We start from the raw sequence: 144,179 nt of genomic DNA, 5'->3' as shown, positions 1-144,179 counted from the left end.
CAACCGGGAGAGCGTTATTAGATATTACTGAGTGTTTATGTAGAAAACGAGCTCATTCTTAGAAAGCAGAGCAACGTAACTGCAGCAAAGTAGAGACAGTTGTCGTGGCTGACATTTACGGCCCGACTTAATGTTTATAACTGAATGAAACAGTCGTTTAGTCTACAGGTGATAAGTCTTTATTTTCAGCCAAGCAGAGCGACACTGTGGTGTAATGGTTAGCAACGCTACCTACGGTGAAGGTCACAGGGGTTCGACTCCCGTAGATCTCAAAGTAGCGCAATAAACAAATAATAATAATAATAATTTTATGTAGGTGTATTCCCCCAGGCGCAAAAAGAAACTGGCTTCAGCTGAAAATTAAGCATAAAAATATTGCACAAATACGTAGACTAAGGCATATGATTTTAATCATATTTCACATATTACACAGTAAATATAAGCGGCTATTTCAATAAAGAAATGTCCTTTTTTAGAAAACTCCCGTTCGCAAAAAAATCTAAAGATCTCTGCAAAGAATCTGGGCTATGTCTGCGATATCAAATTTCGAAAATGTCGGAGAATATTGTTTAGATATGTGATTGGTAGGAAAAACGTTAATTTCCTTCTAAGTAATCAAAATCCTCTCCCGACATAAAGCTGTTAGAATCACTTTTATTTCCATATCGATTAGGGTGTGAGGGAAAGGACGGCACATTTTTTTCAGACTTGGTTCAGATTCCAGAAAAAGGCTGAGACATGTAGGGAGAAACTCAGGGTATGTTGAAGTAAACCTGCCAGCAAGCAGGTTAGGATCACAGTTACTATGGTAACTGACCTAAAAGGTTGAGTTACCTCTCTTTCTGGAACGGAAAACTCAGAGTATCCCTCTTCTTAGGGTTAACAAACTCAGAGTTTCAGGAAAACCTGCTTTCTGGAACGGGCCCCAGGGGTGTGTTCCAGCAACTCTGAGTTTGTTAATCCTGAGGAGAGGGATACTCTGAATGTTCCGTTCCAGAAAGCGAGTGAACTCAACCTTTAGGTCAGTTACCCACAGTTTATCGCTACATGTCTCTGCTTTTTTCCGGAATCTGAACCAACTGGAAAAATGTGCCATCCATTCTGTAGTTTTTCCTACTGTAGAAGAAAATGAGTTACTTTCATCTGATTAGAAGAAGTATTTCTCTGTTTTCCCCCTTTTCTTAACCAACTCCCTTATCTCACATCGGTTAACGGCTCTTGTTGTGACATTTGTTTGGAGAAACCAGTCTTGCTTTTTCGGGAGTTTTCTGAAATGTTTAAGAACATTTCTGTGTTGAAATAGCTGCATATATTTACTCTGTTTAATATGTGAAATACAATTAAGACCACATACCTTATTCTACGTATTTGCTCAATATTCTTATGCTTAATTTTCAGATGCAGCCCTGTTCTTCTGCCTGTGGGATTACACCTATATGGAAATTACTATTTTTACATTCTGCTACTATGTGAAACATGGGAGTTGAAACACTGTAGCCTGCGCTGTATAATAATATTGTTTTGTACCCTAAAGCATATGGTTTAAATCATATTTCACATATTAAACAGAGTCAAGATCAGTGGCTATTTCAACATAGAAATGTCCTTAAACATTTCAGGAAAATCTCTCTGCAGAGAATCTGGTCGCTGATTATGTCCGCGATATAAAATGTTGAAAATGTATATGCTTGTAAGGAAAAAACTGTAATTTTCTACTTAGTATCAAAATCCTCTCCCAACGTGAGGCTGCTATAATTACTTTTGGTTTATCTATAAGATTGACAAGGAAAGGACAACTCATTTTTACCACAGTTGGTTCGGATCCAGGAAAAGGGTGGAGACAGATAGGAAGAGACTACTAAACGTGTTGTTTGTTGTCAAAAGTAAGAGCCAATCAGCTCTTAGATGAGGCGAGAGCCAGGGATCGTCGGACACAAAACTAACCGGCATGCATTGTGCGGCGATCGCCGGCGATCGATTCTGCGCAGTCCTGGCTCATCTCTAACGAGCCTAATGTTAGACTAATTGCTGATGTTTGATGCGTTCACTGAGAGTCATTCACCGGCAGCTGTCTGTCATTATCTCGTTAAGCTCTGATTGGTCAGTGCTGATCTCTGGCATCTCTTATAACCCACCACATTTTCCAGGTTCTCCAGTGCACAAAAAGTTGTTTGCCAACCGCCATTAAAAAAAGAAGAAGAAGAAGGTTCTCCAGTGTCGGCCTTCACCATGATGACTGCACGATTTGTATCAGGGTAAGTAGCAGGCTTCCTTTAAGTTAATTGCTTACTGTGAATCAGTTGTTGATGCTATTGACTTGTTTTAAATTGTTTCAGGGCTTCCCTCTTTGCTCTGCTGATTGTGGACATTTGCTGCCTTCCTGTTCAGAAAGGTGAAGTATCATCCACTCTAGTTAAACATGTTTCTGTTGACTTCACTTGACTGTCTTCTCTTTACCCAGGCACTAATCCAGGTGCTTACGGCAGCAGTAACGGCAATGTTGCTCCTAACTTTGACTCGTACCAGGGAGCACCTTCTGGCCAGTTTTCACGTGGAGCTGTTTTGCCAAACAATACTCCCCCTAAAGGTGGCTCCACACTATCTCACCAAGCTGCACAACAGCAGGGATCTAGTTTCCTTCAGCCTACGGCTCAAAGAGGACCAGCACCCTCTGTTGGCTCTAGTTCTTCTGGCCCTGCCTTCTCAGGGTACAGGGACTCTTCATTGTGGAATAACCCTGCCAACTCTGCACAATCAGGAGCTGCTTTTCAACCTGGCTCGGAAGGTGAGAATCTGAAGTTAAAATGTGTTGTGGTTCTGTAACTAGTAACTGAATTGAAGGCTTATGTCTACCATCAAGCAAATGTGGTGAGTCTTGAACGGGCTTTAAAATTTTTTTTAAGTACCTTACCTTGCCACTATCAAAACCTTCCTGTTCTCAGGCATCACCTGGGCTGTTGCACCTCTTAGTCGTGTCTCTGGAGGTGCTGGATTGTCTGGCCCCAGTGGTGTCTCCAGTCAAACGGGGTATGTGAGTCCACCTGGACCAGTGTACCAGGCTGGAGACTTGTCCCGTTTTGAGAGAAACTTTGAGTATGGTAACACTGAGAGGGAGACCGAGGAACAAGGCTCACTCGCTCCTCCTCCACTTCCATTTATGGAGTCTGCTGGACCTGCTTTCACCAGCCAACCTCAGCAAGGCTTCGACTTCGGTTGGGGCTGGCTTCCTTATCCTTACGACGTCACGTTCCTGACCGGCCAGTATCCTCCGGGCACATACAGTCACGCCAGCAGCAGCTACGAGCAGGGCAAAGACCGCTGGCAAGACACTCATTATATAGTAGATGCTGTTCCCTACAACTCTGGCCCTGTGCTCCAGAAAGGTTCCTCTGACTTTGCAGTCCCCCAGAGTAATAAGGATCCCAAGGCACCTGTGGGAGCAGCTCATTATGGACAAGGTGGCACACATGCTGGTCTACCTGCTTCTTATGGAGGCTTCAGGCAGTCGGTTGGCAGCCAAGCCGGTGGCTTCAACCCGGGCCAGGTATGTTGACAAAATGTACTTGCATGTTACCATCTAGTATTGCGACTTATCATGCTCTTTCCCTGTCTTACAGGCTGCATACTAAGTGTGGATCCCTCTGTGACCAAAGCTTTCTGAATTCAATAAAAGATTGTATTCCAACGGATGTCAATGTCATTTGTGCGGAAGGTAACAAACCTTGTCTGAGAGGAAACTTTTCTCAAAGGTGTAGTTTTGGCATCCTAAAACTAGAACATAAGCTACTATGAAATGACTAGCTCACCATCTTTGGGTTGTGATGGATAACTATCGGATTGCTCTTTTGAATGCCATTGCTGTAAACTTGTTCTCGTCTTGCACCTGTACCTAAATTGGAAACCTCCGGGTGCAATATGCTGTATGCAGACAGTTGTACTCTTGACAATGAAACCTTTTAAAACGGAGTCTGGATGGTACACTCTAACCTTGAGCTTTTAACATAAAAACTACACTGCAAGGCCTACTGTGCAGGCATGGCCTTTGATCCTAGGGGCTAATGCGCTTGCTAAGGGACAACTGCCTTTCCTGGAGGTAGATCAGACTGCTGCATTAGGGGCATTTGACAAATGTCGCTCAGGAAAGCTTCCAGTAGCCTTCAAAGAATTTACATTTTCATACTGAAATCAATTGAGCCTAAATTGTTTTTTTTACATATCAACCTCAGTGACTTGTTGGTCATTACTTTTGATCCAATGCTGTAGAGGCCTCCAGTCCTGGGCCATGCAAATCCCAATTTGGCTTTCAATTGCTGCTCTGTAAAAGGTGACGAGGTGTCTGCAAAGTGAACATTTCCTCAGAAATACAGCCACGAGGAGTTTTTTTTTCTTTTCTTCTTCACACCAGGATGGAGATGTGTACGATGGCATTTGGGCCACTGTGGGGAAGGGTTTCTATATCTACTTGTAACAATGCCTTAAGGTCCTTAGGGTGATGGCTGTTGATGGTCATTGTTTTTATATGGGCCAAATGGGTATTTATTGATGAGACCACAAGGTGCTAGTGGTAGTTTTCACTTGTCATAGAAACTGCAAATGACAACTAGTTCTTCTAACTTGTACTGATGTAATTTCTCCATGTCTTAGTTTGCTCATGGTAGGAATGCAGCCTTTAAATACCAATTTAATGCTTATTTGATCATGGTATATAATATATACAATTTGCCATTCTGTGGACCCAGCATCACTCTGTGCATGTTTCCCCCTCTAGAAAGATTAATTAAAGCCAAAGCTTATGTCCCAGAGATACATCATTGTTTTATTGTATAGACTGACATAATAAACATCACAACTGAATGATTCCCATCATATATATAACTTGAAGAGCACATTGATAAAATCATTTAACATCTTCTGCAAAAAGTAAAAAAAATAAAGAGAATATTTGAGTCGTACATCAGAACACTCGGTGAAAAGAGTGCAGTATCTTGGCTATAGTTGAAAGAAGTGTTTACAGCAGTAGGCTGTACACTACAATCTCCTTACTCCTATCTCTGCCAGGCATAAGGATATTGAGATGATGCGTAAGTGTGCTTCTTTCTGTGTCTTTGTCTGTCCATGGCTAATCTTGTGAAATATATTCTTTGAATATGTTAGTAGGTTGAGGGTTAAGAAGAGGAGGTCGTGGTGGCTCGCTGGGAGGCGAGACGTCGACAGTGCAGGAAGACAGAGAGAGGATGGCTGAAGGTGAACAGACCTAGCAGCGTCAGAGCAATGTTCACCTGCAGACACGTGAGGAGGAAGAGGAGGAAGCGGTGAGAAGAGAGTTTATATTAAAATTGTGATTGTAATAATGGCATATTCATTATTAATTAATTCATTGAGTCATTTATATGTGTCTTCATTGTGTTAGTAATTGTTAGTAAGTTTTATTCCAAAAATATTTTATTTGGTATGACATTTCTTGTAGTAATTTATCTGCTTTTGTTGTTATTTCACTTTTCTTTTTTGTTATTTTCTCTAGTGTTTTATAATTTTAGCATTTATATAAATATGTATATTGTGACACATAAATTGCTTTCGGCATTTTTGTTATAGAGGGATCAATACACAATAACTATCAACCGAGTTAATGAATAAACCAAAGTGTTCTCTGTTGAGTGTTTGTAAAATATACGATTGCTTGGTTATTTATGCAAGAATGTGAACTGTGTATTAATAATTGTGTTTCTACGTATGATGAGCATGTGTTTGTTCATGTGTTTGATACTTACATGGTACTGATGATGGCTGCGTTGCCGCTGCTGATGAAGGCACGGTTTATCATCTGGACAACAAAGGTGAAGTACTGAAGCTGCAGGTTTGGGATCGTGGCACAAATTGAGAACACCAGAAACACCAGCGCCGCCAAGAAGAGAGAAAGCACTGATGCCTGCATGTCGGCTTCCTTTTGACTAACTCCTAAAAACACACACACCAATGAAAATATGCACCTGCTCCTCTAAAGAGCAAAGATCAATGACATGTCCACACAGAGAAGAGAGCACTCAACAGCATCTATTCACTGCACTGTTTTCAGGCTTTAATTCCAACTAAATGCTAGAGATTAGGACTTATTTATTTATCATCTGGATTCTTATGTTGCAAATTAACCCTGTCATTTAATCATTGTTGAACTTTTGGCCTCTGTGTCTGAGTTTTAGTTCTCTTTGTCAAAACATGAGGTTGGTGTTCGATGCTTTACATTCTGTTATTTATCCACTGCATTTAGTAATGGGACCTAATTGGCTCTTGCATGCCAAAGCCCCTGACAAGTTTGACCCCAAGGGCCCTAGTTTCGTGGCGCAGCGCAGGGCGGCGCAGGGTGGCGGAGCCGGCGCAATGCAAGTTTCCACCCACGCGCAGCCTTGCGCACCGTCAGTTTGGCAGTTTGGTGGATCGCCTGCGCCAAGATGGGTGTGGCGGCGCAGCAGGGGGAGGCGTCACAGATTCAGCTTGGCGTAGCGGAAGTTTCGTGGCAAAAAGCCTCGCCGAGACTGCGCTGAAAGCTCGCCAGCTCCGACCTGGTCTACTCTCGGCGCAAGGCGTAAATAAAGTCCATTCATTCAATGCGAATCACAGCTGGCGGAGTGGAAGTTTGGCTGACGGCGCGCAGTGCTCACACGTCACCGAGACCTCACAGGCAGGTTTCCACAGTTCCAGGCACATTTAAATGCAATAAATAATCACAACAAACACTATTTAATGCAACTAATTGAATCAACACGTGAATGTATATCTATATAGATTGTCCCGTCACATCTGACGTCAGATCAAAGGCGGATGGCACGCGTAACGGAAACTCAGCCTCTCGGACCAAAACATCTCCCTCTCTCTCTCCTGTTTTTTATAATTTCGGCATTGTTATTATTATGATACGCGCGCACAGCGCGTGATGAGCGTGGTGGGAGCAGCGGCGCTGCTTCTGTCATCGGGTTGTCAAGTGACGGATCTTGCACTGAACCTCCCCTAAGGCATTAAAGGAGAGGAGAGGAGCTCATTTGATTGGTGAAGATCTGAATCGGCTGTATTAATCCCAGTCCACGCCTCGTCTCCTCCTCGTCTCCCACTCACGCCTTCTTCTCCTCCCTCTTTCCCACTTGCGCCGGTGGGCGAGACGGGAGGTGTGCCTGCGCGAGCCTGCGAGCGGTGCACGAAACTTGCAAAGTCCAGGCGGACACACCCCGTCGGCGCGGCGCAGGTGCGCTGAAAGATGACTGCGCCTGGTCTACGAAACTAGGGCCCCAAGAGTTGATCTGGGGCACACTGATAGTAGGTCTGTGGCCTGTTGGCTTCATTTCTATTATCATTATGCTACCTGCATCCAGAGGTTTGCCCTGGTTTCTGTCCAGGATGAGGCCATTGCAGGGAGCACACACGATGTTACACAGCTGTGTCAGAGCAAAAGCATTGATGTACTGGCTCACTGCAGGGACACACAAGCAAGGATGAGATGATGAGAGACAAAAGACTAGAGGGTGTGTATTCATATAGTGTTTTTCTCTGGCATAGAAGCACTGGCCAGTGTCAGATCAAGGACATTTATACTTGGGTGGCCAAGATGGGACACAGAGGTGGAGTCTGGTGACCATTGCAGAGCTACCATTCATGAATGGAAGGTGAGAAAAATGTGTTAAAATCACATCGCTTTACTACAACTTAAGCACTTATGAAAGCTAACTGACTCATGTTTGTATTCAATGCAAAGTTGTTTTGATATTTTATTAAAATGTAAGCTAATGGTTCCATGCAATGCAACAGCCTGAACATGCAGGTGTCTCTTGAGTTTAACAGAACCTCTATTTTAATCAAGCTAACATTTTCTAAGAGCCATTTTCTTTGTAGTGGATCAACAATTCCAACTGCTTATAAAATGAGGTCTACTGTATAATCATTATGCTCATGGCGAATATCTCACAAACAGAATGGACATGACCACAGTGACCTTGAATCCATCCTTGTGTGGCCGTTTGTGTCACATGTAATGAAATTCCCTTCAGGCTTTCTTAAGGTATCATATTGGCAAGAACGGACCATATGGATGGAGATTTAGACAAACAACCCAGTATAATTCCTTCAGTTATGTGTGGTCATGTCATGTCAGGACTGACGCATGATGAAAACATTCACAAAGAAAATAGGGTAACAAAGCATAATAAGGCAGGTTTGCACAAACTTCCATCTTTGCTGAGACTGACACGATGCAGTGTTGGTGTGTGTTTACCCAGTGAAGGCTCTTCTGCCGTCAGCCGCTGCAGCATGGGGTTGAGGGTGCCGGTGAAGAAGAAATGCCTGAGCTGCATCACGGAAAACCAAATCACATGCAATGTAAAGAACCTGGACTTCAAACACTCACTGAAACTCTTCTCTGAGAGATTCAGAGGGAGAACACTGAAGTGGATGAAGAAAAGGAAACAGGGAAACATAAAGAGAAATAGAATGTATGATTATAATATTCCGTTTCATCTTACTATGAATTATTCTATGACAAATTACAGTCAACAAACCTGGTTTCACAGGGACGTCTTTGACTTCTTCAGTTGGCATCTGAGCGCCATCATTTTCTGCTAGTTGCTCTAAGCTCAGAGTCTTTGATTTACCACAGGATATTCTGATAAAGGTCAAAGGTCACAGTGGATCAGGCACAAAGTGAGGGCATTGTGGAATATTAAGGATATTTCCAAGAAAGGTGGACATTTTTTTTGCTAGAAACTTTGGTACATCAATTCTTTCTTTGCCTTTTAATATTTGCAACCAAATGTATTTATCATGAAGCAGATCATTATAATTTGTTTGATGTTTAAAAAATAAGAACAGTCAGAAAATAATGAGCCCAATCGCCACTTGATCTATCCCTGAAGCATGTATGAGATGTTGATGTGCGTGTGTTTTTTGGGGGATTTGTACCCGTAAGTGTAGTCATCAGGCAGTGGGAAGGGAATGCGGCCTTTCGGCAGCAGGAAGAAAGTCCTGAGGAGGTGAATGACGCTGCAGACGGACAAGAAGAGGAAGGAGGCAAAGAGAGAGATGCCAGCCTCGTCTAACACCTGCAGGACATCAAGATCGGCGTTGTAACATGAATATGAATAAATTCACCCTTTGAGAGCAGTATGTGAATGTTGTTCACCTTGATCACAAGGAAGACCACTGACGAAGACCTGGTGGCCCCGGTTGCAATGCAGATGAGGGTGCCACGATATGACTTACACAGGTTTCCTCCCTTTAGGAAAGAAATTAGAATAAATCAAAACAGTTGCATCTAAGTGTCTACCTGTGACCCCTAACAGGATAACAGATGATGGATGGATTCAAGTATGTCTACTGCTCTTTGGGGCTTTCTTTCATAATATGAAGATGAGGCTAGGGACTCACAGATAAATATATTTTTTTTATCTGAATGACTGTTTCAGTACCTGGATGCTGGTCAAAATAAATATGTTGCCGCCACCTGCCATGAGTGAGAGAGCTGGGTACAGCAGGTAGGGCAAATCTGATGGGGGGGAAAAAAACACAAGCATGCTGTAGCACACGACAGCCAATTAAGGGCATTGTAGGTAAAAATAACTCACTTATACACAGCAAGTAAGTAGCTTTTCTTGTATATATATGACTTATAAAGTCGTAACTGCTACTTTTTTCTCTGAATATTATCCCCCTGTGTCTCCTCCGGTTTTTTTTCTACAATGACAATCATTCATTACGATCCATCCAGTGATGCATTGCATCTGTCAACGAATCAGAGGGCTGCGTTGCTGATCACATCCCCTAATGGATGAAGAAAAGTAGCCTACTGCTAATCTAGTTTGACCACATTGAGATATCCAAACTTGTTTAAGCAGATCTGTCAAAAGTACAGACATTTTATACTTAAGTAGAAGTACCGATATTTGTACTAAAAAGACTATGTATGTGTACTTTGAAAGAAAAAAATTTACTCTAAGTATAAAGTAAACTGTAAAAAATATCCCTATGAAGGAGATTTAGACTGGCTGTTTTTTTTTCGCAACGTTAACGAATGAATCTCGTGTCATATTAAAGCTCTAGTCTACGATTTTTTACTTGAGTCAAACTTAAGATAGTAGTAGCCATCCGGTCCGCATGGCTACTATTAGCTAAATGTTCCGATCCAATCCTCGCTCACTCTCCTGCTCCTGCTCACGTCTCGTCCAGACTCGCTTCCGCGTTTGAAAATACGAGCGGACAAGACACTTGTTGCCCTGAGCAGTTCAGGTATGGAGCAGGGCTCTCACGTGAGTTCAGAGTGAGATTTTGGCTGAGGCTACGGCGTCAGCAGGGAGGGGAGGGGGGATTGTGGCGAGTGTGGCATAATCTTTTAAACTGACCGTTGTCGATCAAAAATAAAGACAGATTCAGAAACTGCATGGCTTATTTCTCGCCTAAAATGTTTTCAGAAACACATTTCGGTGAACTATTTTCGTAAAATAAGAGGGAGGTGGGAGGCTCCAAGGGGGGAACAATACAAGCTTGGAGGAGCATAGACTAGGGGAGGGGTGTGTGTGTGTGTGTGTGTGTGTGTATAATCGTAGACTAGAGCTTAAAAAAGAAAAATTGATAATTCCCCTTAAATGCATTAAAACAAAAGTAGCAAGTCTGTTTCGGAAATGTAATAAGTAGAAAGTACAGATTTGTTTTAAAATGTAGGGAGTAAATCTAAAAAGTTTTCAGAAAAATAAATACTCAAGTAGAGTAAAGATACATGGAATTCTACTTCAGTAAAGTAACAAAGTATTTGCACTCTGTTACTTACCACCTCTGGTTCCATGAGGTTGAGATATCTAACAATCTAACAACAAAAATCAATGGTGGAGGTGTGGCGCGGTTCAGCCTGGAGCAGGGGTCCGTTTCACAAAGCAGGTTTAGTGAAAACCTTGAGTTAGCTAACCCTGAAATGAGGGAAACTCTGGTTTTTCGGTTTCACAAAGCCAGTTCAGCATAAATCTGAGTCAGTTACCTGGGTAAACATACTCCGTGAACCTAACCTGCTCGCTAGCAGGTTTGCTTCAACAAACCGTGATTTTCTCTGAAAAATATGTGCCATCCTTTCCAACCTAATCGATACAGAAATAAAAGTGATTCTAGCAGCTTTGGGTTGGGAGACAATTTTGATTACCTTTCCTTCCAATCACATTAGATATTATCTAAACAATATTCTCCGACATTTTCAACATTTCATATCGCGAACATAATCCGCAACCAGATTCTTTGCAGAGGTAGTGTTTTTGCGAACGGGAGATTTATGAAATGTACATTTCTGTGTTGAAATACCTGCTTATATTTACTGTTTAATATGTGAAATATGATTAAAATCATATGCCTTAGTCAACGTATTTGCGCCATATTCTTATGCTTAATTTTCAACTGACTCCACTTTCTTTCTGTGCCTGGGGGGATTACACCCAATGAAAATGATAATTTATTCATTGCCCTACTTTGTGAACTAGGGGAATTGAACCGCTGTCGCCTGCGCTGTGGGCGGCATTGCTAACCGTTACACCACAGTGTCGCTGTTCAACTCTGAAAATAAAGACTTATTACCTTTAGATCAATAGACTGTTTCATTCAGTTATACACATTAGATCGGGCAGTAATTGTCTGCCACGCCAACTATCGCTACTTTGCTGCAGTTACGTTGCTCCGCTTTCTCAGGATATGCTCATTTTCTACATAAAAACTCGGTAATATCTAATAACGCTCTCCCGGTTGCCATAGTGAATCGTAGTATCGGAGATCCATTGATGATGGCTTTGTAGAGTCAGCAGGCACGCGCGTAACTCAGAGTTTACATACTCAGAGTTGACTGAACTAATTCAAAACCACTGTTCTGAAACTGAAAACTCAGAGTTGCCCATCTCAGAGTTGATCAACTCAGAGTTCAGGGTTAGGTTCAGAGTTTGTTGAACCTGCTTTGTGAAACGGGCCCAGGAAGAGACTACTAAACGTGTTGTTTTTTGAGAAAAGTAAGAGCCAATCAGCTCTTACATGAGGCGAGAGCCAGGGATCGTCGGACACAAAACTAACCGGCATGCATTGTGCGCAGGCCTGGCTCATCTCTAACGAGCCTAATGTTAGACTAATTGCTGATGTTTGATGCGTCTACTGAGAGTCATCATTCATCAGCAGCTGTCTGTCATTATCTCGTTTAGCTCCGATTGGTCAGTGCCGATCTCTGGCATCTCTTATAACCCACCACATTTTCCAGGTTCTCCAGTGTCGGCCTTCACCATGGTGACTGCACGATTTGTCTCAGGGTAAGTAGCAGGCTTTCTTTAGGTTGATTGCTTACTGGGAAACACTTGTTGATGCTATTGACTTGTTTTAAATTGTTTCAGGGCTTCCCTCTTTGCTCTGCTGATTGTGGACATTTGCTGCCTTCCTTTTCAGAAAGGTGAAGTATCATCTACTCTAGTTAAACATTTCTGACGTTTCTGTTGACTTCACTTGACTGTGTTCTCTTTACCCAGGCACTAATCCAGGTGCTTATGGCAGCAGTAACGGCAATGTTGCTCCTAACTTTGACTCGTACCAGGGAGCACCTTCTGGCCAGTTTTCACATGGAGCTGTTTTGCCAAACAATACTCCCCCTAAAGGTGGCTCCACACTATCTCACCAAGCTGCACCACAGCAGGGGTCTAGTTTCCTTCAGCCTACGGCTCAAAGAGGACCAGCACCCTCTGTTGGCTCTAGTTCTTCTTCTGGCCCTGCCTTCTCAGGGTACAGGGACTCTTCATTGTGGAATAACCCTGCCAACTCTGCACAATCAGGAGCTGCTTTTCAACCTGGCTCGGAAGGTGAGAATCTGAAGTTAAATTGTGTTGTGGTTCTGTAACTAGTAACTGAATTGAAGGCTTATGTCTACCATCAAGCAAATGTGTTGAGTCTTGAACGGGCTTTAATAAAAAAAAAATTTAAATACCTTGCCACTATTAAAACCTTCCTGTTCTCAGGCATCAACTGGGCTGTTGCACCTCTTAGTCGTGTCTCTGGAGGTGCTGGGTTGTCTGGCCCCAGTGGTGTCTCCAGTCAAACGGGGTATGTGAGTCCACCTGGACCAGTGTACCAGGCAGGAGACTTGTCCCGTTTTGAGAGAAACTTTGAGTATGGTAACACTGAGAGGGAGACCGAGGAACAAGGCTCACTCGCTCCTCCTCCTCTTCCATTTATGGAGTCTGCTGGACCTGCTTTCACCAGCCAACCTCAGCCAGGCTTCAACTTCGGGTGGGGCTGGCTTCCTTATCCTTACGACGTCCCGTTCCTGACCGGCCAGTATCCTCCGGGCACATACAGTCACGCCAGCAGCAGCTACGAGCAGGGCAAAGACCGCTGGCAAGACACTCATTATATAGTAGATGCTGTTCCCTACAACTCTGGCCCTGTGCTCCAGAAGGGTTCCTCTGACTTTGCAGTCCCCCAGAGCAATAAGGATCCCAAGGCACCTGTGGGAGCAGCTCATTATGGACAAGGTGGCACACATGCTGGTCTACCTGCTTCTTATGGAGGCTTCAGGCAGTCAGTTGGCAGCCAAGCCAGTGGCTTCAACCCGGGTCAGGTATGTTGACAAAATGTACTTTCATGTTATCATCTAGTCTTGTGACTTATCATGCTGTTTCCCTGTCTTACAGGCTGCATACTAAAAGTGGATCCCTCTGTGAACAAAACTTTCTGAATTCAATAAAAGATTGTATTCCAACAGATGTAAACGTGTAATTTGTGCGGAAGGTAACCTTGTCTGAGAGGAAACTTCTCTCAAAGCTGTGTTTTTGGCATCCTAAAACTCTAGAACATGGGCTACTATGAAATGTCTCGGTCTTTGGGCTTGTGATGGATAACCATCAGATTGCTCTTTTGAATGCTATTGCTGTAAACTTGTTCTTGTCTTGCACCTGTACCTAAATTGGAAATCTGGGTGCAATATGCTGTATGCAGACAGTTGTACTCTTGGTTCAGCCTGGAGCAGGTTAGTAAACTGCACTTAATGTGTGTGTGAAACCAACAGAACTGTTGGTTTCCTTGAACAAGGACGCACACACTCGCATACGCATCTTTGAACAATTCATTATAAATTGCAGTAGGACCTTCCCTGTCCCCTGGTTGACGACACCACTCACCGTCGGCCTTGCCCGGAGGTGAGCAGTACGTGTGTTCTCGTAGTGGTACTTTGGTGTTCACTTCCTGCAGTCCAGTTCTTCAGTCTTTAGATTTCCATTTACTCATTCTTCACTTAACTTTTCCCCTCAAGTTCTGTGTGCACACAGCCCTGCTGTTTCATGGGAATTTGCAGGGTATTTCCATATGCTAATTGGGAAGAACTGCCCGCCCCCCCAGATTCAAACATTTAGATTATTTCTGCTTCGGACTGTTTGAGAGTGACATAACACTGTCTGACAAACGGGCTTCTTCCTGCAAGTGTTTCCCACTTATAAGGGCAGTGAAAAATGACAATGTCTTGAATGTTTGCATTCTTCAATTATGTTTCCACAGATTATGTGGATTGGCACAGGGGAAAAAGATGTTCGAGAACCTGTTCTGCCAAGTGAATTTTGAAGCCAAAAGATGAACGCAGATTTGGGCTCACAAGCAGCACAGTCTGCGTTGGTGTATTTAAGCAATGCAGTTGTTCATGATTGTTTTACCATATGCATGATTGGCAACACTAAAGCCTCGGTTATGCTTGGTCCACCTCAAGGGCCTGACGTGCACCTCCCAAAAATCCTAGACGTGCGTCGAGGCGACGCAGCGGCATTGGCTGTGAGTTGTCCGCTAACTACATCTGCTGGAGACCGCTTTTCCGGTTTCCACTCATAAACACCGCCATTTAAACTTTTAATTGTTTGCACCTTTTTTTGTTTGCACCTTGTCGCCTTTGCCAAAAGAAATAAAACACCAAGTTCTGAAAAATTGTGGATGTTTCAAGCCGGAAGGTAAACAAATAGGCTAAAACGAGGCTAAAGACGATATACGTCGCAAGAGTCTCGGTCGGTCAGTCTTTACAAAAAAACAGCGCAGAACCATCACGGTCTCACGACTGCGTCCAAGCAACTGCGTGGCTATTGCGGGATCACTACGTGGAAGCATAACCGAGGCTTAAAGTGATGGTTCGGAGTAAAATGCACCCGAGGTAATTTCCACCATGACATCCAGCCAAATACCCCTTCGGAAGCATTTTTAGCGATGGTCAGCATTGGTCAAGATAGCCGCTATCAGCCGAATGGCTTAGTACTAGCGCTACGGTACAGAGGGTACATCTCGTTAATTACTCCACTAATAATGCATGGAATGTTACCAAACTTCTGCAGTAGTACACATAGGGTCTGTACACACAAAACGAGGCATTTGAAAGTTTGTAAGTACACCAGGAGTTTATTTAAAAGAACACTTGCTTGATAGCTTATATCCTGGGCTGCTATGCTTCCGCAGCATAGACGCCACTTCCGTGTTTACCCAGCCGATGCCGTGACGCAAGTTTCACGTGAGAGTATGAGAAGGTTTCGCTGAGTTTTTATAAATGCTTGTATTATCAGGTCAACACATTTTTATAAATGCTTGTTTTATCAGGTCAACAAGTGTTGACAAGTGTTGACCTGATAATACAAGCATTTATACACATTTAGCGAAACGTAGTCTCGCGCGAAGCGTCACGGCATCGGCGGGGTAAACACGGAAGTGGCGTCTACGCTGCGGTAGCATAGCAGCCGAGGATAAAAGTTATCGGGCAAGTGTTCTTTTAAATAAACTCCTGGTGTACTACGCCATTCGGCTGATAGCGGCTATCTTGACCAATGCTGACCATCGCTAAAAATGCTTCAGAAGGGGTATTTGGCTGGATGTCATGGTGGAAATTACCTTGGGTGCATTTTACTCCGAACCATCACTTTAAGCCCCCTTGCGTTGTGTCAAAGCGGAAGCATAACTTGGGTTTAAGGGAGGAACAGGCACTATATATAATCTGATTGAAAAGACCTCCAAGGACTGAAAAGATATTTATCTTTATAATTTCTTCTTTGCGGAAATGGCTGTGTGTGCACACACGTGTATCTGTAGGTCCACTGTATGTGACGGGACTTTGGAATCATTACTGGTTACATCAGGGGCCCGTTCCAGAAAGCAGGTTCAACAAACTCTGAACCTAACCCTGAACTCTGAGTCAACCAACTCTGAGATGGGCAACTCTGAGTTTTCGGTTCCAGAACAGCAGTTCTGAGTTAGTTCAATCAACTCTGAGTATGACAATCGTGAGTTACGCACTTGCCTGCCAACTCTACAAAGCCATCATCAATGGAGCTCCGATACTACGATTCACCATGGCAACCGGGAGAGCGTTATTAGATATTACTGAGTGTTTAGCCTATGTAGAAAACAAGCTCATCCTGAGAAAGCGGAGCAACGTTACTGCAGCAAAGCAGCGATAGTTGGCGTGGCAGACAATTACGGCCCAACTTAATGTATATAACTGAATGAAACAGTCGATTGGTCTACAGGTGATAAGTCTTTATTTTCAGCCAAACTGAGCGACACTGTGGTGTAATGGTTAGCAACGCTACCTACGGTGAAGGCAACAGGGGTTCGACTCCCGTAGATCTCAAAGTAGCGCAATGAACAAATAATAATTTTTATGTAGGTGTATTCCCCCAGGCACAAAAAGAAACTGGCTTCAGCTGAAAATTAAGCACGAAAATATTGCACAAATACGTAGACTAAGGCATATGATTTTAATCATATTTCACATATTATAAAGTAAATAATAGCGGCTATTTCAATAAAGAAATGTCCTTTTTCAGAAAACTCCCGTTCGCAAAAAAATCTTAAGAGCTCTGCAAAGAATCTGCATTATGTCCGCGATATGAAATGTCGAAAATGTCGGAGAATATTATAATTAGATATGTGATTGGTAGGAAAAACGGTCATTTCCTTCTAAGTAATCAAAATCCTCTCCCAACGTAAAGCTGTTAGAATCACTTTTATATCCGTATCGATTAGGGTGATGAGGAAAGGACGACACATTTTTTTCAGAGTTGGTTTCCGATTCCGGAAAAAGGCTGAGACATGTAGGGAGAAACTCAGCGTATGTTGAAACAAACCTGCCAGCAAGCAGGTTAGGTTCACAGTTACTATGGTAACTGACCTAAAGGTTGAGTTACCTCTCTTTCTGGAACGGAAAACTCAGAGTATCCCTCTTCTCAGGGTTAACAAACTCAGAGTTTCAGGAAAACCTACTTTCTGGAACGGGCCCCAGGGCTGTGTTCCAGCAACTTTGCAGCCCTGTTCTTCTGCCTGTGGGATTACACCTATATGGAAATTTACTATTTTTACATTCTGCTACTATGTGAAACATGGGAGTTGAAACACTGTAGCCTGCGCTGTATAATAATATTGTTTTGTACCCTAAAGCATATGGTTTAAATCATATTTCACATATTAAACAGAGTCAAGATCAGTGGCTATTTCAACATAGAAATGTACTTAAACATTTCAGGAAAATCTCTCTGCAGAGAATTTGGTCGCTGATTATGTCCACGATATAAAATGTTGAAAATGTATATGCTTGTAAGGAAAAAACTGTAATTTTCTACTTAGTATCAAAATCCTTTCCCAACGTGAGGCTGCTATAATTACTTTTGCTTTATCTATTAAATTGACAAAGAAAGGACATCTCATTTTTACCACAGTTGGTTCAGATTCAGGAAAAGGATGGAGACAGATAGGAAGAGACTACTAAATGTGGGGTGCAGTCGAATAGTCAAAAAATAAGGTCCTAACTCCTATTCCTAACTCCTATTCCTTGACCTCTGGGGAAAACGTCACGGGGTTAAGGAAAGGCGATAGGAGAACTCAAAAGGATTTAGGAAAAGTCGGCCGCGGTGCTCAGAGAATCCGACTGGATTTTCACTAAGCTACGTCATTATAACGCGGCCGCTGATGATTGGCTGCGTTTCGGATCGCATGCATTTGCGCCGATGCATGCACGAGACTTGAGAGGATCCGCCGGAACTCGTCATAAACACGTCAAGTTCCAACCATGTCAAGTCGGACACAGGTGCACTTCACGGAGTTTAAAAAAAAAAAAAAATTTATTTAAACTTTATTAATAATTATATACATAACAAAAACTGTTGAGCCAGGGGAAACTTCACGGACTTTGCACAAAGAATATGGTCTACCCAGTGGCGCTGGCTTTCTTCGTCGCTGACGAATTTGAGCCGAGGCATTTGAACTCCCGTTGTTGACGGAGGCTGAGGAATTTTCTCACGTGGGGAATACCACGTGGTAATTCTAACCAACTAGGGCAACGTTTAGGGGAGTGTCTTATGTCCGCACTTATTTCAGACCATCTGCACAGAAAAGCATGCGGAGGGAGGTACCCTGGAGATACCGCAAGTTTTTAAAGTCATGTGACATGTCGCAAAGGGAAGTTATCACCAGCTTTTGTGACGTTTTTTCCCCAGAATGCCTTTCTGGGGAAAAAACGCGCCTATTGACAGCTGATGATCGGCACCGGCGATTGACGTGCGTCTACGCTGGAGAAACTACAATAATGGACTACAAAAAACGGGTCGTCCATTTCTCCACATGTTGTTTTATAAACAGCTCGTTCACTGACCGGCTTCAGGTCCAGCATCTCCTCCTTCCTGTTTGACCGTTTGCTTTATTTACGTTTCATTTGTGGTTTTAGTTTCGTTTTTGTCAAGTTTGTAACATGATTGAAATAAATAAAAAAAATACCATTAAATTATTATCACTGTCCACACACATTTATCATCACTATTCCAATTACTTTATGTCTGCATGAAAGTAACTGTTAAATATGTAAATGCACATATCGTTTGTTTTCATGAACGGCCGAGGTGTGCGACACTTTAAATGTAGCTCTCGCAAAGAATTGTGGGTCGGCGTAATCTTCTTTCCTTTCGCATAGGAAGGTCCGTTGCATCCTATGCTAAAGGAGCTCTGAAAGGAAGCATTGGAGCTCCTTTCCTTTGCATTTAGAGAATCCGAACAGCTCTTATCATGGCGGCCACTTGTTTACTTCCAGGTCACTTCTTCAGATAGGAACTTTCCTAAGCAAAAAAGACTATTTGACTGCACCCGTGTTGTTTGTTGTCAAAAGTAAGAGCCAATCAGCTCTTAGATAAGGCGAGAGCCGGGGATCGTCGGACACAAAACTAACCAGCATGCATTGTGTGCAGGCCTGGCTTATCTCTAACGAGCCTAATGTTAGACTAATTGCTCATCATTCGTCAGCAACTGTCTGTCGTTAACTCGTTCAGCTCCGATTGGTCGGTGCCAATCTCTGGCAACTCTTATAACCCACCACATTTTCCAGGTTCTCCAGTGTCGGCCTTCACCATGATGACTGCACGATTTGTCTCAGGGTAAGTAGCAGGCTTCCTTTAGGTTAATTGCTTACTGGGAAACACTTGTTGATGCTATTGACTTGTTTTAAATTGTTTCAGGGCTTCCCTCTTTGCTCTGCTGATTGTGGACATTTGCTGCCTTCCTTTTCAGAAAGGTGAAGTATCATCCACTCTAGTTAAACATGTTTCTGTTGACTTCACTTCACCTGTTCTCTTTATCCAGGCATGAATCCAGGTATTTATGGCAGCAGTAACACCAATGTTGCTCCTAACTTTGACTCGTACCAGGGAGCACCTTCTGGCCAGTCTTCACATGGAGCTGTTTTGCCAAACAATGCTCCCCCTAAAGGTGGATCCACACCATCTCACCAAGCTGCACAACAGCAGGGGTCTAGTTTCCTTCAGCCTACGGCTCAAAGAGGACCAGCACCCTCTGTTGGCTCTAGTTCTTCTTCTGGACCTGCCTTCTCGGGTTACAGGGACTCTTCATTGTGGAATAACCCTGCCAACTCTGCACAACCTGGAGCTGCTTTTCAACCTGGTTCAGAAGGTGAGAATCTGAAGTGAAATGTGTTGTAGTTCTGTAATTGGTAACTGAATGGAAGGCTTATGGCTACCATCAAGCAAATGTGGTGAGTCTTGAACATTTTTAAAGTTATTTTAAATGCATTACCTTCTGCTCCTTAAAACCTTCCTGTTCTCAGGCATCACCTGGGCTGTTGCACCTCTTAGTCGTGTCTCTGGAGGTGCTGGATTGTCTGGCCCCAGTGGTGTCTCCAGTCAAACGGGGTATGTGAGTCCACCCCTACCACCACCTGGACCAGTGTACCAGGCAGGAGACTTGTTCCGTTTTGAGAGGAACTTTGAGTATGGTAACACTGAGAGGGAGACTGAGGAACAAGGCTCACTCGCTCCTCCTCCACTTCCATTCATGGAGTCTGCTGGACCTGCTTTCACCAGCCAACCTAAGCCAGGCTTCAACTTCGGTTGGGGCTGGCTTCCTTATCGACGTCGCGTTCCTGACCGGCCAGTATCCTCCGGGCACATACAGTCACGCCAGCAGCAGCTACGAGCAGGGCACAGACCACTGGCAAGACGCACATTTTATATAGTAGATTCTGTTCCCTACAACTCTGGCCCTGTACTCCAGAAGGGTTCCTCTGACTTTGCAGTCCCCCAGAGCAATAAGGATCCCAAGGCACCTGTGGGAGCAGCTCATTATGGACAAGGTGGCACACATGCTGGTCTACCTGCTTCTTATGGAGGCTTCAGGCAGTCGGTTGGCAGCCAAGCCGGTGGCTTCAACCCGGGCCAGGTATGTTGACCAAATGTACTTGCATGTTACCATCTAGTCTTGTGACTTATTGTGCTCTTTCCCTATCTTACAGGCTGTGTACTAAGTGTGGATCCCTCTGTGACCAAAGCTTTCTGAATTCAATAAAAGATTGTATTCCAACAGATGTAAACGTGTAATTTGTGCAGAAGGTAACGAACCTTGTCTGAGAGGAAACTTCTCTCAAAGCTGTGTTTTTGGCATCCTAAAACTCTAGATCATAGGCTACTATGAAATGACTAGCTTACTGTCTTTGGGCTTGTGATGGATAACCATCGGATTGCTCTTTTGAATGCCATTGCTGTAAGCTTGTCTTGCACCTGTACCTAAATTGGAAACCTCCGGGTGCAATATGCTGTATGCAGACAGTTGTACTCTTGACAATGAAACCTTTTAAAACGGAGTCTGGATGGTACAATCTAACCTTGAGCTTTTAAAATAAAAACTACACTGCAAGGCCTACTGTGCAGGCATGGCCTTTGATCCTAGGGGCTAATGCGCTTGCTAAGGGACAACCGCCTTTCCTGGAGGTAGATCAGACTGCTGCATTTGACAAATGTCATTCAGGAAAGCTTCCAGCAGCCTTCAAAGCCTTCAGCCTTTTTTTTTTTCTTTTTTTTTTTACACACCAGGATGGAGATGTGTACGATGGCGTTAGGGCCACTGTGGGGAGGGGTTTCTATATCTACTTGTAACAATGCTTTAAGGTCCTTAGGGTGATTGCTGTTGATGGTCATTGTTTTTATATGGGCCAAATGGGTATTTATTGATGGGGTGGTTGGTCTAAGGTGCTACTGGTAGTTTTCACTTGTCATAGAAACTGCAAATGACAACTAGTTCTTGTGAATTGTACTGATGTAATTTCTCCACGTCTTAGTTTGCTTATGGTAGGAATGCAGCTTTTAAATACAAATGTAATGCTTCTTTGGTATATAACATATACAATTTGCCATTCTGTGGAGATTTCACCCAGCATCCCTCTGTGCATTTTTCTCCCTCTTGCAAGATTCATTAAAGCCAAAGCTTATGTCCCAGAGATACATCATTGTTTTATTGTATAGACTGACATAATAATCATCACAACTGAATGATTCCCATCATATATAACTTGAAGAGCACACTGATAAAATCATTTTCTAACATTTTCTGTAAAAAAAATAAATAAAATAGAATATTTGAGTCAGAAGATTCGGTGAAATGTGTTTGCGTTTAAGTGTGCTTCTATCTGTGTCTTTTTCTGTCCATGGCTAATCTTGTGAAATATATTCTCTGAATATGTTAGTAGGTTGAGGGTTAAGAAGAGGAGGTGGTGGTGGCTCGCTGGGAGGCGAGACGTCGACAGTGCAGGAAGACAGAGAGAGGATGGCTGAAGGTGAACAGACCTAGCAGCGTCAGAGCAATGTTAACCTGCAGACACGAGAGGAGGAAGCGGTGAGAAGAGAGTTTGTGTTAAAATTGTGATAACATGAGAAGGACCGGAATAAGAAGGTGGAATGATGTGTACTCACATATAAAGGGTCTCCATCTAGAAGTTCTTCCACCATGGCAAAGCAGGCATACTGCAGCAGAGAAAACACTGCCGAAAGAGCCATGACCAGGCCATACAGCTTCCCAAAGTGGCATGATGGGAAACTACGTGTGTTGCAAACATGTTGGGCAAAATACATAAGGGGGAACATTAATTAAAACATACTTTATGAATTGAATATTTCAAAATACATCTTAAATAAATAAGTTAATGTGAAAATGAATGCATCCATTTTAATGATAATAATGGCATATTCATTATTAATTAATTCATTGAGTCATTTATTTGTGTCTTCATTGTGTAAGTAATTGTTAGTAAGTTTTATTCCAAAAATATTTCATTTGGTATGACATTTCTTGTAGTAAATTATCTGCTTTTGTTGTTATTTCACTTTTCTTTTTTGTTATTTTCTCTAGTGTTTTATAATTTTAGCATTTATATAAATATGTATATTGTGACACATAAATTGCTTTCGGCATTTTTGTTATAGAGGGATCAATACACAATAACTATCAACCGAGTTAATGAATAAACCAAAGTGTTCTCTGTTGAGTGTTTGTAAAATATACGATTGCTTGGTTATTTATGCAAGAATGTGAAGTGTGTATTAATAATTGTGTTTCTACGTATGAAGAGCATGTGTTTGTTCATGTGTTTGATACTTACATGGTACTGATGATGGCTGCGTTGCCGCTGCTGATGAAGGCACGGTTTATCATCTGGACAACAAAGGTGAAGTACTGAAGCTGCAGGTTTGGGATCGTGGCACAAATTGAGAACACCAGAAACAGCAGCGCCGCCAAGAAGAGAGAAAGCACTGATGCCTGCATGTCGGCTTCCTTTTGACTAACTCCTAAAAACACACACACCAATGAAAATATGCACCTGCTCCTCTAAAGAGCAAAGATCAATGACATGTCCACACAGAGAAGAGAGCACTCAACAGCATCTATTCACTGCACTGTTTGTAGGCTTTAATTCCAACTAAATGCTAGAGATTAGGACTTATTTATTTATCATCTGGATTCTTATGTTGCACATTAACCCTGTCATTTAATCATTGTTGAACTTTTGGCCTCTGTGTCTGAGTTTTAGTTCTCTTTGTCAAAACATGAGGTTGGTGTTCGATGCTTTACATTCTGTTATTTATCCACTGCAGTTAGTAATGGGACCTTATTGGCTCTTGCATGCCAAAGCCCCTGACAAGTTTGACCCCAAGAGTTGATCTGGGGCACACTGATAGTAGGTCTGTGGCCTGTTGGCTTCATTTCTATTATCATTATGCTACCTGCATCCAGAGGTTTGCCCTTGTTTCTGTCCAGGATGAGGCCATTGCAGGGAGCACACACGATGTTACACAGCTGTGTTAGAGCAAAAGCATTGATGTACTGGCTCACTGCAGGGACACACAAGCAAGGATGAGATGATGAGAGACAAAAGACTAGAGGGTGTGTATTCATATAGTGTTTTTCTCTGGCATAGAAGCACTGGCCAGTGTCAGATCAAGGACATTTATACTTGGGTGGCCAAGATGGGACACAGAGGTGGAGTCTGGTGACCATTGCAGAGCTACCATTCATGAATTGAAGGTGAGAAAAATGTGTTAAAATCACATCGCTTTACTACAACTTAAGCACTTATGAAAGCTAACTGACTCATGTTTGTATTCAATGCAAAGTTGTTTTGATATTTTATTAAAATGTAAACTAATGGTTCCATGCAATGCAACAGCCTGAACATGCAGGTGTCTCTTGAGTTTAACAGAACCTCTATTTTAATCAAGCTAACATTTTCTAAGAGCCATTTTCTTTGTAGTGGATCAACAATTCCAACTGCTTATAAAATGAGGTCTACTGTATAATCATTATGCTCATGGCGAATATCTCACAAACAGAATGGACATGACCACAGTGACCTTGAATCCATCCTTGTGTGGCCGTTTGTGTCACATTTAATGAAATTCCCTTCAGGCTTTCTTAAGGTATCACATTGGCAAGAACGGACCATATGGATGGAGATATAGACAAACAACCCAGTATAATTCCTTCAGCTATGTGTGGTCATGTCATGTCAGGACTGACGCATGATGAAAACATTCACAAAGAAAATAGGGGAACAAAGCACAATAAGGCAGGTTTGCACAAACTTCCATCTTTGCTGAGACTGACACGATGCAGTGTTGGTGTGTGTTTACCCAGTGAAGGCTCTTCTGCCGTCAGCCGCTGCAGCATGGGGTTGAGGGTGCCGGTGAAGAAGAAATGCCTGAGCTGCATCACGGAAAACCAAATCACATGCAATGTAAAGAACCTGGACTTCAAACACTCACTGAAACTCTTCTCTGAGAGATTCAGAGGGAGAACACGGAAGTGGATGAAGAAAAGGAAACAGGGAAATATAAAGAGAAATAGAATGTATGATTATAATATTCCGTTTCATCTTACTATGAATTATTCTATGACAAATTACAGTCAACAAACCTGGTTTCACAGGGACGTCTTTGACTTCTTCAGTTGGCATCTGAGCGCCATCATTTTCTGCTAGTTGCTCTAAGCTCAGAGTCTTTGATTTACCACAGGATATTCTGATAAAGGTCAAAGGTCACAGTGGATCAGGCACAAAGTGAGGGCATGGTGGAATATTAAGGATATTTCCAAGAAAGGTGGACATTTTTTTTGCTAGAAACTTTGGTACATCAATTCTTTCTTTGCCTTTTAATATTTGCAACCAAATGTATTTATCATGAAGCAGATCATTATAATTTGTTTGATGTTTAAAAAATAAGAACAGTCAGAAAATAATGAGCCCAATCGCCACTTGATCTATCCCTGAAGCACGTATGAGATGTTGATGTGCGTGTGTTTTTTGGGGGATTTGTACCCGTAAGTGTAGTCATCAGGCAGTGGGAAGGGAATGCGGTCTTTCGGCAGCAGGAAGAAAGTCCTGAGGAGGTGAATGACGCTGCAGGCGGACAAGAAGAGGAAGGAGGCAAAGAGAGAGATGCCAGCCTCGTCTAACACCTGCAGGACATCAAGATCGGCGTTGTAACATGAATATGGATAAATTCAACCTTTGAGAGCAGTATGTGAATGTTGTTCACCTTGATCACAAGAAAGACCACTGACGAAGACCCGGTGGCCCCGGTTGCAATGCAGATGAGGGTGCCACGATATGACTTACACAGGTTTCCTCCCTTTAGGAAAGAAATTAGAATAAATCAAAACAGTTGCATCTAAGTGTCTACCTGTGACCCCTAACAGGATAACAGATGATGGATGGATTCAAGTATGTCTACTGCTCTTTGGGGCTTTCTTTCATAATATGAAGATGAGGCTAGGGACTCACAGATAAATATATTTTTTTTATCTGAATGACTGTTTCAGTACCTGGATGCTGGTCAAAAGAAATATGTTGCCGCCACCTGCCATGAGTGAGAGAGCTGGGTACAGCAGGTAGGGCAAATCTGATGGGGGGGAAAAAAACACAAGCATGCTGTAGCACACGGCAGCCAATTAAGGGCATTGTAGGTAAAAATAACTCACTTGTACACAGCAAGTAAGTAGCTTTTCTTGTATATATATGACTTATAAAGTCGTAACTGCTACTTTTTTCTCTGAATATTATACCCCTGTGTCTCCTCCGGTTTTTTTTTCTACAATGACCCTAATACGCTGTCGTAGTTTAAGTCACTGTAACATCTTGACTGTATTCCTTCATTAAATTGGCACATAACAGAAAGACCAAGAAACATTTTTCACCTGTAGACGAGAAGGCTGCCATTAAGGTACCCATGGTGAAAATGGATCTGCCGGCAACAGGAAATTCCATTGTTATCGTTTCATTGGAATGGGAAACAAAACAAAACAAAGAATTTGAGATGCCTAAATTATTCTTAACATTAAAGGTCATATTGATAACATTTTGATTTAAACGAATAATAAAAATAAAAAATACTTTGAGATCTAGTGGCTGGATGTTATCAATGTTGTCAATAGCACCTTTATACACTTTAAGCAATATAAACTTGAAAGTAAAGTTGAAATAAAAAGTTCTCCTGCTGTTTCGAGAATATATATATATATATATATATATATATATATATATATATATATATATATATATATATATAAATATAAATCTCCTTCTCACCCCTGGTGGGGTGGTATCTGTGTCATCCTCAAGCTCGGGTCATCTACCAGAGGCCTGGGAGTTTGAGGGTTCTGCGCAGTATCTTGGCTGTTCCTAGGACTGCACTCTTCTGGACTGAGGCTTCAGATGTTGTTCCTGGGATCTGTTGGAGCCACTCTCCCAGTTTGGGGGTTACTGCCCCGAGTGCCCCCCACTACCACGGGGACCACGCTAGCATTGACCTTCCACATCTGTTCCAGCTGCTCTTTCAACCCTTGGTACTTCTCAATTTTCTCGTGTTCCTTCTTCCTGATGTTGGCGTCAGCTAGGATCGCCACATCTATCACCACCACTGTCTTCTGCTCTTTGTCCACCACCACTATGGTTAGCCAGGAGCTGCTTGTCAGTCTTGAAGCTGAAGTCCCACAGAACCTTGGCCCTGTTGTTGTCAGTCACCTTCTGTGGTATGGCCCATTGGGATTTGGGTACTTCTATTCCATACTGGTTGCAGATGTTCCTGTGTACTATCCCAGCCACTTGGTTGTGCCTCTCCATGTACGCTGATCCAGCTAGCATCTTGATTGTTTCCCTTGTGGCCTCTTCATGGTTTCCATTAGCCTGTGGGATGCCAAGGTACTTGTAGCTGTCTTGGATATCACCTATGTTGCCCTCTGGTAGGTCGATCCCCTCAGTCCTGATCATCTTGCCTCTCTTTGAGACCATCCGGCCACACTTGTCCAATCCGAATGACATCCCTATGTCATCGCTGTAGATCCTGGTGGTGTGGATCAGTGATTCTATTTCTCGCTCGCTCCTGGCGTACAGCTTGATGTCATCCATGTAGAGCGGAATCAGTACCCGTAGCCACTCTTTGTGATGATCTGACCTGATCTGGGGTTCAGGCCTATGCAGAACAGCAGTGGTGATAGTGCATCTCCCTGGTATATGCCACACTTGATGTTGACTTGGGCAATCCGCTTTGAATTGCTCTCTAGGGTTGTCTTCCACATTTCCACCGAGTTCTGGATGAAGGCCCTTAGGTTCCTGTTGATCTTATACAGTTCCAGACATTCCAGTATCCATGTGTGCGGCATTGAGTCGCTTTCTTGTAGTCAATCCAGGAAGTGCACAGGTTGGTTTGTCTCTTCTTACAGTCTCGGGCGACTGTTCTATCAACCACTGCCAATTCCTTTCTGTGCCTCGCTCATGTATTGAGCTATATGCTTACTCATCTTTGCCACAATGATGCCTGACAGGGCCTTCCATGTTGTGCAGAGACAGGTAATTGGCTGGTAGTTGGATGGGACGGGACCCTCAGCAGCTGGTTCATCTGTGCTACTAGGTGTTCATGGAGTGCAGTTAGCTTCTTCAGCCAAGCGAGCTGGCTAACTTCTCTCCGTGTTGCCTTTATCTTGGCCTCTAACTGTCTCTTCCATGGTGGGCACTGTTTGTTATGTCCCGAGCCCACCTTGTACCCAAGCATCTCTATGATTACTGTTGCTTGTTGGTCTCAGTGATGGTTCCTGTGGGGATTGCCTTCAACTCAGCTTCGGTATTCGTCGGGGGCTCCAGGTTTCTAGTTGGTCACGATCTTCCTTCTGGTCAGCAGCTCTTGTGTTCAGAGCTGGGGCTTGGTGCCCAATCGCTGGTTGGGGGGATGATGGTGACATCCCCCCGCTGACCTGTCGTCCTGGCTCCCCCTTGCCGCAGCATCATTGTTGTATTTCATTAATCTCTAATCGTGATAGTAGATTTCGGTTACGGATGTTGGAACACTGGGCTAACAGCTGCTTCTTTGTGATTGTGGGTTTCGAGGTATCCGCTGCATGTAACCCCTCTCTAAGGGCATTCCAACAACTCCGTATTTTCTACCCTCGTCCATCTGTGTTTCGTTCCAGTAGCCTATTTCTCATCAGTTTGCCCTGGTCCCCTAGCAACTGACGCAGCCCTTGTTGACCAGGGTGACGTCTGCGAACATTTTTGTGTTCACTCATGCCTGAGGTAGGCAGGTATATCATGAGGGGTCTTGCCTAAGGACACTTACTGGATGATGGTTTTTTTTTTTCCTTTTTTTCTTCTTGTCCTGACCAGGATTCGAACCCCGGTCTCCCGTGTTCAAGTCAGTGATCATAACCACTGTACTATCCAGCTGATATACACTTGTGGTAGTTTCTGTGTGTTTGTATCCACATCATCCATTCATTATGTGATTTTAACATCCCAATAAAGTTAATAAACATTAATACATTAATAAAAGGTAAATCTTTGAAGTTTGAAATGTAAAAAATATGTAAAAGATATACCATAAGGTGTTAAATCCATTGATCTAATTTATAATTAAGGTGTTGTTGAACTTACATTCCAAACAGCCGTGTCACTCTAGTACCAAACCGATCAAAGAGGACACCGTTAGGCAGCGTCATGAAGATTAAAACAAAGGAGGCGATGGTGAAAATAAGAGAGAATTGTTCGTCCTGCCCTTTGCAATCTGTAGACACGTAAAACAGAAAGATTTAGCCAATATGGTGAAATATATGGTTAAACTAGTGACAATTAAGAGAGACCCCTGCATATACAGTATAGTAATGTAATGAAATACAACTCTTTATAGAAGCCTCTCTGGCTGTAACTCGTTAGACGGGTGAAATCCAGATGCTTTGAATTTTAAGTAGTAAAGGCAAAAATGAAACTGACCTAAGACATGTGTTGCATTGACTGTGGTGTTGACACACAGAGAACTGAAGTAGCCCTTGGTCTTCAGGACAAAAGCAAGTGAAGCCCATCCCAACACGATTCCGGCGAAACATAGACATTCCAACAGACTGGTAAAAAGGGTGAGGCAGTGTTGTGCCTTCAAGCTTTTAAGGCAATGCGGCATGATCTCTCACCACACACACACACACACACACACACACACACACACACATACACACACACACACACACACACACACACACACACACACACACACACACACACACAGTTGTCAGTCTACCTGCCAAGACAAACAAAAATAAATACAAATGAGAAATGTGATTATGACATCTTCAAAGAGACAAGCATTTACATACAAAGCAGTTACATATATAAAGAACATCAAAAGAAAAATGGTTATGGTGGTACTTTCTGGTACTGTACCTCGAAAACAAGACATCTCAAGGGGTTAGTGCTAATAAAGAATATCATATACTGTGCTAAATGGGTTTAGATCTTACTTATATCGGGACAAATTTGTTTTCTCTGGTAATCATTGATCTGAGTGAACAAAGATTACATGTGGGGTTCCCCAAGGCTCCATTCTCGGGCTGCTTTTGTTTGAAAGATTCCAATCAGGCTACTGGAGCTCATCTAGAATGCTGCTGATCAACACCAGGTAAATGGTCCATGTCACACCTGTCCTTAAATCACTGCACTGGCTCCCTGTTTGTAAAAGGATCCTGTTATAGGTCTAAAGGGCAATGAATGGTCTTGTGCCTAAATCGAAGTAACAACCAGTCCTATGAACCACAAATCAGACCGAAGTAACAACTGGTCGTATGAACCGCCGCTCACGACTCACTCACTTGCTGACCGAGTTCAAAACCTGCTTTCTGAAACACACCCCAGGCCCTCGCAGAGTCCAGCGCAAAGACAAATGTGACTGAATGACTTTGCTATCAGTAGTTTTAAAACTATTTACCTGAGGAGGCGTGCTATGTTCAGCAATGTCCTAACATGAAAATACTTTAAAATCAATTACTGTATACACTCACTTTAAATTGCCTCTGCTTTGTCACCGTTGTAGCTTTCCAACAATGGTTCTAGTGTGATTGTATCCCTTTCAGAAGATTTGTAATCCAGTAAGGAACAACAGTGTCTGTTTTACCTCTAGACCTTATAATCTAACAAATGTACTCTGAGTTGCTGTTACGATCCATCCAGTGATGCATTGCATCTGTCAACGAATCAGACAAGTACATTTGTCAAAAGAAGGAAACAAAGAAACCCCAACGTATCATTGCCGATAAAGTAAGAGTTAAAAATAGAACAAGTGTTAGGTCCTCATCTGAGTAAAGTAGTTTAAAGTGAAATGGAAAAAGTATCCCTATGAAGGAAATTTTGACTGGCTGTTTTTTTTGCTACGTTAACGAATGAATCTCGCGTCATATTAAGAAAGAAAAATTGATAATTCCCCTCAAATGCAGTAAAACGAAACTAACAAGTCTGTTTCGAAAATGTAAGAAATAGAAAGTACAGATTTGTTTCAAAATGTAGGGAGTAAAACTTAAAAGTGGTCAGAAAAATTAATACTCAAGTAGAGTAGAGATACATGGAAATTCTACTTCAGTAAAGAAACAAAGTATTTGCACTCTGTTACTTTTAAAGAAGTGTAATTGTATAGAAGATGTATTTGTTTTTTTAAGTGTTATGTTTAGCAATGTCCTTTACAACATGAAAATAAACTTTAAAAGCAATTACTGTATACACTCACTTTAAATTGCCTCTGCTTTGTCACCGTTGTAGCTTTCCAACAATGGTTCTAGTGTGATTGTATCCCTTTCAGAAGATTTGTAATCCAGTACGGAACAACAGTGTCTGTTTTACCTCGCGACCTTATAATCTAACAATGAATGTACTCTGAGTTGCTGTTACGATCCATCCAGTGATGCATTGCATCTGTCAACGAATCAGACAAGTACATTTGTCAAAAGAAGGAAACAAAGAAACCCCAACGTATCATTGCCGATAAAGTAAGAGTTAAAAATAGAACAAGTGTTAGGTCCTCATCTGAGTAAAGTAGTTTAAAGTGAAATGGAAAAAGTATCCCTATGAAGGAAATTTTGACTGGCTGTTTTTTTTGCTACGTTAACGAATGAATCTCGCGTCATATTAAGAAAGAAAAATTGATAATTCCCCTCAAATGCAGTAAAACGAAACTAACAAGTCTGTTTCGAAAATGTAAGAAATAGAAAGTACAGATTTGTTTCAAAATGTAGGGAGTAAAACTTAAAAGTGGTCAGAAAAATTAATACTCAAGTAGAGTAGAGATACATGGAAATTCTACTTCAGTAAAGAAACAAAGTATTTGCACTCTGTTACTTTTAAAGAAGTGTAATTGTATAGAAGATGTATTTGTTTTTTTTAAGTGTTATGTTTAGCAATGTCCTTTACAACATGAAAATAAACTTTAAAAGCAATTACTGTATACACTCACTTTAAATTGCCTCTGCTTTGTCACCGTTGTAGCTTTCCAACAATGGTTCTAGTGTGATTGTATCCCTTTCAGAAGATTTGTAATCCAGTACGGAACAACAGTGTCTGTTTTACCTCGCGACCTTATAATCTAACAATGAATGTACTCTGAGTTGCTGTTACGATCCATCCAGTGATGCATTGCATCTGTCAACGAATCAGAGGGCTGCGTTGCTGATCACATCCCCTAATGGATGAAGAAAAGTAGCCTACTGCTAATCTAGTTTGACCACATTGAGATATCCAAACTGGTTTAAGCAGATGTGTCAAAAGTACAGACATTTTATACTTAAGTAGAAGTACCGATATTTGTACTAAAAAGACGATGTATGTGTACTTTGAAAGAAAAAAATGTACTCTAAGTATAAAGTAAACTGTAAAAAATATCCCTATGGAGGAGATTTAGACTGGCTGTTTTTTTTTTGCAACGTTAACGAATAAATCTTGTGTCATATTAAAGCTTTTTTCAAACCTTTCAAATCGTAGACTAGAGCTTAAAAAAGAAAAATTGATAATTCCCCTTAAATGCATTAAAACAAAAGTAACAAGTCTGTTTCGGAAATGTAATAAGTAGAAAGTACAGATTTGTTTTAAAATGTAGGGAGTAAATCTAAAAAGTTGTCAGAAAAATAAATACTCAAGTAGAGTAAAGATACATGGAATTCTACTTCAGTAAAGTAACAAAGTATTTGCACTCTGTTACTTACCACCTCTGGTTCCATGAGGTTGAGATATCTAACAATCTAACAACAAAAATCAATGGTGGAGGTGTGGCGTGGTTCAGCCTGGAGCAGGGGTCCGTTTCACAAAGCAGGTTTAGTGAAAACCTTGAGTTAGCTAACCCTGAAATGAGGGAAAATCTGGTTTTTCGGTTTCACAAAGCCAGTTCAGCATAAATCTGAGTCAGTTACCCGGGTAAACATACTCCGTGAACCTTACCTGCTCGCTAGCAGGTTTGCTTCAACAAACCGTGATTTTCTCCCTACATGTCTCCGCCTTTTTCCGGAATCTGAACCAACTCTGAAAAAAATGTGCCATCCTTTCCAACCTAATCGATACGGAAATAAAAGTGATTCTAGCAGCTTTGCGTTGGGAGACAATTTTGATTAACTTTCCTTCCAATCACATTAGATATTATCTAAACAATATTCTCCGACATTTTCAACATTTCATATCGCGGACATAATCCGCAACCAGATTCTTTGCAGAGGTAGTGTTTTTGCGAACGGGAGATTTATGAAATGTTTAAGTACATTTCTGTGTTGAAATACCTGCTTATATTTACTGTTTAATATGTGAAATATGATTAAAATCATATGCCTTAGTCAACGTATTTGCGCCATATTCTTATGCTTAATTTTCAACTGACGCCACTTTCTTTCTGTGCCTGGGGGGATTACACCCAATGAAAATGATAATTCATTTAGTGCGCTACTTTGTGTACTACAGGATTTGAACCCTTGTCGCCTACGCCATGGGCGGCGTTGCTAACCATTACACCACAGTGTCGCTGTTCAAGTTTGAAAATAAAGAGTTATTACCTTTAGATCAATAGACTGTTTCATTCAGTTATACATATTAGATCGGGCAGTAATTGTTTGCCACGCCAACTATCATTACTTTGCTGCAGTTACGTTGCTCCGCTTTCTCAGGATGAGCTCGTTTTCTACATAAACACTCAGTAATATCTAATGACGCTTTCCCCGTTGCCATGGTGGATCGTAGTATCGGAGCTCCATTGATGATGGCTTTATAGAGTCGGCAGGCACGCGCGTAACTCAGAGTTTACATACTCAGAGTTGACTGAACTAATTCAAAACCGCTGTTCTGAAACTGAAAAGTTTGTTGAACCTGCTTTGTGAAACGAGCCCCAGGTTAGTAAACTCCACTTAGTGTGTGTGAAACCAACAGAACTGTTAGTTTCCTTGAACAAGGACACAAATACTCACATACACATCTTTGAACAATTCATCATAAATTCCAGTAGGACCTTCCCTGCCCCATGGTTGACGATACCACTCACCGTCAGCCTCGCCCGGAGGTGAGCGATACGTGCGTTCTCGTAGTGGTACTTTGGGGTTCACTTCCTGCAGTCCGGTTCTTCAGTCTTTAGATTTCCATTTACACAATCTTTACTTCCATCTCAACTTTCCCCTCAAGTTCTGTGTGCACACAGCCCTGCTGATGATTGGCAACACTAAAGCCTCGGTTATGCTTAGTCCACCTCAAGGGCCTGACGTGCACCTCCCAAAAATTCTAGACGTGCGTCGAGGCGACGCAGCACCAATACTCCGGCATTGGCTGTGATTTGTCCGCTAACTACATCTGCTGGAGACCGCTTTTCCGGTTTCCACTCATAAACACCGCCATTTAAACTTTTAATACTTTGATTGTTTGCACCTTGTTTTATTGTTTGCATCTTGTCGCCTTTGCACAAAGAAAAAAAACACCAAGTTCTGGAAAATTGTGGCTGTTTCAAGACGGAAGGTAAACAAATAGACTAAAACGAGGCTAAAGACGATATATGTCACAAGAGGGTCGGTCGGTCAGTCAGAACCGTCACGGTCTCACGACTGCGTCCAAGCAACTGCGTGGCCATTTCGTGATCACTACGCGGAAGCATAACAGAGGCTTTAGCCCCCTTGCGTTGTGTCAACGCGGAAGCATAACTTGGGTTTAAGGGAGTGAGAGGCACTACATATAATCTGATTGAAAAGAACTCCAAGGACTGAAAAGGAATTTATCTTTATCATTTCTTCTTCATGACTTCTCAACGAACGAAAGATGAACTATTCACCTTTAAAAGATATACAGACAAAGGTCCCCTCGCAGCAGATGAGTAAACATTCTCCTTCAGGGCACTGGACCGACCTGGAGGAAATGGAGGCCGCTTTATGGCTCGGTTAGAGTATTTACAAACCCTTAAATCAGAGCATCTACAAGTTATCCACGCACCCCCGAACGAGGAGGACCAGACCTTCAGAGTCACCAGACTTTGAGGCACCTAAACACATCTGGAAACTGATTATCACCTTTGTTTGACAGAGAGCCTCGATTGAAGTATAAAGGATAACACCATGGGCCCTAGTTTCGTGGCGCAGTGCAGGGCGGCGCAGGGTGGCGGAGCCGGCGCAATGCAAGTTTCGACCAGCGCAGCCTTGCGCACCGTCAGTTTGGCAGTTTGGTGGATCGCCTGCGCCAAGATGGGTGTGGCGGCGCAGCAGGGGGAGGCGTCACAGATTCAGCTTGGCGTAGCGGAAGTTTCGTGGCAAAAAGCCTCGCCGAGACTGCGCTGAAAGCTCGCCAGCTCCAACCTGGTCTACTTTCGGCGCAAGGCGCAAGGCGTAAATAAAGTCCATTCATTCAATGCGAATCACAGCTGGCGGAGTGGAAGTTTGGCTGACGGCGCGCAGTGCTCACACGTCACCGAGACCTCACAGGCAGGTTTCCACAGTTCCAGGCACATTTAAATGCAATAAATAATCACAACAAACACTATTTAATGCAACTAATTGAATCAACACGTGAATTTATATCTATATAGATTGTCCCGTCACATCTGACGTCAGATCAAAGGCGGATGGCACGCGTAACGGAAACTCAGCCTCTCGGACCAAAACATCTCCCTCTCTCTCTCCTGTTTTTTATAATATGGGCATTGTTATTATTATGATACGCGCGCACAGCGTGTGATGCGCGTGGTGGGAGCGGCGGCGCTGCTTCTGTCATCGGGTTGTCAAGTGACGGAACTTGCACTGAACCTCCCCTAACGCATTAAAGGTGAGGAGAGGAGCTCATTTGATTGGTGAAGATCTGAATCGGCTGTATTAATCCCAGTCCACGCCTCGTCTCCTCCTCGTCTCCCACTCACGCCTTCTTCTCCTCCCTCTTTCCCACTTGCGCCGGTGGGCGAGACGGGAGGTGTGCCTGCGCGAGCTGCGCGAGCCTGCGCGAGCCTGCGCGGTGCACGAAACTTGCAAAGTCCAGGCGGACACACCCCGTCGGCGCGGCGCAGGTGCGCTGAAAGCTGACTGCGCCTGGTCTACGAAACTAGGGCCCCATATCTCTTCCTCACCATTTGCTCCCAAGGCATGGTGAAGACCCCTTCCTCCCCTCTTGGGAGTCATAAACTAATGACCTGGTCTGCTGGCATGCAGAGAGAGGTCACATGAACTCTGCAGGAAATCATGCTCACATTTTGACCAATTCAAGAAAAGGATGAGATATGGGTTCAACATTAGTTTAAAACCATCCATAATAACCATTGAGGAATTATAAGCAGACTGGCGAACTTCCCGTCGTTCTACGCCGAAGGAGAGAGAAGTTACAAAAATGCTAAAAATTAACATTGTCATTGTAATGGACTTAACTACTGCACTCACGCAGTCAGACGGAAATATGTTTGCTCATTAATCTGCCCGCATCACCAAGGACAAAATGCTTACTAAGTTACCAAACTTGTTTGGGCTAGCTTGATAGGTTTGCATTGTATGTGTGGATCAAAGTTCCTTTCAACTCTACCAAAAATGATTTGTACAGAGAAATGTTTACAGTTCATGTTTCATTTGTTTAGACCTATCATTCTATGTGCCAACTTTGACCATAACGGCGAGATGGTGTTCAAACGTTCTAGTCATAGAATTGCATTTACCAACTCCCTTATCTCACATCGGTTAACGGCCCTTGTTGTGACATTTGTTTCGAGAAACCAGTCTTGCTTTTTCGGGAGTTTTCTGAAATGTTTAAGAACATTTCTGTGTTGAAATAGCTGCATATATTTACTCTGTTTAATATGTCAAATAAAATTAAAACCACATGCCTTGTTAGAAAGCCCATGCTGTTAATGTTTGTTAACTTGTTATTGAACTGTGTTCCATTCAGTAATGACTTGTTTATCGGTTAGTTTGCATATGTCCCATGCTCTTGAATGCACCATAGCCGTTCTGACGCTATTGAACACTCCGTCCCTGCGTGTGCACTGCTGTGCGGCGAATGTTTTTCTCTCGATACAGCAGTGGATAGATGCAATTGCCTTTGCCTTCCCCATCATTCACCTGTACCTCTCTGTTTAATTGCCGTGTGTAAATGCCAAAAGGTGAGCGTAATGATGTTATGCTGTTGGATGCTAATATTGTTAATGTGCATTGTTTAGTTCTGAATAAGCTATCTTATTATGCTGGTGTGTTGTTAAAGCTAATAAGCTAAGTCATGCTGTCCGGGAACACCAACCCTACACCTTGCCGCTCTAAACCGGTTAAATTCCGGGAGACATCACTTCTCTCCATTTCATGGTCCTTCGAGCCGGATTAGAGTAACAACCAAGGTATGGATCCTACAGATGCCCAGACTATGCCTGCACCCCAACGTGCTTCGCAGAGAGAGCGACACACCCCAGCGTACCTGAGTGACTATGTGGTTGCAACTCCCCCTTCAGAGGGACAAACCCACACCACACAACAGGCTCCCTCCACCCAGAGTTCACATAGCCAAAAAACACACTTCTCTCGGAGGAGCTCCAACTCCAGGTCCACACGGTCATCTCGCTCATCCATGAGCAGACTCCCCTCTAACATTCTCTCAGAGCTAGAAACAGCCCAGCTTGAAGAGCGAGTGAAGGAAATGGAGCTTGAGGAATTACAGCAGCACATAGAGGAGGATCAACAAATTGACTATGAGCGTCAGCGACTTCAAACTCAAGCCAGAGAAGCCCAACAGCTACAAGAGGAAGCCATTAGAACACAAGAGTCGCTAACCAGACAGATGGAGAGCCGACGACAGCTAAAGAAGAGAGTAAACGAGTTGGAGATAGCTAAGATGGTTACCTCTCTCCTCAAAGACAAAACACAGGATCCTGGTAGCGCCAGATCCTCACCATGTCCGTCAAATCATAGCAAGGCAAGTAACCCTGTGCCTTCACCTCCAATGAGTATGGCTCCATCTTCAGCTAACCAATATGTGGCTCCGCCTCCAGCGCTCCTCGCGGCTCCGCCTCCCGTGTATCCGCCTCCAGCGATTGTGGCTCCGCCTCCTGCGCAATATCCATCTCTTCCCCCACTGTTACAGTCTGCTCTTCCTCCCGCATCCTTGCCTTCTAGTTTATCGCCTGTGAACTACAACCTGGCCCCTACTCCATATTCAGCTCATCCAGCGCAATATCACTTTCCCAAGCCAGCCTTCACCTACCCTGCCCAGGCAGACTCGCGTTCCGCTTCAGCCTTGCCTCAATCCAGTCCACAACAGCCACATACAGCTGATGTGTCCCCATTCATCGCCACATCCTACGGCATCCCCAAACCTATGATTCCCTGCTTTGAGAGTGGCAAAGAAAGTGACTTTGCCTTATTGAAGATGGCGCTAGACAACCTGCTCAACAGCCATCTGCACCTGAATGAGCAGTATAAATATCAAGTGCTCCTTGGACACCTGAAGTTACAGAGTGCACTCCAACTAGCCAAAGCCTACATGCATGATCCAAGGCCATATACAACAGCCATGCAAGCTCTACAGGACAAGTACGGTCAACCTCATCAGCTCGTCCAAAGTGAACTGGGTGCCATCCTAAACACTCCAGCCCTCAAGTTTGGTGACTCTGAAGCCTTTGATGCATTCGCCTTATCCATCCAATCACTGGTAGGCATGCTTAGGACTCTGGAGGGACAGAACGGCTACGAACTACGATGTGGATCTCATGTCGACCGACTACTGAGCAAGATGCCGCCGAGCTATCGTGATGGGTTTGTGGAATACTGCCTGACCCAAGGTATTCTTCGTACAGGTACTGACCAAACTTACACCCTACCTGATCTGAGTTCCTGGCTACAGATGAAATCCCAAGCTAAGCGCATAGCAGGTCGAGCAGCTTTACTTTATAACCATGAAGCACCAAAGCCACTGAAGAATGACCAACGTCCCTTCAACAAATGGAAGGAGAAGTCCACAGCATTCCTCTTCACTACCAGTGGCGATCAAGGTTCCAAAGGTCCAAAGTCCTCAGTCAAACCCAAGCCATACTGTCCCCACTGTGACAATAAAGAACATTTCCTGAACGCTTGCATAGAGTTCAAGAAACTGAACACGAACCAGATTGTGAGGTGGATAATGGATGGACAGCGGTGTTGGAAGTGCGGACGATCTCACAAGCCTGAGGTTTGCACCCTCAAGCGACCGTGCAACATCTGCAAAGAGCAACATCTAACAGTACTGCACGATGCAGTCCAGCAAACCCAAAAGAGCGTGCTCATGGTGACTGCTCCGACTGCAAAGGTGTACCTGGATAGACCAAACAGATCTCCCAAGGTGATGTTGAAGGTTGTGAAAGTCTTACTTCATAATCAGGACAGAGTACTGGAGACTTATGCAGTACTAGACGACGGCTCGGAGCGAAGCATCATCTTACCACGCGCTGTGCGACGCCTGAACCTCACCACACAGCCTGAAACACTAACTCTCCGAACTGTTCACCAAGAGGTAGTGCAGCTTCATGGTGCCTTCTACGTGTCTTCCCTGCCCAAACCTGAAGAGAAGTATCACATACATCAGGCATTCACTGCTGACAACCTGGGACTCTCTGAACATTCTTATCCAGTGAGAACTCTCCAACAGAGATACAAGCACCTCAGCAACCTACCTTTGCCTCCTGTAGACCACGCTCAACCCCTACTGCTCATTGGATCCGACATGCCTCATCTCCTGACACCCATAGAGCCGGTGCAGTTCGGCCCGTCAGGGGGACCCATCGCAGTCCACACCAAGCTCGGCTGGTCACTTCAAGGTCCCACCAGTACCGACCAAATTCCTGCATCCAATCAGCAGTGCTTATTTACAGCAACAGTCTCACCTACCTCTGAGCTCTTTAAGAATGTTGAACGTCTGTGGCAGATTGATACACTGCCTTATACAAGCGAGAAGGAGGTGACCCGATCGAAGCAAGATCAGCAAGCCTTAAACCTGCTCCAGACATCCACTGCCAGAGTCAATGTTGACGGGGTCCAAAGATACGCTACACCGCTGCTTTGCCGAGTCAACTCCGCCACCCTCCAAGCACCTCTGGAAGCAGTGCTGCCAAGTCTTCGCAGCACTGAGAGGAGACTTGCCAAAGACCCACAGCGCGCAGAGGTCTATTGTCAAGAGATCAAGAAACTAGAGCAGATGGGCTACGTAGCAGTGGTACCACCTGGGGCAGTAACATCAACTCCAGAATCTTGGTTTATACCTCACCATATGGTGCAGCACAACAACAAAGACAGGATTGTCTTTAACTGCTCCTTTCAGTATGGGGGAAAGTCTCTCAATGACCTTCTCCTCCCTGGACCTGCCCTAGGCCCATCGCTGCTAGGGGTCCTCATTCGGTTTCGGCAGTACCCGGTGGCAGTGAGTGGTGATATCAAAGGTATGTTTCACCAGATACGCCTTCTGCCAGCTGACCAACCAGTTCTGCGCTTCATCTGCACTGCAAAAACAGCCCTTCTAGAAAGAAGTAAAATATTCTCATATTCAATCAAATTATCTTGTATCAAGCAAAAAAATCTGCCAATGGGGTAAGCTTTTTTTGCTTGACAAGCAATTCTTAAATAAGCCCAAATTTCTTAGCTCCGAAAAACGAAAATTAGACTTTAAACTAGACAGAAAATCTTAAACTAATCCAAATTCTTCTAAAACAAGCAATGAAAAAAACACTAATTCAAGATTAAATTACTCAAAATTAGAATTTAAGTCTCTTTACTAATTTAAGAAATTACACCTTAATCTGGGATTGATAATGAGCATAAAAGTAGTTAAAATAAGACATCATTTCTTAAAACAGCATAACAAATATAAAAGTGATGTCTTAAATCAAGATACTTGACAGACAGTGTGGAAAGGGGAGATAGAGGGGGAAGACATGCGCGAAGGAGATTGCCGGGCCGGGAGTCGAACCACTGATCTCCGCGTAGAGGCTGAGCCTCCGTATATGGGGCGGCTGCCTTATCCACTGCGCCACCGGCTGAGCCTCCGTACATGGGGCGGCTGCCTTATCCACTGCGCCACCGACCGCCCCAGTTAATTTTTTTTATTAACTTTGCATTGCTCAATTCAACATCCAAAAAAAAAAGGGCACTTCTGCATTCCAGATCCATCATAATCAAACAGATTGAAAAGCCAGTTTTGATTTGAACCTCACTATCAAAATAATAATACATCAGTTATTGTAGCAGCATAGCAACTAAACATCATGTTGCAGCTGGTTTGCAGCATAATATCCCATATGGTTTTCAATCTCACCAAGCAACTGTCCTGTAATGAAAATGAAAATATTAATAATAAAAACTTTTGTCCTTGTTTCATGGCATTCTTGAATTGAGATGTTGTGCAAATGGTCTTACTCTTAAAATAAGGCAAATAATCTTGGTGCCCCGCTGGGTTTGATCGTAAAACATTTTTATACTCTTTTTCTGGTTCATTCTAGCTCAAAATTAGCTGGAATATCTTATCAAGAAAAAGTAAGGCATACTTTCTTAAAATGAGATATTTTTTCTAATCTCTTTTTGGACAAAAAATAAGACTTATTTTCTTGATACAAGGCTTTTTTTACTTTCTTGAAATTACATTTTTGCAGTGTGGCGGGATATGAAGAGGACCGAAGAGCCAAAGGTCTACGAATGGCAAGTCCTGCCATTTGGCACTACGTGCAGTCCTTGCTGTGCCATCTACGCCCTGCAGCGGCACGTCCAGGACACGAGTGAGTCCAACAGCCATCTTGTTGATTGTGTTGAGCAGTCGTTCTACGTGGACAACTGTCTACACAGCGTCCACTCAATGGAGGAAGCGAAGGATCTTGTCGATGGTCTGCGCCAGCTACTCCACACCGGGGGCTTCGAGATACGCCAGTGGGCTAGCAACGTCCCTGCAGTCATTGAACATCTTCCATCCAACGTCAGATCCGAGAGCAGTGAGCTATGGCTTTCCCAATCCAGCATGGATCTTCAGGAGCCAACCCTTGGACTACGATGGGATTGCCTCCGTGACTCCCTGAAGTACAAACATAGACCAGTGGAGAGAACTGAACCTACATTGAGGAACGTCTACAAGGTACTGGCCTGTCAATATGACCCGCTAGGTTATATTGTACCATTTACCACCAGAGCCAAGATTCTAGTTCAGGATCTCTGGAAGGAACAAATCGGCTGGGACGACCCGATCCAGCCACAGAGCCTCCGGGACAGATGGCTTGCCTGGGAACGTGAGATTCCAGACCTCATCCAGATGGAAATCCCCCGATGTTATGCACCAGAGTCTACAGACTCACCGACATCCAGCAGAGATCTGCACATCTTCTGCGACGCTTCTGAGAGGGCTTACGGGTCTGTTGCGTACCTACGAACAGAAGACGCTCAGAAGGAAGTTCATGTCTCCTTCGTCCTGGCCAGGTCCCGTGTGGCGCCAAAGAAGCAGCTGTCCATGCCACGGCTAGAGCTGAGTGCTGTGCTCACCGGAGCTCAACTAGCCAGTGTCCTTCACACCGAGCTCACCTTACCCATCAGAAAGATCACCCTCTGGTCTGACTCCACTACAGTTCTACACTGGATCAAGACGGAATCTTGTCACTATAAGGTCTTCGTGGGAACACGTGTGGCAGAGATTCAGGGTCTTACGGAGGTGAGCAATTGGAGGTATGTGGATAGTGTGAACAACCCCGCTGATGACATCAGCCTTATTCTACCTATTTGCTCATTATTATTATGTTTAATTTTCAGATGCAGCCCTGTTCTTTTGCCTGTGGGATTACACCTATATGGAAATTACTATTTTTACATTCTGCTACTATGTGAAACATGGGAGTTGAAACAATGTAGCCTGCGCTGTATAATAATATTGTTTTGTACCCTAAAGCATATGGTTTAAATCATATTTCACATATTAAACAGAGTCAAGATCAGTGGCTATATTTTTTTTATATCGTGGACATAATATGTTGAAAATGTATATGCTTGTAAGGAAAACTGTAATTTTCTACTAAGTATCAAAATCCTCTCCCAACGTGAGGCTGCTATAATTACTTTTGGTTTATCTATTAGATTGACAAGGAAAGGACATCTCATTTTTACCACAGTTGGTTCAGATTCAGGAAAAGGGTGGAGACAGATAGGGGGTCCGTTTCACAAAGCAGGTTTAGTAAAAACCTTGAGTTAGTTAACCCTGAGATGAGGGAAACTCTGGTTTTTCAGTTTCACAAAGCCAGTTCAGCATAAATCTGAGTCAGTTACCCGGGTAACATACTCCGTGAATCTAACCTGCTCGCTAGCAGGTTTGCTTCAATAAACCCTGCACTGTAAGAAAAAAAAAGTAAAAAAACGGTCAATGACTGGCAGCTACGGCTGCCAACCAAAAACCGTAAAATTAAAGTAAAATACCCTAATTCAAATAAAGTGCAAAAACATTATTATTACAGAAAATGTCATTAAAAGTTCTGCAGAAAAATACTGTTATTTTACAGAATTTTCCTAAATTACTACAATCAAACACCTTTAATAAAGTGAAAATGCTAAAAGATCTGCAGAAAATACTGTTATTTTACAGATTTTTCCTATTTTTTTTAATGATCAAACACCTTTAATAAAGTGACAATGCTAAAAGTTCTGCTGAAAAATACAGTTATTCTACAAATATTTCTTAATCTTTTTACAATCAAACACCTTTAATAAAGTGACAGTGCTAAAGGTTCTGTAGAAAAATACCATTATTCTACAGATTTTTCCTAAATTATTACAATCAAACACCTTTAATAACAGTTAAAAAACACCTTAAAAAACAGTCAAATGACTGGCAGCTACGGCTGCCAAACAAAAACCCTAAAATTAAAGTAAAATATCTATAATAATACATCTAATTCAGATTAAGTAACATTTTCATCCTGCTGCTCAAAGATTATTGTGAAATATCCTCAACTCAAAACATACTTAGGAAATTCAAAATCGATACATCTAAAGGTTTTCACTGTTTCAATTAAAGTAGGTCGCGAAACTTAATTATAAATAAAATACACACCAATATTGATTCTAAAACCCCTTTATTTAATGTATTGAGTTGTAAATTTACAATATCAACCAATTATTCACAAACAGTTCTTCAGAGACCCCCAAGGCAGAATTGAAATACTAAAAATGTAATTTCTCCATGTGTCTATCTTGTCTGTAGCTGTACTATCATGATGAGGTGATGGCGTTTCACTTTTGAAACAGGTGGAGAGCTGCTGGGCTGAGGGGGTTGTTGTCAGTTGTTTTTTAGCTTGTATTTTCCAATTCAGTTTTATATTGTTTTCCACAATGTTCTCCTGTCCCTGGGGGCTCTGTAGTTCCAATAATATTTGTAGTATTTGTGCACATGCATTACATTCTTAATTTAGCCTATTCAGCCCTATTAATTTAACCTTAAATGTACAGTGTATTATCAAATAAAATCAAAACCACAAAAGGTCAATTAATCTGTACCAGAGGTGACAGTGCAATGTAGCAGATCAAGAAGAATCCTCCTCCAAATTGCCAGTAATCAACTGGATCTTTGGTGCACCTGGGGGAGGGGGAAGAGAAAAGGGACAAAGTAAGATCCACTGAAAAGTCCTTACTATAAAAAGGATTTTATTTATTTTTCTATTATTATTAGTTGGTCCAGAGTCATTTTTTTTTTGCCTATAGATATGGCCGTGCCTGCCCTGGGCTGGAAACTGTTTATTTTATTTGGGTTTTGTTTTTTACCTCGGAGTGGCCATCACTGTATTATTCCTATCTCGGTTTGTCGATACAATTCAACCAATCCAATCAACGAACAAACGTGCTGGCCAATTACAGGGGTTGGGGAGGCGGGTCATTGAGTCAGACTCATGAGAGGGACGCTGTTAATGGGCATGTTTCGGATCGCATGCATTTGCGCCGATGCATGAACGAGACTTGAGAGGATCCGCCGGAACTCGTCATAAACACGCCAAGTTCCCACTACGTCAAGTCGGACACAGGTGCACTTCACTGACTTTTTTTATTTTATTTTTTTTTATTTAAACTTTATTAATAATTGTATACATAACAAAAACTATCGCGCCAGGGGAAACTTCACAGACTTTGCACAAAGAATATGGCCTGCCCAGTGGCGCTGGCTTTCTTCGTCGCTGACGAACTCGAGCCGAGGCATTTGAAGTCCCGTTGTTGACGGAGGCTGAGGAATTTTCTCACGTGGGAAATACCACGTGATAATTCTAACCAACTAGGGCAACGTTGAGGGGAGTGTCTTATGTCCGCACTTATTTCAGACCATCTGCAGAGAAAAGCATGCGAAGGGAGGTACCTGGAGATACCGCAAGTTTTTAAAGTCATGTGACATGTCGCAAAGGGAAGTTATCACCAGCATTTGTGACGTTTTTTTTCCCAGAATGCCTTGTTTTGCGAGGCAAATGCATGCGCATGCTTGATTCGAAACAAGCCTAATACTTGACGTTCATGGTCACAGTTGCTCATAGAGTCGCTAGTTAGCTGTGGTGTTTGGTATGGATATCCGTATTATTTTCCCAAAAAATATGCGGACAAGAAGTGACGACGCGAACGGGAGCGAGCAGGAAGCAGCGATATTCACTTCTACTGGAAACGTCAGCACTGAAGTCAACAGTAAAGGCCCCCACACACCGCCCAGACGTCCAACTGCCTTATCCGACCACTCTCCGCCCACTCTGTTTCCTCTCGTCTGACCCGTTCGGCAGAAAAGTTGCGTTGTACACACCGCTTTGACGTGCTTCCGACAACACAGCAGCGTGTACGTTCTGCGCTTGCGCGAGATGCAATAAGCCTCCTTAACAGCGGGTGGCGCTAGTCTCGTGCCAGTACTCCAAAACAGGAAAACAGGAAATGACGGAACGGAGTGCAGATAAAAACAATGCACACACAGTCTTGGTTCAGTATTCGTTCGACTCGAGAAGACCTTTGTGGACTAAATACTTGGCATTTCTGGAAAGATGACTCTGGCTAGGGTGACACTCGCGTTGTGTGCTCTCGGGCTCATTATTTTACGAAGACGTCGTCTCAGTAGGGAACGAGTAATACGGAGTTTACCATCGTCACTTCCGCCCCGCCCACACACCGCCATTGGATACTCTGATTCGCTAGCACACCGCCAATCAGAGTATCCAATGGCTCAGACGTCCAACAGCCCACCTCCTCAGACTTCGTATGCTCAGTCTGATCAGACAACGTCCGCGCGGCTCCGAAAGCTTCCGATGCAGCTGTACACACCAAACATATGTGTTCCCGACCTCGTCCGAGCCTCTCCAAACGCTTCAGACGTCCAACGGTTGGGCCGGTGTGTTCCTGCCTTAAAATAGTCCATAATCCAGGTAATACGTTAGTGGTCAGGTAGTCCACTAGTGCACGACTGCCAGCGCGAACCCATTCAAACTGACGTATTTTCAAAAAGAAGGCGCGCACAGTTGTCATTGGCCAGTTTTCGTGATGACAGCCACATCAACCAATCACATTCAAAGCAACATGGCAAGACAGCCAATAGCAATTGTATCAGCATGGTATCTTTTTCTTTATCAAGAAAAGATGATAAAGAAAATAAATGTTATTTTTATTTGTAGGCGGGTATATATTTAATTACATAAGCCTCTCTCTCTCTCTCTCTCTCTCTCTCTCTCTCTCTGCACAGACAGTTTGAATCTAAAAGTACACATATATCTAAAACTAATAAGATTTACCTTAAAATTACAGAGAAAAACATAAAATTGTTAGTATGGAAATAAACCTTCATATAACAAGCTACATATTTAATTGCAGGTTGAATGTATAATTACATGCAAATGTGAAAATAATAAGATTTACTGTAAAATTACAGAGAAAAGTGTTAAGATTGTTTTTATGGACATAAACCTTTTTATTACAAGTTACATATTTAATTATAGAGAATTACTGTAATTTTACAATAATTTGTATTTAATTTAAGAAAACGGAAGGATCATGTATAATTAATATAGTATTTTTTCTGTAAAAAAATGAGAAATAAATGTAATTTGTAATTACTGTCATAATACTTAAAATAACAGGCAGATTGTTCATTTACTGATAAAGTCTGTAATTTTACAGATTTGTACACTATTTTCAAAGAACAGAAAAACTACTGTAAAAAATTAGAGTCATATACCTTAAAATTAGGATTTTTTTTTACAGTGATGAGTTTCTACCTACATTCCGGATTCTTTTTCCGGAATCTGAACCAACTCCGAAAAATTGTGCCGTTCTTTCATCGTCAGCCTAATCAATACGGAAATAAAAGTGATTCTAGCAGCTTTGCGTCGGGAGACAATTTTGATTACCTTTCCTTTCAATCACATTAGATATTATCTAAACAATATTCTCCCACATTTTCAACATTTCATATCGCGGACATAATCCGCAACCAGATTCTTTGCGGAGCTAGCTTTTTTGCGAATTTATGAAATGTTTAAGTACATTACTGTGTTGAAATACCTGCTTATATTTACTGTTTAATATGTGAAATATGATTAAAATCATATGCCTTAGTCAACGTATTTGCGCAATATTCTTCTTCTTCTATTCGCCACTTTCTTTCTGTGACTGGGGGGATTACACCCAATGAAAATGATAATTTATTCATTGCGCTACTTTGTGAACTAGGGGAATTGAACCACTGTCGCTTGCATCATAGGCAGCTTTGCTAACCGTTACCCCACAGTGTTGCTTTGCAAAGCTGAAAATGAACACTTATTACCTTTAGATCAATCGACTGTTTCATTCAGTTATACACATTAGATCGGGCAGTAAATGTCTGCCACGCCAACTATCGCTACTTTGCTGCAGTTACGTTGCCCCGCTTTCTCAGGATATGCTAATTTTCTACATAAACACTCGGTAATATCTAATAACGCTCTCCCGGTTACCATGGTGAATCGTAGTATCGGAGCTCCATTGATGATGGCTTTGTAGAGTCAGCAGGCACGCGCGTAACTCAGAGTTTTTCATACTCAGAGTTGACTGAACTAATTCAAAACCACTGTTCTGAAACTGAAAACTCAGAGTTGCCCATCTCAGAGTTGATCAACTCAGAGTTCAGGGTTAGGTTCAGAGTTTGTTGAACCTGCTTTGTGAAACGGGCCCAGGAAGAGACTACTAAACGTGTTGTTTGTTGTCAAAAGTAAGAGCCAATCAGCTCTTACATGAGGCGAGAGCCAGGGATCGTCAGACACAAAACTAACCGGCATGCATTGTGCGCAGGCCTTGGGCCAGTACTACGAAGCGAGTTCAACATACCCAGGGTTTCTTTCAGAGATCCAGCTTGAGTTACCCTAACAAAGGAGATCGGAGATAAGCGGTCACACGAAGCTGGTTATCAACTCGTTAACTCAACCCAGGGTTTTCCAATCGAGCTATCAGCGCGTGCACATGAAAGAGGCGGCGTTTGCAGCATTTGACCAATCACAAACATGGATCAGTCTACGGCAGTGGAGCGGCGTAATTCACGTACGAGGAGCGAACCATAATCATACAGAAATATGAAAAAGTTAAACATATAATACAGGCAAAAGGCAACCGTGTCATCTGCCAAATGCAGGAAGGACAGCTGGCAAAAACTCACCGACTGTGTGGATGCGGAAGTCGTATTAATAGTATTAGTAGTACTATAATATGACTGCCCCATCATAAGGGCACTAGTAGATCAGAATGATTTGACTCCAAAGGTAACTTCGCTGATAGCTTAGTGGTAGAGTTACCGACCCGTGTTACGAGGCTCCTTACAGCGGCCCTGGTTCGAATCCGCCCTGTGGCTGTCTTTTAAATCATGTCGTCACTCTTTCTTTAGTCCAGGGGTGCCAAACTCCGGTCCTGGAGAGCCACTGTCCTACATGTTTTAGGTTTCTCCCTGCTCTAACACACCTGATACTAATGATGTGCTCGTTATCAAGCAGCTGAAGCTTGTCACATGTTTGAAAATCATTAGAATCATGTGTGTTAGAGCAGGGAGAAACCTAAAACATGCAGGACAGTGGCTCTCCAGGACTGGAGTTGGGCACCCCTGCTTTAGTCCCTTTAACTCTTACGTTGTCCTTCAGCAATAAAAGGCCAAACATATAACTTTAAAATAATGAATTTGTTGCTTGGATGTATTCTTATAACGTGGTTTATGACAATATCAGCCTCATTCTTTCAGCTGCAATCCCGGCGGTGTAAAACGGACTTGGGAGCAAATCAAATAAATATAAAAACATAATTCAAAGTGGTAAGTAGGCTGTACGCTGACAAAGAAAAGTCTTTCCCTCTGATGAGAATCTGTATCTCTCATATAAAACATCGTCAGGGACAGAAAAAGGGTTTTGCCGGTCTCCGTACACTCTATAGTTCTCCTACCAGACCCTCTCACGATCCACCGAGCTTCTTTTTTTTTATGTCGACGCACCAAGACAGCTGATTGGTCAGTCGGCGGTGTGTTTCTCCACGTTGATCTCTTATCAGGAACATAACCTGCTCCGGAGCAGGTTAGCTCCACAGCGTAAGTAACCATGGCGATTTACCCCGGTAAGAAGTGAACCAGCGTCGTAGGACGGAAAACCCAGGGTTAACGCTCAACTTACCTCGCTAAGCCCAAATCCCTCTTCGAAGTACAGGCCTCTGGCTCATCTCTAACGAGCCTAATGTTAGACTAATTGCTGATGTTTGATGCGTCTACTGAGAGTCATTATTCATCAGCAGCTGTCTGTCATTATCTCGTTTAGCTCCGATTGGTCAGTGCCGATCTCTGACATCTCTTATAATCAACCACATTTTCCAGGTTCTCCAGTGTCGGCCTTCACCATGATGACTGCACGATTTGTCTCAGGGTAAGTAGCAGGCTTTCTTTAGGTTGATTGCTTAATGGGAAACACTTGTTGATGCTATTGACTTGTTTTAAATTGTTTCAGGGCTTCCCTCTTTGTTCTGCTGATTGTGGACATTTGCTGCCTACCTTTTCAGAAAGGTGAAGTATCATCCACTCTAGTTAAACATGTTTCTGTTGACTTCACTTGACTGTGTTCTCTTTACCCAGGCACTAATCCAGGTGCTTATGGCAACAGTAATGGCAATGTTGCTGCTAACTTTGACTCGTACCAGGGAGCACCTTCTGGCCAGTTTTCACATGGAGCTGTTTTGCCAAACAATGCTCCCCCTAAAGGTGGCTCCACACTATCTCACCAAGCTGCACAACAGCAGGGATCTAGTTTCCTTCAGCCTACGGCTCAAAGAGGACCAGCACCCTCTGTTGGCTCTAGTTCTTCTTCTGGCCCTGCCTTCTCAGGGTACAGGGACTCTTCATTGTGGAATAACCCTGCCAACTCTGCACAATCAGGAGCTGCTTTTCAACCTGGCTCGGAAGGTGAGACTCTGAAGTTAAAATGTGTTGTGGTTCTGTAACTAGTAACTGAATTGAAGGCTTATGTCTACCATCAAGCAAATGTGTTGAGTCTTGAACAGGCTTGTAAAAAAAAAAAAAAAATTGAAATACCTTACCTTGCCACTAATTAAAACCTTCCTGTTCTCAGGCATGAACTGGGCTGTTGCACCTCTTAGTCGTGTCTCTGGAGGTGCTGGGTTGTCTGGCCCCAGTCCACCTGGACCAGTGTACCAGGCAGGAGACTTGTCCCGTTTTGAGAGAAACTTTGAGTATGGTAACACTGAGAGGGAGACCGAGGAACAAGGCTCACTCGCTGCTCCTCCACTTCCATTTATGGAGTCTGCTGGACCTGCTTTCACCAGCCAACCTCAGCCAGGCTTCAACTTCGGGTGGGGCTGGCTTCCTTATCCTTACGACGTCACGTTCCTGACCGGCCAGTATCCTCCGGGCACATACAGTCACGCCAGCAGCAGCTACGAGCAGGGCAAAGACCGCTGGCAAGACACTCATTATATAGTAGATGCTGTTCCCTACAACTCTGGCCCTGTGCTCCAGAAGGGTTCCTCTGACTTTGCAGTCCCCCAGAGCAATAAGGATCCCAAAGCACCTGTGGGAGCAGCTCATTATGGACAAGGTGGCACACATGCTGGTCTACCTGCTTCTTATGGAGGCTTCAGGCAGTCAGTTGGCAGCCAAGCCAGTGGCTTCAACCCGGGTCAGGTATGTTGACAAAATGTACTTGCATGTTATCATCTAGTCTTGTGACTTATCATGCTCTTTCCCCATCTTACAGGCTGCATACTAAGAGTGGATCCCTCTGTGAACAAAGCTTTCTGAATTCAATAAAAGATTGTATTCCAACAGATGTAAACGTGTAATTTGTGCGGAAGGTAACCTTGTCTGAGAGAGGAAACTTCTCTCAAAGCTGTGTTTTTGGCATCCTAAAACTCTAGAACATAGGCTACTATGAAATGACTCAGTCTTTGGGCTTGTGATGGATAACCATCAGATTGCTCTTTTGAATGCTATTGCTGCAAACTTGTTCTCGTCTTGCACCTGTACCTAAATTGGAAATCTGGGTGCAATATGCTGTATGCAGACAGTTGTACTCTTGGTTCAGCCTGGAGCAGGTTAGTAAACTGCACTTAATGTGTGTGTGAAACCAACAGAACTGTTGGTTTCCTTGAACAAGGAGGCACACACTCGCATACGCATCTTTGAACAATTCATTATAAATTCCAGTAGGACCTTCCCTGTCCCCTGGTTGACGACACCACTCACCGTCAGCCTTGCCCGGAGGTGAGCGGTACGTGTGTTCTCGTAGTGGTACTTTGGTCACTTCCTGCAGTTCCTCTGTGTGCACACAGCCCTGCTGTTTCATGGGAATTTGCAGGGTATTTCCATATGCTAATTGGGAAGAACTGCCCCCCCCCCCCCAGATTCAAACATTTAGATTATTTCTGCTTCGGACTGTTTGAGAGTGACATAACACTATCTGACAAACGGGCTTCTTCCTGCAAGTGTTTCCCACTTATAAGGGCAGTGAATAATGTCTTGAATGTTGATTGCATTCTTCAATTATGTTTCCACAGATTATGTGGTTTGGCACAGGGGAAAAAGATGTTCGAGAACCTGTTCTGTCAAGTGAATTTTGAAGCCAAAAGATGAACGCAGATTTGGGCTCACAAGCAGCACAGTCTGCGTTGGTGTATTTAAGCAATGCAGTTGTTCATGATTGTTTTACCATATGCATGATTGGCAACACTTAAGCCTCGGTTATGCTTAGTCCACCTCAAGGGCCTGACGTGCACCTCCCAAAAATCCTAGACGTGCGTCGAGGCGACGCAGCGGCATTGGCTGTGAGTTGTCCGCTAACTACATCTGCTGGAGACCGCTTTTCCGGTTTCCACTCATAAACACCGCCATTTAAACTTTTAATACTTTGATTGTTTGCACCTTGTTTTGTTTGCACCTTGTCACCTTTGCACAAATAAATAAAACACCAAGTTCTGAAAAATTGTGGATGTTTCAAGCCGGAAGGTAAACAAATAGGCTAAAACGAGGCTAAAGACGATATACGTCGCAAGAGTCTCGGTCGGTCGGTCAGTCTTTACAAAAAAACAGCGCAGAACCATCACGGTCTCACGACTGCATCCAAGCAACTGCGTGGCTATTGCGGGATCACTACGTGGAAGCATAACCGAGGCTTAAAGTGATGGTTCGGAATAAAATGCACCGAGGTAATTTCCACCATGACATCCAGCCAAATACCCCTTCGGAAGCATTTTTAGCGATGGTCAGCATTGGTCAAGATAGCCGCTATCAGCCGAATGGCTTAGTACTAGCGTTACGGTACAGAGGGTACATCTCGTAAATTACCCCACTAATAATGCATGGAATGTTACCAAACTTCTGCAGTAGTACACATAGGGTCTGTACACACAAAAGAAGGCATTTGAAAGTTTGTAAGTACACCAGGAGTATATTTAAAAGAACACTTGCCTGATAGCTTATATCCTCGGCTGCTATGCTTCCGCAGCGTAGACGCCACTTCCGTGTTTACCCAGCCGATGCCGTGACGCGAGTTTCACGTGAGAGTATGAGAAGGTTTCGCTGAGTTTTTATAAATGCTTGTATTATCAGGTCAACACATTTTTATAAATGCTTGTTTTATCAGGTCAACAAGTGTTGACAAGTGTTGACCTGATAATACAAGCATTTATACACATTTAGCGAAACGTTTTCATAGTCTCGCGCGAAGCGTCACGGCATCGGTGGGGTAAACACGGAAGTGGCGTCTACGCTGCGGTAGCTTAGCAGCCGAGGATAAAAGTTATCGGGCAAGTGTTCTTTTAAATAAACTCCTGAGGCCTGTACTACGAAGCGGGATTTGGGCTTAGCGAGGTAAGTTGAGCGTTAACCCTGGGTTTTCCGTCCTACGACGCTGGTTCACTTCTTACCGGGGTAAATCGCCATGGTTACTTACGCTGTGAAGCTAACCTGCTCCGGAGCAGGTTATGTTCCTGATTAGAGATCAACGTGTATATAAGCACCGCCTACTGACCAATCAGCTCTCTTGGAAAATGGCATCCCCATTTGTGGAAGATCCTGTGGAGCTCGGTGCGCGTATTGTGAGAGGGTCTCTTAGGAGAGCTCGCGTGTTCAGGGACCGGCAAAACCCTTTGTCTTTCCCTGACGACTATTTGTATGAGAGATACAGATTCTCATCTGAAGGTTTGGTGTATGTGTGTCAGCTCTTGGAGCCATATGTTGCCAGGGCGACACGTCGGAGTCACGCGCTCACAGTGACACAGACTGTGTGCATTGCGCTCCGGTACTTTGCGACCGGCACATTCATGTATGCTGTGGGTGATGCAGAGCACATAAGTAAAAACACTGTCTGCAGCGCAATCCACAAGGTGGCACGTGCTCTGACAGAGGTGCTGGATGCGTTTGTGGTGTTCCCTGGCCACTTGCCCATGCATGCAATTAAAGAGGGCTTTTATGACATGGTATGTGTACTTGATCCATCAATAATAATGACCCTATGACGTGGACTGTTGTACGCTATATTAAAGGCAGCCTACTCCTTTCATAGGGTTCCCCAGAGTGATAGATGCTGTGGATTGCACTCACATCCCCATCTCGGCCAGTCTGGGGGAGAATGAATGCGATTTTGTAAACCGCAAGTCGTTCCACAGCCTCAACATCCAGGTAAGTCTTTCACTTGTAATTTGCTATGCACAATGCACACAGAACATTTAAATTGCATACCGATATCTTGCTTTAAGTGTGGATTTAATTCTTTGTTCTACTTATTTTCATGTAGTAGGCTATAGTACCATAGATGTCTGGTAATTCCCACAAGCAGCTATATTTCTTCTGTCATGTATGTGATTGTTGCTGTAACATTAAACTCTTACATAGGAATAAATAAAGTGCACTATTAATCCAAGTACTGAAAGGATACTCTTACTTCGGTCATAATGACACATTGCCTGCATTCACACCAAGGGTTTGCAGAAAAATTAGTAGCCTGGATAAATCAAGCTCATTCATTCCCTTTAAGCACATATGGAAATATTCACTCGGCACTCCACCATGGACTCCTGTCAAATGCACGTTGATGCTACATTGACTTTAATGCTTTTATCTTGTGGAAGTATTTTAACCCCAAATGCTTTTGCAGATGACTTGTGACCATCACTGCATGGTCACCAGTGTTGTGGCAAAGTGGCCTGGGTCGGTCCATGACTCCCGGATCTTCAGGGAGTCTGCACTGTGCCACAGACTACAGCAGGGTATGGCAACATGTACTCATTATTTGGTGTTTTTTGTTCTTAAAACTGCATTTTCTGATACTGATCATGGTTCCTTTTTATCTGCAGGGCTGTTCAGTGGAGTGCTGCTGGGTGACAGGGGGTACGCGTGCCAGCCCTTTTTATTGACGCCATATCCTGACCCTGATGCAGGGCCACAAACCCGCTTCAACATGGCCCTTAGCAGAACCAGGGTCAGGATTGAGATGACATTTGGCCTAATAAAGGCCCGGTTCACCTGCCTTCGCAGTCTGCGAGTGGCCCCAGACCGGGCATGTAAAATAATTGTTGCATGTGTGGTGCTCCACAATATTGCAACAGCAAGGAAGGAGAGGGCCCCCGTTGTTGACCCACAACCCCCTGATGTGGTGGACCCCATCACCCTTGACCACCCTACTGGCAGGGCTGTGAGAGAGGCCATGACAGAGCAATTTTTTTCATAAAATAACAAAACAAACACTGCCTTTTTTACCTTTTCACACATTTATTTGTCAAATCATCTTTTGTTCTGTCGTTCCTGCAAAAGGCAATTCCATTTTAGTTGAGTCATTTCCCCCAAATCTGCCAATAAATTAAGTTACTGACTTACCTTCCTTTCGTACTCCAGTTTCTCCACCTGCAGTTTTGCTTTTTTAATGAGAAGTTTTTTGTGTTCGATTTCCAGTTCCAATGTCCTCTTGTAGAGGGCTCTTACATTGTCTGCTCCAACCTAAAAAAAAATAAGACAATACATGTGCTTTGACATTTAAGCATTATTCCTTTGCAAGGCTCACTTGATTAAAAGTTTAAAAAGTAACATTGACTAGCCTGTTTGAATTAAGGTTAATTAATTACCGCTTGCGATCCTCTTGGCCTAGAGGTAGAGGCCACAGGCTCAGGGCAATGAAGATCTCCCTCTTCCTACAAAATTATCATAGCAATGGAAGCAATCGTTTCATTTCCGAATAAAAGCAGCACTTTAAGCATGTATTAGTCCTATGTGCAGACCACCACCATTAGCAAGTAATTAAAGATAAATCAATTCCAGCCAAATGTCCACACCCTTACATCTGTGTCCAGATTGCCTAATTAAAAACTGCATAGAATTGGTAACTAAGAACTAAAGTGTACCAGCAAAGCGCTCTCAGAATACACGGACACTGTCTCGTCATCTGGGGCCTCCACCTGAGACAATAAGACATGTGAGTGGTGTATCCGACCATGATCAGCACCGATATGACATGATGCCAGTGTGACAGGTTGCTTTCACAGTTACCTCTTTATGGGGCAGTGTGAAACTGGGTGGTGGCAGCAACACTAGTGTCTCCCCATCAACTGTAGAGAAAGTAAATACATGCTTACTCCCACAATCATTATTGCGTTTAATTTTCAACCCAAGTAGTTCACATTGACCTACCCTGTACAAATGTGGTCCGTTGGGAGCTGCCACCACCGGGGTCTGATGACACCCCCCCTTCCACCCCTCCCATTAAGGGCCGACCCTCATTATTGGCGAGGGCCAGCTCCTCTGCAGGAGTGTAGTCCTGTGTCGGAGGGCCCCCTCCTGTCTTTACCCGTGAATTTTTTTTCCTGATTGCTGCAAGCAATATCAAAGCCATTTAATTGTGCTTTTGTATGTTACGGATATCAACACAGACTGAAGCACTGAAGCCTACTTGTACATTTAAGTTATGACATTAAGCCTACTTACCAGTTTGCATGATGTTTTTATATTTAGTTTTTATTTGCTCCCAACTCCTCTTTGCACCGCTGGGATTGCAGCTGAAAGAATGAGTTTTATATCATATTCTCATACACGCCATGAAAATGCACCTAAATCAACACATTCATTTAACAGAATACACAAATGTAATTATAGTCCGATCTACTCGTGTCCTTTTGATGGGGCAGTGATCTTATAAGACAATTAACTTACGCATTCACACAGTCGGCGATTTTTTGCCAGCTGGCCTTCCTGCATTTGGCAGCTGCAGCGGTGTTGCTTTTAGCCTGGATAATGTGTTTCTGTTCTTCATATTTCTCCATGATTATGGTTTGCTCCTCGAGCGTGAAATACGCCGCTCTGCTCCCCGTAGACTGATCCATGTTTGTGATTGGTCAAATGCTGCAAACGCCGCCTCTTTCATGTGCACGCGCTGATAGCTCGATTGGAAAACCCTGGGTTGAGTTAACGAGTTGATAACCAGCTTCGTGTGACCGCTTATCTCCGATCTCCTTTGTTAGGGTAACTCAAGCTGGATCTCTGAAAGAAACCCTGGGTATGTTGAACTCGCTTCGTAGTACGGGCCCCTGGTGTACTACGCCATTCGGCTGATAGCGACTATCTTGACCAATGCTGACCATCGCTAAAAATGCTTCCGAAGGGGTATTTGGCTGGATGTCATGGTGGAAATTACCTTGGGTGCATATTACTCCGAACCATCACTTTAAGCCCCCTTGCGTTGTGTCAACGGGGAGGCATAACTTGGGTTTAAGGGAGGGAGAGGCACTACATATAATCTGATTGAAAAGAACTCCAAGGACTGAAAAGATATTTATCTTTATAATTTCTTCTTTGCAGAAATGGCTGTGTGTGCACACACGTGTATTTGTAGGTCCACTGTATGTGACGGGACTTTGGAATCATTACTGGTTACATCAGGGGCCGTTCCAGAAAGCAGGTTCAACAAACTCTGAACCTAACCCTGAACTCTGACTCAACCAACTCTGAGATGGGCAACTCTGAGTTTTCGGTTCCAGAACAGCAGTGCTGAGTTAGTTCAATCAACTCTGAGTATGACAATCGTGAGTTACGCGCTTGCCTGCCAACTCTACAAAGCCATCATCAATGGAGCTCCGATAATACGATTCACCATGGCAACGGGGAGAGCGTCATTAGATATTACTGAGTGTTTATGTAGAAAACAAGCTCATCCTGAGAAAGCGGAGCAACGTAACTGCAGCAAAGTAGCGATAGTTGGCGTGGCAGACAATTACTGCCCGATCAAATGTGTATAACTGAATGAAACAGTCTATTGATCTAAAGGTAATAAGTCTTTATTTTCAGACTTGAACACCGACACTGTGGTAACGGTTAGCAACGCCACCAACGACGCAGGCGACAGAGGTTCAACTCCCGTAGTTCACAAAGTAGCGCACTAAATGAATTATCATTTTCATTGGGTGTAATCCCCCCAGGAATAGAAAGAAAGTGGCGTCAGTTGAAAATTAAGCATAAGAATATGGCGCAAATACTTTGACTAAGGCATATGATTTTAATCATATTTCACATATTAAACAGTAAATATAAGCAGGTATTTCAACACAGAAATGTACTTAAACATTTCATAAATCTCCCGTTCGCAAAAAACACTACCTCCGCAAAGAATCTGGTTGCGGATTATGTCCGCGATATGAAATGTTGAAAATGTCGGAGAATATTGTTTAGATAATATCTAATGTGATTGGAAGGAAAGGTAATCAAAATTGTCTCCCAACCCAAAGCTGCTAGAATCACTTTTATTTCCATATCAATTAGGTTGACAATGAAAGGACGGCACATTTTTTTCAGAGTTGGTTCAAATTCCGGAAAAAGGCGGAGACATGTAGGGAGAAACTCAGGGTTTGTTGAAGCAAACCTGCTAGCGAGCAGGTTAGGTTCACGGAGTATGTTACCCGGGTAACTGACTCAGATTTATGCTGAACTGGCTTTGTGAAACCGAAAAACCAGAGTTTCCCTCATCTCAGGATTAACTAACTCAAGGTTTTCACTAAACCTGCTTTGTGAAACGGACCCCAGGCCTGGCTCATCTCTAACGAGCCTAATGTTAGACTAATTGCTGATGTTTGATGAGTCTACTGAGAGTCATTCATCAGCAGCTGTCTGTCGTTAACTCGTTAAGCTCCGATTGGTCGGTGCTGATCTCTGGCAACTCTTATAACCCACCACATTTTCCAGGTTCTCCAGTGTTGGCCTTCACCATGATGACTGCACGATTTGTCTCAGGGTAAGTAGCAGGCCTCCTTTAAGTTAATTGCTTACTGTGAAACAGTTTTTGATGCTATTGACTTGTTTTAAATTGTTTCAGGGCTTCCCTCTTTGTTCTGCTGATTGTGGACATTTCCTGCCTACCTTTTCAGAAAGGTGAAGTATCATCCACTCTAGTTAAACATGTTTCTGTTGACTTCACTTGACTGTGTTCTCTTTACCCAGGCACTAATCCAGGTGCTTATGGCAGCAGTAACGGCAATGTTGCTCCTAACTTTGACTCGTACCAGGGAGCTCCTTCTGGCCAGTTTTCACATGGCACTGTTTTGCCAAACAATGCTCCCCCAAAAAGTGGCTCCACGCTATCTCACCAAGCTGCACCACAGCAGGGGTCTAGTTTCCTTCAGCCTACAGCTCAAAGAGGACCAGCACCCTCTGTTGGCACTAGTTCTTCTGGCCCTGCCTTCTCAGGGTACAGGGACTCTTCATTGTGGAATAACCCTGCTAGCTCTGCACAACCTGGAGCTGCTTTTCAACCTGGTTCAGAAGGTGAGAATCTGAAGTGAAATGTGTTGTAGTTCTGTAATTGGTAACTGAATTGAAAGCTTATGGCTACCATCAAGCACATGTGGTGAGTCTTGACATTTTTAAAGTTATTTTAAATGCTTAACCTTTCGCTCCTTAAAACCTTCCTGTTCTCAGGCATCAACTGGGCTGTTGCACCTCTTAGTCGTGTCTCTGGAGGTGCTGCATTGTCTGGCCCCAGTGGTGTCTCCAGTCAAACGGGGTATGTGAGTCCACCCCTACCACCACCTGGACCACTGTACCAGGCAGGAGACTTGTCCCGTTTTGAGAGAAACTTTGAGTATGGTAACACTGAGAGGGAGACCGAGGAACAAGGCTCACTCGCTCCTCCTCCACTTCCATTTATGGAGTCTGCTGGACCTGCTTTCACCAGCCAACCTCAGCCAGGCTTCAACTTCGGTTGGGGCTGGCTTCCTTATCCTTACGACGTCACGTTCCTGACCGGCCAGTATCCTCCAGGCACATACAGTCACGCCAGCAGCAGCTACGAGCAGGGCAAAGACCGCTGGCAAGACACTCATTATATAGTAGATGCTGTTCCCTACAACTCTGGCCCTGTGCTCCAGAAAGGTTCCTCTGACTTTGCAGTCCCCCAGAGTAATAAGGATCCCAAGGCACCTGTGGGAGCAGCTCATTATGGACAAGGTGGCACACATGCTGGTCTACCTGCTTCTTATGGAGGCTTCAGGCAGTCGGTTGGCAGCCAAGCCGGTGGCTTCAACCAGGGTCAGGTATGTTAACAAAATGTACTTGCATGTTATCATCTAGTCTTGTGACTTATCGTGCTGTTTCCCTGTCTTACAGGCTGCATACTAAGAGTGGATCCCTCTGTGACCAAAGCTTTCTAAATTCAATAAAAGATTGTATTCCAACAGATGTAAATGTCATTTGTGCAGAAGGTAACAAACATTGTCTGAGAGGAAACTTCTCTCAAAGCTGTGTTTTTGGCATCCTAAAACTCTAGAACATAGGCTACTATGAAATGTCTAGCTTACTGTCTTTGGGCTTGTGATGGATAACCATCGGATTGCTCTTTTGAATGCCATTGCTGTAAACTTGTTCTCGTCTTGCACCTGTACCTAAATTGGAAACATCTGGGTGCAATATGCTGTATGCAGACAGTTGTACTCTTGGTTCAGCCTGGAGCAGGTTATAAACTGCACTTCAAGTGTGAAACCAACAGAACTGTTTTCCTTGAACAGTAGGACCTTCCCTGCCCCCTGGTTGACACCACTCACCGTCGGCCTCGCCCGGAGGTGAGCGGCACGTGCGTTCTCGCAGTGGTACTTTGGTGTTCACTTCCTGCAGTCCAGTTCTTCAGTCTTTGGATTTCCATTTACACATTCTTTACTTCTCAACTTTCCCCCTCAAGTTCTGTGTGCACACAACCCTGCTGTTTCACGTCTTTCATGGGAATTTGCAGGGTGTTTCCATATGCTAATTAGGAAGAACTGGCCCCCCGATTCAAACATTTACATTATTTCCGCTGCGGACTGTTTGAGAGTGACATAACACTATCTGACAAACAATTAAACAGGCTTCTTCTGCAAGGGTTTTCCACTAATGAGGGCAGTGAATAATGACAAAATGTCCTGAATGTTATGATTGCCTTCAATTATGTTTCCAAAGATTGTGGTTTGGCACGGGGGGAAAAAGATGTTGGAGAACCTATTCTCTCAAGTGACTTTTTATACCAAAAGATGAACGCAGATTTGGGCTCACAAGCGGCACAGTCTGCGTTGGTGTATTTAAGCAATGCAGTTGTTCATGATTGTTTTTACCATATGCATGATTGGCAACACTTAAGCCTCGGTTATGCTTAGTCCACCTCAAGGGCCTGACGTGCACCTCCCAAAAATCCTAGACGTGCGTCGAGGCGATGCAGCACCAACGCAGCGGCATTGGCTGTGATTGGTCCGCTATCTACATCTGCTGGAGACCGCTTTTCCGGTTTCCACTCAAACACCGCCATTTAAACTTTTAATACTTTGTTTGCACCTTGTTTTATTGTTTGCACCTTGTTGCTTTTGCACAAAGAAATAAAACACCAAGTTCTGAACAATTGTTGATGTTTCAAGTCGGAAGGTAAACAAATAAGCTAAAACGAGGCTAAAGACGATATACGTCACAAGAGGGTCGGTCGGTCAGTCTTTACAAAAAAACAGCGCAGAACCATCACGGTCTCACGACTGCGTCCAAGCAACTGCGTGGCCATTGCGTGATCACTACGCGGAAGCATAACCGAGGCTTAAGCCCCCTTGCGTTGTGTCAACGCGGAAGCATAACTTGAATTTAAGGGAGGGAGAGGCACGACATATAATCTGATTGAAAAGAACTCCAAGGACTGAAAAGGAATTTATCTTTATCATTTCTTCTTTGCAGAAATGGCTGTGTGCACACACGTGTATTTGTAGGTCCACTGTATGTGACGGGACTTTGGAATCATTACTGGCTACATCAGGGGCCCGTTCCAGAAAGCAGGTTCAACAAACTCTGAACCTAACCCTGAACTCTGAGTCAACGAACTCTGAGATGGGCAACTCTGAGTTTTCGGTTCCAGAACAGCAGTTCTGAGTTAGTTCAATCAACTCTGAGTATGACAAACGTGAGTTACGCGCTTGCCTGCCATCTCTACAAAGCCATCATCAATGGAGCTCTGATACCACGATTCACCATGGCAACCGGGAGAGCGTTATTAGATATTACTGAGTGTTCATGTAGAAAACAAGCTCATCCTTAGAAAGCGGAGCAACGTAACTGCAGCAAAGTAGAGACAGTTGTCGTGGCTGACAATTACGGCCCGACTTAATGTATATAACTGAATGAAACAGTTGATTAGTCTACAGGTGATAAGTCTTTATTTTCAGACCAGGCAGAAAGACACTGTGGTGTAATGGTTAGCAACGCTACCTACGGTGAAGGTCACAGGGGTTTCACTCCCGTAGATCTCAAAGTAGCGCAATAAACAAATAATAATAATAATAATTTTATGTAGGTTTAATCCCCCAGGCGCAAAAAGAAACTTAATTAAGCATAAAAATATTGCACAAATACGTAGACTAAGGCATATGATTTTAATCATATTTCACATATTATACAGTAAATATAAGCGGCTATTTCATTAAAGAAATGTCCTTTTTTAGAAAACTCCCGTTCGCAAAAAAATCTTAAGATCTCTGCAAAGAATCTGGGTTATGTCTGCGATATAACATTTCGAAAATGTCGGAGAATATTGTTTAGATATGTGATTGGTAGGAAAAACGATAATTTCCTTCTAAGTAATCAAAATCCTCTCCCGACGTAAAGCTGTTAGAATCACTTTTATTTCCATATCGATTAGGGTGATGAGGAAAGGACGGCACATTTTTTTCAGACTCGGTTCAGATTCCGAAAAAAGGCGGAGACATGTAGGGAGAAACTCAGGGTATGTTGAAGCAAACCTGCCAGCAAGCAGGTTAGGATCACAGTTACTATGGTAACTGACCTTAAGGTTGAGTTACCTCTCTTTCTGGAACGGAAAACTCAGAGTATCCCTCTTCTTAGGGTTAACAAACTCAGAGTTTCAGGAAAACCTGCTTTCTGGAACGGGCCCCAGGGGTGTGTTCCAGCAACTCTGAGTTTGTTAATCCTGAGGAGAGGGATACTCTGAATGTTCCGTTCCAGAAAGCGTTCCAGAAACCTTTAGGTCAATTACCCAGAGTTTATCCCTACATGTCTCCGCCTTTTTCCGGAATCTGAACCAACTGGAAAAATGTGCCATCCATTCCGTAGTTTTTCCTAATGTAGAAGAAAATTAGTTACTTTCATCTGATTAGAAGAAGTATTTCTCTGTTTTCCCCCTTTTCTTAACCAACTCCCTTATCTCACATCGGTTAACGGCTCTTGTTGTGACATTTGTTTGGAGAAACCAGTCTTGCTTTTTCGGGAGTTTTCTGAAATGTTTAAGAAAATTTCTGTGTTGAAATAGCTGCATATATTTACTCTGTTTAATATGTGAAATACAATTAAAACCACATGCCTTATTCTACGTATTCTATGTCAGCCCTGTTCTTCTGCCTGTGGGATTACACCTATATGGAAATTACTATTTTTACATTCTGCTACTATGTGAAACATGGGAGTTGAAACACTGTAGTCTGCGCTGTATAATAATATTGTTTTGTACCCTAAATCATATGGTTTAAATCATATTTCACATATTAAACAGAGTCAAGATCAGTGGCTATTTCAACATAGAAATGTCCTTAAACATTTCAGGAAAATCTCTCTGCAGAGAATCTGATCGCTGATTATGTCCACGATATAAAATGGTGAAAAGTATCAAAATCCTCTCCCAACGTGAGGCTGCTATAATTACTTTTGGTTTATCTATAAGATTGACAAGGAAAGGACATCTCATTTTTACCACAGTTGGTTCGGATCCAGGAAAAGTGTGGAGACAGATAGGAAGAGACTACTAAACGTGTTGTTTGTTGTCAAAAGTAAGAGCCAATCAGCTCTTAGATGAGGCGAGAGCCAGGGATCGTCGGACACAAAACTAACCGGCATGCATTGTGCGGCGATTGCCGGCGATCGATTCTGCGCAGTCCTGGCTCATCTCTAACGAGCCTAATGTTAGACTAATTGCTGATGTTTGATGCGTCCACTGAGAGTCATTCACCAGCAGCTGTCTGTCATTATCTCGTTAAGCTCTGATTGGTCAGTGCTGATCTCTGGCATCTCTTATAACCCACCACATTTTCCAGGTTCTCCAGTGTCGGCCTTCACCATGATGACTGCACGATTTGTATCAGGGTAAGTAGCAGGCTTCCTTTAAGTTAATTGCTTACTGTGAAACAGTTGTTGATGCTATTGACTTGTTTTAAATTGTTTCAGGGCTTCCCTCTTTGCTCTGCTGATTGTGGACATTTGCTGCCTTCCTTTTCAGAAAGGTAAAGTATCATCCACTCTAGTTAAACATGTTTCTGTTGACTTCACTTGACTGTCTTCTCTTTACCCAGGCAGTAATCCAGGTGCTTATGGCAGCAGTAACGGCAATGTTGCTCCTAACTTTGACTCGTACCAGGGAGCACCTTCTGGCCAGTTTTCACATGGAGCTGTTTTGCCAAACAATGCTCCCCTTAAAGGTGGCTCCACACTATCTCACCAAGCTGCACCACAGCAGGGGTCTGGTTTCCTTCAGCCTACGGCTCAAAGAGGACCAGCACCCTCTGTTGGCTCTAGTTCTTCTTCTGGCCCTGCCTTCTCAGGGTACAGGGACTCTTCATTGTGGAATAACCCTGCCAGCTCTGCACAACCTGGAGCTGCTTTTCAACCTGGCTCAGAAGGTGAGAATCTGAAGTTAAAATGTGGTGTGGTTCTGTAACTAGTAACTGAATTGAAGGCTTATGTCTACCATCAAGCAAATGTGGTGAGTCTTGAACATTTTTAAAGTTATTTTAAATGCATTACCTTCTGCTCCTTAAAACCTTCCTGTTGTCAGGCATCAACTGGGCTGTTGCACCTCTTAGTCGTGTCTCTGAAGGTGCTGCATTGTCTGGCCCCAGTGGTGTCTCCAGTCAAACGGGGTATGTGAGTCCACCCCTACCACCACCTGGACCACTGTACCAGGCAGGAGACTTGTCCCGTTTTGAGAGAAACTTTGAGTATGGTAACACTGAGAGGGAGACCGAGGAACAAGGCTCACTCGCTCCTCCTCCACTTCCATTTATGGAGTCTGCTGGACCTGCTTTCACCAGCCAACCTCAGCCAGGCTTCGACTTCAGTTGGGGCTGGCTTCCTTATCCTTACGACGTCACGTTCCTGACCGGCCAGTATCCTCCGGGCACATACAGTCACGCCAGCAGCAGCTACGAGCAGGGCAAAGACCGCTGGCAAGACACTCATTATATAGTAGATGCTGTTCCCTACAACTCTGGCCCTGTGCTCCAGAAAGGTTCCTCTGACTTTGCAGTCCCCCAGAGCAATAAGGATCCCAAGGCACCTGTGGGAGCAGCTCATTATGGACAAGGTGGCACACATGCTGGTCTACCTGCCTCTTATGGAGGCTTCAGGCAGTCGGTTGGCAGCCAAGCCGGTGGCTTCAACCCGGGTCAGGTATGTTGACAAAATGTACTTGCATGTTACCATCTAGTCTTGTGACTTATCATGCTCTTTCCCTGTCTTACAGGCTGCATACTAAGTGTGGATCCCTCTGTGACCAAAGCTTTCTGAATTCAATAAAAGATTGTATTCCAACAGATGTAAACGTAATTTGTGCGGAAGGTAACAAACCTTGTCTGAGAGGAAACTTTTCTCAAAGGTGTGGTTTTGGCATCCTAAAACTCTAGAACATAAGCTACTATGAAATGACTAGCTCACCATCTTTGGGTTGTGATGGATAACCATCAGATTGCTCTTTTGAATGCCATTGCTGTAAACTTGTTCTCGTCTTGCACCTGTACCTAAATTGGAAACATCTGGGTGCAATATGCTGTATGCAGACAGTTGTACTCTTGACAATGAAACCTTTTAAAACGGAGTCTAGATGGTACACTGTAACCTTGAGCTTTTAACATAAAAACTACACTGCAAGGCCTACTGTGCAGGCATGGCCTTTGATCCTAGGGGCTAATGCGCTTGCTAAGGGACAACTGCCTTTCCTGGAGGTAGATCAGACTGCTGCATTAGGGGCATTTGACTAATGTCGATCAGGAAAGCTTCCAGTAGCCTTCAAAGAATTTACATTTTCATACTGAAATCAATCGAGCCTAAATTGTTTTTTTTTTTTTTTTTACATATCAACCTCAGTGACTTGTCATTACTTTCGATCCAATGCTGTAGAGGCCTCCAGTCCTGGGCCATGCAAATCCCAATTTGGCTTTCAATTGCTGCTCTGTAAAAGGTGACGAGGTGTCTGCAAAGTGAACATTTCCTCAGAAATACAGCCATGAGTTTTTTTTTTTTTTTTCTTCACACCAGGATGGAGATGTGTACGATGGCATTTGGGCCACTGTGGGGAAGGGTTTCTATATCTACTTGTAACAATGCCTTAAGGTCCTTAGGGTGATGGCTGATGGTCCTTTTTATTTATATGGGCCAAATGGGTATTTATTGATGGGGTGGTTGGTCTAAGGTGCTAGTGGTAGTTTTCACTTGTCATAGAAACTGCAAATGACAACTAGTTCTTGTAACTTGTACTGATGTAATTTTCTGTCTTAGTTTGCTCATGGTAGGAATGCAGCCTTTAAATACCAATTTCATGCTTATTTGATCATGGTATATAACATATATACAATTTGCCATTCTGTGGACCCAGCATCACTCTGTGCATGTTGCTCTCCCTCTAGAAAGATTCATTAAAGCCAAAGCTTATGTCCCAGAGATACATTGTTTTATTGTATAGACTGACAAACATCACATATAACTTGAAGAGCACATTGATAAAATCATTTTCTAACGGCATTTTCTAAATAAATAAGTTAATGTGAAAATGAATGCATCCATTTTAATGATAATAATGGCATATTCATTATTAAAAAGTAAAAAAAATAAAGAGAATATTTGAGTCGTACATCAGAACACTCGGTGAAAAGAGTGCAGTATCTTGGCTATAGTTGAAAGAAGTGTTTACAGCAGTAGGCTGTACACTACAATCTCCTTACTCCTATCTCTGCCAGGCATAAGGATATGGAGATGATGTGTAAGTGTGCTTCTTTCTGTGTCTTTGTCTGTCCATGGCTGATCTTGTGAAATATATTCTTTGAATATGTTAGTAGGTTGAGGGTTAAGAAGAGGAGGTCGTGGTGGCTCGCTGGGAGGTGAGACGTCGACAGTGCAGGAAGACAGAGAGAGGATGGCTGAAGGTGAACAGACCTAGCAGCGTCAGAGCAATGTTCACCTGCAGACACGAGAGGAGGAAGCGGTGAGAGGAGAGTTCGTGTTAAAATTGTGATAACATGAGAAGGACCGGAATAAGAAGGTGGAATGATGTGTACTCACATATAAAGGGTCTCCATCTAGAAGTTCTTCCACCACAGCAAAGCAGGCATACTGCAGCAGAGAAAACACTGCCGAAAGAGCCATGACCAGGCCATACAGCTTCCCAAAGTGGCATGATGGGAAACTACGTGTGTTGCAAACATGTTGGGCAAAATACATAAGGGGGAACATTCATTAAAACATACTTTATGAATTGAATATTTCAAAATACATCTTAAATAAATAAGTTAATGTGAAAATGAATGCATCCATTTTAATGATAATAATGGCATATTCATTATTAATTAATTCATTGAGTCATTTATTTGTGTCTTCATTGTGTTAGTAATTGTTAGTACGTTTTATTCCAAAAATATTTCATTTGGTATGACATTTCTTGTAGTAATTTATCTGCTGCTCTCTTGTTGTTATTTCACTTTTCTTTTTTGTTATTTTCTCTAGTGTTTTATAATTTTAGCATTTATATAAATATGTATATTGTGACACATAAATTGCTTTCGGCATTTTTGTTATAGAGGGATCAATACACAATAACTATCAACCGAGTTAATGAATAAACCAAAGTGTTCTCTGTTGAGTGTTTGTAAAATATACGATTGGTTGGTTATTTATGCAAGAATGTGAAGTGTGTATTAATAATTGTGTTTCTACGTATGAAGAGCATGTGTTTGTTCATGTGTTTGATACTTACATGGTACTGATGATGGCTGCGTTGCCGCTGTAGATGAAGGCACGGTTTATCATCTGGACAACAAAGGTGAAGTACTGAAGCTGCAGGTTTGGGATCGTGGCACAAATTGAGAACACCAGAAACAGCAGCGCCGCCAAGAAGAGAGAAAGCACTGATGCCTGCATGTCTGCTTCCTTTTGACTAACTCCTAAAAACACACACACCAATGAAAATATGCACCTGCTCCTCTAAAGAGCAAAGATCAATGACATGTCCACACAGAGAAGAGAGCACTCAACAGCATCTATTCACTGCACTGTTTTTAGGCTTTAATTCCAACTAAATGCTAGAGATTAGGACTTATTTATTTATCATCTGTTTTCTTATGTTGCACATTAACCCTGTCATTTAATCATTGTTGAACTTTTGGCCTCTGTGTCTGAGTTTTAGTTCTCTTTGTCAAAACATGAGGTTGGTTTTCGATGCTTTACATTCTGTTATTTATCCACTGCAGTTTGTGATGGGACCTAATTGGCTCTTGCATGTCAAAGCCCCTGACAAGTTTGACCCCAAGAGTTGATCTGGGGCACACTGATAGTAGGTCTGTGGCCTGTTGGCTTAATTTCTATTATCATTATGCTACCTGCATCCAGAGGTTTGCCCTTGTTTCTGTCCAGGATGAGGCCATTGCAGGGAGCACACACGATGTTACACAGCTGTGTTAGAGCAAATGCATTGATGTACTGGCTCACTGCAGGGACACACAAGCAAGGATGAGATGATGAGAGACAAAAGACTAGAGGGTGTGTATTCATATAGTGTTTTTCTCTGGCATAGAAGCACTGGCCAGTCTCTCGCCAGATGAATTTCGTTCCGCCTAGCTCCACTCAGATCCATCTGGGATCGCTTCCGTTGGGAGTGATTTCGGTTTTATGGATGAGCCAATCAGGACGCAGGGCGGGAGTTTTCATAGATGTGACATAGCGGAGAAGGGACTGTGAGACTGTTTTGATTCAGACAACAATGGCGGTTCGCTTCGAGGAAGCAAGCGTCAACATTGATGCTGCTATTTCATCCGTGTTGTTGCGTTGCTGATTGCACTGCTGCTATATCCAAGATGTCGGCTGTTCTGTTTTGATTTTCCCTGCGTCGCTCTCATCAGCGTCACGGGTTGGCTTCGATGTGAGTGGTTGAAGTCAGTAAAGATGACGGAGAAGTGTCTTATCCAATCATATGCAAGGATTTTTGATAAGGCCCAGCCTTCTGGAACACCTCTCCAATGGAGCGATCCCAGATGGATGAGTGGAGCTAGGCGGAACGAAATTCAGGTTACTGGCCAGTGGCATATCCAGGACATTCATTTGGGTGGCCAAGATGGGACACAGAGGTGGTGTCGGGTGACCATGGCAGAGCTAACATTCATGAATGGAAGGTGAGAAAAATGTGTTAAAATCACATCGCTTTACTACAACTTAAGCACTTATGAAAGATAACTGACTCATGTTTCATGAACTTCCCTTCAGGCTTTCCTAAGGTATCATATTGGCAAGAACGGACCATATGGATGGAGATTTAGACAAACAACCAAGTATAATTCCTCCAGCTATGTCTGGTCATGTCATGTCAGGACTGATGCATGATGAAAACTTACACGAAGAAAATAGGGGAACAAAGCACAATAAGGCAGGTTTGCACAAACTTCCATCTTTGCTGAGACTGACACGATGCAGTGTTGGTGTGTTTACCCAGTGAAGGCTCTTCTGCCGTCAGCCGCTGCAGCATGGGGTTGAGGGTGCCGGTGAAGAAGAAATGTCTGAGCTGCATCACGGAAAACCAAATCACATGCAATGTAAAGAACCTGGACTTCAAACACTCACGAAAACTCTTCTCTGAGAGATTCAGAGGGAGAACACGGAAGTGGATGAAGAAAAGGAAACGGGGAAACATAAAGAGAAATAGAATGTATGATTATAATATTCCGTTTCATCTTACTATGAATTATTCTATGACAAATTACAGTCAACAAACCTGGTTTCACAGGGACGTCTTTGACTTCTTCAGTTGGCATCTGAGCGCCATCATTTTCTGCTAGTTGCTCTAAGCTCAGAGTCTTTGATTTACCACAGGATATTCTGATAAAGGTCAAAGGTAACAGTGGATCAGCCACAAAGTGAGGGCATTGTGGAATATTAAGGATATTTCCAAGAAAGGTGGACATTTTTTTTGCTAGAAACTTTCGTACATCAATTCTTTCTTTGCCTTTTAATATTTGCAACCAAATGTATTTATCATGAAGCAGATCATTATAATTTATTTGATGTTTAAAAAAAAAAAGAACGATAAGAAAATAATTAGCCCCAATCCCCACTTGATCTATCCCTGAAGCACGTATGAGATGTTGATGTGCGTATGTTTTTTGGGGGATTTGTACCCGTAAGTGTAGTCATCAGGCAGTGGGAAGGGAATGCGGTCTTTCGGCAGCAGGAAGAAAGTCCTGAGGAGGTGAATGACGCTGCAGGCGGACAAGAAGAGGAAGGAGGCAAAGAGAGAGATGCCAGCCTCGTCTAACACCTGCAGGACATCAAGATCGGCGTTGTAACATGAATATGGATAAATTCAACCTTTGAGAGCAGTATGTGAATGTTGTTCACCTTGATCACAAGGAAGACCACTGATGAAGACCCGGTGGCCCCGGTTGCAATGCAGATGAGGGTGCCACGATATGACTTACACAGGTTTCCTCCCTTTAGGACAGAAATTAGAATAAATCAAAACAGTTGCATCTAAGTGTCTACCTGTGACCCTTAACAGGATAACAGATGATAGATGGATTTAAGTATGTCTACTGCTCTTTGGGGCTTTCTTTCATAATATGAAGATGAGGCTAGGGACTCACAGCTTAAATGTTTTTTCTATCTGAATGACTATTTCAGTACCTGGATGCTGGTCAAAATAAATATGTTGCCGCCACCTGCCATGAGGGAGAGAGCTGGGTACAGCAGGTAGGGCAAATCTGATGGGGGGGGAAAAAACACAAGCATGGGGTAGCATAGACAGCCAATTAAGGGCATTGTAGGTAAAAATAACTCGCTCATACACAGCAAGTGAGTAGTTTTTCTTGTAAATAAATGACTTATACATTTGTAAATGTTCAAGGTTTTTCTGGTAAATTTGCCACTTTATAATTTTGGGAATTTTGCCACTTTTTCTCCATTTTTTTTTCTACAATAATCCTAATACGCTGTCGTAGTTTGAGTCACTGTTACTTCTTGACTGTATTTCTTCATAAAATTGGCACATAACAAAAAGAATAAGAAACATTTTTCACCTGTAGATGAGAAGGCTGCCATTAAGGTACCCATGGTGAAAATGGATCTGCCGGGAACAAGAAATTCCATTGTTATCGTTTCATTGGAATGGGAAACCAAACAAAACAAAGAATTTGAGATGCCTTAATTATTCTTAACATTAAAGGTCCTATTGATAACATTTTGATTTAAACGAATAATAAAAATAAAAAATACATCCATAGAGCTTTTAGAAAGGTGCAGATTCAAAGTATCACTTCTCGTGAAAAAATGTTTTGATTGTGAATTAATCATTTTAAAAAAATGTTGTCGGTCCGTAATTAATGTTTTGTTTACCTCTGTGTAGATGTGGGATGTGTGGCTGCGGCTTCTAGCAAGGCTTGTGAGCCAATAGAATAACGACGATGGTGTGGTATCTCTGCGTAGTAAGGGGTCAAGAGTCGTTGGGGTTGCCAGTTAATGTGGAAAAAATGGGGAAATGGCTGGTTTGATGGTAAGTGGGCGCCATTTTGGTACCAGTCCTAAGTGCTAAGGGTGCAGTCGAATAGTCAAAAAATAAGGTCCTAACTCCTATTCCTAACTCCTATTCCTTGACCTCTGTGGAAAACCTCACGGGGTTAAGGAAAGGCGATAGGAGAACTCAAAAGGACTTAGGAAAAGACGACCGCGGTGCTCAGAGAATCCGACCGGACTTTCACTAAGCTACGTCATTAAAACGCGGCCGCTGATGATTGACAGCTGATGATCGACATCGGCGATTGACGTGCGTCTGCGCTGGAGAAACTACAATACTGGACTACAAAAGGCGCATCGTCCACTTCTCCACATGTTGGTTTTATAAACAGCTGGTTCACTGACCGGCTTCAGGTCCAGCAGCTCCTCCTTCCTGTTTGACCGTTTGCTTTATTTACGTTTCATTTGTGGTTTTAGTTTCGTATTTGTCAAGTTTGTAACATGATTGAAATAAAAAAAAAAAATACCATTCAATTATTATCACTGTTCATACACATTTATCAACACTATTCCAATTACTATATGTCTGCATGCAAGTAATTGTTAAATATGTAAATGCACATATAGTTTGTTTTCATGAACGGCCGAGGTGTGCGGCACTTTAAATGTTGCTCTCGCAAAGAATTGTGGGTCGGCGTAATCTCCTTTCCTTTCGCATAGGAAGGTCCGTTGCATCCTATGCTAAAGGAGCTCTGAAAGGAAGCATTGGAGCTCCTTTCCTTTGCATTTAGAGAATCCGAACGGCTCTTATCATGGCGGCCACTTGTTTACTTCCGGGGCACTTCTTCAGTTAGGAACCTTCCTAAGCAAAAAAGACTATTCGACTGCACCCTAAGTACTGGCAAGCCATTGAGGGCGCATGCGCTTTGAGCAACAGCTGTGTTGTGATGTGAATGCAATTGAAGGGGGGGAGTGCGAGTTCGAGATCTAGTGGCTAGATGTTATCAATGTTGTCAATAGCACCTTTAATAGAAATCATACACTTTCAGCAATATAAACTTGAAAGTAAACTTGAAATAAAAAGTTATCCTGCTGTTTGGAGAATTTTGTATTTTATATGTATATATATAGAGGTGACTCCTCCATGGTGGAGTCACCGCCATGCAGGGAGATAGAGGGCAGAAGGACAGAAAATGACAATATCAGTGAAATATTTGGATTTAAAAATAGTACACTTGTGGTAGTTTCTGTGTGTTTGTATCCACATCATCCATTCATTATGTGATTTTAACATCCCAATAAAGTAGCACATTCACAAAAAGGTAAATCTTTGAAGTTTGAAATGTAAAAAATATGTAAAAGATATACCATAAGGTGTTAAATCCATTGATCTAATATAATTAAGGTGTTGTTGAACTTACATTCCAAACAGCCGTGTCACTCTAGTACCAAACCGATCAAAGAGGAAACCATTAGGCAGCATCATTAAGACAAACACAAAGGAGGCGATGGTGAAAATAAGAGAGAATTGTTCGTCCTGCCCTTTGCAATCTGTAGACACGTAAAACAGAAAAATTGAGCCAATATGGTGAAATATATGTTTAAAGTGATGGTTCGGAGTAAAATGCACCCTAACTAATTTCCACCATGACATCCAGCCAAATACCTCCTCAGAAGCATTTTTAGCGATGGTCAACATTGGTCAAATAGGGCTATCAGCCGATTGGCTTAGTACTGGCGCGATGATACATCTTGTATATCTCGTAAATGACCCCACTAATAATGCATGGAATGTTACCAAACTTCTGCAGTAGTACACATAGGGTCTGTACTCACAAAACGAGGCATTGGAAAGTTTGTAAGTACACCAGGAGTTTATTTCAAAGAACACTTGCCTGATAGCTTCTATCCTCTGCTGCTAACGCTAGCGCTGCGCCGACACTGAATTTTTTATAAATGCTTGTGTAATCAGGTCAACACTTGTCAACACTTGTTGACCTGATAATACGAGCATTTAAAAATGTGTTGACCTGATAATACAGTTTAGCGAAACTTTTTCATACTCTTGTGCGAAACTCGCGTGATTGCATTGGCTGGGTAAACAAGGAAGTAGAAGCTATCAGGCAAGTGTTCTTTTAAATAAACTCCTGGTGTACTTACAAACTTTCAAATGCCTAGTTTTGTGAGTACAGACCCTATGTGTACCACTGCAGAAGTTTGGTAACATTCCATGCATTATTAGTGGGGTAATTTACATGATATACAAAATGTACAATTGCGCCAGTAGGGGAGACTGGGGAAAGATGAGCCATTTTTCATATTTAGGATCACTACATCAAGGCAATCATAGTTTTGTTGCTAACTAATATATCTGCATATATTTCAGGATGTTGTGCATCCTTTCAAACAAACAGAATGAGTGTAAACATAACTGTTTCGATAATATAGCATGTCCAAAAAAAGTGGTCTCGTGGCACAACTTACCCCGTGTATGGGGTAAGTTGAGCATAGGAGCGGGGTAAGTTGAGCCGTATCCCTACTCCCCCCCACCCTCCTCCCCACCTCCACCCCACCCCTCCCTCACCTTCTCCATCCCTAAATAACAGTCACTTCTTCACATTCATGTGTATTTTTATTTATTATACACAATTCAACAGGCACAATAACTTTTTTTGCATATTACTGCTAAACAGCTGTTTTGTAACAAAAACATTTTAACATGAGAATGCCTTAAAGTGCGCTTGGGAAGAGAACATTAACAGCTGTGTTTTTGGAAAGAAAACACTAGAACTGAATCCTTGGTCCAGAATCATAGTTTCTTGGTGTCCTTGGTGGCTCAACTTACCCCTGGCCAAATGGCTCAACATACCCCAGAGCTACCATTTTTACTTTATTAGTCCCCACAGCTAAAATGGTGCACTGTTATGCTAGGTTTATGACCTCATGTTGTAGCTCATAGATACCACAATTGATGTATAAAACAAATTTAAAATGATCTATTTTGGTCTAAACACAATTCTCATGAAACTTATGATAGACTCAATTCACTTTCAAGAGTGAAAAATGTGTTTCTGGGAATAAATGTCTAACCACTTTACCCATGTGGTTCTTACCTTCACAGACTCCATGAAATGATGCCTCCCTCCTAAATATTTGGTCACATGATCAAAGTTTTTTACCGTTTCCTAGCAACAAGGGGTGGCTCAACTTACCCTTTGGCTCAACTTACCCCAGTCTCCCCTACTAAGCCATTCAGCTGATAGCCCTATTTGACCAATGTTGACCATCGCTAAAAATGCTTCTGAGGGGGTATTTGGCTGGATGTCATGGTGGAAATTACCTAGGGTGCATTTTACTCTGAACCATCACTTTAAACAAGTGACAATTAAAAGAGACCCCTGCATATACAGTATAGTAATGTAATGAAATACAACTCTTTATGGAAGCCTCTGTGGCCGTAACTCACACCTGTTAGACAGATGCTTTGAATTTAAAGAAGTAAAGGCGAAAATATGCAACTGACCTAAGACATGTGTTGCATTGACTGTGGTGTTGACACACAGAGAGCTGAAGTAGCCCTTCGTCTTCAGGACGAAAGCAAGTGAAGCCCATCCCAACACGATTCCAGCAAAACATAGACATTCCAACAGACTGGTAAAAAGGGTGAGGCAGTGTTGTACCTTCAAGCTTTTAAGGCAATGCGGCATGATCTCTCCCACCACACAGACACACACACACACACACACACACACACACACACACACACACACACACACACACACACACACACACACACACACACAGTTGTCAGTCTACCTGCCAAGACAAACAAAAAGAAATACAAATGAGAAATGTGAATATGACATCTTCAAAGAGACAAGCATTTACATACAAAGCAGTTACATATATAAAGAACATCAAAAGAAAAATGGTTATGGTGGTACTTTCTGGTACTGTACCTCGAAAACAAGACATCTCAAGGGGTTAGTGCTAATAAAGAATATCATATACTGTGCTAAATGGGTTTCGATCTTACTTACTTACTTTGATCTACATTGATCTGAGTGAACAAAGATTACATGTGGGGTTCCCCAAGGCTCCATTCTCGGGCTGCTTTTGTTTGAAAGATTCCAATCAGGCTACTGGAGCTCATCTAGAATGCTGCGGATCAACACCAGGTAAATAGTCCATGTCACACCTGTCCTTAAATCACTGCACTGGCTCCCTGTTTGTAAAAGGATCCTGTTATAGGTCTAAAGGGCAATGAATGGTCTTGTGCCTAAATCGAAGTAACAACCAGTCCTATGAACCACAAATCAGACCGAAGTAACAACCGGTCGTATGAACCGCCGCTCACGACTCACTCACTTGCTGACCGAGTTCAAAACCTGCTTTCTGAAACACACCCCAGGCCCTCGCAGAGTCCAACGCAAAGACAAATGTGACTGAATGACTTTGCTATCAGTAGTTTTAAAACTATTTACTTGAGGAGGCGTGCTATGTTCAGCAATGTCCTTTATAACATGAAAATACTTTAAAATCAATTACTGTATACACTCACTTTAAATTGCCTCTGCGTTGTCACCGTTGTAGCTTTCCAACAATGGTTCTAGTGTGATTGTATCCCTTTCAGAAGATTTGTAATCCAGTACGGAACAACAGTGTCTGTTTTACCTCTAGACCTCACAATCTAACAATGAATGTACTCTGAGTTGCTGTTACGATCCATCCAGTGATGTATTGCATCTGTCAACGAATCAGAATGCTGCGTTGCTGATCACATCACCTAACGGATGAAGAAAAGTACTGCTAAAGTGCTTGTGACCAATGTAATCTAGTTTGACCACATTGAGATATCCAAACTGGTTTTATGTAGATGTGTCAAAAGTACAGACATTTTTTACTCAAGTAGAGGTATACCGATATTTGTACTAAAAAAGACTATGTGTACTTGTGTAAATGTGTAAAAAATGTACTCAAAGTTTAAAGTAAGATGTAAAAAGTATCCCTATGAAGGACATTTTGACTGGCTGTTTTTTTTTGCTATGTTAACGAATGAATCTCGCGTCATATTAAGAAAGAAAAATTGATGATTCCCCTCAAATGCAGTAAAATGAAACTAACAAGTCTGTTTCGAAAATGTAAGAAGTAGAAAGTACAGATTTGTTTCAAAATGTAGGGAGTAAAACTTAAAAGTGGTCAGAAAAATAAATACTCAAGTAGAGTAGAGATACATGGAAATTCTACTTCAGTAAAGTAACAAAGTATTTGCACTCTGTTACTTCCCACCTCCGGTTTCATGAGGCTGAGATATCTAACAATCTAACAACAAAAATCAATGGTGGAGGTGTGGCGTGGTTCAGCCTGGAGCAGGTTAGTAAACTGCACTTAGTGTGTGTGAAACCAACAGAACTGTTAGTTTCCTTGAACAAGCACACACTCACATACGCATCTTTGAACATTATTCATTATAAATTCCAGTAGGACCTTCCCGGCACCCTGGTTGACGACACCAATCACCGTCAGCCTCGCCCGGAGGTGAGCGGTAGGCTACGTGCTTTCTCGTAGTGGTACTTTGGGGATCACTTCCTGCAGTCCGGTTCTTCAGTCTTTAGATTTCCATTTACACATTCTTTACTTCCATCACAACTTTTCCCCTCCAGTTCTGTGTGCACACAGCCCTGCTGTTTCATGTCTGTTTCATGGGAATTTGCAGGGTGTTTCCATATGCTAATGAGGAAGAACTGGCCCCCAGATTCAAACAAACATTTAGATTATGTTGAGAGTGTTTGAGAGTGACATAACACTATCTGACAAACAATTAAACAGGCTTTTTCCTGCAAGTCTTTCCCACTAATAAGGGCAGTGAATAATAATGACAAAATGTCCTGACTGTTATGATTGCATTCTTCAATTATGTTTCCACAGATTATGTGGTTTGGCACGGGGGGAAAAAGATGTCAGAGAACCTGTTCTGTCAAGCGAATTTTGGAACCAAAAGATGAACACAGATTTGGGCTCACAAGCGGCACAGTCTGCGTTGGTGTATTTAAGCAATGCAGTTGTTCATGATTGTGTGTACCATATGCATGATTGGCAACACTAAAGCCTCGGTTATGCTTAGTCCACCTCAAGGGCCTGACGTGCACCTCCCAAAAATCCTAGACGTGTGTCGAGGCGACGCAGCACCAACGCAGCGGCATTGGTAAATGGTAAATGGTCCTCATTTATATAGCGCTTTTATCCAAAGCGCTTTACAGGAATGACTGACATTCACCCATTCACTCACACACATTCACACATCGACGGGGGAGTCAACCACGCAGGGCGACTGCCAGCTCATCAGGAGCAATTAGGGTGAGGCGTCTTGCTCAGGGACACCAGGCACTCAGCTAGGAGGAGCCAGGGATCGAACCGGCAATCTTGCTGTTGCCAGCCAACCCGCTCTATCTCCTGAGCTAAACCCCCCCTTTGGGGCAAATGGCAAAATGACAATTTGCCATTCTGTGGACCCAGCATCACTCTGTGCATGTTGTTTCTCCCTCTAGAAAGATTAAAGCCAAAGCTTATGTCCCAGAGATACATCATTGTTTTATTGTATAGACTGACATAAACATCACAACTGAATGATTCCCATCATATATAACTTGAAGAGCACATTGATAAAATCATTTTCTAACGGCTTCTGCAAAAAGTAAAAAAAATAGAATATTTGAGTCGTACATCAGAACACTCGGTGAAAAGAGTGCAGTATCTTGGCTATAGTTGAAAGAAGTGTTTACAGCAGTAGGCTGTACACTACAATCTCCTTACTCCTATCTCTGCCAGGCATAAGGATATGGAGATGATGTGTAAGTGTGCTTCTTTCTGTGTCTTTGTCTGTCCATGGCTAATCTTGTGAAATATATTCTTTGAATATGTTAGTAGGTTGAGGGTTAAGAAGAGGAGGTCGTGGTGGCTCGCTGGGAGGCGAGACGTCGACAGTGCAGGAAGACAGAGAGAGGATGGCTGAAGGTGAACAGACCTAGCAGCGTCAGAGCAATGTTCACCTGCAGACACGTGAGAAGGAAGAGGAGGAAGCGGTGAGAAGAGAGTTTATATTAAAATTGTGATAACATGAGAAGGACCGGAATAAGAAGGTGGAATGATGTGTACTCACATATAAAGGGTCTCCATCTAGAAGTTCTTCCACCACAGCAAAGCAGGCATACTGCAGCAGAGAAAACACTGCCGACAGAGCCATGACCAGGCCATACAGCTTCCCAAAGTGGCATGATGGGAAACTACATGTGTTGCAAACATGTTGGGCAAAATACAAAAGGGGGAACATTCATTGAAACATACTTTATGAATTGAATATTTCAAAATACATCTTAAATAAATAAGTTAATGTGAAAATGAATGCATCCATTTTAATGATAATAATGGCATATTCATTATTAATTAATTCATTGAGTCATTTATTTGTGTCTTCATTGTGTTAGTAATTGTTAGTAAGTTATATTCCAAAAATATTTCATTTGGTATGACATTTCTTGTAGTTATTTATCTGGTTTTGTTGTTATTTCACTTTTCTTTTTTTTAATTTTCTCTAGTGTTCTATAATTTTAGCATTTATATAAATATGTATATTGTGACACATAAATTGCTTTCGGCATTTTTGTTATAGAGGGATCAATACACAATAACTATCAACCGAGTTAATGAATAAACCAAAGTGTTCTCTGTTGAGTGTTTGTAAAATATACGATTGCTTGGTTATTTATGCAAGAATGTGAAGTGTGCATTAATAATTGTGTTTCTACGTATGTTCATGTGTTTGATACTTACATGGTACTGATGATGGCTGCGTTGCCACTGTAGATGAAGGCACGGTTTATCATCTGGACAACAAAGGTGAAGTACTGAAGCTGCAGGTTTGGGATCGTGGCACAAATTGAGAACACCAGAAACACCAGCGCCGCCAAGAAGAGAGAAAGCACTGATGCCTGCATGTCTGCTTCCTTTTGACTACCGGTAACTCCTAAAAACACACACACCAATGAAAATATGCACCTGCTCCTCTAAAGAGTAAAAATCAATGACGTGTCCACACAGAGAAGAGAGCACTCAACAGCATCTATTCACTGCACTGTTTTTAGGCTTTAATTCCAACTAAATGCTAGAGATTAGGACTTATTTATTAATCATCTGGATTCTTATGTTGCACATTAACCCTGTCATTTAATCATTGTTGAACTTTTGGCCTCTGTGTCTGAGTTTGGTTGAGGTTGGTTTTCGATGCTTTACATTCTGTTATTTATCCACTGCAGTTAGTAATGGGACCTAATTGGCTCTTGCATGTCAAAGCCCCTGACAAGTTTGACCCCAAGAGTTGATCTGGGGCACACTGATAGTAGGTCTGTGGCCTGTTGGCTTCATTTCTATTATCATTATGCTACCTGCATCCAGAGGTTTGCCCTTGTTTCTGTCCAGGATGAGGCCATTGCAGGGAGCACACACGATGTTACACAGCTGTGTTAGAGCAAAAGCATTGATGTACTGGCTCACTGCAGGGACACACAAGCAAGGATGAGATGATGAGAGACAAAAGACTAGAGGGTGTGTATTCATATAGTGTTTTTCTCTGGCATAGAAGCACTGGCCAGTCTCTCGCCAGATGAATTTCGTTCCGCCTAGCTCCACTCAGATCCATCTGGGATCGCTTCCGTTGGGAGTGATTTCGGCACCAGATTTTATGGATGAGCCAATCAGGACGCAGGGCGGGAGTTTCATAGATGTGACATAGCGGAGAAGCGGCTGTGAGACTGTTTCGATTCAGACAACAATGGCGGCTCGCTTCGAGGAAGCAAGCGTCAACATTGATGCTGCTATTTCATCCGTGTTGTTGTGTTGCTGATTGCACTGCTGCTATATCCAAGATGTCGGCTGTTCTGTTTTGATTTTCCCTGCGTCGCTCTCATCAGCGTCACGGGTTGGCTTCGATGTGAGTGGTTGAAGTCAGTAAAGATGACGGACAAGTGTCTTATCCAATCATATGCAAGGATTTTTGATAAGGCCCAGCCTTCTGGAACACCTCTCCAATGGAGCGATCCCAGATGGATGAGTGGAGCTAGGCGGAACGAAATTCAGGTTACTGGCCAGTGGCATATCCAGGACATTCATTTGGGTGGCCAAGATGGGACACAGAGGTGGAGTCGGGTGACCATGGCAGAGCTAACATTCATGAATGGAAGGTGAGAAAAATGTGTTAAAATCACATCGCTTTACTACAACTTAAGCACTAAGATAACTGACTCATGTTTCATGAACTTCCCTTCAGGCTTTCCTATCATATTGGCAAGAACGGACCATATGGATGGAGATATAGACAAACAACGAGTATAATATCACCAGCTATGTCTGGTCATGTCATGTCAGGACTGACGCATGATGAAAACATACACAAAGAAAATAGGGGAACAAAGCATAATAAGGCAGGTTTGCACAAAATTCCATCTTTGCTGAGACTGACACAATGCAGTGTTGGTGTGTGTTTACCCAGTGAAGGCTCTTCTGCCGTCAGCCGCTGCAGCATGGGGTTGAGGTTGCCGGTGAAGAAGAAATGTCTGAGCTGCATCACGGAAAACCAAATCACATGCAATGTAAAGAACCTGGACTTCAAACACTCACGAAAACTCTTCTCTGAGAGATTCAGAGGGAGAACACGGAAGTGGATGAAGAAAAGGAAACAGGGAAATATAAAGAGAAATAGAATGTATGATTATAATATTCCGTTTCATCTTACTATGAATTATTCTATGACAAATTACAGTCAACAAACCTGGTTTCACAGGGACGTCTTTGACTTCTTCAGTTGGCATCTGAGCGCCATCATTTTCTGCTAGTTGCTCTAAGCTCAGAGTCTTTGATTTACCACAGGATATTCTGATAAAGGTCAAAGGTCACAGTGGATCAGGCACAAAGTGAGGGCATGGTGGAATATTAAGGATATTTCCAAGAAAGGTGTACATTTTTTTTGCTAGAAACTTTCGTACATCAATTCTTTCTTTGCCTTTTAATATTTGCAACCAAATGTATTTATCATGAAGCAGATCATTATAATTTATTTGATGTTTAAAAAAAACGATAAGAAAATAATGAGCCCAATCACCACTTGATCTATCCCTGAAGCACGTATGAGATGTTGATGTGCGTATGTTTTTTGGGGGATTTGTACCCGTAAGTGTAGTCATCAGGCAGTGGGAAGGGAATGCGGTCTTTCGGCAGCAGGAAGAAAGTCCTGAGGAGGTGAATGACGCTGCAGGCGGACAAGAAGAGGAAGGAGGCAAAGAGAGAGATGCCAGCCTCGTCTAACACCTGCAGGACATCAAGATCGGCGTCGTAACATGAATATGAATAAATTCAACCTTTGAGAGCAGTATGTGAATGTTGTTCACCTTGATCACAAGGAAGACCACTGATGAAGACCCGGTGGCCCCGGTTGCAATGCAGATGAGGGTGCCACGATATGACTTACACAGGTTTCCTCCCTTTAGGACAGAAATTAGAATAAATCAAAACAGTTGCATCTAAGTGTCTACCTGTGACCCTTAACAGGATAACAGATGATAGATGGATTTAAGTATGTCTACTGCTCTTTGGGGCTTTCTTTCATAATATGAAGATGAGGCTAGGGACTCACAGCTTAAATGTTTTTTCTATCTGAATGACTATTTCAGTACCTGGATGCTGGTCAAAATAAATATGTTGCCGCCACCTGCCATGAGGGAGAGAGCTGGGTACAGCAGGTAGGGCAAATCTGATGGGGGGGAAAAAAACACAAGCATGGGGTAGCATAGACAGCCAATTAAGGGCATTGTAGGTAAAAATAACTCGCTCATACACAGCAAGTGAGTAGTTTTTCTTGTAAATAAATGACTTATACATTTGTAAATGTTCAAGGTTTTTCTGGTAAATTTGCCACTTTATAATTTGGGGAATTTTGCCACTTTTTCTCCATTTTTTTTTCTACAATGATCCTAATACGCTGTCGTAGTTTGAGTCACTGTTACTTCTTGACTGTATTTCTTCATAAAATTGGCACATAACAAAAAGAATAAGAAACATTTTTCACCTGTAGATGAGAAGGCTGCCATTAAGGTACCCATGGTGAAAATGGATCTGCCGGGAACAAGAAATTCCATTGTTATCGTTTCATTGGAATGGGAAACCAAACAAAACAAAGAATTTGAGATGCCTAAATTATTCTTAACATTAAAGGTCCTATTGATAACATTTTGATTTAAACGAATAATACAAATAAAAAATACATCCATAGAGCTTTTAGAAAGGTGCAGATTCAAAGTATCACTTCTCGTGAAAAAATGTTTTGATTGTGAATTACCGGTAATCATTTTAAAAAAATGTTGTCGGTCCGTAATTAATGTTTTGTTTACCTCTGTGTAGATGTGGGACGTGTGGCTGCGGCTTCTAGCAAGGCTTGTGAGCCAATAGAATAACGACGATGGTATCACGTGGTATCTCTGCGTAGTAAGGGGTCAAGAGTCGTTGGGGTTGCCAGTTAATGTGGAAAAAATGGGGAAATGGCTGGTTTGATGGTAAGTGGGCGCCATTTTGGTACCAGTCCCAAGTGCTAAGGGTGCAGTCGAATAGTCAAAAAATAAGGTCCTAACTCCTATTCCTAACTCCTATTCCTTGACCTCTGTGGAAAACGTCACGGGGTTAAGGAAAGGCGATAGGAGAACTCAAAAGGACTTAGGAAAAGACGACCGCGGTGCTCAGAGAATCCGACCGGACTTTCACTAAGCTACGTCATTAAAACGCGGCCGCTGATGATTGACAGCTGATGATCGACATCGGCGATTGACGTGCGTCTGCGCTGGAGAAACTACAATACTGGACTACAAAAGGCGCATCGTCCACTTCTCCACATGTTGGTTTTATAAACAGCTGGTTCACTGACCGGCTTCAGGTCCAGCAGCTCCTCCTTCCTGTTTGACCGTTTGCTTTATTTACGTTTCATTTGTGGTTTTAGTTTCGTATTTGTCAAGTTTGTAACATGATTGAAATAAATAAAAAAAATACCATTCAATTATTATCAGTGTTCATACACATTTATCAACACTATTCCAATTACTATATGTCTGCATGCAAGTAATTGTTAAATATGTAAATGCACATATCGTTTGTTTTCATGAACGGCCGAGGTGTGCGGCACTTTAAATGTTGCTCTCGCAAAGAATTGTGGGTCGGCGTAATCTCCTTTCCTTTCGCATAGGAAGGTCCGTTGCATCCTATGCTAAAGGAGCTCTGAAAGGAAGCATTGGAGCTCCTTTCCTTTGCATTTAGAGAATCCGAACGGCTCTTATCATGGCGGCCACTTGTTTACTTCCGGGTCACTTCTTCAGTTAGGAACCTTCCTAAGCAAAAAAGACTATTCGACTGCACCCTAAGTACTGGCAAGCCATTGAGGGCGCATGCGCTTTGAGCAACAGCTGTGTTGTGATGTGAATGCAATTGAAGGGGGGGAGTGCGAGTTCGAGATCTAGTGGCTAGATGTTATCAATGTTGTCAATAGCACCTTTAATAGAAATCATACACTTTCAGCAATATAAACTTGAAAGTAAACTTGAAATAAAAAGTTCTCCTGCTGTTTGGAGAATTTTGTATTTTATATGTATATATATAGAGGTGACTCCTCCATGGTGGAGTCACCGCCATGCAGGGAGATAGAGGGCAGAAGGACAGAAAATGACAATATCAGTGAAATATTTGGATTTAAAAATAGTACACTTGTGGTAGTTTCTGTGTGTTTGTATCCACATCATCCATTCATTATGTGATTTTAACATCCCAATAAAGTAGCACATTCACAAAAAGGTAAATCTTTGAAGTTTGAAATGTAAAAAATATGTAAAAGATATACCATAACGTGTTAAATCCATTGATCTAATATAATTAAGGTGTTGTTGAACTTACATTCCAAACAGCCGTGTCACCAAACCGATCAAAGAGGAAACCATTAGGCAGCATCATGAAGACAAACACAAAGGAGGCGATGGTGAAAATAAGAGAGAATTGTTCGTCCTGCCCTTTGCAATCTGTAGACACGTAAAACAGAAAAATTGAGCCAATATGGTGAAATATATGTTTAAAGTGATGGTTCGGAGTAAAATGCACCCTAACTAATTTCCACCATGACATCCAGCCAAATACCTCCTCAGAAGCATTTTTAGCGATGGTCAACATTGGTCAAATAGGGCTATCAGCCGATTGGCTTAGTACTGGCGCGATGATACATCTTGTATATCTCGTAAATGACCCCACTAATAATGCATGGAATGTTACCAAACTTCTGCAGTAGTACACATAGGGTCTGTACTCACAAAACGAGGCATTTGAAAGTTTGTAAGTACACCAGGAGTTTATTTCAAAGAACACTTGCCTGATAGCTTCTATCCTCTGCTGCTAACGCTAGCGCTGCGCCGACACTGAATTTTTTATAAATGCTTGTGTAATCAGGTCAACACTTGTCAACACTTGTTGACCTGATAATACGAGCATTTAAAAATGTGTTGACCTGATAATACAGGTTAGCGAAACTTTTTCATACTCTTGTGCGAAACTCGCGTGATTGCATTGGCTGGGTAAACAAGGAAGTAGAAGCTATCAGGCAAGTGTTCTTTTAAATAAACTCCTGGTGTACTTACAAACTTTCAAATGCCTAGTTTTGTGAGTACAGACCCTATGTGTACCACTGCAGAAGTTTGGTAACATTCCATGCATTATTAGTGGGGTCATTTACATGATATACAAAATGTACAATTGCGCCAGTACTAAGCCATTCAGCTGATAGCCCTATTTGACCAATGTTGACCATCGCTAAAAATGCTTCTGAGGGTGTGTTTGGCTGGATGTCATGGTGGAAATTACCTAGGGTGCATTTTACTCTGAACCATCACTTTAAACAAGTGACAATTAAAAGAGACCCCTGCATATACAGTATAGTAATGTAATGAAATACAACTCTTTATGGAAGCCTCTGTGGCCGTAACTCACACCTGTTAGACAGATGCTTTGAATTTAAAGAAGTAAAGGCGAAAATATGCAACTGACCTAAGACATGTGTTGCATTGACTGTGTTGTTGACACACAGAGAGCTGAAGTAGCCCTTCGTCTTCAGGACGAAAGCAAGTGAAGCCCATCCCAACACGATTCCGGCAAAACATAGACATTCCAACAGACTGGTAAAAAGGGTGAGGCAGTGTTGTACCTTCAAGCTTTTAAGGCAATGCGGCATGATCTCTCCCACCACACAGACACACACACACACACACACACACACACACACACACACACACACACACACACACACACACACACAGTTGTCAGTCTACCTGCCAAGACAAACAAAAAGAAATACAAATGAGAAATGTGAATATGACATCTTCAAAGAGACAAGCATTTACATACAAAGCAGTTACATATATAAAGAACATCAAAAGAAAAATGGTTATGGTGGTACTTTCTGGTACTGTACCTCGAAAACAAGACATCTCAAGGGGTTAGTGCTAATAAAGAATATCATATACTGTGCTAAATGGGTTTCGATCTTACTTACTTACTTTGATCTACATTGATCTGAGTGAACAAAGATTACATGTGGGGTTCCCCAAGGCTCCATTCTCGGGCTGCTTTTGTTTGAAAGATTCCAATCAGGCTACTGGAGCTCATCTAGAATGCTGCTGATCAACACCAGGTAAATAGTCCATGTCACACCTGTCCTTAAATCACTGCACTGGCTCCCTGTTTGTAAAAGGATCCTGTTATAGGTCTAAAGGGCAATGAATGGTCTTGTGCCTAAATCGAAGTAACAACCAGTCCTATGAACCACAAATCAGACCGAAGTAACAACCGGTCGTATGAACCGCCGCTCACGACTCACTCACTTGCTGACCGAGTTCAAAACCTGCTTTCTGAAACACACCCCAGGCCCTCGCAGAGTCCAACGCAAAGACAAATGTGACTGAATGACTTTGCTATCAGTAGTTTTAAAACTATTTACTTGAGGAGGCGTGCTATGTTCAGCAATGTCCTTTATAACATGAAAATACTTGAAAAAAAAATACTCAATTACTGTATACACTCACTTTAAATTGCCTCTGCGTTGTCACCGTTGTAGCTTTCCAACAATGGTTCTAGTGTGATTGTATCCCTTTCAGAAGATTTGTAATCCAGTACGGAACAACAGTGTCTGTTTTACCTCTAGACCTCATAATCTAACAATGAATGTACTCTGAGTTGCTGTTACGATCCATCCAGTGATGTATTGCATCTGTCAACGAATCAGAATGCTGCGTTGCTGATCACATCACCTAATGGATGAAGAAAAGTACTGCTAAAGTGCTTGTGACCAATGTAATCTAGTTTGACCACATTGAGATATCCAAACTGGTTTTATGTAGATGTGTCAAAAGTACAGACATTTTTTACTCAAGTAGAGGTATACCGATATTTGTACTAAAAAAGACTATGTGTACTTGTGTAAATGTGTAAAAAATGTACTCAAAGTTTAAAGTAAAATGTAAAAAGTTGAAAAATTGATGATTCCCCTCAAATGCAGTAAAATGAAACTAACAAGTCTGTTTCGAAAATGTAAGAAGTAGAAAGTACAGATTTGTTTCAAAATGTAGGGAGTAAAATTTAAAAGTGGTCAGAAAAATAAATACTCAAGTAGAGTAGAGATACATGGAAATTCTACTTCAGTAAAGTAACAAAGTATTTGCACTCTGTTACTTCCCACCTCCGGTTTCATGAGGCTGAGATATCTAACAATCTAACAACAAAAATCAATGGTGGAGGTGTGGCGTGGTTCAGCCTGGAGCAGGTTAGTAAACTGCACTTAGTGTGTGTGAAACCAACAGAACTGTTAGTTTCCTTGAACAAGCACACACTCACATACGCATCTTTGAACATTATTCATTATAAATTCCAGTAGGACCTTCCCGGCCCCCTGGTTGACGACACCACTCAACGTCAGCCTCGCCCGGAGGTGAGCGGTAGGCTACGTGCTTTCTCGTAGTGGTACTTTGGGGATCACTTCCTGCAGTCCGGTTCTTCAGTCTTTAGATTTCCATTTACACATTCTTTACTTCCATCACAACTTTTCCCCTCCAGTTCTGTGTGCACACAGCCCTGCTGTTTCATGTCTGTTTCATGGGAATTTGCAGGGTGTTTCCATATGCTAATGAGGAAGAACTGGCCCCCAGATTCAAACAAACATTTAGATTATGTTGAGAGTGTTTGAGAGTGACATAACACTATCTGACAAACAATTAAACAGGCTTTTTCCTGCAAGTCTTTCCCACTAATAAGGGCAGTGAATAATAATGACAAAATGTCCTGACTGTTATGATTGCATTCTTCAATTATGTTTCCACAGATTATGTGGTTTTGCACGGGGGGAAAAAGATGTCAGAGAACCTGTTCTGTCAAGCGAATTTTGGAACCAAAAGATGAACACAGATTTGGGCTCACAAGGAGCACAGTCTGCGTTGGTGTATTTAAGCAATGCAGTTGTTCATGATTGTGTGTACCATATGCATGATTGGCAACACTAAAGCCTCGGTTATGCTTAGTCCACCTCAAGGGCCTGACGTGCACCTCCCAAAAATCCTAGACGTGTGTCGAGGCGACGCAGCACCAACGCAGCGGCATTGGTAAATGGTAAATAGTAAATGGTCCTCATTTATATAGCGCTTTTATCCAAAGCGCTTTACAGGAATGACTGACATTCACCCATTCACTCACACACATTCACACATCGACGGGGGAGTCAACCACGCAGGGCGACTGCCAGCTCATCAGGAGCAATTAGGGTGAGGCGTCTTGCTCAGGGACACCAGGCACTCAGCTAGGAGGAGCCAGGGATCGAACCGGCAATCTTGCTGTTGCCAGCCAACCCGCTCTATCTCCTGAGCTAAACCCCCCCTTTGGCTGTGATTGGTCCACTAACTACATCCGCTGGAGACTGCTTTTCCGGTTTACACTCATAAACACCGCCATTTAAACTTTTAGTACTTTGATTGTTTGCACCTTGTTTTATTGTTTGCACCTTGTTGCTTTTGCACAAAGAAATAAAACACCAAGTTCTGAAAAATTGTGGATGTTTCAAGCCGGAAGGTAAACAAATAGGCTAAAACGAGGCTAAAGACAATATACGTCACAAGAGTCTCGGTCAGTCGGTCAGTCTTTACAAAAAAACAGCGCAGAACCGTCACGGTCTCACGACTCCGTCCAAGCAACTGCGTGGCCATTGCGTGATCACTACGCGGAAGCATAACCGAGGCTTAAGCCCTCTTGCGTTGTGTCAACACGGAAGCATAACTTGGGTGTAAGGGAGGGAGAGGCACTACATATAATCTGATTGAAAAGAACTCCAAGGACTGAAGAGGAATTTATCTTTATCATTTCTTCTTTGCAGAAATGGCTGTGTGTGCACAGACGTGTATTTGTAGGTCCACTGTATGTGACGGGACTTTGGAATCATTACTGGTTACCCAGCTGGCACCAGACGTCACTTAGACGTCATAGAGACGTTGGCCTCGTACGTTGAATAGACGTTAGTATTTAGTTGAAAATGAAAATCGGGTTAACGTCTAAACTTAACGTTGATTTGATATCAAAATCCAACGTTAGACAGATGTTACATTTTTACATCAAATCAAAGTTGGTTTTAGACGTAAACCCAATTTTCATTTTCAACTAAAATATAACATATATCCAACGTTGGACTTGGACATCAAATCAAAGTTGGTTTTAGACGTTAACCCAATTTTCATTTTCAACTAAAATATAACATATATCCAACGTTGGACTTGGACATCAAATCAAAGTTGGTTTTAGACGTTAACCCAATTTTCATTTTCAACTAAAATATAACATATATCCAACGTTGGACTTGGACATCAAATCAAAGTTGGTTTTAGACGTTAACCCAATTTTCATTTTCAACTAAAATATAACATATATCCAACGTTGGACTTGGACATCAAATCAAAGTTGGTTTTAGACGTTAACCCAATTTTCATTTTCAACTAAAATATAACATATATCCAACGTTGGACTTGGACATCAAATCAAAGTTGGTTTTAGACGTTAACCCAATTTTCATTTTCAACTAAAATATAACATATATCCAACGTTGGATTTCGATATCAAATCAACGTTGGGGTTTGACGTTAACTCGATTATCATTTGCAACTAAAATATAACATCTATCCAACGTTGGACTTGGATATCTAATCAACGTTGGATTTTGACGTCGACCAGTTTTTAATTTTCAACTAAAATATAACTCAACTATCAGTACTCCATAGCCAGGCAGTTAAAAGGAAAGCCCACCTCATTACACAGGATCCCACCCACCCCCTGCACAAGTTCTTCCAAGTTCTACCATCAGGCCGCCGGTATAGAGTACCCCTATCTAAGAAAAACATACACAAAAACTCATTCATACCCACGGCCATAAACAGCTTAAATAAACAATGAACAATGGACAAAGGAACCCTGACGCACTGTCACTTTACACTTCACACTTTTATTTAGTTATTTTTACAGTTTTTAATATTTATACTTGTTTTAAGATCTATACACACTGTGTGTGCTCTCAGAGATTAACGTTGTCGTATGAATGTCTATCAGTACATTTTCATGTTTGTATGTCGAGCCACGTCAAAGACAATTTTCTGTTACGACAGAAAATAAAGTTTTCTGAATCTGAATATCCACCGTTGGATTTTGATATCAAATCAACGTTGGGGTTTGACGTTAACCCAGTTTTCATTTTCAACTTAAATATTACATCCATCGAACGTTGGACTTTGATATCAACTCAATGTTGGATCTAGACACCTAGCTGACTTGCATTTTCAACTAAAATATAACATCTATCCATCATTGGATTTTGATATCAAATCAATATTGGGTTTCGATGTCAACCAGATTTTCATTTTCAGCTAAAAAATAACATATCCAACATTGGTTGTTAATGTCAAATTTACATTAGGTTTAGACATTATCCCAATTTTCATTTTCAGCTACAATACAACATAGGTATGCAACGTTGGATTTTGATATCAAATCAACATTGGGTTTAAACATCAACTCTTTTCAATTAAAATATAACATCCACCCAACATGTGAATTTTAAGTCTAAACCACTTTGGGATTTGACGTCATCCCTTTTTCGACAAAACTCCAACATACGTTATAATTTGATGTCAAACGGATTTTCATGTTCAACTACATTTCAACATCTATTTAACAGTATAGTTTAATGTCAAACCAACGTTGGGTTTTGATTTCAACCCATTTTTCATTTAACTAGAATTCAGTGTCTATCCCACATTGGAGTTTGATGTTTAAACTTTTGTTGGTAAGTATTCATTTAGTTTCAAGTAGACAATGTTTAGTTGTATGGGTAAATAAGACTGGTTAACAAAAAGGCTTTTTAATAAACCACTTGAGAATATTTAAAATTTTAACAAAATTTTAACACATTTAACATTTAGAGAAAAACAGTTAACATTTAAAAACAATGATTATTTAAAACGTAACTTTTAAGGCGAGTCCACACCGGACCGACTGCCCGACTCGTGGAGTTACTTAACACGGCAGACTCGAACAACGACTTGGGCGGTTCACACCTACGGAACTACAGCCGACGCCATACGTTCCGCGCTTGCGCGAGATGTAATGTCTCCAAAACAACAGGCGGCGCTAATCTGTATTGTGGGCCAGAAACCACGAAAACCGGAAGTAGGCGGTCCTCTCTAGACCACCTTCTTCGATTCTACTGGTTATCTGGTATGTTTACATCGTCACTTCCGGGCTTCACTGATTCGCTAGTCAAGCTGCTAGCCTCCACCAATCAGAATGGTAAAAGAGTCACCGACTCACATGGCGGATTACACATTTGAATCGGCTGAAATGAACGCCGACGTGGGCCGATTCGAGCGACCACACCAAGCAGACTCATGTCACGGACGCCGACTCTCACAACGACGCCGATTATCGGTCCGGTGTGGACTCGCCTCAAAACAACAATTAACAACATTTAAAAATAACAACTTTTAAACAACAGTTAACAACATTAAAAAAAAAAAAAACTGCCACCACCGCCCACCCTGTCTGGGGCATATTTGAGGCAGAAGGAGAAATCTTCGCCTCCGTCTCCTCCTCTCTCCCTGGAGTCTTCAGGACACTCTCTGTAAGAAATATTTGAAACTTCAGAGTACAGGACAAGTAAGGCTACAGTAAGAGTAAGGGTGAATTCCAATTCTTATTTTCATCCCCTAGCCCTTAACACTTGCCCCTTGAAATAGTGCTACAAGGGGTAGGGGTTGAAAGTAGGGATGGGCATTTGAAGAAATTTCCTTGATCGAGCATCGCTAGAGTTATCGATCAATTATCGATTAATCATTAACTTTTTTCTATAGGCTATATTGAAATTCCCGTTGGTAGAAAATACAAAATGCAGCATGTTTTTATCAATGAAATCTTTATTCCAACAATAATGTATGGGCCAACATTAATACAATACAGTTAACTTGAAGACCTACAACTGTTTAACAGTTTTAAAATAATAAATACAGGCATTATAGGTTATAGGCGGCGCTCGTAAAGTCCGAACAATGCGCCTACAGGCGCTCTTAAAGGTTTGGAAACGATTCAACAAGACTAAATCTGTAGCCTATTCCAATTACAATAAGTAGCCAACTTATCGGACAACAATAATCAAACATAGGCAGTAGGCTAAAAGTGGGCATTAAACTGTATAACTGTTTTGAAAAAAAGGGGGAAAAAAGGCCGACATATAATGCCTGCAGCCGGCGCGCGGAAAAGGCTCGCAACAAAAAGATGAGCCACCCATTTACAAACAATTGCATGAACTAGTCTATCTAAAAGCAATACCTTATTGAACATATATAAGGCTGAACTTGTTGCTAAAATATCACAGTTTTGGCAAAATGTAACGACTCCAAGAGGCACCAAGCTGAAAGAAAAGCGGAGCGAGAGACAACACATTAAGAAAAAAAAAGAGCGACTCACATACGGTGGTGACTGTCCATAGCATGCAGTAACTCCAGCCTACATATTTTTGTTTAGGAATATAAGCATGTTAACATGCTCGGGGGTCAGACGCGAACGCAGCCTTGTAACTATCAGTCCAGCAGCAGAAAACACCCGCTCTGACGGGACCGAAGTTGCGGGGATGCAGAGGTATTGTCGCGCTAACTTTGACAGCCTGGGGAACCTTCTTCCATTCACTTTCCACCAGTCGGCAGGGTTGCAATCCAGGGGTGGGGGGGTATCCTTCAGAAAGTTATTAACCTCTGTGTCAATGCCAGTGTCCAGTATAATGGAGTACTGCTCCCCGAGGAGAAGTGCCATAGCGGATGCCTGTGTGGCGGCTGCGGCCGCTCCAGTGTTTGCGCTCCCGTCGTCCGCGTGCCCCCCAGCCTGCTCGATAGCCTCCTGGCCTGTCTCCACTGCCTCTCCCAGTTCAACTAATTTCGCATTAGCAACTACTGTCTGTGCAGGTGTCAGAAAGCTCAGGTGCTTGTGACGAGGGTCCAGCATTGCTGAAAGCATGGGGGCCGATGATACAAATTCAGCAGACTGAACCTGAAAATAAATGATGCGGGGAAATCAATAATCAGAAATAATTGTGCATCTATAATGCTAAATGGAAAACGTATCTAGGCTATCCAATAAGAGGCATGTAAGTATAGGCTATGTTGTAATTCTTATTACTCGTAACATTTTTGCTATTGGGCATATTGAAACTTAACTAAATGTAGCTTACATTCATTCGGGTGCTGAGGGAGGACCGCACTTTAGTTTTGAACTCGATAACCTTGGGCCCGTCTCCTTCTTTGCGGATCAGATGGGCATTGATGAGGCCGAAGGTGATGGGATAAGTGTTGGAGATGGAGACGTCCTTCTCCGCAGACATGACGGTGGTGGCACACTTTAGTGCTCTCAGCACAGGCTGCATTTCCTCCATCAGCTGCCAATGCTCATCTTTCAGCTCCAGGATTCTGGCGTCCTGGAGCTTGGTCACGGTGCGGTCCGACAGGACAGCAGCAACAGCCCACCGTTGCTCCACCAGCCGATCGAACATTTCACAGACCGAGTTCCAACGTGTTTTACATGATTGAATAAGCCGGTGGCTTGGGAGGCCCATTTGTTCTTGTTTTTTTTGCAGCGCTTTGCTGGCAACTGTGCTGTGGTTAAAGTGACCAACCAGTTTGCCAGCCGCGGAGATTACCCGATTCAGGTAAAGTGCAAAGCCGTCATTTATGGCCAGCTGGAGGGTGTGGGCAAAGCAGGCAACGGAAACCCAGCTGACTCTGGTTGGACGGTTAGCAGCGACTATATTGGCCGCATTATCATGTACGCAGGCGATTACTCGGCCTTCAATTCCCCACTGCTCCACAGCCCCATTCAATTTCTCCGCGAGACAGTCGGCTGTGTGACGGCCTGGCAGGCTTTCTGTTAACAGGACAGCCGAGTTCATTTCCCAGTCATCACCGATGTAGTGGCAAGTGATGGTAATATAGCTCTCAGCTGTTAAAGCTGTCCAGCAGTCTGTCGTGAGAGCAACACTCTCAGCTGTGGCCAACTTTTTAAACAACTCCTCTTTTCTTTCTTCATACTGCGTTTCAATGAGTCTGGTGACTGTGCGCCGTGATGGAATGTGATAGGCTGGTTCCATTATATCCATCAGATTCCCAAAACCTTTGCCTTCAACTACACTTATAGGCAGCATGTCTGTCTGAATGAACTTACAGATTCCTTTAGTAATTTTATCTGCCCGCTGTGAGTCGCAGCTCCTCCTAGCTAGGACCGAGGTGATGGTAGGTTGAGAGGAGGATGAACTGCCGGCCAACAAGGTCGGATGTGCGTTGTTCAAGTGATACATCATAGTAGTCGTCGCGGAATTATACTTGTACACGGCATTACAGTGTCTACAGTGAACATCTCCGTTTTTTAAATCGAAGTGGTCCCACGCAACACTTCGCTTGGACCGCTTCATGTTTAGGCTAATCTTGCTTTGCTGGCAAGTTTCCAAATGAGCTGCGTCACAAGTCAACTGCCGCTCATTTGGCTGTTCCGTTTTTGTCCTTAGAAATAATAAAACATCGCGCCCTGGTGGTTAGATTTGTTATTTCTCCCACATAGTGATATTCAATTAAATGCTTCAAGACTCACAGTATGCAACACAACGTCCTTTTGATCGATAACAATATAAATTGATCGACGCATTTCTTAACGATCAATTATCGAGCATCGATTAATTATGCCCATCCCTAGTTGAAAGTCAAGCCCTATGAATTGGGACACCCCTTCAACAATCACATAGGTCATCAGTAGTCTCTGTTGGCTTTCACGTAAGCAGCGTGACAAGTTTTTGCCACAAATCCTGTATTCAAAACCATGTTAACTTAATAAAATTTAATGCAGACGGATTTGTTCATTTCAAAACATTTATTGATGTAAATGTGGTGATTTATGTACGGAGACTACAGAGCCCCCAGGCAGCGCTGCTCTTCTGTCCAATACACACAAAGCTTCACTTTTAATTCAAACAAACTAATGCAACTGCCACAATTGTTACATTTCATCAATGCGACCAGCATTTGTCACCTAAAAAGAATGTAACCAGCCGGCAGTAAACCTCTAAAAACCTGCGGGTAAGTTAATTAGCGATTATCTTTTCTCCCGGGATGACGACGGAGGTTGGCCGGCCGACGAGCTCTCCAGACGGGCTGCTGCCTCTGTGACAAGCCGTTGATCTGCTCCACAGGTGGAGCTTCACTTCTCCGAAAAACATCGGAGCAAACTTCTAAACAGCCGTCATTTGGGTAAACTAACCGCCACATTGGGGATCTAGACAGTTACTGTCTCGCATGAAAAAATATTAAAACTTCAAGCGATGTAAAAACAGCGCTACAGCGAGAAATAAAACAGCTTTTCGTTTTACGGCTACCACTGCCAGTTGCCGTGAGATGCATTCTGGGAAACTTGTCATACCCCTCAGTTTGAAGTGTGCCTCTGAAAAATCTCCGTTTTAAGGGCCAGATCGCCCTACCACTTCCCCTTAATCCTTGTCTGAACCAGAATCGGAACACCACCACCACTTCACGTGAACGCGCACGAGCGAGCAAGCGCGAGAGAGAGAGAGAGAGAGAGAGAGAGAGAGCGCGCATATCAAGAGAACACTGAAAATATGCTTTTTACCTGTAATCACACCAAATAAACGTAGATTTGTGAAGGCAAGCTTGCCCCTCCCTCCTTTCATGTTGAAACGGCTCATCAGCCTGTGGATACAAAAAGGAAATGACTAAAAAGCCCAAATAATCAACTCGCATAATTTTTAACTGGTTAATTTTTGCTAACAAAGATGTTATGTTTAATGTGGACATCACAGAGGTTCTACTGGTGGTGCTAGAATGAGGGTCCATCCAAACTGTCAGGATTCATTACCTGGCAAGACCACCGTCTCAACATTGGACTGGTGTTGATGCTTAAAGGTCAACTGCCATTTTTTACAACCTGGACCTTGTTTCTGGCATAAAATACGATTGTTTACTCACCCAGATAACTTTGGTAGCCGGGTCGACGCAGGTCAGTGAGCCTTTCCCACTGCCAACAAAAGACGATTGTTAGCGGGTTTAAATGGGTTTTTTGGCCAATGGGAAAGGGGTATTAGCTTTTTGTGGCTGTGAATGCATGTTGTGGGAAACTTTTACACCTATTACATTCCCTGCCTAAATAAAGCGCATCTATAGTCACCAGCAGAGGTCCCTATCAGCACCCACAGTGAAGACTGACACGGCTTTGAATAACAACAAAGTGTTAATAATCATTTGAAAATAAGGATTTATGATGAAGATGATGACTTTACTGCAGCTGATGTTTAGTCACAAGGTTGCACAGTTATTAAATGAACAGTAGACCTGGGGTATTTACAAAAACATAGCCAGACCTCAATTAATTGATCATTACAGCTCGCGGAGACCGCAGGTTTTAGCTATTTGTTTACCTTTTTTCCAACGTCAAAGCGAACTCTGTACAAGACCTAGAAAGAAACGGTTTTGGGGCAGTGTTTAGCTCAGTTGGTAGAGCACCCGCCCCATGTGTTGAGGCTATAGTCCTCACTGCAGGCGGCCCCGGTTCGAATCCTGCATCGAGAGGCCCTATCCTGCATATCATTCCGCCCCTCTCTGCCTCCCATTTCCTGTCTCTCTCTCTATCAACTGTCCTGTCCATTAAAAGGTGAAAAAGCCCCAAAAAAACATACTAAAAAGAAACGGTTTTCGCATGGTTGAAGAGTAAATTTCACCTAAAAAAAAGGGCGAGTTTCTCTGCAGTTTCATCTGTTAGCACGAAGTAGAAGAAGGGAGGCAGCAGTTACTCCCAAAAAATGGAGCTCCCGCTCTAATCTCAGAGAAAAACACACTTTTGTGTTAGGCAGAGGTTGCGCTAGACTTTTTCGTTGTCTGTCATTTTGACTGACAGGGTCATAAAAATCCTGTCATAATCTATTTTTACCGGTCACTTTAATTTTTTAAATTATAATAATTACATATTCAATTGCATTTAATTTTAATTCATTTTTAATGAATATTCAGTCCAAACAAGCTGAACAAATAATCCACGCCGTGGATACACACATCAAGCAGAAGAATATGTAACTTTTCTCCGCAGTAACAAAAACATCTGACTGTGTGGCCCCAGTAGCTACATATGAACAATGAACAGTTCACCTGTGGCCTAAACGTACAGTCTCATGCGGCGTTCACACCGGACGCAATAGACGCGCCAGACGCTCCATTCGCGCCGCCTCCGCCTGAATCGCGTGTCATCGCGCCATTTACATTGGTTTTCAATGTAGAGTCGCCGCTCAATTCGCGTCTATCGCGTTCGGTGTGAACGCCCCTTTAAGTAGAATGGAGTAGGAGCGCACTCTGCTGGATACTAAGCGCAACAACATTTAAACAAAAAAAAAAAAAAAAAAATCGGTTGTAATCGGCGTCTTTTGGCAGATGTTGATTATTTTCAAAAAGGCTATAATCGGCCGATTAAATCGGCAGGCCGATGAATCGGTCGGGCCCTAATTGACATGCCATCTGTTTCTTTTTTGTGTATTTTATTATCTCACAAGTCTATCACAGAATAAAGAACATACTAAAGCTCCTCCGATAATGCACAAATTCATTCATTTCATCTTCACAAGTGTAGAGGTTCACAAAAACAAGCTGCATTATGCAGGTTTAGTTTTTATTTGATTTATTAATGTATTTAGCTACACCAATGACTGTGCTATGTGTTCATATTGTAACAATGGACTTACACGTACTAGGTTACATTACATTAATAGTTTTTTCCCCATATGTAAGGCCCCATATTAGGGATGTCCCGATCCGATATTTGGATCGGATCGGCCGCCGATATTAGCAAAAAATGCATATCGATATCGGATCGGCCTGCACGGGAAAATCCCGATCCGGACTCCCGATCCAGTTTTTTTTTAAACTCCGGTCCGTGTTTTCCAGCGCACCGATGTAGGTAATCCATTCCAGTTTTATTCCGTGTTTCCCCAAAATCCGGTCCGCGTTTTCCAGCACACCTAGCGCACACCTCGCGACCTGTCCAGCATCCACTAAACAACAACAAGACGGACTTGTCTGTGCATGTCCAGTGTTTCCCCTACCATTGTACAGGCCATAAAATCAATACGCCAAAAATAAGCCACCTATCAATTCATTCATAAATCAATAAACATTTACATTAGGAGCGCCTCCGCGCAGCACAGTAGACTTGCTCCGCAAGACGCGCAGCCACAACAATCCTCGCCGCGCGCTCCCGCTACGTTCTTCTTCGTGTAATTTACGCGCTTGATGTTGTTCTGATGCCGCTCCGCCTCGTTTAACCACCACGATGTCGCTTTCTACTTTGAAAACACGGAGTTGACACTGTATTTTGATAAGCTGTTGCACTCTTCAGACTCGTGGTGTGAGCGGAACCGGACCGGTACCGGAACCGGACCGGCTTCCGCGCTGCCTGCTCGCACAGATCCGCTCGTGCGCACATGCGCTGATGCAGATCGAGTGTTGTCGATAAATATATGCACTCCTTCAAAACAACATCAAGCCATATTGTGTGTAGTATTAGGACGTGATGACGTGTGTACGGGCTAAAGCCCGTTTGGGCTGGAGCAGTGTGAATGCAAAGCAAGGGACTCCCTGTGGGGGGAGGATTGTTTTTGATAAGCTGTGGAACTCTGAGTTAACCTATTTCTACCTGAATTTCTATGAACTACCAGGCTGTTGAGTAAACCTATAAATTATATTTTACTTGATAAAATAAGACAATATATGCACTCATGTCGTTGTAGTGTTTTACAGTATCTGTAGCTATTAATGTGATGCTCATAATTTTCCAGACATATTTTTCCAGACCCTAATTTTAGATAATTTCCATCAACCGGCATCTTTAATCTTTAATACATGCTTGGATCGGCCGGTATCGGTATCGGCCGATACTAAAAGCTACAATATCGGTATCGGATCGGAAGTGCAAAAAGCTGGATCGGGACATCCCTACCCCATATGTTAGCAAGAGATGTAGTTGAAAGGAAAATTGGATGGTGGAAGACAAAGATTATGTTTTCAATGCAGATATGCCCCACCAAGCATATGCAACGTCATGGCTGTGTGCAATAAATGCAAATGTAGCACTATTATAAATATTACAAAGCAACGTGATTGGATAGGCTTGACTTGGAAGCATCTGAGTCAAATAATCAATTTTAATTGTATGTACATTTATTTTTACCATGACGAGCTATCCTGATTCAAAATTAGACACATATTAGTCAAAATTGAGTGAACTTTGTGGACTCAAATTCGTCTTTTTTGGGGGGTATATCACCAGCATAACTAGGGCAGTTGCAATTAAATTCGGGAATCGAATATAATTTGAATAGTAAAAAAATCAATACTAATTGAATGCTGAAATTAATATTCGTATGTGTGTTTTTTGTTTGTTTTTATAAACGTCTAACATCAGCAAATCTTACTTATCTAGAAAGCTGTCAGCTGTTGGTAATTCAACATATTTATTGGTAATGTTTTTGGAACGCCCTCTAGTGGACAGGAAGTAAAATGGCATTGGCAACGTATAAGCCTGTTTGGTGTAGTTATAATAATAATAATAATAATTATAATAATAATAATAATAATAATAATAGGCTGAATTTGAGAATTACACATTTGAAAATCATTTGAATATTGAGAAAAATATGGAATGAAATTCGAATAGGATTATAGAGGAAATTTGACAGCTCTTATCACAACCGTCAGAGAAAACATAGGAACAATAAACAGCCTAGTTTTTTACTGACCAATCTCATGTCTTTCCGACAGAGGTGTAGCCAGGAGGCGGGTAGTTTAGCTTTGAATTTTGGACAGAACCAGGCTAGCTGTTTCCTTCTATGCTCTTGATATCAATCAACTAATCCAATTCTCAAGAAAGCAAATGAGTGCAATTCCCAAAATATATTCCTTTAAATGATAATGAAAGCTGTCATGTAGACAGTGACGTAGACGGTGTGACTGAAGAATCAGTTCTTTGATTCGAGTTAAGTCACTGAGGCGTGGAATCGGGTGTCGACTGCAAATTAGTAGATTCTTATTCAAATATAGTTTTCCTTTTGCCATCTGTCCCAGTGGCCGCAAATGATAAAGGGCTTGGCAGCAGGAAGCCTGTTTTGTTCTATGGTGTTTAACATGAGTCTCCTGGTTCAATAGCATCTCTACTGGCTACATATAACTGCGAACCGAAGTAACAACCGGTCGCATGAACCGCCGCTCATGACTCACTCACTTGTCGACCGAGAGCCGCGAAATCAGACCGAAACAACAACCAGTCGCATGAACCACCACTACTCAGTACTCCTTGACGACCCAGTGCTGCGGTGACTCAGACCATAATAAGAACCGGTTCCATCTATGATATTGCGAAGTTTTAATGCAGTAAATGAAGCGGCGAAAGTTTCTTTGTAATACATAAGTCAACTTTATATGTATAGCACATTTGAAAACAGGAGTTTTACCAAAGGGATTTTTAAACTGCTATGAAGGTAAGATTTGGACTGTTGGTGGCAGATGAGATGATTTTATTCCAGGTTTAAGTGCAGGGTGTAGTTTGTTAATGTAGTGATAGATATGAGAGACAGAGCACACAACACTGACTGACTTGATCTGAGACTTGGTGCAGTGCTTTCTGATGCATTAAAGGGGTTAGGAACATCCTTTCCGAGATCATTTATTTATCAGACATACCAATATGACTTAAATTGGGTCAGCTGTGAAAATCATTATGTTGGTTTTGGTACATTTTCAATTAAATGCCCAGCCTACTACAGCTTGCCCATAAAGAATATACAACCCACCTTGCAGTTGTAGAACAGCTGTATGTCGTCTTCTTGTCGCAGCACTGAGGACACCAGAGAACTGCAATCCGGTCAACATCGATGTCTTGTGTTTGCTGTAGTTACACATAAGAGAAAAAGAGAACAAAATGCTAAAATACCAATCATATATATTTACACCTTTCTGAAGACATTACTGTGTTTATTTTTCCTGCTTTTTACAAGGGATGTCCCAAATACATTTTAAATATACAGTTTATATGACACACTGAATTAATGCAGCTGTAACCTACTAAATGTGACACACAAAGTTGACACAAGTTTTAACACAAGCATCCAGATCCAAAAATTTGATGGTCCTTATTCAAAATTATAAAGCTGATAAGCTAACTTATGACATAAATGAATGTTTAACTTCGAAAGGGTTATTTCAGTTTATAATGAAACATTACATTTCTATAATTTACCTGAGAGTACAACTTTAAGATGAAGAGATCTTCGAGGCCCTTCAACCAGATTTTCCCTCCATCTGGCTACAGCCAAATGATCTGTGTGTTGACCAAATGCAGCATACAGTACAACTCTCAGAAGCGTTGGCATTCTGCATAAACCTAAAAAACACAAAGTGACCTCACTCAGCATCAAAATCATCCCATTAATTATATCTACTACATTCCACAGGTCAACATACATATATAACTTCATAACAACCATATAAAAAAAATATTTTTGTGGAGTCATTGATGTATAAATCCCGAAATAGGCCTATATTTGTGAATCCTTCTGTGTGCATTTATTAATATGGACACTGATCTGACTAACGTGTCTTAAGCTAACTCCGTACATGGAACAGCGTATTTCAGTCACTCAACCCACTACCTCCGTTGTGCAGCATTTCTCACAGCTACAGGTCTAACGTTGCTACTCAAACGTCGGTCTCGTTAACGTTAAATACAATGCTGTAAGGAGTCAGCACAGTAAGCAACTAGCTAGCAACTTCTGACAACACGTTAGACATAAGTCGTTTGGCACAATGTCAAATTAACATGAGTTTGTGGTCAACAAAGTAAGTTTAGTCACACAGAGTAATCACTTCAATAAGTATTGTACACTTACCGTTTATGAGCGAGTGTCTCTGGCGGAGTCCAGTCTGCAACACCAGTCGGAGACGGAGTCAGGCGGTGAAATGTCAGCAGCCGTTAACGATCAAGTTCTGCTGGCTCTGATTGGCTGGCAGGCGCATGATCAGCGCATGGGCCAAAGTCTCCTCTTACCTATTGGTCCACGCCTGAACTTGAATTTTAAAAGAATGCGCGCCTTTCCTTACAGAAAATAACTACAACATGCATATTAGGCATACAATAAATGACATGAACATTTGTATATGTTTTTTTATATATTTATTTGGTGAGATACACTCAGGTTAATTTAGATAGTGTATATATGTATGTATGTATGTATGTATGTATGTATGTATGTATGTATGTATGTATGTATGTATGTATATATATATATAGTATGTCCACACTGTATCTATCTGTTATTTGATGTAGGATAATAAAATGCTTATCTCATCATCTCACCCTCAATATGCAGGCCACTGTCAACATGAATTCAGACAAGGATTTTGGCTTTTATAGACCATAAGCCTATTAAGCCCCTTGAGGTGATAAATGATTTGTGAAATTGAGCTGTAGGTTAACCCAGATTTTGCTTGAATTTGCTTGGCTCATTTTGTAATTGTCACAAGATAGAAATTATGCTTGTGTAGGTACAGTATATCTGCTTGCTTGCTATGACTCATAAATCACAAATGGCCTGTTGGCCATAGCTTACAAAGCTCAGCTAATTATATCTGAGGTGCACACCAGGTGAGGTTGTTTAATCATGTTTCTGTGAGTTAGGGTTGAGTAGACTGCTGGTTGGACTCAGGTTCATAAGTATTAACATTGTCCTAGCATGTCCTAGCTTTCACGATCCCCTCCAGCTCGTCATGCTCAAAATATCAAATGAAAGGCATGGACCATTTACATTTAGGTCATTTAGCAGACACTTTTGTCCAAAGCGACCAGGTGGCATTATTACCAATATCTAAACTTCTGCACCTCACGCTTGTTGTGTAGGCCATGTAGCATATGTGCTTACTTGCAGCCATAGCTGAAGGTTGTTTTAGTTTGTGTAATGTGAGGGGTATGTAGTTGAAACTCAGCCCTTCCAGCTCACATTGGTGTGCAAGCGCAATCTGCAAGTTCTTTGACACCAACCTGGCCGGCAGCACACACTGCAAAATATGTTTTCATTGTGCAAAAGTCTAATGATGGTAAGAGGAAATAGAGATAATGCTGACAATAGTTTGCATGGGCTAGCATCAACATGAACTACTTCTCAACCTTCAGGACAAAGGTGTTTTCCAGTCACCTATGCTAATGTTAGTCAACATGGTAGCCTAATGCATTAGCTAAATTACAACAGATAACATACCTTGCTTAGCAAAATGGTCTAACTTGTTATAAAATGAAAATTAAGAGTAAAACGAATAGGTCATTATTAAAAATGTGAGTCATAGCCACATAGCGTTAACTCGGCCTCTTTCAATTGGATTTCTTCCCTCATACATTTCTATTGACATGGTAATTAACCAAAGTATATTTACACTTTTGCACAAATTTACACAATTTAAAGTAGGTTTCACAGAACCTATATATTTTATATATGTGTGCTAAAGAAATAGTTCTACTCAACCTTTAAATGTAATGTTGCTTAGACAAACTTTTACTACATTTTCTGTAAAAACACAGACAATTGTGGCAGTTGTATGTTAATATAGCAACATATTTTTGTGTTACTCATATCTCCGCAACTCTTGTTTTAATTATAGGTTTTTGTTATGTAAAGTGAACACAACGTTTTTGTCAAACAAACATAAAACAACTGAGTAGATATTGTTTACATCAATTTGTAAGTTAAAATAATTACTAAATGTAAACTTAGTGCGCATGTTGTCCATGTTGTCCATTGAGCATAACGATATATGCCGTTTTAACATTAAATATTTACGTTATGTTGTTGTAAACAGTATAACAGAAATGTAGGGATTTTTTCTACTCAAAGATTTTAATTTAACCAAACAAAGGAATCTAAATTGGACTCAACCTTTAAATTTAACGTTGCTATGACAAATGTTAACTCAATTATGTGTACTAGAACATAATAACTTCTTAAAGACACATAACATTTTTTATGTTTTATGTTAAGACAGCACAACATTTTTGTGTTCAGCATAACTTTGCAACTCTAGTCATACTCCTACTGTGTTTTTGTTATGTAAAGTGAACACAATGTTTCTCATTTTATTGAACAAGAAAGTGACAACTTGTCAAATTAACATAAAAAAACTGAATAGATATTTTTTACGCCATTTTGTAAGTTAAAACAATTACTAAATGTATACTGAGTTCACGGTTTCTATGTTGTCCATTGAGCGTATACAATATATGCCATTTTAACATTAAATATTCAAGTAGTGTTGACTCAAATGTTGGTTTTGTTTCTACCAAAAGATTTTCAGTTAAACAAACAAAGAAATGTAAGTTGTACTCAACTTATACATTTACTGTTGCTTTAACACATCTTTACTAAATTATGTGTACTAGAAAATACTACGTTTAGAAAAGACACATAAATTTGAGGCAGCTTTATGTTAAGACAGCAAAAAAAATGTGTTCATCATAACTCTGCAACTCGTGTTGTAATTGTGTGTTTTTGTTATGTCAAGTGAACACAATGTTTTTAGCTTTATTGAAAAGTAAATTGACTACATGTTATTTGAACATAAAACAACTGAGTGTATACTTTTAACACCAATTCATAAGTTAAAACAATTACCAATTTTATGCAAAGTGTACAGTTTATAATCTCTCCATTGAGCATAACAATATATACCTATTTTTACATTAAATATTTATGTTGTGTTGACATAAACATTATAACACAAATTTAGCTTTTGTTTCTACTCAAATATTTTAAGTTATACAAACAAAGAAATGAAAGTTGGACTGAACTTTTACGTTTGGTGTTGCTTTGAAATACTTTTATTAAATTATGTGTACCACAAAATAATTTGTTGGTGAAGACACAGAAAATTGAGGCAATTTTATTTTAGGACAGCAAAAACAAGTTGTGTTCAGGATAACTCTGCAACTCTTGTTGTAATGATATGTTTTTGTTATTTAAAATGAGCACAACATTTTTTATTGTATTAAACAATAAAGTGACAACCTGTTATTTGAACATAAAAACATTGAGTACACATTTGTACAATTATTTTTTAAGTTTATTTAACTTTTAAAATATACGTTAAGTGAACAATGTATGTGTTGTTAATTGGTCTTGAAATAATTAGGCTATATTGAGTTTAACATTTTGAGTAAAATGAACACAATAAACTAAAATTGTTGAACTAACATGAAAAAATTATGTCAACCTTACATGGGATGAATGTTTGTGTCAAGTGAACGTAAAGTTTTTATGTCATTTTGACAGTTCTGATCATTTGTGTGGACTTGACATTAACATTTTATGTCAGAAAGTGATTGGGTTTTACAGTGAATGATAATACAAATATACTGGAAAAAAAGAATGCCTTCCACATGTTGCCTTGCGTATGTGTGTGTGTGTATGTAATATATATATATATATATATATATATATATGACATATATATATATGACATAAATATATTACACACACACACACAACACATCCTCTTTGGTTTGCTGCTGTGTTCTATCGCTTGAGCACCATAGTCACGTTGACTTTGTTGTCCGACTTGACGGCGCTTGGCTGCCGTCTCTTTTAGAGCCCGCCCCCTCAGACACCTGCAGCTCTCGTCGGCGTGATAAGTCAAGTCAAGCCAAGCCAAGCCCATCCCGAACGAGCCTACAAACACAGCGCTTATCGGAAGTGACGTATTTGTGGGCGTTCCCTTTGTTGCCGACTCAATCTTGTTCTTTTTATGTTTTTGCCTGTTACATTTGAATGTTTTTTTTTGGTGAAAGTTGATGAAAAAAAAAAAATAATATTAATAATGATAATATGGCCCACAATTCATGGTGGCCTAGAGCAATATTTTGTAAATGTCATGGAAATACTGTGATGAAAAATGCATAAACAGAAAATAATATTCTAATTCAATAATGGTTACAGCTGTACTAGAAAACAAAAGATACTACTACAGCACTGCGACAGTTTGATGCAAAGAATATCAGGATCAAAATCTGAATCATGACAGCACTATTTGTGATTCAAATGAAATGGATCAAACAGTGATGTGTTTAGAATCATGTGATTGTTCATCAAGAAGGCAAATCATCAAGTAATCATCAATTAACACCAACAGTTAATGCCCGAGGCATCCCAAATTCCTGTACTAGCACTGCAGCCTCGGCTGCTGCTGAAGCTTGAGTTTGGCCTGGTAGCTGGCTGCTGCTGGAGCCTGAGCCTGGTGAAAGTTGACTGCTGCTGGAGCATGAGCTTGGCCTGGCAGTAACTAGCTGCTGCTGCCAGGCTTATTTTTTTTTAAATAAAACAGTCCCATTTAACCCTATCCCATAACAGCTAGTCTATCACCTCTGCACCAGGGTTGAAGTGAGATCCGCAATATCTCCATGACAGTCCATACAGTTGTACAAGCTCATCTCCTCACACAGGGCTTTGTGGTTGGTGATATGCAAGTTGAACTGAATGAGCCACTTGTAAAGATGCAATGCATAGGCCCAATACCACACATAGTGATCACCAAAACACAGCAGAGCTATAAGACTGTATTTTAGTCTGATGATTTTATTTTGAATGTGACTGAAAAATTAAATTTCTAAACTAATTCTGGCAACACTGGTTACAGGTCGATTATGAACAGGATATGTAGTTCACAGTTTGTGTCAAGCAAAACAGGCCAACAGTGTAAATTGTAGATGCAGATACACTTTAAAGAGATTCTCTTGCTTGATGGCATCAAGGGTTATGAAAATATTTAGCTCTTAAATCACATCCCCAGACATGCATGGTCAGATCCGCTTCTGACGCTGATCCGCTACTGACACTGACTTTCTTTGGTCAACATAAAATTACATTATGGCACGATACATCTACAACATCAACATCCAACAATTAACATTATGACTTTTAACGTTTCGGTCATCATTCTATATCATAGTGAAAGACATGTGGATGAGGTTCGATTTTAATTAGGCCTTTATCACCACAACTTAAAACCAACCAAATCTCAATGTCAGAATTATGTGCTTGCTAATATTAAACGTTTAACAGATGTTAGAAAAAGGTCACCATAAATGTTATTATGTCAAAATTGGCATCAGACATTATTATGAAGTTGTATATTAGTTAGCTACTTAACCCTAACTTGAGACCAACAATATATCGTCAAACAAACAATGTTAGAATATTACATTGTTTCAATGTTATCATTATGACTTTAAAGTTGAAATTTTCTATGCCAGACTGATAGTTTCAGATGTTTGCAAGACATTGGATTTTAGTTAATTATTGCCACAACTTAAAAGCAACAACTCTGACATGTCAGAATGTCACAATTCTGTAAACGTTTAAATCATGGCGTTGAAAAGACATTGGGTTTTGGTCACCATAAATGTCAGAATCATATGTCAAAATGACGTTGGCACCAGACATTGGTCCGACGTTGGATATCAGTTATGCATCACCCAAACTTTAAACCAACCAAATTTCAACGTCAATAGACGACTATATTTTATGTCAGACTAACGTTCTGGATGGATGTTGTCCAGACGTTAGAATTTAGTCATCAAAAAGGTCATAATTCAACGTCAAAGTTACGTTAGTAAAAGACGTCTGACACACGTTGGGTTTTGGTTGCCTAACACCACAACATAAAAACAACAAAATATTAATGTCAGTTGACGTCCATATTCCTATGTCAAAAGATGTTGAAATTAGACGTTAAATGGACGTTGGTTTTTGGTCACCATAAATGTCAGAATCATATGTCAAAATGACGTTGGCACCAGACATTGGTCCGAAGTTGGATATCAGTTATACATCACCCAAACTTTAAACCAACCAAATTTCAACGTCAATAGACGACTATATTTTATGTCAGACTAACGTTCTGGATGGATGTTGTCCAGACGTTAGAATTTAGTCATCAAAAAGGTCATAATTCAACGTCAAAGTTACGTTAGTACAAGACGTCTGACACACATTGGGTTTTGGTTGCCTAACACCACAACATAAAAACAACAAAATATTAACGTCACTTGACGTCCATATTCCTATGTCAAAAGATGTTAAAATTAGATGTTAAATGGACGTTGGTTTTTGGTCACCATAAATGTCAGAATCATATGTCAAAATGACGTTGGCACCAGACATTGGTCCGAAGTTGGATATCAGTTATACATCACCCAAACTTTAAACCAACCAAATTTCAACGTCAATAGACGACTATATTTTATGTCAGACTAACGTTCTGGATGGATGTTGTCCAGACGTTAGAATTTAGTCATCAAAAAGGTCATAATTCAACGTCAAAGTTACGTTAGTACAAGACGTCTGACACACATTGGGTTTTGGTTGCCTAACACCACAACATAAAAACAACAAAATATTAACGTCACTTGACGTCCATATTCCTATGTCAAAAGATGTTAAAATTAGACGTTAAATGGACGTTGGTTTTTGGTCACCATAAATGTCAGAATCATATGTCAAAATGACGTTGGCACGAGACATTGGTCCGACGTTGGATATCAGTTATGCATCACCCAAACTTTAAACCAACCAAATTTCAACGTCAATAGACGACTATATTTTATGTCAGACTAACGTTCTGGATGGATGTTGTCCAGACGTTAGAATTTAGTCATCAAAAAGGTCATAATTCAACGTCAAAGTTACGTTAGTACAAGACGTCTGACACACATTGGGTTTTGGTTGCCTAACACCACAACATAAAAACAACAAAATATTAACGTCACTTGACGTCCATATTCCTATGTCAAAAGATGTTAAAATTAGATGTTAAATGGACGTTGGTTTTTGGTCACCATAAATGTCAGAATCATATGTCAAAATGACGTTGGCACCAGACATTGGTCCAACGTTGGATATCAGTTATGCATCACCCAAACTTTAAACCAACCAAATTTCAACGTCAATAGACGACTATATTTTATGTCAGACTAACGTTCTGGATGGATGTTGTCCAGACGTTAGAATTTAGTCATCAAAAAGGTCATAATTCAACGTCAAAGTTACGTTAGTACAAGACGTCTGACACACGTTGGGTTTTGGTTGCCTAACACCACAACATAAAAACAACAAAATATTAACGTCAGTTGACGTCCATATTCCTATGTCAAAAGATGTTGAAATTAGACGTTAAATGGACGTTGGTTTTTGGTCACCATAAATGTCAGAATCATATGTCAAAATGACGTTGGCACCAGACATTGGTCCGACGTTGGATATCAGTTATACATCACCCAAACTTTAAACCAACCAAATTTCAACGTCAATAGACGACTATATTTTATGTCGGACTAACGTTCTGGATGGATGTTGTCCAGACGTTAGAATTTAGTCATCAAAAAGGTCATAATTCAACGTCAAAGTTACGTTAGTACAAGACGTCTGACACACGTTGGGTTTTGGTTGCCTAACACCAAAACATAAAAACAAGAAAATATTAACGTCACTTGACGTCCATATTCCTATGTCAAAAGATGTTGAAATTAGACGTTAAATGGACGTTGGTTTTTGGTAACCTGACGTCATGACTTGAATCCAACCAAAGACCAACGTCTATTGACGTCCGGTGCCAGCTGGGTACATCAGGGGTGTGTTCCAGCAACTCTGAGTTTGTTAATCCTGAGGAGAGGGATACTCTGAATTTACCCTTCCAGAAAGCGAGTGAACTCAACCTTTAGGTCAGTTACCCACAGTTTATCCCTACATGTCTCCGCCTTCTTCCGGAATCTGAACCAACCGGAAAAATGTGCCATCCATTCCATAGTTGTTCCTACTGTAGAAGAAAATTAGTTACTTTCATCTGATTAGAAGAAGTATTTCTCTGTTTCCCCTCCTTTAATGGCTCTTGTGACATTTGTTTCGAGAAACCAGTCTTGCTGGTCACAGTCACACCTTTTTGTTCTCAGAAAGTCTCTTTCTCTAGGAAGTAGGTGTGGATTGAGTCAATACAAATCCACTCATTAGACCTTTCTCTGTTGTTTTCTCTTTTCTGTATAAAATTCTGAGCCCCACTACTGGCAGAGAGGATTTTACAGCAACGTTGTGAACTTCTTTCTCCACTGACAGTGATTAAACCTTAGAATTGGACCTGGAGAGAATTCTTCCACACTACATATGACAAACAATATTCTCCAACTTACATTTTCAACATTTCATGTCGTGGACATAATCCGCGACCAGATTCTTTGCAGAGCTCTTTAGTTTTTTTGTGAACGGGGGTTTTCTGAAATGTTTAAGAACATTTCTGTGTTGAAATAGCTGCTTATATTTACTCTGTTTAATATGTGAAATACAATTAAAACCACATGACTTATTCTACGTATTTGCTCAATATTCTTATGCTTAATTTTCAGATGCAGCCCTGTTCTTCTGCCTGTGGGATTACAACATATGGAAATTACTGTTTTTACATTCTGCTACTATGTGAAACATGGGAGTTGAAACACTGTAGCCTGCGCAGTATAATAATATTGTTTTGTACCCTAAAGCATACGGTTTAAATCATATTTCACATATTAAACAGAGTCAAGATCAGTGGCTATTTCAACATAGAAATGTCCTTAAACACTTCAGGAAAATCTCTCTGGAGAGAATCTGGTCGCTGATTATGTCCGTGATATAAAATGTTGAAAATGTATATGCTTGTAATGAAAAAACTGCAATTTTCTACTAAGTATCAAAATCCTCTCCCAACGTGAGGCTGCTATAATTACTTTTTGTTTATCTATTAGATTGACAAGGAAAGGACATCTCATTTTTACCACAGTTGGTTCGGATCCAGGAAAAGGGTGAACAGATAGGAAGAGACTACTCAACTTGTTTGATGCGTCTACTGAGAGTCATTCATCAGCAGCTGTCTGTCGTTAACTCGTTAAGCTCCGATTGGTCGGTGCTGATCTCTGGCAACTCTTTTAACCCACCACATTTTCCAGGTTCTCCAGTGTTGGCCTTCACCATGATGACTGCACGATTTGTCTCAGGGTAAGTAGCAGGCTTCCTTTAAGTTAATTGCTTACTGGGGAAACACTTGTTGATGCTATTGACTTGTTTTAAATTGTTTCAGGGCTTCCCTCTTTGCTCTGCTGATTGTGGACATTTGCTGCCTTCCTTTTCAGAAAGGTGAAGTATCATCCACTCTAGTTAAACATGTTTCTGTTGACTTCACTTGACTGTGTTCTCTTTACCCAGGCACGAATCCAGGTGCTTATGGCAACAGTAATGGCAATGTTGCTCCTAACTTTGACTCGTACCAGGGAGCACCTTCTGGCCAGTTTTCACATGGAGCTGTTTTGCCAAACAATACTCCCCCTAAAGGTGGCTCCACGCTATCTCACCAAGCTGCACCACAGCAGGGGTCTAGTTTCCTTCAGCCTACAGCTCAAAGAGGACCAGCACCCTCTGTTGGCTCTAGTTCTTCTTCTGGTCCTGCATTCTCAGGGTACAGGGACTCGTCATTGTGGAATAACCCTGCCAGCTCTGCACAACCTGGAGCTGCTTTTCAACCTGGCTCGGAAGGTGAGAATCTGAAGTTAAAATGTGTTGTGGTTCTGTAACTGGTAACTGAATTGAAGGCTTACGTATACCATCAAACAAATGTGTTGAGTCTTGAATGGGCTTTATTATTTTTTTAAATACCTTACCTTGCCACTATTAAAACCTTCCTGTTCTCAGGCATCAACTGGGCTGTTGCACCTCTTAGCCGTGTCTCTGGAGGTGCTGGATTGTCTGGCCCCAGTGGTGTCTCCAGTCAAACGGGTTATGTGAGTCCACCTGGACCAGTGTACCAGGCAGGAGACTTGTCCCGTTTTGAGAGAAACTTTGAGTATGGTAACACTGAGAGGGAGACTGAAGAACAAGGCTCACTCGCTCCTCCTCCACTTCCATTTATGGAATCTGCTGGACCTGCCTTCACCAGCCAACCTCAGCCAGGCTTCAACTTCGGTTGGGGCAGGCTTCCTTATCCTTACGACGTCACTTTCCTGACCGGCCAGTATCCTCCGGGCACATACAGTCACGCCAGCAGCAGCTACGAGCAGGGCAAAGACCACTGGCAAGACACTCATTATATAGTAGATGCTGTTCCCTACAACTCTGGCCCTGTGCTCCAGAAGGGTTCCTCTGACTTTGCAGCCCCCCAGAGCAATAAGGATCCCAAGGCACCTGTGGGAGCAGCTCATTATGGACAAGGTGGTGCACATGCTGGTCTACCTGCTTATGGAGGTTTCAGGCAGTCGGTTGGCAGCCAAGCCGGTGGCTTCAACCCAGGCCAGGTATGTTGAAAAAATGTACTTGCATGTTATCATCTAGTCTTGTGACTTATCGTGCTGTTTCCCTATCTTACAGGCTGCATACTAAGTGTGGATCCCTCTGTGACCAAAGCTTTCTGAATTCAATAAAGATTGTATTCCAACAGATGTAAATGTTATTTGTGCAGAAGGTAACAAACTGTCTGAGAGGGGAAACTTCTCTCAAAGCTGTGTTTTTGGCATCCTAAAACTCTATAACATAGGCTACTATGAAATGACTAGCTCACCATCTTTGGGCTTGTGATGGATAACCATCGCTTGCTCTTTTGAATGCCATTGCTGTAAACTTTTTCTCGTCTTGCACCTGTACCTAAATTGCAAACATCTGGGTGCAATATGCTGTAAGCAGACAGTTGTACTCTTGACAATGAAACCTTTTAAAACCGAGTCTGGATGGCACAATCTAACCTTGAGCTTTTAACATAAAAACTACACTGCACGGCCTACTGTGCAGGCATGGCCTTTGATCCTAGGGGCTAATGCGCTTGCTAAGGGACAACTGCCTTTCCTAGAGGTAGATCAGACTGCTGCAGTAGGGGCATTTGACAAATGTCAATCAGGAAAGCTTCCAGCAGCCTTCAAAGAAATTACATTTTCATACTGAAATCAATCAAGCCTAAATAGTTTTTTTTTACATATCAACCTCAGTGACTTGTCATTACTTTCGATCCAATGCTGTAGAGGCCTCCAGTCCTGGGCCATGCAAATCCCAATTTGTCTTTCAATTGCTGCTCTGTAAAAGGTGATGAGCAGTCTGCAAAGTGAACATTTCCTCAAATACAGCCATGAGTTTTTTTTTTTTTTTTTTTTTTTTTTTTTTTTTTCTTCACACCAGGATGGAGATGTGTACGATGGCATTAGGGCCACTGTGGGGAAGGGTTCCTATATCTACTTGTAACAATGCCTGAAGGTCCTTAGGGTGATGGCTGTTGATGGTCATTGTTTTTATTTATATGGGCCAAATGGGTATTTACTGACGGGGTGGTTGGTTTAAGGCACTAGTGGTAGTTTTCACTTGTCAGAGAAACTGCAAATGACGACTAGTTCTTGTAACTTGTACTGATGTAATTTCTCCATGTCTTAGTTTGCTCATGGTAGGAATGCAGCCTTTAAATACCAATTTAATGCTTATTTGATCATGGTATATAACATATATACAATTTGCCATTCTGTGGACCCAGCATCACTCTGTGCATGTTGTTTCTCCCTCTAGAAAGATTAAAGCCAAAGCTTATGTCCCAGAGATACATCATTGTTTTATTGTATAGACTGACATAAACATCACAACTGAATGATTCCCATCATATATAACTTGAAGAGCACATTGATAAAATCATTTTCTAACGGCTTCTGCAAAAAGTAAAAAAATAAAGAGAATATTTGAGTCGTACATCAGAACACTCGGTGAAAAGAGTGCAGTATCTTGGCTATAGTTGAAAGAAGTGTTTACAGCAGTAGGCTGTACACTACAATCTCCTTACTCCTATCTCTGCCAGGCATAAGGATATGGAGATGATGTGTAAGTGTGCTTCTTTCTGTGTCTTTGTCTGTCCATGGCTAATCTTGTGAAATATATTCTTTGAATATGTTAGTAGGTTGAGGGTTAAGAAGAGGAGGTCGTGGTGGCTCGCTGGGAGGCGAGACGTCGACAGTGCAGGAAGACAGAGAGAGGATGGCTGAAGGTGAACAGACCTAGCAGCGTCAGAGCAATGTTCACCTGCAGACACGTGAGAAGGAAGAGGAGGAAGCGGTGAGAAGAGAGTTTATATTAAAATTGTGATAACATGAGAAGGACCGGAATAAGAAGGTGGAATGATGTGTACTCACATATAAAGGGTCTCCATCTAGAAGTTCTTCCACCACAGCAAAGCAGGCATACTGCAGCAGAGAAAACACTGCCGACAGAGCCATGACCAGGCCATACAGCTTCCCAAAGTGGCATGATGGGAAACTACGTGTGTTGCAAACATGTTGGGCAAAATACAAAAGGGGGAACATTCATTGAAACATACTTTATGAATTGAATATTTCAAAATACATCTTAAATAAATAAGTTAATGTGAAAATGAATGCATCCATTTTAATGATAATAATGGCATATTCATTATTAATTAATTCATTGAGTCATTTATTTGTGTCTTCATTGTGTTAGTAATTGTTAGTAAGTTATATTCCAAAAATATTTCATTTGGTATGACATTTCTTGTAGTAATTTATCTGGTTTTGTTGTTATTTCACTTTTCTTTTTTGTTATTTTCTCTAGTGTTCTATAATTTTAGCATTTATATAAATATGTATATTGTGACACATAAATTGCTTTCGGCATTTTTGTTATAGAGGGATCAATACACAATAACTATCAACCGAGTTAATGAATAAACCAAAGTGTTCTCTGTTGAGTGTTTGTAAAATATACGATTGCTTGGTTATTTATGCAAGAATGTGAAGTGTGCATTAATAATTGTGTTTCTACGTATGTTCATGTGTTTGATACTTACATGGTAGTGATGATGGCTGCGTTGCCGCTGTAGATGAAGGCACGGTTTATCATCTGGACAACAAAGGTGAAGTACTGAAGCTGCAGGTTTGGGATCGTGGCACAAATTGAGAACACCAGAAACACCAGCGCCGCCAAGAAGAGAGAAAGCACTGATGCCTGCATGTCTGCTTCCTTTTGACTAACTCCTAAAAACACACACACCAATGAAAATATGCACCTGCTCCTCTAAAGAGTAAAAATCAATGACGTGTCCACACAGAGAAGAGAGCACTCAACAGCATCTATTCACTGCAATGTTTTTAGGCTTTAATTCCAACTAAATGCTAGAGATTAGGACTTATTTATTTATCATCTGGATTCTTATGTTGCACATTAACCCTGTCATTTAATGATTGTTGAACTTTTGGCCTCTGTGTCTGAGTTTGGTTGAGGTTGGTTTTCGATGCTTTACATTCTGTTATTTATCCACTGCAGTTAGTAATGGGACCTAATTGGCTCTTGCATGTCAAAGCCCCTGACAAGTTTGACCCCAAGAGTTGATCTGGGGCACACTGATAGTAGGTCTGTGGCCTGTTGGCTTCATTTCTATTATCATTATGCTACCTGCATCCAGAGGTTTGCCCTTGTTTCTGTCCAGGATGAGGCCATTGCAGGGAGCACACACGATGTTACACAGCTGTGTTAGAGCAAAAGCATTGATGTACTGGCTCACTGCAGGGACACACAAGCAAGGATGAGATGATGAGAGACAAAAGACTAGAGGGTGTGTATTCATATAGTGTTTTTCTCTGGCATAGAAGCACTGGCCAGTCTCTCGCCAGATGAATTTCGTTCCGCCTAGCTCCACTCAGATCCATCTGGGATCGCTTCCGTTGGGAGTGATTTCGGCACCAGATTTTATGGATGAGCCAATCAGGACGCAGGGCGGGAGTTTCATAGATGTGACATAGCGGAGAAGCGGCTGTGAGACTGTTTCGATTCAGCCAACAATGGCGGCTCGCTTCGAGGAAGCAAGCGTCAACATTGATGCTGCTATTTCATCCGTGTTGTTGTGTTGCTGATTGCACTGCTGCTATATCCAAGATGTCGCCTGTTCTGTTTTGATTTTCCCTGTGTCGCTCTCATCAGTGTCACGGGTTGGTTTCGATGTGAGTGGTTGAAGTAGCCCGTCAGTAAAGATGACGGACAAGTGTCTTATCCAATCATATGCAAGGATTTTTGATAAGGCCCAGCCTTCTGGAACACCTCTCCAATTGTAGCCTAATTGGCAAAGTTTCGGGAGCAGGACCACACCTCAACAGCGCCAATTTCCGCATCCTATAAATAACCACCTGACCCTCTCCTCCGCTTCGCTCCCGCACTCTGCGCCTTCGCTTCCGTGACAGCACGCGACTTCTCCCAAAGAACAACCAACTTTGCACGAGCAAACTCGTGCGGCTCACCTCATAGCCAACTCACCTCAAGATGGACTTCGTCTCTCTATCCCCTTCCGACGACGACCTCTTCCACCGAGGCCACGATTCACCAGAAGCCGACGTCACCTCCATACCCGAGACCCCGACTTCAGTGGCTCCAACGATGTCCAGGACGCCAGCGTCCCCGATGAAACCCAGCTCCGTCTCATCCATGGTCAGTATCCCGCCTGGTTCATCCCTTCTCCATATCCAAGACTATCATAGCTCGCCCGACGAATCATCCGTGTCTCCCAGCCCACCTCCTCCAGCAGCCAAGAGAGGACGGGGAAACGCGCGGACAGAACGTCGCCGTCGCCGGAACTCGCCGACCCCTTCACCGCCGAGGACCACTCCAGCCTCCCGCCGTCATTCCGACAAACCCGGCCTAACAACTTGCCGGTCGCAACGGCACCATGCTCCAGCCAGATCCCCCGACCAGCCTCCAGCTTAAAAAATCTCCGACTGTAAAGTAGCCACACTCCAAAAGACCTTAAAAGATAAAGGCATTCCGTTTCACAGATCCGACAATAAAGCAAAACTCTTCTCCACACTCATGGCCGCTCACTCCGTCAACACCAGGTCGCTTTCGGGTGACGTCATCACGCACACCCCTTCCGGCAGCGACGTCGACGCTCTTGTTAAAGGGACAGCACCACCAAACAACTCAGCCCAAAGGAAACAGGAAAAGCAACATCAAAAACAGAGTCAGAGATCATCCGCCAGAACTAACAACCCCAGAACCGTCACCACCACTTCCCGCCATCCCTACACTCCAGAGGGGGCGCCCAGACGGATGTCAGGACCCTCCAACCTCCACCAGGTTCATCACCGCCACCAGCATCAGCAACCTACTACCTATTACCAGCAACCATCGCAGCCAGTTCCAGCCGGGGCTCCTGGCACCGGGATGCCAGCGCCCCCTGCTGTCTATTTCCAAACACAGCAGCTCGCGGCAGCAGGGGTACCTGGCACCGGGATGCCAGTGACTCCTCTCACAATTCAACGAGGCCACCTACTGGGGCACTCTTGACAACGAAATATACTGCCGCATCTTCGCCGCCCGCGCAGCTCTCCAATGCCCCCTTTGCGGCGGCCCATCTCACCCAGCCTCTTCTTGCTCCATCCCCACCCACAATGAGCCGTATCAAAGCCGAACGACAGCGTCAGCATTCTCCCGCTTGTCGTCCGGCACCTCCACCAGCACCCATTTCTCCTAAACGGGTGTCATCCGCACCCTCCACCTTCCCTATCACCAAAGGCATTGATAAAAAAGGCAGACCCATCTTTCACCAAGGAGGACGTTCCATCTGCGACAACTTCAATAGCACCGGATGCTCCATGTCCCAGTGCCGCTTCCTCCACGTCTGCTCCTTCTGCGGCGGGGGCCACGCCCGCCCAGCATGCCCGCACAACCCTACCTCGCCGAAACCAGGTGAGCACTTATCTACACCCATTAATATCTCAGCTTTAGCAGAAGCACTTCGTTACCACCCCGATCCAGCTTTCGTTCACTTCCTGATTAAAGGATTCAAAGAGGGTTTCCATCCCGGACTTTCCACACAACCATCCATTCCTTTCGAGGTTAAAAACCTCCAGTCAGCTATAACCGATCCAGAATCAGTCGACCGCCTCCTGGCAATAAAAGTCAAGGAAGGCTTCATGATCGGACCATTCATCCATCCCCCTTTTCCTAACTTTCGCATCAGCCCCCTCGGCATTGCAACCAGGAAATACTCCGGCAAGAAATGCATTATCATAGATCTTTCAGCACCCCACGGCAGTACCATCCCCAGCATCAACAGCTTGATCCCGAGTGAGGATTTTTCCCTTCACTATGCCACCATTAACCATGCCATCGCCCTCATTAAACTTGCCGGCAAAGGGACATGGCTCTCAAAAACCGACATCACCAACGCCTTCAAAGTCCTCCCCATCCACCCCGACTTCTGGCGTTTCTTCGGTGTCCGCTGGCGCGGTGTATACTACTTCGCCGTCAGGCTCACATTCGGCTGCAAAAGCAGCCCCAAACTATTCGACACCCTGTCCGAAGCCCTTTGCTGGATCCTGTCCAACAACCACGGGATTCCTTACGTCATCCATCTCTTGGATGATTTTCTTATCATTTCCCCCCCATCGTCACCACCAGCCTCCGGCCTGGTCATCTTGACTTCAGTCTTTGCCGACCTTGGAGTTCCACTGTCCGCAGAGAAAACCGAGGGCCCCTCCACATCCCTAGAGTTTCTCGGTATCACCCTCGACACAAATAAGTTCCAGGCTTCTCTCCCGGTTGAAAAGCTCAACCGAATCAGCCTCCTGATCTCCAATTTCCTTTACGCCCCGTGCTGCACCAAACGTCAACTGCTGTCCCTTCTGGGCCACCTTAACTTCGCCCTACGCATCATCCCCCAAGGGCGAGCCTTCATATCCCACTTACTGACCTCCATCTCCCTGGATAGCCCAAGCCGTGCTGAACTCCGCCTGTGGCTCAACCTCCTCTCCAACTGGAACGGTATCACCTTCTTCTACCACGACCAACTTACGCACCCACATGACATCCACCTGTACACCGATGCCGCTCCTTCAGTCGGTTTTGGGGGTTTCTACAATGGAAGATGGTTCGCAGCAGCATGGCCCCCAGAGCTCGCAAATGAATGCCAGGTCGCTTCCTCTGCGCTCTTCGAGATCTACCCCATAATAGCCGCTGCCATCTTGTGGGGACACGAATGGTCCCGCAAATCCATTCTCATATATTCCGATAACCTCGCGGTCGTAGACATTATTAACAAAGGTAGCTCCAACTCCCCATCCATCATGCCATTCACACGACGCCTCATCTGGCACTCCGTCACCCATCAATATGTTCTCCGCGCAGCTCATGTACCCGGTCATGCCAACACCATCGCTGACTCTCTTTCCCGCTTCTTGTTCCAGAAGTTCAGAAGCTTGGCGCCTCACGCCGACATCTTCCCAAAGCCAGTTCCTCCATATTCAGCGCTGACATTCAACTTGTAAATCCAGCGCTAAGACCCCTGATCAGCGAATCCCAGAGCTCCATCATCAATAGCCTATCACCCTCAACCCTCTCTTCCTACTGGACGGCTTGAAAAAGCTTCCACCAATTCCACAACCTATACAACATAACCTTTCCGTCGTTCGATCTCATCACCTTGACTTCTTACATCACTCATGCCCATTCCATCAGGGCAATCAAAACACACACCATCAAAGCTTACCTTAGCGGCTTAAGCTTCTTCTCCAAGTTAATAACCGGCAGTCCGGGGCTGGCCACCAGCCATCCCCAAATAACTTCCCTCATCAGAGGACTCCTACGCCAAGAGCCAGCCACGAAACCTCAGCGTCTCCCTCTTACCGCAGACCTGCTGTTCACCTGCCTCCACACAATCCGCTCCTGGTACGGCACTCCCCAAGTCTTCTTTTTCTGCTGTTTCTGCTAGCCTTTTTCGGTTTCCTCAGATGCTCCGAATTTACCTCCTCAACCATCTACTTCGACCCGAGCCGTCACGCTTGCATTTCCGATTTGTCCCACTTTTCAGACGACACCATGGTGTTTCACTTAAAGCAAACCAAAACTAATCAATTTGGTCCGCCTACACCCGTCTTCTTCTTGCAGGTCCAATCACCACTAAACCCCTTAGAAACCCTCTCGAACTTCTTGCAATTCTGCAAATCCCAGAGCTCTACAATGACTGATCCCCTCTTTATTTCCGAATCCGGCCAAGTGGCTACACAATTCTGGTTCCACCATCACCTTCGCCTCGTGCTCTCATCGTCCGGTATCGCGCCCCTCAACTATTCCGGGCACTCCTTCAGGATCGGAGATGCCACTTCAGCCTCCCGTAGCGGCGTCCCAGAACATTTCATTCATCATGGGCCGCTGGTCCTCCCAAACGTACCACCGCTACATCCGTTCGGATCTCAAAGATCTCAGGTCCGCTCAATCTCGGCTAAAATAATTGGAGGTTTTGGGGGTCTGTTGCCACCCGGGTGCGGCGGCTGATTCTCCACAGAAGCCCCACAACGCTCCTCATCCAGAATTGAGATCTTCGACACGTCTTTTTCGTTCCAATATCAATAAAATCCTTAAACGCATCTCGTTGACGGTGTGGTCCTTGCTAGTGAATTGTAGCCTAATTGGCGAAGTTTCGGGAGCAGGACCACACCTCAACAGCGCCAATTTCCGCATCCTATAAATAACCACCTGACCCTCTCCTCCGCTTCGCTCCCGCACTCTGCGCCCCTCTCCCCCACCCCATTTTTCTCTCCCTGCTCTTCCTTCTATCCTCTCCTTCATAGGTCCATGAGGGGGTCCGTCGCCGCCCAGGAGCGGCGGCTGATTCTCCACAGAAACCCCACAACGCTCCTCATCCAGAATCGAGATCTTCGACAAGTCTTTTTCGTTCCAATATCAATAAAATCCTTAAACGCATCTCGTTGGCGGTGTGGTCCTCGCTAGTGAATGGAGCGATCCCAGATGGATGAGTGGAGCTAGGCGGAACGAAATTCAGGTTACTGGCCAGTGGCATATCCAGGACATTCACTTGTCCTGGAGTGAATGTCCAAGATGGGACACAGAGGTGGTGTCGGGTGACCATGGCAGAGCTAACATTCATGAATGGAAGGTGAGAAAAATGTCTTAAAATCACATCGCTTTACTACAACTTAAGCACTTATGAAAGATAACTGACTCATGTTTCATGAACTTCCCTTCAGGCTTTCCTAAGGTATCATATTGGCAAGAACGGACCATATGGATGGAGATATAGACAAACAACCAAGTATAATACCACCAGCTATGTCTGGTCATGTCATGTCAGGACTGACGCATGATGAAAACATACACAAAGAAAATAGGGGAACAAAGCATAATAAGGCAGGTTTGCACAAAATTCCATCTTTGCTGAGACTGACACGATGCAGTGTTGGTGTGTGTTTACCCAGTGAAGGCTCTTCTGCCGTCAGCCGCTGCAGCGTGGGGTTGAGGGTGCCGGTGAAGAAGAAATGCCTGAGCTGCATCACGGAAAACCAAATCACATGCAATGTAAAGAACCTGGACTTCAAACACTCACGGAAACTCTTCTCTGAGAGATTCAGAGGGAGAACACGGAAGTGGATGAAGAAAAGGAAATGGGGAAACATAAAGAGAAATAGAATGTATGATTATAATATTCCGTTTCGTCTTACTATGAATTATTCTATGACAAATTACAGTCAACAAACCTGGTTTCACAGGGACGTCTTTGACTTCTTCAGTTGGCATCTGTGCGCCATCATTTTCTGCTAGTTGCTCTAAGCTCAGAGTCTTTGATTTACCACAGGATATTCTGATAAAGGTCAAAGGTCACAGTGGATCAGGCACAAAGTGAGTGCATTGTGGAATATGGGGGATATTTCCAAGAAAGGTGGAAAAAATGTTTTTGCAAGAAACTTTGGTACATCAATTCTTTCTTTGCCTTTAATATTTGCAACCAAATGTATATATCATGAAGCAATTTTTTTGATGTTTAAAAAAAAAAGAACAGTAAGAAAATAATGAGCCCAATCACCACTTGATCTATCCCTGAAGCATGTATGAGATGTTGATGTACGTGTGTTTTTTGGGGGATTTGTACCCGTAAGTGTAGTCATCAGGCAGTGGGAAGGGAATGCGGTCTTTCGGCAGCAGGAAGAAAGTCCTGAGGAGGTGAATGACGCTGCAGGCGGACAAGAAGAGGAAGGAGGCAAAGAGAGAGATGCCAGCCTCGTCTAACACCTGCAGGACATCAAGATCGGCATCGTAACATGAATATGAATAAATTCAATCTTTGAAAGCAGTATGTGAATGTTGTTCACCTTGATCACAAGGAAGACCACTGACGAAGACCCGGTGGCCCCGGTTGCGATGCAGATGAGGGTGCCACGATATGACTTACACAGGTTTCCTCCCTTTAGGACAGAAATTAGAATAAATCAAAACAGTTGCATCTAAGTGTCTACCTGTGACCCTTAACAGGATAACAGATGATGGATGGATTTAAGTATGTATAGGCTAGGGACTCACAGCTTAAATGTTTTTTTTATCTGAATGACTATTTCAGTACCTGGATGCTGGTCAAAATAAATACGTTGCCGCCACCTGCCATGAGGGAGAGAGCTGGGTACAGCAGGTAGGGCAAATCTGATGGGGGGGGAAAAAACACAAGCATGGGGTAGCATAGACAGCCAATTAAGGGAATTGTAGGTAAAAATAACTCGCTCATACACAGCAAGTGAGTAGTTTTTCTTGTAAATAAATTACTTTTACTACATTTGTAAATGTTCAACGTTTTTCTGGTAAATTTGCCACTTTATAATTTTGGGAATTTTGCCACTTTTTCTCGTAATTTTGCTACTTTTTCTCGTTATCTAGTGCCTTTATAATGTCGTAACTTTGCTACTTTTTTCTCTGAATATTATCCCCCTGTCTCGGCTCCGTTTTTTTCTACAATGACCCTAATACGCTGTCGTAGTTTGAGTCACTGTTACTTCTTGACTGTATTTCTTCATAAAATTGGCACATAACAAAAAGACCAAGATTTTTCACCTGTAGACGAGAAGGCTGCCATTAAGGTACCCATGGTGAAAATGGATCTGCCGGGAACAAGAAATGCCATTGTTATCGTTTCATTGGAATGGGAACGCATTTTACAAAACAAAAAATTTGACATGCAAAATTTTTTCTTAAAATTAAAGGTCATATTGATAACATTTTGATTTAAACGAATAATAAAACTAAAAAATACATCCATAGAGCTTTTAGAAAGATATATATATATATATATGTATATATCTGAGGTACCAAACTGGGTAGGCATGAATGTGTGGTTTCATGTAACATAACACTTTTACATAAACCCTGAGACCAATATGATGATGAAATTACAGCAAATCACCTATTTGCATTGTAGTATCAGATTAACCACCATGGAGGAGTCACCGCCATGCAGGGAGATAGAGGGCAGAAGGACAGAAAATGACAATATCAGTGAACTATTTGGATTTAAAAATAGTACACTTGTGGTAGTTTTTCTGTGTGTTTGTATCCACATCATCCATTCATTATGTGATTTTAACATCCCAATAAAGTAGCACATTCATAAAAAGGTAAATATTTGAAGTTTGAAATGTAAAAAATATGTAAAAGATATAATACCATGAGGTGTTTCATCCATTGATCTAATATAATTCAGGTGTTGTTGAACTTACATTCCAAACAGCCGTGTCACTCTAGTACCGAACTGATCAAAGAGGAAACCGTTAGGCAGCGTCATGAAGATAAACAAAAAGGAGGCGATGGTGAAAATAAGAGAGAATTGTTCGTCCTGCCCTTTGCAATCTGTAGACACGTAAAACAGAAAGATTGAGCCAATATGGTGAAATATATGGTTAAAGTGATGGTTCGGAGTAAAATGCACCCTAGCTAATTTCCACCATGACATCCAGCCAAATACCCCCTCAGAAGCATTTTTAGCGATGGTCAACATTGGTCAAATAGGGCTATCAGACGAATGGCTTAGTAATGGCGCGATGGTACATCTTGTATATCTCGTAAATGACCCCACTAATAATGCATGGAATGTTACCAAACTTCTGCAGTAGTACACATAGGGTCTGTACTCACAAAACGAGGCATTTGAAAGTTTTTAAGTACACCAGGAGTTTATTTCAAAGAACACTTGCCTGATAGCTTCTATCCTCTGCTGCTAACGCTAGCGCTGCTCCGATACCACTTCCTTGTTTACCCAGCCAATGCCGTCATGCGAGTTTCACACGAGAGTATGAAAAAGTTTTGCTGAACTGTAATATCAAGTCAACACATTTTTATAAATGCTTGTATTATCAGGTCAACAAGTGTTGACAAGTGTTGACCTGATAATACAAGCATTTATAAAAAAATTCAGCAAACCTTTTTCATACTCTCGCGTGAAACTCGCGTGATGGCATCGGCTGGGTAAACACGGAAGTAGAAGCTATCAGGCAAGTGTTCCTTTAAATAAACTCCTGGTGTACTTACAAACTTTCAAATGCCTAGTTTTGTGAGTACAGACCCTATGTTTACTACTGCAGAAGTTTGGTAACAATCCATGCATTATTAGTGGGGTCATTTACGAGATATACAAAATGTACCATTAGCGCCAGTACTACGCCATTCGGCTGATAGCCCTATTTGACCAATGTTGACCATCGCTAAAAATGCTTCTGAGGGTGTATTTGGCTGGATGTCATGGTGGAAATGACCTAGGGTGCATTTTACTCTGAACCATCACTTTAAACAAGTGACAATTAAGAGAGACCCCTGCATATACAGTATAGGCAAGGCAAGGCAAGGCAATTTTATTTGTATAGCGCATTTCATACACAAGGCAGACTCAAAGTGCTTCACATCATAAAACAAAGTGAGAAGAAAAAAAGAAAAAAATAGAAGAATTAAAAGAAAATAATAAAAATTTAAAAAAAAATGCATTACAGAAAGAAAATAGAATAAAAACATATTTGCAATAATTAAAAACAGTGCAGACATTAAAAGATTTAGCAGAAAGCTATGGTGAACATAACAGTTTTCAGTCTAGTTTTAAAAGTGGTCAGAGTTGGGGCAAGTCTTACATCTTCAGGAAGGTTATTCCAGCCATTTGTTGCATAGTGACTAAATGATGCTCTCCCGTGATTGTTGTTTACTCTGGGAATCACTAACAGATTGGTCTCAGAAGATCTTAGTGGTCTAGAAGTCTTATGTAGTGGGAGCATATCAGTGATATACTTCGGTCCTAGACCATGTAGTGATTTATATGTGAGCAGGAGGATTTTGAAATCAATCCTCTGACATACAGGGAGCCAATGTAAGGATTTAAGAATTGGTGTAATGTGCTCACATTTTTTGGTCTTTGTAAGAACTCTAGCAGCAGCGTTCTGAACAAGCTGTAGCTGCCTGACAGTTTTTTTTCGGAAGACCTGCAAGGAGACCATTACAGTAGTCTAGCCTACTAGTAATAAAGGCATGTACAAGTTTTTCTAAGTCTTGAGCTGACATGAGCCCTCTAAGTCTTGCTACATTTTTTAGGTGATAGTAGGCTGATTTTGTTACTGATTTAACGTGACTGTCGAAATGTAAATCAGAATCCATAATAACCCCAAGATTTCTGGCTTTGTTTGAGGTTTTCAGGGACAGAGAGTGAAGGTGTTGAATTACTTTAAACCTTTCTTTTTTAGCACCAAAAACAATTATCTCAGTTTTGTCCTCATTTAGTTGTAGGAAGTTTTGGCACATCCAGTCTTTGACTTGCTCAATGCACTGGCACAGAAGATCTATGGGGCGATAGTCGTTTGGTGATAGTGCTACATAGATTTGGGTGTCATCGGCATAGCAATGGTGGTCAATGTTATTATTTTGCATGATTTGTCCTAGTGGGAGCATGTAGATGTTGAATAAAGTTGGCCCCAAGATTGAACCTTGGGGGACTCCACACGTTACATTGGTAGGTTCTGATACAAAGTCGCCAATGGAAACAAAATAGTTCCTATCTTGTAGATGGGCCATTCTACCGAATTCGTGCAAATTCCAGAGTTGGAAACTCATTTTCAAAAGTAATTTTTTTCCAAAAACTTTGTCCATACATATATTGTACCATATTTCTATGGTACATATTTAGTAAAGGCGCAGTCAAATTTCATATATTAATGTCTGCCTGTTCTTGAAATGTTTTTCCGCGCCTGAAATGTGTCACTACCGTAACACAGCAACACACTGCAATAAAAACAATTATATTAATCTGTTAATATTGTGTGTCCATACACCCTCTAAAGAATAATTTTAGTAATTTATTATGAAGGGTTTTACAACTAAATCAATTAAAATGATTTTTTAAACAAATTTCAAAGTTTATTTTCTAATACTCATCAAAATTTAAATGCAATCTTTTTTGTAAAATGAATTACACTGATCATAGAGATCTCAGAGTTAATTAGTTATGACATTGAATGTACATTTTACCAATAGTTATCATAAAATGTTATTTAATGACTCAATTCTTATTTTATTTGACAAAACACTCAGTGTTACGGTAGTGACCGCACTGTTACGGTAGTGACTGCACTGTTTTGGTCGTGACCACAGTATTTTGTTTGCAAGGTTGTATTATATCCCCTCAACCGTATTGCTTAATACTAACTCATAACCTGCCTTACAATGTGAATTTTACAAACACAAATGTTTATAATCTATCAAATTAGGTCATTTACTATTGAAGAGCCATTTATTTTACATTACTTCAACAGAGCAGCGCATCTACTGCAACATGACATTAAAAGATCTAAAACAAATATACACACAGCAGAACGTGTTTTGTGCTTGAAAGTGCATTAAAGTACAAAAACATAAAGTAGAGCTCCAGAAAGGGTCTTTCAAGGGTCTTTATTTTTCTGTGGTCACGCATTCCAGAACGTCTCTTATTAGTCTCACTAGAAGTGCGTGGAGTAACAGTCTCACTAGACGTGCGTGGAAGGTGAGGAGGCGTGGGAGAAGACATGGGAGAAGGCGTGGCAGAAGGCGTGGCAGAGGGTGTGGGAGGTGGCGTGGAAGCCGTGCACAATCTCTCCATCTCTCTTTGACTTTTCACCAATACCCTGCGATGTTGCTGTCTTTTTCGCCATGATCTTCTGACATTCCTTTACTCCCTGAGATAAATCACTGATAGATTTGACCTTTCCTTCTTCCTTTCGTTTCTTGTTTCGTTCTCTTTCGTTCTTTAAATATTCTTCGTACTTCTCTGGGTCTTCCCTCAATCTTTTTCTGTATTCTCTCACCCTCTCTGCTCCACTCTTTGTATGTTCTTTTGGCATTGCTGCTTGCTTTCTCCCAGTTTAGCTGTATAATGTCAAATATAAATCAGCATTATCTTCATGTTTTATCATATCATACATTATTTAGCACTTTAGAATGAAATGTGCTTTACAAAACAAATATAATATAATAACAATATTATTATTATTATTATTATTATTATTATTATTATTATTATTATTATTATTATTATGTTTTAAGAGTATAATGTAATAATAATGATCAAACATTGCCTTAAATATGTGGAACATTGCATGTTTTCACTACTATAATGATTATGTCACAACCGTAACGTTACAATTTGTTACGGTTGTGACTGTTACGGTTGTGACATTTTTAGCTAATTCCTTGCATAACTCCAACATGCTAACAAGTAAATGGCTAGCAACAGATGTTTGAACAGTTGTACACACAACAAAACATAATATTTTGCTTTGAGCCCCCAAAAGTGTATTTACTTGCAGATAATAGGTGTACGGTTGTGACAGTTATTAATGTAACATACTGATTTTCAGACTTTTGAACACATTTACTTAAAAATGATGAGAGGTAATCACTCACCATGCAGCCATGAGGGACAGGGGTGCAGTGTCCCTTCCTGGTCAGAAATTCTGGGGTGTGGCTAAAACCAGGCTCCACCCATGTGGTAAAAAGACTCGTGTTACGGTTGTGACATGAAAGTGTGGGACAGCATTTTTTAAAGCTTGTTTTGTAATTTTAAAAAAAACTTCAAAATGAATCTAAATATTTTACATTCTGTTTCAAATAAACCAAACATATATTTTAAAATACACCATTGGAAAAAATGACAAAATTCTTTTAAGTATTATTTTCATGGATTGAAATTTAGGGCTTAGAGATTGGGACAACTTCTTCCCAATAGAAAGTACCTAGGAAGGTAGCATAAATGATGATTTTGTATATATTTAGCTTAATTACTATCTAGTGACAGTCTTGTGTTTAACTAGATCATAACATAATCTTAGTAAATATTGAAGGTCTGAATTCTTAATTGTTTTGTTAAATTGTTTTTTTATTGTGGGACAGCAATTTGCACGAATTCGGTAGAATGGCCCAGATATGACTTGAACCAGTTTAAGACTGTGCCTGAGAGCCCCACCCAGTTTTCCAACCTGTCCAAGAGTATTGAGTGGTCGACAGTGTCAAATGCAGCACTGAGGTCTAATAGCATTAATATTGAAGTTTTGCCAGAGTCTGTGTTAAGACGGATGTCATTTACAACTTTAATAAGGGCCGTCTCGGTGCTATGAAAAGGTCGAAATCCTGACTGGAAGTTGTTGTGGCAGCCAGTTGAAGCCAGGAAGTGATTTAGTTGTTGGAGGACAACTTTCTCAATTATTTTACTTATGAAGGGTAGATTTGAAATTGGTCTGTAGTTGTTGATAATAGAGGCATCTAGGCTCCGCTTTTTTAGAAGAGGTTTAATGACTGCAGTTTTGAAGGCCTTTGGGAAATTGCCTGATTGAATGGAGTTATTAACTATTTGCAATACGTCTATTGATAGGCAGTCAAAAACATTCTTAAAAAAGTTGGTAGGTAAAGCATCAAGGCAGCAGGTGGATGATTTTAGATTTGTCACCGTTTCCACTAGAGTTTTAGAGTCTATGGCATTAAAGCTTGCCATCATTGCTGTGTTACTTTTGCCTGAACAGGGTGGTGATCCAACTTTTTTGTTTGAGATATTGATGGCGCGTCTGATGCCTTCAATTGTATTAGTATAAAAGAATGCAAACTCATTGCATTTCTGCGTGGAATGGAGTTTAGCTGGTATTTGTGTTGGGGGGTTGGTCAGTCTGTCAACAGTTGCAAATAGGGTTTTCGCCTTATTAGTGTTGTTGTTTATGATATTGGAGAAGTATGTTTCTCTCGCACTTTTTAAGACTAAATTGTAGGCCCGGAGGCTCTCTTTATAGATGTCATGGTGAATATGAAGTTTAGTACTCCGCCAGATTCGTTCAGCCTTCCTGCACTCTCTTCTCTGGGCTGTCACAACAGCAGCTTTTCTCCAGGGTGCCTTTTGCTTACCAGAAATTGTTTTAACCGTAGCAGGTGCAATGACATCTATGACATTCAGAATTTTGGAATTAAAGATGTTTACAAGATCATCAGCATGACATGGGTTTAGAGGTGGTAACGAGGAAATGGCATTTTTAAAGAGTACATTGGCATGTTCATTGATGTACCGCTTTTTGACCTTATTTGATTCTGTTTGTGTGTCAGGAATGAAAGAAATATTAAAGAAAACACAGAAGTGATCAGACAATGAAGGATCAGTCACAAAAATGGAGAACATGGAAACATGGAGACCTTTTGTGATAATCAGGTCCAGGGTGTGTCCCTTACAATGAGTAGCCTCTTTCACATGTTGAGAAAGGTCAAATGTGTCTAGAATATTAAAAAGTTATTTTGCACCCTTGTCATTCAAATCATCAATATGAAAATTAAAGTCACCAGTTATAACTAGGCAGTCAAAATCAGTGGAGATGCTAGACAATAATTCAGTAAAATCATCGAAAAAATTTGACAAATATTTAGGTGGCCTGTAAATAATTAACAGGAGAACTCTGGGAGAGCATTTCAACACAGCACAAAGATAATCGAATGATGGAAAAACACCAAGGAACATCTGTTTCCCCTGAAATGTATTTTTAAATATAGCAGCAACCCCTCCACCTCTTTTCCCAGATCTACAAACATCAATAAAATTATAGTTGGGGGGTGCTGTCTCGATCAGAATGCTTGCACTGTTATTTTGTTCTAGCCATGTTTCAGTTAAAAACATAAAATCAAGTTTAGAAGTGGTAATAAAATCATTGACTAAAAATGATTTGTTATTAAGAGACCTTTCATTTAGCAGACCCATCCTGATGGTGTTATTGACAGGCTTTGAGGTTGACTTTGATTTTGAGAGAACAGGAATGAGATTGTTTAGGTTAGCAGTGTGTTCAAGTTTCCCAATGTTTACTCTCTTAGTAGTCACAACAGGAATGCAGAAGGTGCCATGTTTTGATGTAGGCGACCTTGGGTCCAGCTGATAATGCGGTCTACTGCTGAACCCTTTTCTGTCTCAGTAATATTCAGGGCTGCTGTCAGGGTGGGGAGGGGGTGGCCAAAAGGGAAGAGGTGGCCATAAGGGAAGAGTTTTGGAGGAGGGGGTCTTGGATTTTAGTGACTTAGTTGCAGCTTTGGAAGAGGGGGTCTTGGGTTTTAGTGACTTAGTTGCAGCTTTGGAAGAGGGGGTCTTGGATTTTGGTGACTTCGTTGCAGCCTTGGAAGAGGGGGTCTTGAGTTTTGGTGACTTAGTTGCAGCCTTGGGAGAGGGGGTCTGAGTAGGGCGGGGGGTAGGTGGGGGTAGCTCCTGGAATTCCAAGGGGGAGGAGGGGAGAGAAAGGTTTATTGGAGGGAGGGAGAATGACGAAGACCTGGATTGGGATTTGGGAGGGGTGGGGGAGGGATCCACATTCAGTCCTCCTTCGACGTTTCTGATAATCTGTGTTTCGTCTTCCCTCTTTGTTGGTTCCTCTCGTCTCTTGTCCTTGGCGACAGATGGATGACGCAGGCAGTAAGACATGTTGGTGATGAATAGCTTTGCTCCCAGCTTATTTAGGCAAAGTCTGTTTGTCTTAAAAAGATGCCTGCAGTCCCAGAAAAAGCGGAAATTGTCAATAAAATGCATTGGGCGAGTAAGAGATGCAGTTGAGAGCCATTTGTTGAGCCAGAACAGTCTACTGAATGTCTCAGCTCCTCTCCCGGTCGGGGGCAGAGGGCCACTGATGAAAACCTCAGCATTCACAGAGCTGACTGTTTCAAAGAGTTTGTTGAAGTCCTCTCTCAACTCTGTTGATTGTTGTTTTTCAATGTCATTAAATCCAATGTGCAGAATTATATTTTTCACAGTTGGGTGTGCAGCCACAATTTCCAGGATTCTTTTTTCCAAATCAGACACCGTATCCTTCGGAAAGCAGAGTACTTTGATGTTATTACTGCTTTTCATATCTTTTACAGAAAAGTCACCCACAATCAGATTTTCAGGCCCTGTCGTTAGCTTTCTCTGTGGCTTTAGGTTAGCAGGTCTTACCCTGCTGCGTGGTGGTGGGGGGTTATCCAGGCAGTCAGAGGGGGATCCATGGTCCTGCAGCAGTGGAGCAAACCTGTTCTTTAGTTGAACAGTTGTTTGCTGGGGAGGTTTCTTGGTAGCTCTCCTCTCCCCAGCTGTCCGCTGCTGTGTCCTACGAGGCAGTGGGGTTGAGGAGGCGCTGTGCCTGGATGGAGATGGTAACGCAGGCCAGCCGGTCAGATCACAGATATCGGGGCGCTGGGTCCTGCCAGATATCCGTTCTCCCATGTCACAGGGAAATGGTCTTCTCTTTGGCTTCGCACCAAGTGTGTCCCAGGGAGGATTATCTCTGGTAGATTTATTACCGTGTACAGGATCCTCCCGTTTCTTCATAGCTTCATTATTGCTACTTAGCTGGGTTCTAGCATGCTCCTGTCCACTGTTTTGAGTCAGTGCTAGAGTGGTGTTGTTCCCACAAAGTCCATTCACTTCTACATTTACTTCTAACCGATTTATTTTTGTTTCCAGCAGTAAAATCTTCTGTAGGAGTTTATGGTAATCTTCCGTAGAGAAGGGAGGCATCTTCTGCTAATTACCTTTAGCAGGCTCAGGCTTATCTTGTTTGGTAGGCCTCCTCGCGTAGCGTTGAGGAAGTCGTAAAAATATTGAAAAATGCCCGTTTTATCTCAAAGAAAATATAATCCCACTGGTTTTGTAAATATCCAGGAGCTGCTGCTCTTTGTTTCTTATTGAGGAGAAGCAGATAGCAAAAAATAGCAGAAAATCGCAGGCAGGGGTGAGAGCAAAGAGGAAAAGCGTCTGCACTGTAGCAAAGCCGGAAGCAATTAATGAAGTAATGTAATGAAATGCAACTCTTTATGGAAGCCTCTCTGGCCGTAACGTAAGTTATGACCATAACTATGGATCTATGAGACTGAACGATGACCGTCACCACGGTCTTCACCTTGAATGATACCATCATCTCCCTATCCTCGAGACCATATATCAACAAAGTCATGTGACTGACCTTAAGGAGGCTTGACTCGCCGCCTACAAAAGCATCCAGGTGAGCACGCCTCTCCCTCTTGCCCCGAACGCCTCAGCCCGTTCTGAGCGACAAGAGATGGTGACGGTCATCGTTCGGTCTCATAGATCCATAGTTATGGTCATAACTTACGATCTATTTCGACCTCACTCAGACCGTCACCACGGTCTTCACCTTGGATGACTAGTACCATCAGCGTCGCGAGGAACAGAGGACTCCACCCCTCCTCGTCCAGCAGCCGAGAGCACAGCAGAGCCCAGTGGAGAGGGCGATGCCACGTTGACCCTGTAAAACCTGGTAAAAGTACAGGGGACACTCCAGGAGGCTGCTGCGCAGATTTCAGAAAAGGGAACCCCCCGCAGAGCAGCCCAGGAGGTGGCTACGCTCCTGGTGGAGTGGGCAACCACGTTTCCCGGGACTGGGAGGCGCTGCATAGAATATGCCTCAGAGATAGTAGTGGCAACCTAGCGGGACAGACACTGCTTCGACACAGGGAGGCCCAGCTTGTCACCACGAAAACACACAAACAGCTGAGAATGTGAGCACCTCAGAGAATGAGTGCGTGCAGTGTAAGCTCTTAGTGCCCGCACGGGGCACAAGGTAGGGTCAGGTTGAAAAGCGCTGACCTCAATAACCTGGTTCACTGTCTGAGGGTTAATGACCTTAGGCAGAAATGCGGGGTTCGGCCAAAGAGACGCGCCAGTGTCACCAGCCTTCCACCTCAAACAATTCGCGCTCACAGACAGAGCGTGTAATTCGCCCACTCTTTTAGCTGAGCAAATAGCCAAGAGAAAAGCCGTTTTGTGAGACAGGAACTTGAGGGTGGACTGATCAAGGGGCTCATATGGAGGTTGAGTCAGGGACCTCAAGACCAACGGGAGGTCCCATGATGGAGCTCTGGGGGACCTGGTCGGACGCAGGCGACAGGCCCCTTTAATGAACTGAGACACCAAAGGGTGCCTGCCTATGGTAACCCCACCCACTGCCTCATGAAAGAAGGAGATAGCAGCAGTGTACACCGTAATGGTGCTAGCAGCCCTCCCTGAGTCCAAGAGAGACTGAAGAAAACGGAGGACCAGTTCAATGGGGCACGTAGACGGGTCAACTTGTGCACGTCGACACCATGTCAAGAATACACTCCACTTGTGGTTATAATTAGCACGGGTGGAGGGAGCTCGAGCATGTCCTATAGTCCTCAGAACTGCTTCGTCTAATCTCGGAGAGCGGGACTGAGGAGGGGCCATGCCCAGAGCTGCATAAGAGCCGGTCTGGGATGCCAAATCTGGCCCCCCGCCTGTGAGAGGAGGTCCGCCCTGCCCGGTAGAGCCCAGGGTTGGCCGTGGACCAGGCGAAGGAGCATGGAAAACCAGTGTTTCCTTGGCCACCGGGGGGCTATCAACAGCACCCTGTAGCGACCCATGGTGACCCTGTGGAGCACCTGGGGAATCAACGGGAGTGGGGGAAAAGCATACAATAACCCGTCCGGCCACTCGTGAGACAGAGCATCCAGGCCCAGAGAGCCCCGCCTGCTCGTTAGGGAGAACCACATCCTGCAATGTGTCGTCTCCGCCGAGGCAAACAGGTCGGTGCAGGCCATGCCAAACCGAGCCCACAGGAGGGCCACCACCTCTGGGTGAAGCCTCCACTCTCCTGGGAGGGGACCCGTCCTGGATAGGAGGTCCGCTGCCCGGTTCGCAACGCCAGGGATGTAGACTGCCCTGAGTGAAGCTAGATGTTGGGCCGCCCAGAACAGAAGTGTCTGCGCCACCTGGAGGCAACGCAGAGACCTGGTGCCGCCCTGGTGATTCACATGGAACACCGTGGAGGAACTGTCCGTGCGTACCAGGACATGCCTGCCCTGGATGGAAGGAAGGAGAGCCTTCAACGCCAGGAAAACTGCCCTCAGTTCCAAGACGTTGATGTGCTCCTCCCCCCAAGGGGGTCCCCAGGTGTCACGCACCATCCTGTGTTCCCACACAGCCCCCCACCCCGCCAGGGAGGCATCTGTGGTCACCACCGTCCTTTTCGAAGGAATATTCCCAAGAGGGACACCCTGGAGAAGGAGCCTCTTGTCCCTCCATGGGCGCAAAGCACGGAGAAATGTGCGAGTTACCCGAACCTTTGCGCGTCTGTGCAACTTCGGGTGGAGGCCGAGAGCATTCAGCCATCTCTGCAGCGGGCGAGCCCTGAGGAGACCCAGAGGAACAACGGCCACTGCCGCTGAGATCATGCCCAACAGCCTCTGGAACTGGACCAACTCCAGCCGCCTGCCGAAGCGAAAATGGGACAGGAGGATCAGGATGTTCTCCACCCTCTGAGAGGTGAGTGACACAGACATTGCGACGGAGTCCAGGCGCAGCCCGACAAAGACCGCCTGCTGACCTGGCACCAGGTTGCTTTTTGTCCAGTTGACTCTGAGCCCCAGAGACTGGATGTGGGAGAGAACCACTCCCTTGTCCCGTAGGATTTGGTCGCGGGACGGGGCACAAATCAGCCAGTCGTCCAAGTATGGGAGGATTTTTATACCCAACAGCTGGAGAGGGAGCAAAGCGGCTCCAATCACCCTGGTAAACACCCTTGGTGAGAGGGAAAGGCCAAATGGGAGGACCTTGAACTGGTAGGCCTGGTCCTGGAAGGCAAAGCGGAGAAAGGGCCTGTGGGCTGGGCAGATGGGCACGTGAAAATAAGCGTCCTTTAAATCCACTGAGGTGAACCAATCCCCCTTTTCCACAGCCTCCAGGATCTGACTCGTGGTCAGCATTTTGAAAGGCAAAACCTTTATGAAGGCGTTTAAGCGCCTGAGGTCCAAGATGGGGCGCAGGCCTCTGTCTTTTTTTGATACGAGGAAGTACAGAGAGTAAAAGCCAGTGAGCTGTTCGCTTGGCTCTACTCTCATAATTGCATCCTTCTGTAGAAGGGTCAGAATTCCCCCTGCTAAAATTCGTGCCTGGACCGGGTCCCTGACTGTGGTCATACGGACCCCGGAGAAAGGGGGGGGTCGCCGCCGAAACTGGATCCTGTATCCCGTGGACACTGTAGCCAGCACCCAGGGGTCCAGAACCCGTTCTTCCCAGCTGTCCAGGCAAAGCTGGGAGGAGCCTGCGGCGGCCGTCCCCCCACCCCTATGGGGCACCGGCCTGACGTCCTGTACCCCTGGGGGGGCGCCTCCTCTGGGATGCCTCCTTACCAGGAGGACGGGGTTGGAACTGCTGCTGACGGCGTGATGGCGGCTGTGTACCACCAGAGGCCGAGAAACCAGCATGCTGCCGCCACGGCTCCTGGCGAGCCCCAGGGGGGTGGTGTGAAGGCTGGGGACCCCTAGGCCCATACCTGGGAGCCGTAGGTCTGCTAAAGGTGCGCCGCACACAGTCTCTAGTGCGGCGAGACTGTTCGGCTTTGTCCAGCACGCCCTGAGAGTCAGGGTGGAAGACCCGTGCAGGCACAATTGGCATATTTGTGAGCTCCTTCCTGATGTTCTCTGGGAGCGATGTCTGTGCCAACCAAATCTGCCTCCTGGACATCATGGCAGATGACATAGCCAGACCAACGTCCCTCGTAAGTTGGGAATGAGTGACGAGAGCAGAGTCTATCAGGCTCATAGTGTCCTGATCCTCTGGGTTAGCCGTCCTCCTGAGGGCCGCCAACAAGATGGCGAGTGCATTACCCGAGCGGGCAGCCCGGGTGGCAGCATTGTAAGAGCGGCACACTAGACGGTCAGTCTTTTCACATTCCTTTACAGGGCAGCGGGGGTTAGCAGTCACCCGTTCTGGGCCCAGAGACGTTAGGGCCGCCATCTCCCCCTCCACTGGGGGCATGTCCCCCATGCCGGTGTCAGGAGCGTACGGGACCTTCGTCAGCCTCCGGCACCCAGCATTGAATTGCGGTGCACCACTCGGAGCATTCCACGACTTCCTGAGCATCTGCAGATAATCTGCCGCCACAGGAACAGATGTAGGTTGCTGAGTCTGAGAGATACCGGCCCAAACGCCATCCATTGGAGCAGGTGCCACAACTGGGATGTTGAGTCCTACAATCTTCGCCGCACTCATAATTTTGGAAATTATGTCGAAGGCGGAAGACTCACCCCCACCCGGAGGGCTGAGGTTGGACATCCCCTCAACCGTGGAGGACCTGAGCTGCTCGTCTGAGCCAGCAGTGTCCAACTGTTCACCGCTCCCAAAAAGCGAGCCTCGTGCATACAGTGAGATAACGTCCGGAATATCGCCGCCATCCCCCTGGCCAGAGGGCAACTCATCAGGGGAGGGCACCCTCAAGCGCCCCTCCCCCGGTGTGCCTGTCATGGCGGGCCACTGGGCCTTCACCCTGCCCAATCTCTCCGACAGACCACGTATGGCAGCCAGGATTTGCAGTTGGGTGTCTCCCTGGCCATCCTGGCCACCTGGAGCACCCACAGGGTCATCTGAGGGCTGGACAGCCTGCTTCTCACCAGAGCCGCGCCTCCTCTTTCGGGTAGGGGTGCGCTCATGTTTACGCTTCCGGGAGCGTGTCTTAGGAGCCTGCACCTCCTCACTGAACTGGGAAGGGTCAGGTTGCACCGCCCCCACACGAGCAGCCAGTTCCAGTCGCCTGGCTCTGCAAGCCCGTTCCTCCCTGGGCAGCTCGACTGCCGCCGCACAGGGGTTGGCAACATCCTCCAACACATGGGCCATGCCCAAACAGGAGGGGCACTCACGATGGCCATCACGGGGGTCCATGACACCCCGGCAAAAGCGACAGGCATGGGAGGTCATTTCTCAGTGTAACCTACAGCTACGAATAGCTGCTCAAAGGAAAACAAGCAGGTGAACAAAAAGCAGCCCGGCTACTGCAAAAAACAGAGATTCAGGGCGAATAAAAATTTCTGCTACTGCACCTTTAAGTTTATGAAAAAACTGAAAATAACCCAAAAACGGGAGAAAATTAACAAGCCCGGAGGCAAGGGGACAACCAATTAACTTAGTTACCAATAAACCTGGTCGGCAAGAAAGCACAATACCCCACCAACTCACTCACCGGCCCCACTCACTGTGCGCGAATGCACGAGGGGGGGGGACAGCGGGTTAAAACGGGGCTCAAATCAATAATAATATTACAAATAAAGGAGGAAGCGGCGTCTGAGCACGCTTAATTGGCTTGATAACTCACACCTATAGAGGAGAAAAAAGCTGTGAAAACGAAAGCACTTACCACAAGCTGCGGGTAATGACAATCACCTGAAACAAAGAGAGAGGTTAAGACGCTCTGCTCTTTTTCACGTAGCGTAACCTCTGTGATGTTTACAGCACAACAAGTGCGCAGAGGAAACAATCCACATACAAACCTCAGGGGCGCAAGGCACCTGCACCGTAGTGACGAATTGTTAATTGTGAAGTCCAACAACGCTACTTACCTGCGGTCTCGGATGAGGCGAGTGAGGCAAAGAGGGAGAGGCGTGCTCACCTGGATGCTTTTGTAGGCGGCGAGTCAAGCCTCCTTAAGGTCAGTCACATGACTTTGTTGATATATGGTCTCGAGGATAGGGAGATGATGGTATCATTCAAGGTGAAGACCGTGGTGACGGTCTGAGTGAGGTCGAAATAGATCTCACACCTGTTAGACGGGTGAAATCCAGATGCTTTGAATTTAAAGAAGTAAAGGCGAAAATATGCAACTGACCTAAGACATGTGTTGTGTTGACACACATAGAGCTGAAGTAGCCCTTAGTCTTCAGGACGAAAGCAAGTGAAGCCCATCCCAACACGATTCCGGCAAAACATAGACATTCCAACAGACTGGTAAATAGGGTGAGGCAGTGTTGTACCTTCAAGCTTTTAAGGCAATGCGGCATGATCTCTCCCACCACACAGACACACAGACACACACACACACACACACACACACACACAAACACGCACGCACACACACACACACACACACACACACACACACACACAGTTGTCAGTCTACCTGCCAAGACAAACAAAAAGAAATACAAATGAGAAATGTGAATATGACATCTTCAAAGAGACAAGCATTTACATACAAAGCAGTTACATATATAAAGAACATCAAAAGAAAAATGGTTATGGTGGTACTTTCTGGTACTGTACCTCGAAAACAAGACTTCAAGTCTGAAACACACCCCAGGCCCTCGCAGAGTCCAGCGCAAAGACAAATGTGACTGAATGACTTTGCTATCAGTAGTTTTAAAACTATTTACTTGAGGAGGCGTGCTATGTTCAGCAATGTCCTTTATAACATGAAAATACTTTAAAATCAATTACTGTATACACTCACTTTAAATTGCCTCTGCGTTGTCACCGTTGTAGCTTTCCAACAATGGTTCTAGTGTGATTGTATCCCATTCAGAAGATTTGTAATCCAGTACGGAACAACAGTCTGTTTTATCTCTAGACTTCATAATCTAACAATGAATGTACTCTGAGTTGCTGTTACAATCCATCCAGTGATGCATTGCATCTGTCAACGAATCAGAAGGCTGCGTTGCTGATCACATCACCTAATGGATGAAGAAAAGTACTGCTAAAGTGCTTGTGACCAATGTAATCTAGTTTGACCACATTGAGATATCCAAACTGGTTTTATGTAGATGTGTCAAAAGTACAGACATTTTTTACTCAAGTAGAGGTATACCGATATTTGTACTAAAAAAGACTATGTGTACTTGTGTAAATGTGTAAAAAATGTACTCAAAGTTTAAAGTAAAATGTAAAAAGTATCCCTATGAAGGACATTTTGACTGGCTGTTTTTTTTTGCTACGTTAACGAATGAATCTCACGTCATATTAAGAAAGAAAAATGTATAATTCCCCTCAAATGCAGTAAAATGAAACTAACAAGTCTGTTTCGAAAATGTAAGAAGTAGAAAGTACAGATTTGTTTCAAAATGTAGGGAGTAAAACTTAAAAGTGGTCAGAAAAATAAATACTCAAGTAGAGTAGAGATACATGGAAATTCTACTTCAGTAAAGTAACAAAGTATTTGCACTCTGTTACTTCCCACCTCCGGTTTCATGAGGCTGAGATATCTAACAATCTAACAACAAAAATCCATGGTGGAGGTGTGGCGTGGTTCAGCCTGGAGCAGGTTAGTAAACTGCACTTAGTGTGTGTGAAACCAACAGAACTGTTAGTTTCCTTGAACAAGCACACACTCACATACGCATCTTTGAACATTATTCATTATAAATTCCAGTAGGACCTTCCCGGCCCCCTGGTTGACGACACCACTCACCGTCAGCCTCGCCCGGAGGTGAGCGGTACGTACGTTCTCGTAGTGGTACTTTGGGGATCACTTCCTGCAGTCCGGTTCTTCAGTATTTAGATTTCCATTTACACATTCTTTACTTCCATCACAACTTTTCCCCTCAAGTTCTGTGTGCACACAGCCCTGCTGTTTCATGTCTGTTTCATGGGAATTTGCAGGGTGTTTCCATATGCTAATTAGGAAGAACTGGCCCCCAGATTCAAACAAACATTTAGATTATTTCCGCTTTGGACTGTTTGAGAGTGACATAACACTATCTGACAAACAATTAAACAGGCTTTTTCCTGCAAGTGTTTCCCACTAATAAGGGCAGTGAATAATAATGACAAAATGTCCTGACTGTTATGATTGCATTCTTCCATTATGTTTCCACAGATTATGTGGTTTGGCACGGGGGGAAAAAGACGTCAGAGAACCTGTTCTGTCAAGCGAATTTTGGAACCAAAAGATGAACGCAGATTTGGACTCACAAGCAGCACAGTCTGCGTTGGTGTATTTAAGCAATGCAGTTGTTCATGATTGTGTGTACCATATGCATGATGGCAACACTAAAGCCTCGGTTATGCTTAGTCCACCTCAAGGGCCTGACGTGCACCTCCCAAAAATCCTAGACGTGTGTCGAGGCGACGCAGCACCAACGCAGCGGCATTGGTAAATGGTAAATGGTCCTCATTTATATAGCGCTTTTATCCAAAGCGCTTTACAGGAATGACTGACATTCACCCATTCACTCACACACATTCACACACCGACGGGGGAGTCAACCACGCAGGGCGACTGCCAGCTCATCAGGAGCAATTAGGGTGAGGCGTCTTGCTCAGGGACACCAGGCACTCCCCCCCTTTGGCTGTGATTGGTCCACTAACTACATCCGCTGGAGACCGCTTTTCCGGTTTCCACTCATAAACACCGCCATTTAAACTTTTAGTACTTTGATTGTTTGCACCTTGTTTTATTGTTTGCACCTTGTTGCTTTTGCACAAAGAAATAAAACACCAATTTCTGAAAAATTGTGGATGTTTCAAGCCGGAAGGTAAACAAATAGGCTAAAACGAGGCTAAAGACGATATATGTCACAAGAGTTTCGGTCAGTCGGTCAGTCTTTAAAAAAAAACAGCGCAGAACCGTCACGGTCTCACGACTGCGTCCAAGCAACTGCGTGGCCATTGCGTGATCACTACGCGGAAGCATAACTTGGGTGTAAGGGAGGGAGAGGCACTACATATAATCTGATTGAAAAGAACTCCAAGGACTGAAGAGGAATTTATCTTTATCATTTCTTCTTTGCAGAAATGGCTGTGTGTGCACAGACGTGTATTTGTAGGTCCACTGTATGTGACGGGACTTTGGAATCATTAAAGGTTACATCAGGGGTGTGTTCCAGCAACTCTGAGTTTGTTAATCCTGAGGAGAGGGATACTCTGAATTTACCCTTCCAGAAAGCGAGTGAACTCAACCTTTAGGTCAGTTACCCACAGTTTATCCCTACATGTCTCCGCCTTTTTCCGGAATCTGAACCAACTGGAAAAATGTGCCATCCGTTCCATAGTTTTTCCTACTGTAGAAGAAAATTAGTTACTTTCATCTGATTAGAAGAAGTATTTCTCTGTTTCCCCTCCTTTTCTTAACCAACTCAGTTATCTCAGATCGGTTAACGGCTCTTGTGACATTTGTTTCGAGAAACCAGTCTTGCTGGTCACAGTCACACCTTTTTGTTCTCAGAAAGTCTCTTTCTCTAGGAAGTAGGTGTATATTGAGTCAATACAAATCCACTCATTAGACCTTTCTCTGTTATTTTCTTTTCTGTATAAAATTCTGAGCCCCACTATTGGCAGAGAGGATTTTACAGCAACGTTGTGAACTTCTTTCTCCACTGACAGTGATTAAACCTTAGAATTGGACCTGGAGAGAATTCTTCCACACTACATATGACAAACAATATTCTCCAACTTACATTTTCAACATTTCATATCGTGGACATAATCCGCGACCAGATTCTTTGCAGAGCTCTTTAGTTTTTTTGTGAACGGGAGTTTTCTGAAATGTTTAAGAACATTTCTGTGTTGAAATAGCTGCTTATATTTACTCTGTTTAATATGTGAAATACAATTAAAACCACATGACTTATTCTACGTATTTGCTCAATATTCTTATGCTTAATTTTCAGATGCAGCCCTGTTCTTCTGCCTGTGGGATTACACCTATATGGAAATTACTATTTTTACATTCTGCTACTATGTGAAACATGGGAGTTGAAACACTGTTGCCTGCGCAGTATAATAATATTGTTTTGTACCCTAAAGCATATGGTTTAAATCATATGTAGCCTGGCTAAATTGAACCAGCACAGGACACAAAAATATCTTCTGGGGTCTTTAATTCTGAACAGAAGAATATGGTGTACAAATAAAATAAATGATGCAAGTTTAAAACTCAACTGGCTGATAGTCTTCAGCTATATCTACAGTACTAGTAGAAACAAAAATCAGCGACACCACACTGTGCCTGGCACACGGGACGCTTACTGTAACTCTGTCTAGTCTGCTATAATCACTGGACAATGTCCGTAAACCTTAAGTAATTATCCTATTACAAAAGTAAACAATGTAGACTCGCACCAAAGAGTACAAAACGTGTCTTAAGGTTCGGTACAAAAGAATAAAAATAATAAATCTACAGACTGCTAGCAGAGTGTACACAAATGTCCCTATAAGCAACAATAGAGTGCAAAGAATTAACTACAGTGGCTCGACCCTATAACACAAAGAGCCCACAAATTCACATTAAACACTCATACATTCACAGGTCAAAACATCACAACGAATGTGCAGTATTGTAATACATAACGTTACTGACTTGTGCATTTTTCCCGTAGGCCTAGCACCAACACCACTGACGACGGCCTGCTACACGACAACCTTTGGGTCTCTCTCGTCGTCCGTTTGCCTGCCAACCACTAACACATACGCCCACATAAACAATAAACACTTCAGCCTTCAAACACGCATTACTCTTAAACATATCCCTTAGATACTTCATGCAAACAGACACATTTTTATCATATTTACCCTCATTAACCTCGGAAAACCGTAGTGTGGTCGCACCGCTGCGGGCAAGATGGCGACCTCCGGTATCTCTTTTCCTGCTCTACAACCAGTTTACCAAACTGAGAAAGCGCCCTCTGGTGGCGTTAGTAAGCAGTTGCACTACATTTTCCCACCCGGCTACACATATTTCACATATTAAACAGAGTCAAGATCAGTGGCTATTTCAACATAGAAATGTCCTTAAACATTTCAGGAAAATCTATCTGCAGAGAATCTGGTCGCTGATTATGTCCGTGATATAAAATGTTGAAAATGTATATGCTTGTAATGAAAAAACTGCAATTTTCTACTAAGTATCAAAATCCTCTCCCAACGTGAGGCTGCTATAATTACTTTTTGTTTATCTATTAGATTGACAAGGAAAGGACATCTCATTTTTACCACAGTTGGTTCGGATCCAGGAAAAGGGTGAACAGATAGGAAGAGACTACTCAACGTGTTGTTTGTTGTCAAAAGTAAGAGCCAATCAGCTCTTAGATGAGGCGAGAGCCAGGGATCGTCGGACACAAAACTAACCGGCATGCATTGTGCGCAGGCCTTGCTCATCTCTAACGAGCCTAATGTTAGACTAATTGCTGATGTTTGATGCGTCTACTGAGAGTCATTCATCAGCAGCTGTCTGTCGTTAACTCGTTAAGCTCCGATTGGTCGGTGCTGAACTCTGGCAACTCTTTTAACCCACCACATTTTCCAGGTTCTCCAGTGTCGGCCTTCACCATGATGACTGCACGATTTGTATCAGGGTAAGTAGCAGGCTTCCTTTAAGTTAATTGCTTACTGGGAAACACTTGTTGATGCTATTGACTTGTTTTAAATTTTTTCAGGGCTTCCCTCTTTGCTCTGCTGATTGTGGACATTTGCTGCCTTCCTTTTCAGAAAGGTGAAGTATCATCCACTCTAGTTAAACATGTTTCTGTTGACTTCACTTGACTGTGTTCTCTTTACCCAGGCACGAATCCAGGTGCTTATGGCAACAGTAATGGCAATGTTGCTCCTAACTTTGACTCGTACCAGGGAGCACCTTCTGGCCAGTTTTCACATGGAGCTGTTTTGCCAAACAATACTCCCCCTAAAGGTGGCTCCACGCTATCTCACCAAGCTGCACCACAGCAGGGGTCTAGTTTCCTTCAGCCTACAGCTCAAAGAGGACCAGCACCCTCTGTTGGCTCTAGTTCTTCTGGTCCTGCATTCTCAGGGTACAGGGACTCGTCATTGTGGAATAACCCTGCCAGCTCTGCACAACCTGGAGCTGCTTTTCAACCTGGCTCGGAAGGTGAGAATCTGAAGTTAAAATGTGTTGTGGTTCTGTAACTGGTAACTGAATTGAAGGCTTACGTATACCATCAAACAAATGTGTTGAGTCTTGAATGGGCTTTATTATTTTTTTAAATACCTTACCTTGCCACTATTAAAACCTTCCTGTTCTCAGG

At 42.7% G+C, this 144,179-nt stretch overlaps 3 protein-coding genes and 1 long non-coding RNA gene across 14 annotated transcripts; all 4 read right to left on the bottom strand.

The window, feature by feature from the left end:
- Positions 1-22,032: 22,032 nt before the first annotated feature.
- On the bottom strand, positions 22,033-30,266 carry LOC311013731 (equilibrative nucleobase transporter 1-like; the record flags this gene model as incomplete). Its single annotated transcript, XM_084009912.1, has 12 exons — positions 30,145-30,266; positions 29,322-29,387; positions 29,087-29,275; positions 25,651-25,727; positions 25,365-25,457; positions 25,145-25,284; positions 24,745-24,848; positions 24,462-24,605; positions 23,556-23,663; positions 22,934-23,120; positions 22,248-22,371; positions 22,033-22,146 (listed from the first exon to the last, which is right to left on the bottom strand). Exons 3-12 carry the CDS (start codon positions 29,268-29,270, stop codon positions 22,033-22,035), a joined length of 1,275 nt encoding a protein of 424 aa, XP_083866038.1. The 5' UTR covers positions 29,271-29,275; positions 29,322-29,387; positions 30,145-30,266.
- A 36,086-nt stretch (positions 30,267-66,352) lies between these two features.
- On the bottom strand, positions 66,353-86,600 carry LOC311013730 (uncharacterized protein). Its single transcript, XM_084009911.1, has 25 exons — positions 86,461-86,600; positions 85,427-85,707; positions 84,290-84,411; positions 82,747-82,778; positions 82,425-82,471; positions 82,033-82,109; positions 81,748-81,840; positions 81,528-81,667; positions 81,132-81,235; positions 80,849-80,992; positions 79,666-79,857; positions 79,139-79,328; positions 78,468-78,591; positions 74,832-75,120; positions 72,730-72,859; positions 70,876-70,922; positions 70,484-70,560; positions 70,199-70,291; positions 69,979-70,118; positions 69,576-69,679; positions 69,293-69,436; positions 68,191-68,298; positions 67,569-67,755; positions 66,878-67,001; positions 66,353-66,776 (listed from the first exon to the last, which is right to left on the bottom strand). The coding sequence occupies exons 2-25, from the start codon at positions 85,608-85,610 to the stop codon at positions 66,663-66,665; spliced, it is 3,006 nt and encodes a 1,001-aa protein (XP_083866037.1). The 5' UTR covers positions 85,611-85,707; positions 86,461-86,600; the 3' UTR covers positions 66,353-66,662.
- Positions 86,601-90,805: 4,205 nt separating this feature from the next.
- Positions 90,806-96,955, bottom strand: LOC311013992. Of its 2 annotated transcripts, XR_014597212.1 has the most exons (3): positions 95,974-96,955; positions 95,618-95,697; positions 90,806-91,578 (listed from the first exon to the last, which is right to left on the bottom strand). It is a non-coding gene; the product is annotated as an uncharacterized lncRNA (long non-coding RNA). The 2 variants fall into 2 exon arrangements; XR_014597211.1 differs by having other exon boundaries at positions 95,618-96,955.
- A 16,136-nt stretch (positions 96,956-113,091) lies between these two features.
- Positions 113,092-138,808, bottom strand: LOC311013985 (equilibrative nucleobase transporter 1-like). Of its 10 annotated transcripts, none has more exons than XM_084010318.1 (13): positions 138,653-138,807; positions 138,032-138,322; positions 123,623-123,752; positions 122,961-123,007; positions 122,479-122,555; positions 122,231-122,323; positions 122,011-122,150; positions 121,619-121,722; positions 121,336-121,479; positions 115,530-115,637; positions 114,925-115,111; positions 114,254-114,377; positions 113,095-114,143 (listed from the first exon to the last, which is right to left on the bottom strand). In XM_084010318.1, the coding sequence occupies exons 2-13, from the start codon at positions 138,201-138,203 to the stop codon at positions 114,030-114,032; spliced, it is 1,440 nt and encodes a 479-aa protein (XP_083866444.1). In that variant the 5' UTR covers positions 138,204-138,322; positions 138,653-138,807; the 3' UTR covers positions 113,095-114,029. The 10 variants fall into 10 exon arrangements, with proteins under 10 accessions (XP_083866446.1, XP_083866444.1, XP_083866449.1 ...); XM_084010323.1 differs by lacking the exon at positions 138,653-138,807 and adding an exon at positions 137,816-137,937 and having other exon boundaries at positions 113,096-114,143; positions 138,032-138,050; XM_084010322.1 differs by lacking the exons at positions 138,032-138,322; positions 138,653-138,807 and adding exons at positions 137,564-137,589; positions 137,697-137,787 and having other exon boundaries at positions 113,096-114,143.
- Positions 138,809-144,179: the final 5,371 nt, after the last annotated feature.

The sequence above is a fragment of the Eutrigla gurnardus genome (assembly GCF_963514095.1).
Source record: "Eutrigla gurnardus genome assembly, chromosome: 5".
NCBI classification, from domain to species: domain Eukaryota; kingdom Metazoa; phylum Chordata; class Actinopteri; order Perciformes; family Triglidae; genus Eutrigla; species Eutrigla gurnardus.
This window is presented reverse-complemented; position numbering and strand designations above follow the sequence as displayed.

Bases quoted from the DNA above. Each gene is read 5' to 3' on its own strand.
- LOC311013985 (XM_084010318.1), bottom strand. From the start codon at position 138,203: ATGCCGCATTGCCTTAAAAGCTTGAAGGTACAACACTGCCTCACCCTA. The intron at 123,753-138,031 runs GTCAGTTGCATA...ACGTGTCTACAG, and splicing joins CAACACAACACATGTCTTAG to ATTGCAAAGGGCAGGACGAA. The intron at 121,723-122,010 runs GTACAAATCCCC...GACCTTTATCAG, and splicing joins CCTGATGACTACACTTACGG to AATATCCTGTGGTAAATCAA.
- LOC311013730 (XM_084009911.1), bottom strand. From the start codon at position 85,610: ATGCCGCATTGCCTTAAAAGCTTGAAGGTACAACACTGCCTCACCCTT. The intron at 82,779-84,289 runs GTAAGTTCAACA...GCCTTGCTAGAA, and splicing joins GTGACACGGCTGTTTGGAAT to GCCGCAGCCACACGTCCCAC. The intron at 70,561-70,875 runs GTGAAAAATGTT...CCCCCCCATCAG, and splicing joins GGCAGCCTTCTCATCTACAG to ATTTGCCCTACCTGCTGTAC.